General features: G+C 42.4%; 11 protein-coding genes and 1 long non-coding RNA gene across 17 annotated transcripts; 4 read left to right on the forward strand and 8 right to left on the reverse strand.

The window, feature by feature from the left end:
* Positions 1–233: 233 nt before the first annotated feature.
* On the forward strand, positions 234–6,352 carry rangap1b (Ran GTPase activating protein 1b). 2 transcript variants are annotated; one of them, XM_053413187.1, is made up of 16 exons: positions 234–498; positions 796–914; positions 993–1,120; positions 1,385–1,444; positions 1,552–1,731; positions 1,893–2,027; positions 2,258–2,416; positions 2,518–2,631; positions 2,727–2,826; positions 2,927–3,011; positions 3,114–3,285; positions 4,000–4,083; positions 4,171–4,273; positions 4,414–4,502; positions 4,816–4,937; positions 5,339–6,352. In XM_053413187.1, the coding sequence occupies exons 2-16, from the start codon at positions 803–805 to the stop codon at positions 5,421–5,423; spliced, it is 1,728 nt and encodes a 575-aa protein (XP_053269162.1). In that variant the 5' UTR covers positions 234–498; positions 796–802; the 3' UTR covers positions 5,424–6,352. The 2 variants fall into 2 exon arrangements, with proteins under 2 accessions (XP_053269162.1, XP_053269161.1); XM_053413186.1 differs by having other exon boundaries at positions 234–461.
* Positions 6,353–8,426: 2,074 nt separating this feature from the next.
* Positions 8,427–16,291, forward strand: chadlb (chondroadherin-like b). The gene is made up of 11 exons (XM_053414380.1): positions 8,427–8,441; positions 8,813–8,989; positions 9,083–9,277; positions 9,449–9,604; positions 9,703–9,848; positions 10,951–11,232; positions 11,317–11,536; positions 12,529–12,802; positions 12,889–13,301; positions 13,391–13,557; positions 13,856–16,291. Exons 1-11 carry the CDS (start codon positions 8,427–8,429, stop codon positions 14,145–14,147), a joined length of 2,337 nt encoding a protein of 778 aa, XP_053270355.1. The 3' UTR covers positions 14,148–16,291.
* l3mbtl2 (L3MBTL histone methyl-lysine binding protein 2) lies at positions 14,631–23,724 on the reverse strand. Of its 2 annotated transcripts, none has more exons than XM_053414175.1 (18): positions 23,663–23,724; positions 22,277–22,733; positions 22,022–22,139; positions 21,377–21,510; positions 21,019–21,085; positions 20,484–20,560; positions 20,016–20,133; positions 19,744–19,878; positions 19,155–19,243; positions 18,797–19,040; positions 18,571–18,629; positions 17,779–17,883; positions 17,483–17,630; positions 17,257–17,339; positions 16,867–17,101; positions 16,256–16,321; positions 16,006–16,170; positions 14,631–15,915 (listed from the first exon to the last, which is right to left on the reverse strand). In XM_053414175.1, the coding sequence occupies exons 2-18, from the start codon at positions 22,625–22,627 to the stop codon at positions 15,623–15,625; spliced, it is 2,487 nt and encodes an 828-aa protein (XP_053270150.1). In that variant the 5' UTR covers positions 22,628–22,733; positions 23,663–23,724; the 3' UTR covers positions 14,631–15,622. The 2 variants fall into 2 exon arrangements, with proteins under 2 accessions (XP_053270150.1, XP_053270151.1); XM_053414176.1 differs by having other exon boundaries at positions 23,536–23,676.
* A 494-nt stretch (positions 23,725–24,218) lies between these two features.
* Positions 24,219–32,632, reverse strand: LOC128427293 (poly(A) polymerase type 3). The gene is made up of 7 exons (XM_053414381.1): positions 32,506–32,632; positions 29,606–29,715; positions 29,248–29,359; positions 26,659–26,748; positions 26,151–26,269; positions 25,804–25,951; positions 24,219–24,307 (listed from the first exon to the last, which is right to left on the reverse strand). Exons 3-7 carry the CDS (start codon positions 29,336–29,338, stop codon positions 24,219–24,221), a joined length of 537 nt encoding a protein of 178 aa, XP_053270356.1. The 5' UTR covers positions 29,339–29,359; positions 29,606–29,715; positions 32,506–32,632.
* On the reverse strand, positions 27,249–28,951 carry LOC128426402 (uncharacterized). The gene is made up of 5 exons (XR_008333264.1): positions 28,862–28,951; positions 28,291–28,320; positions 28,067–28,163; positions 27,738–27,896; positions 27,249–27,643 (listed from the first exon to the last, which is right to left on the reverse strand). It is a non-coding gene; the product is annotated as an uncharacterized LOC128426402 (long non-coding RNA).
* On the forward strand, positions 31,451–57,943 carry ep300a (E1A binding protein p300 a). Of its 2 annotated transcripts, none has more exons than XM_053413249.1 (31): positions 31,451–32,016; positions 34,082–34,761; positions 35,862–36,041; positions 36,332–36,662; positions 37,382–37,501; positions 37,878–38,117; positions 38,383–38,488; positions 38,654–38,779; positions 39,839–39,956; positions 40,405–40,546; positions 40,933–41,007; positions 41,235–41,320; positions 41,464–41,616; positions 42,169–42,660; positions 43,109–43,508; positions 43,700–43,818; positions 44,021–44,084; positions 44,886–45,061; positions 46,153–46,241; positions 47,335–47,415; positions 48,693–48,749; positions 48,850–48,927; positions 49,026–49,093; positions 50,112–50,262; positions 50,446–50,592; positions 50,722–50,835; positions 50,991–51,156; positions 51,351–51,518; positions 51,604–51,765; positions 51,950–52,231; positions 52,372–57,943. In XM_053413249.1, exons 1-31 carry the CDS (start codon positions 31,923–31,925, stop codon positions 55,588–55,590), a joined length of 8,484 nt encoding a protein of 2,827 aa, XP_053269224.1. In that variant the 5' UTR covers positions 31,451–31,922; the 3' UTR covers positions 55,591–57,943. The 2 variants fall into 2 exon arrangements, with proteins under 2 accessions (XP_053269224.1, XP_053269225.1); XM_053413250.1 differs by having other exon boundaries at positions 37,382–37,495.
* Positions 57,944–59,686: 1,743 nt separating this feature from the next.
* On the reverse strand, positions 59,687–66,141 carry cbx7b (chromobox homolog 7b). The gene is made up of 7 exons (XM_053414382.1): positions 66,073–66,141; positions 64,602–64,645; positions 64,318–64,383; positions 63,706–63,772; positions 63,123–63,447; positions 62,017–62,216; positions 59,687–59,782 (listed from the first exon to the last, which is right to left on the reverse strand). The coding sequence occupies exons 1-7, from the start codon at positions 66,139–66,141 to the stop codon at positions 59,687–59,689; spliced, it is 867 nt and encodes a 288-aa protein (XP_053270357.1).
* Positions 66,142–66,928: 787 nt separating this feature from the next.
* On the reverse strand, positions 66,929–74,958 carry josd1 (Josephin domain containing 1). 2 transcript variants are annotated; one of them, XM_053413858.1, is made up of 5 exons: positions 74,793–74,958; positions 73,281–74,205; positions 73,071–73,199; positions 70,572–70,766; positions 66,929–69,455 (listed from the first exon to the last, which is right to left on the reverse strand). In XM_053413858.1, exons 2-5 carry the CDS (start codon positions 73,631–73,633, stop codon positions 69,356–69,358), a joined length of 777 nt encoding a protein of 258 aa, XP_053269833.1. In that variant the 5' UTR covers positions 73,634–74,205; positions 74,793–74,958; the 3' UTR covers positions 66,929–69,355. The 2 variants fall into 2 exon arrangements, with proteins under 2 accessions (XP_053269833.1, XP_053269834.1); XM_053413859.1 differs by having other exon boundaries at positions 73,281–74,234.
* A 1,433-nt stretch (positions 74,959–76,391) lies between these two features.
* Positions 76,392–83,134, reverse strand: LOC128426697 (GTPase IMAP family member 7). The gene is made up of 7 exons (XM_053413725.1): positions 82,696–83,134; positions 82,316–82,445; positions 81,541–81,618; positions 80,590–80,640; positions 80,417–80,467; positions 80,268–80,318; positions 76,392–79,101 (listed from the first exon to the last, which is right to left on the reverse strand). Exons 2-7 carry the CDS (start codon positions 82,353–82,355, stop codon positions 78,383–78,385), a joined length of 990 nt encoding a protein of 329 aa, XP_053269700.1. The 5' UTR covers positions 82,356–82,445; positions 82,696–83,134; the 3' UTR covers positions 76,392–78,382.
* Positions 83,135–83,242: 108 nt separating this feature from the next.
* On the reverse strand, positions 83,243–88,781 carry xrcc6 (X-ray repair complementing defective repair in Chinese hamster cells 6). Of its 2 annotated transcripts, none has more exons than XM_053413723.1 (13): positions 88,701–88,781; positions 87,877–87,960; positions 87,583–87,695; positions 87,154–87,295; positions 86,493–86,744; positions 85,882–86,068; positions 85,571–85,757; positions 85,294–85,462; positions 84,833–84,994; positions 84,548–84,677; positions 84,313–84,413; positions 84,101–84,217; positions 83,243–83,613 (listed from the first exon to the last, which is right to left on the reverse strand). In XM_053413723.1, exons 2-13 carry the CDS (start codon positions 87,947–87,949, stop codon positions 83,417–83,419), a joined length of 1,830 nt encoding a protein of 609 aa, XP_053269698.1. In that variant the 5' UTR covers positions 87,950–87,960; positions 88,701–88,781; the 3' UTR covers positions 83,243–83,416. The 2 variants fall into 2 exon arrangements, with proteins under 2 accessions (XP_053269698.1, XP_053269699.1); XM_053413724.1 differs by having other exon boundaries at positions 87,877–87,957; positions 88,701–88,778.
* A 109-nt stretch (positions 88,782–88,890) lies between these two features.
* desi1b (desumoylating isopeptidase 1b) lies at positions 88,891–92,336 on the forward strand. Its single transcript, XM_053413474.1, has 6 exons — positions 88,891–89,282; positions 89,518–89,539; positions 89,993–90,062; positions 90,220–90,329; positions 90,871–90,993; positions 91,331–92,336. Exons 1-6 carry the CDS (start codon positions 89,195–89,197, stop codon positions 91,410–91,412), a joined length of 495 nt encoding a protein of 164 aa, XP_053269449.1. The 5' UTR covers positions 88,891–89,194; the 3' UTR covers positions 91,413–92,336.
* A 6,128-nt stretch (positions 92,337–98,464) lies between these two features.
* shisa8b (shisa family member 8b) lies at positions 98,465–128,038 on the reverse strand. Its single transcript, XM_053414417.1, has 4 exons — positions 127,389–128,038; positions 113,486–113,610; positions 103,359–103,472; positions 98,465–99,012 (listed from the first exon to the last, which is right to left on the reverse strand). The coding sequence occupies exons 1-4, from the start codon at positions 128,036–128,038 to the stop codon at positions 98,465–98,467; spliced, it is 1,437 nt and encodes a 478-aa protein (XP_053270392.1).
* Positions 128,039–139,295: the final 11,257 nt, after the last annotated feature.

Consider the following 139,295-nt stretch of genomic DNA (forward strand, 5'->3'; position numbering starts at 1 on the left):
AACAAATTGGGCAGAGGGTTGTGATGTGAATGTGCTTGTGTTACTAGGGATAACATGTAACACGTAAAATATGGACAACCTTTTATTTATTTTTGTTTAAAAAGACGGTCAATAAAGTGCCAAGTCCACAAAATGTAAGGGGGCGGGGTCCATTGCGTTTCGCTGCCCCTTATATTTCGATTCGCACGCCAAACCTGCGAACCATTTCCTGACCTAATCACGTGATACGGCCGGCTCGCGAGGCTTTGCACGTCATCAACACGAGCCTCGATAAGCGCTTCACAAAACTCTTCCTGGACACTATGCTGTACACTGTTGGGTCCGGACAGTAACAGCAGGTGGCGCTAGCTCCACTGTGGTTCTCATGTCGCTGATCTAAACACAATGGACGAAGAAGAAGCTTTGGCAGCGCGATCGATGACGTCACGCAGTGTAGTAACCGGCGCGGAAGAAGAAGCGGCGTGAGTTCTCCGTTTCACCGGGAAAACAGTGTTTGTTGTGAGTCGTCAGTTGAAGAAAATACTTTATATCTCTTAGTAAGAGCGGAATGATAAAGAAACGCGAGAATCGATGTGATAAAGAACAGACAGTTGTATCTGGGTTATTGAAACTTATCTCACGTTGCGATCTACTGCTACTAGCTAGCACCGGTGAAGCTAGACAGCTAACCCGATTTCTGCTTATTGATACACTGTCACTGAAGTTAATGTTTCAATTTCCAGTATGGCCAGGGGTGTGAATGTTATATCTGTTCGTTTATATGTGTAGTAAAACTCCTACTTATGTTTATTACAGAGTAATAATGGCCTCAGATGACATAGCACAGCTGGCTGATGCTCTCGCCAAGACCCACGTCGGTGATGGAGAGTTGAGCTACAAGGGCCTGGGACTAAAGCTGGACGACGCGGAGTCAGGTGAGAGTGCTGCTGGTCACCATAGACAGCATGGATCCTCTCCTCACACCTGATAACCCATTCGCTGTGTGTGCGCAGTGGAGGAGCTGGTCCGTGAGATAGAGCAGTACCAGGGTCTGAGGGCTCTCCGCCTGGAGGGGAACACGTTCGGTGTGGAGGCAGCCCAAGCCATCGCCAAGGCTTTGGAGAGCAAAGACCTGCTCCAGGTATTCTTCAGTTGAAGATCTCCAATCTCAGTTCAACAGAAGTGACGGCACACATTTATGTTACAGGTTATTATGAGCATAAGGATAAGAATTCAGAATTCAGCACTGTTGCATTTTGATCCTGTACCAGAAATGGAATACCTCACAGTCGTACAGTATGAGTTTTTTCAGATCAATTTCATACTTTTAACGTTTCCTATCTATAATATTGCAGTAAAGAAGATGCAAAATGCTCATTTCTGTTGCAAACTCTGTGTCTTTCAGAGATGTTACTGGAGCGACATGTTCACCGCAAGGCTGCGCTCTGAAATCCCAACAGCTCTGGTGAGACTTTTGCTGCTGGTTGATGCAGTGCATTGGGTTTTCAGCCTGTGTTATATGATACTTCTTTGATTGTCAGCTTCACATGGTCTCTGTTGTGCTTTCCTCAGAGGTCACTAGGCAGCGCGTTGATGAGCGCAGGGGCCAGGCTGACTGAGTTGGACCTGAGTGACAACGCTTTTGGGCCGGATGGCGTGAAGGGAATCGAGCAGCTGCTGAAGAGCCCTTCCTGCCACACCCTGAGGGAGCTGAGGCTCAACAACTGTGGCATGGGGATCGGAGGAGGAAAGGTGAGGTCACAGATGTTTTGAATTTTTTTTGTCATGCTGTCATCCACTCTAAAAAGAAACCTGCAAATACTACTTTTCTGTGAATGGTTCCAGATTAAAAATAAATCACTGCAGATATTTCCCATCATGCAGTTAGTAACTGTTGTGCATGGTTTGTGTAGATCTTGGCTGATGCGCTGATCGACTGCCACAGACATGCGCTTGCCCAAGGAGCTCAGTTTAAACTGAGAGTGTTCATCGCTGGCAGGAATCGCCTAGAGAATGAAGGAGCCCGTGCCCTGGCCAAGGCTTTTCAGGTACAAAACACATGTCCCAAAACTGTTTAACAGGTGTGGTAATATATTCTGCTTTCAGACATGCACTAAAGCCAGGACCCTTTCCTTAAATGTATGTGAAAACCAAAATGTATGTGTCTGTTGCTGAGAACATTTTCCTGTCAGCCCTTTCCATTTGAAAACCAGATCAATTTGGATTTCAAATGGAACCCCTTTTAAGCCTTAAACTTCTCTCTGTTTTTCCATGTAAGCTGATGGGCAGCCTTGAGGAAGTCCACATGCCCCAGAATGGCATCACCCATAAAGGTGTGATGGCGTTGGCTTCAGCCATGCGACACAACCCAGAGCTCTGTGTCCTCAACTTCAATGACAACACCTTCACCAAGAGGGGAACACTAGCCATGGTCCAGGTAAGGCCTGTTTATCTTCCGACCTTCCTCCATAAGAAGAATAGGTATTCATGTGTCTGAACCTGTTTCTGTACATTGGTTTTCTCCTGGTGCTTCTGCAGGCTCTGAGGCATCTGAGACACGTCCAGGTGATCAACTTCGGCGACTGTCTGGTTCGCTCTGAAGGAGCCATCGCACTCGCTGCAGTCTTGAGAGAGGGACTGCCGATCCTCAGGGTGAGTTCACCATCAAAGTTCAGCGTTTTATCTTTCCCAGTTTCCTCTCTTTTATCAAAGCGATTACACTCGTCTCTTATGTGCCATTTCTTCAGGAGCTGAATTTGTCATTTGGTGAGATCACAGAGGCATCGGCGCTGGTGGTGGCTCAGGCTGTCATGGACAAAACTCACATGGAGAATGTGGATCTGAACGGTACGTACCTGGACTGTGGGACCGGGATCTTGAATACTTGAATACTTGAATATGGAAAGAGTCATAAAGATTGAAACTAATGAGAACATGACCGTAACAGGTAACTGTCTGGGAGAGGAAGGCTGTGAGGCTTTGAGAGAGACTATGGAGAACATGGACAAAGGAGACATGCTGGCATCACTCAGGTTAGTATGTGTGTGTGTGTGCTTGCATGCTTTTCCTGCAGTACTAAAGCAAATCAGCATTAATAGCTTGACTAAAATGTTTCCCCTTTGAATTCACTGCAGCGACGATGAGGGAGAACCTGATGAGGAAGATGATGAGGACGACGACGATGATGATGATGAGGAGGAGGATGATGAGGAAGTGGGTGACGACAGTAATGAGGACGATGAGGAAATTGTCAAGGAAAATGGAGTGTCAAGAAATGACAACAGTCCTCCAAAACTTCACAGCCCAGTAAGATACATAAAACATACATACATATTATTGTACTTTGTATTAAGACAGTTGACACCAGGGTCTGAAATGAACTTTATGACTCTGCAAAGATGGCTAGTATATGAAAAACCAGTCCGTCTACCAAGCTTTGTTTTACTGGTCAAAACACTAAATACTAAAGACTTGTGTCAGAACAGTAATGAGCTAATATGTTGAATACAAACCTACAGACGGACGCAAATTTGGTATAAAATATATAAATATATGTGTTTATATTAAATACGGACGATATGACAGCACCCTTAATGTGGAAAACCAAAACATCTTGATTGCCCCCTGGTGGCTGTCTGTAGTAAAGGTCAGAAACCCTGCCACCTCTATGTAGTTGATGGTACATTGACCAAACTAAAAAGTACATTTCAAATATATATTTCACAAAGATGGTCATTTCAGGTATTTTTTTCACACTGATGTATGTTCAAATGTTTTTTCAAATGTTACTGATAAGTTTGAATTTTTTATTTTATGCTAAGAAAACAGGATGATTTATCATGATTGACAGCTCTGACCGACTTGCTATCGCAATTTTTTTTTATTTTTTATAAAGAATATCCTCAGTAAATAGCTTCACATTAAGCTTCACACAGAGGTTTTGTTAACAGTTACTAATGGCACAATATACTGTTTATTCTACCACTTCATTGATCATCTCTGATTGTGACTCAACTACAGGCAGAGCTCACATCTTTCCTCAGCTGCCCCACTGTTGAGGAGCTTCTTCGGCTTGGAGAGACGAGGACAAACCTGATGCAACAGGTGGGAATTTAAATTTATCAAATAAAAGATGGTGTTTGCAGACAGTGGATGTTTTATGATGCTAACAGTCTTTTACTTTCACACCAGATTGATGTATCCGACCCACATGAGGCTGCCGATGTCCTTCTGAAAATTGCTTCTTTGTACTGCGAGGAACCAGAGACCAAGACGGCAGTTCTAGAAACTATCGGTGAATATCTTGCCACTGTTGCTTTGTCATTGATTCATGTATGGATGTGGTGTTGAAGGATCCACAACAAAGTGATGCCTTTGGTATGAGAGTTAGTTCCTATGTAATTTAACTGACCTATCATTGCTTCTGTCCTACAGATGATGTGTTGAAAAAGCTCTTCTGTGGTTCAACCATCCAGTCCTACTGCTTCCTCTCCACACTGCTGGTCCTGATGGGTTTCCTTAAGGTAAATTGCTGCTACTGTACAACCAGCTCTTCTTCTTCTAAGAATCTGACATGAAGGAACATATCTTGTCTATTAATTGTTTCCATTCAAACAGAAAGACTATTACCCATTGAATGACTGCTACATTGTAGAACGTCAACTTTTAGTTTTCCAATTTGTTTTAAACTTCCACTTACAATCTTTCCCCTGGTGTTTAAGTTTTGCCACAAAGATATAAATCCTGCTGGATTTACATTTGGCTCCTTGTTATCACTGTTCGTTGCTTTAATCTGTCAGTTAATGCACATTTTTACTCTTTTGTCTTGTGTTTCAGGGAGAGGGGAAGATTAAAAAGGTGTCACTGGTCCCAGGCCAGCTGTTGTGTTTGGAGCATGCGGTCCAGCAGCACTACTTCTCTCAGCACCATGCCCAGCTGCTTAACAACTTCATGTCCAAGTAAGACACTACTTCTAATGCGTCTTTCTTTAAAAGGTTCGTTAAACCTGGCTTGGGGTATAAAATCCACCTAAAGCACATACATGCTGTTGTATTGTTGTTGCATTTTAATGTTTGGACTTCAAAGCGATGATCCTCTTAAAGGTTTCCTTTAGGCTGTAAACTAAATTATGTGACTGTGATTTATTGTAATAGATTAAAGCTTGTTTTAAAATCATATTTATTACCAAATTTATTAAATATATCTTCATTTATGGATTGAACATGGCTCCTATCGCTCGGGGTAGATTTCAGTTACCTTCATTATTGTGAATGCAATATGTCAGGGACACCTGGAAGGACTGAAACTGAAAACAACCATAAGGGGTAATTCTTTTCTTTGTTTGTGTTTGAATCTGCAGGAATAGCGATGCTCTCAAGTCCTTCAGTGCTGCCAGAGAGAAGCTGTGCTCTGCTCTGGAGAAGAGGTGCAATGACCAACACTGATCCCAGCCATCCATCATTTCCACTTCTAACACACACATACACACACACACACACACACACAGAAAACAAACCAACACAGGGATGCTTTACACTTGAACAAGGGACTCTCACAACCACTGATCTTCTTTGTATATTTTGTGAAGGCCTGACAAACACTGTCCAAAATCTCTTTCTTTTTATTTTTCTACTTATGTTTGCGACTTATATTTTTCTAGAAAATGTAGATACAAATAATGAAAATATAGACAACACATCAGTTAACCGTGGGGCTTGATGTGTAAAAAAGTGTTGTTAAGGACAAGACAAATACAATCTGAAATCTTAACAAATTATTCGGCAATAAACAGCTGACTTTGCTTATTGTTTTAGTGAGGCCGGCTTTTCACGCTATTTTGTTTGTCTTTTTTATACGTTGCTTTTTTGGAACATTACATCGTGAAGTGAAAGAAGAACTTTTCGGACGCTCTGTCCAATCACAATCGCCACTCTGCTGCTCACAAGATCCTGTCCAGTCCGAGCTCTGTGATGTGTGCATCAGACTGTAATGAGGCATGGGCAGCACCACATACCCGGCCGTGAACCTGAACACACACTATGTTTGTGTGTGTGTGTGCGCGTGCATCGCCCTGCACTGAGCACAGTCGTTACACTGTAGAGCTCAGGGGACCAATTTTTACTTCTAGCCCAAAAACGTGCTCTTATGTAACTTTGCTGCACACACTGAGTTGTCTTACCTCATATAGCTGTTTATGCCTTAGTGATGTTATGGGAGCATTTAAGGGAAGTAGGAGGAGAATGTAATACAATTTAATGGCATTTAGATAATCGTCTGAATAACATTGGACTGTGTGTAGGTTTATACTCTGTTGACCTGCTATGATGTTACATTAAATGCTCTGTCTTAAATATAACAGATCTAACAGGCCTGACTCCTTGTCAATGTTCAATATATACATGCATATACAGCTGGGACTGCTATTTTAACCTAACCTAAGCTAAGGAGGTTGTGTTTTTGTTTTTTTTGTCTGTTATTTAGCATGAAAACAACTGTTTTACCACGAGCTTGGTAAAGGAATAGAATATATCAATCAGTCAGGAATAGAATATATCAAATTTTTATGTGAATCTGGATCAGGTGACAGATCTAGAATTTTCACTTTCTAATTGCAAAAATGTTCACCATTCTCGCAGATTAACTTTTTTTTTAACAACAGGGATTTTGTGTGTGCAATTTGGTCCAGACGAAAATATGTAATCAAGTGAATGTAAATGTGGCTTCGTAACAGGACTGTTGCGCCTTGGCAGAGGAATAGGATCAACCGTCATGCTCCTATTATATAATTTCCAGATATAAGGGGTTTCACAGTGAGATTTCTCAAGGAAACTCAACTAATGTGACCTGTGCTCAGAAACATCTTCAATATTGGCCATGGAATATTCAGCAATTTTAACATTGAGGGGGAAGAGCAAAAATAACTTTATTTTATAGGAACTGTTCCTTCAACAGTGTGCACACTCCGGAGGTGGGAGCGGGAGGTGTGTGGGTGGGTGGGGATCTTGTCAGTGAATGAAGGGATCAGCCGAGTTTGTTTTGGATGGGGGGGACAGACGGGGGGGAGGAGAGGAGAGCTGCAGAGGTAGCATAGACCGTGAGAGAGTCAGCGGCTAGTGAGTGAGCTGCAGCTGGACGGAGCCACCGCGCAACCATGGTGAGTCTGTGCGCAAAAATCTCTCGGTGTAAATGCTCGGATATGATTTCAGAAAGCTAAAATTCAACATGTGTGGTCGTCAGGGTATCATATATCTTAAACACTCAGAAAGGTGAATAGCAATGTGCTCAATTATCCACTCGTGTAGATTATCCTTTGTTTTATTTGACCATCTAAAGACAGATCGTATTAGATGTCTTATCCTTGTCACACTGTCGACTGGACATGTTCTGGTGGTTATTAAGAGTGGAAATTGAACACATAAAAGGTTGGTGGTTGTCCAAAGTAGACTGTATTGCAGGTTTTTGTCATTCCCTCAACTTGAATCGTCTCTTTTTACGCACAGGACAACATTAGATGCACACAATATATCAAACCTACCTAACTTTTTTGGGATGGGATTTCTGCTACAAGCTCTCAGGGAGCAGTCCCCTCACCGTCCCTGGCTAGAGGACAAGCATTTTGTTTCAGAGGAAACTCATTCTGGCACAACACCGGCAGGGACAGACACTGTGCGTCTTTGTGCGGCCGGCGCGGCAGCTCCTCAGCGGCCTGCAGTGTTGATCCCCGGGGGGGGGGACGCACACAAACAGTCTGGCCAGAGGAAATTCCTCCGTCTCTAGTTTCTTGGCCCCCTTTTCTGCACAGGGGAACCAACAAAAATGGCATGCTGCTAAAATATCAAGGGTTTACCTGCACTAGCACACATCAGCTTGTTTTCTACCTTACAGCTGCCTTTAAAGGAACATGAATGAATGACTGAAATTCAACAGAGGTTTCGCTGCCGATTCCTGCAGCCACTGGTCCCTGATGGGATTTATCGCAGCAGGTTTTGTCCAGTCAACATTTTGAGAAATTTCCGAGTGTGGAGCTGCACAGCTTTTCATGTCCATTCCTGTGGATCAAGACTGTTGATCCGACATGGGAATGTGGTTTTAAGGCATTCCAGTGAAGACTAGAGCAGCTCAGTCCGACCAAAATCCCACTAACCCCCAGAAATACAGAAGAAATTAGATGTTCTCCGTCAAACCGACATTTAGTTAGGAAATGTGAAACTATACACACCTTTTACTGAGAGAGGTTAGATGAGGCTAGACCCTGTCAAATCCTGGGCGTCATTTTAGCGTTCACCATCACAGGCATGTTTTGTATCACAGTAATCTTTCCTGTTGTTTTTTGTGTAATCTTGTGTACAAAAAAAACCAAGCAACAAACAGACGGGTGAAAAATAATCTCCTTGGCGAAGGTAACTAACCCTTAGGGAAGTTAGAAACTGGCGTTTGATGCTGGAACAATGGATGGATGGATGGTGAATTGATACACTGCCTAGGGCCCTAACTCGCAATATCAAAGAAAGTGATGAAGATTTTCTGGATCCACCCCTTTGTCTGGATCTTCAAATTCAATAAGTTCCTTCTTGGCGCAACATTTCCAAAAGTTTTATCGAAATCCATCAAGTAGATTTTGCATAATCCTTCTGACCAACCAACCAAAGAACCCACCAACCAGTAAGTAAGCAGTGTCAGTATCTATTTGTTTCACTAAATCGAATCAGAAACAGTCACTTGTTAGTAAAAATCCACATTTGTATATATTGTGTCACCAAGCCTCCTTGGAGAGTATCAGCTATGAATTGCCACCAGGTGAAGTCGTCTGAAAGTTATTTCCTCCCCCCCCCAGACACACTCCCATCTCTGTCCTGACACCCTTTGGGTCCCACTGCTCTGCCTGCTGCTCCTCTGCGTCCCTGCAGTACACACAGCTAAATGTCCACAGCAGTGTGTGTGTGACCAGATCCAACTCACTGTGACCTGCATCAACAGGAACCTGACCCAAGTTCCTCCCAATGCTGATGAGGTTTCCTTTCACACTCACTATTACCAGCAATTTCTACAGTATCTTCAGTTTCCATCTTGTTCCGTTTATTATGTATCTCTCCTTTCTATGTAGATCACAGTCAAGTTAGATCTCCGAGGCAATGATATCAAGGAGCTTCCAACTGGGGCTTTCAAACACACGCCCTACCTCACTCACCTGTCACTGCAGCGCTGTAACATCCGCACGGTGAAGGAGGGGGCTTTCCGCGGCCTCGGTCGCTTGGTTTTCCTCAACCTGGCCAACAACAATATTGAGATCCTCTACCAGGTGGTTGCCCAAATGCAATTTATACTGTATCTCCCGACAAAAAGATTCATGTCAGCATCCCTCCAGCTGCTGTACTCACAACCACCCCTTTGTTTCACCACCCCTTGCTCACAGCTTTGACTGGATCAAGATAAAAACATTTCTCCTGTCTGTTTGGTTTCATGAGCCCAGGAGTCGTTTGATGGTCTGTCATCGCTGAAGCAGCTTATGATCGACCGTAACCGCGTGGAGGAGATCCAGCCTGGAGCTTTCTCTCAGCTGGGATTCCTCAACCTGCTCTCCCTTACGCACAATCAGCTGGTGTACATCCCCAACATGGCCTTCCAGGTGCAACCACATAGAACATTCACAAGACGTATGCATTTACCATTTAAATGTCTTGTTTTCGGGACATTGAATAAGTAGCCAACATCTTCTCCTTCCAGGGCTTGCAGAACATCAAATGGATGCGTCTCAGTCACAACTCTCTGAACTACCTGGACACTGAGGCCTTCGCTGGTCTGGTCACTCTCACCCGTCTCAGTCTGGACCACAACGAGCTGCAGTTCTTTCCTACTGAGACCATGACTAGGTAGGCCACTTGGTAAGCTGCCCCATTCAGACTTGGTCCTAATGTCCGACTTGAGAGATCTGATCACAAGCGGACAGGTCAAAGTACAGAAGTGAACGCATCCAAGACCCAATGAGGACACGTTTGAGATCTGATCTCCACCGCTCAAGTTTTAGCGGCGTCTATTCTCAGCCATAGAGCTATACAGAAATCTCATTATGATGTGAAGGAACGTCAATGTTTGTGGCAAATTTAATCATAATCCATCATAGAAATATTGATATTTGCTTCAAAGCCACAAAAATAACCTTCTGGTGGCACTAGAGCAGGGGTGTCCAACCTTTTTAATCCCGAGAGCCAACTACAGAAAAAAATACTGGGCCACTCATGCCGCCATGCCCCCCTATCCCTGGAGCAGGGTGTGACTCAATCGCGTCGCTCAGGGAGGGGGGGCGTGGCGGTGTTCTGAGGGACAGATGGCAGGTCAGGGTGAGTTGGGCGCCACATAATGTATAAACTGAGAAGTGCAATACAGTGGGCCATAGTCCATTACATTACATTTCATTTAGCTGACGCATTTATCCAAAGAGACTTACAATAAGTGCATTCAACCCCGAGGATACAAACCCAGAACAACAAGAATCAAGAAAGTATAGTTTCTTCAAAAATAAAGCAAAACTACAAAGTGCTAAAATAAGTGCCATTTAAGTGCTACTATATTGTTAGTTTTTTTTTTTTTTATGCGGGCCAATTACAAATGGATGGCAGGCCGCAATTGGCCAGCGGGCCGTAGTTTAGACACCCCTGCACTAGAGGAAAAGTCAGTAAGATTCATCCTCCAGGAGCCATGATTTATTCACGGCAATCCATCCAATAGTTGTAGGGATATTGAGGTCTGGACTAGAGCGGAGTACTGAGTGACTGCACACACTGACCAACAGACATTCATTGTAATCCCTATGCAACTGGTTTGGATGAGAAATGAAGTTCATCTCACAGTTGTGTGCTGTTTGGGAAGGAGAGCCCATGATCAACAGGTCTAATCTTTCATCCCCCTTTTTACATCACAAATTGAAGAGAGATGTTAAAACTATTTTCCACAATTCTCCCTTTTGCTATTCAGACTTCCAGGGGTGACTCGTCTGGATCTGAGCTATAACCCTATGACGTACCTCGGGGAAGAGGCAGTGTCCATGGCCAAGCTTGCCCAATTGTTCCTTGACCACATGTCCCTACAGGACATGGCCAACACGGCTATTTTTAACTCGCCCAGCCTCACCCACCTGGACATCAGCTTCAACCAGCTGCGTGTCCTCCATCCATTCTCTGAAGGTTCACCGAAGCTGGCACGCCTCAACATGGCTGGGAACCCCATTTATTGCAACTGCTACCTGCGTCCGCTCAGGTACAGCAGACCTCTAACCGACAGCTTTCCGTCATTTATGTGACTCAGATCCCCACTCTGACTTTTGGTTTCGCTTCACTACAGGGAGTGGGCGATCCGTGGCAAGGTGAAGTTGATGGGCACATGTGGGGGACCAGACAATTTCTCTGGAGAAAACCTGGAAGCTGTCTACCCTCCAGAGCTGCGATGCCAGAGTCAGGAGGCCATGCTGAAGGCCGAGTTTGAGGAGGCCATCAGGATCACACCACCACCCACCGAGGCGCCAGAGAACAAAGTCAAGTGTCCGGCCAACTGTGTTTGTGAGGTGAGTGGGCAAATATGGAGACTTGATTTGAGAATTTCACGACAAAACCAAATGTTACGAATAATTTTTTTACTTTTGGGAAAACGTTTTTGCTTTCTTGCTGACATTAGAAGATCAATACCACTCTCATGTCTGTACTAGAGTGTGGCTCAGCCCGTATTTTTCTTGCCAAAACTAGACAGACACTTTGTTTTGCTTCCAAACCTGACCTGAACCAGATAGTTAATGTGTTCCGCCCCCACACCTTGAGGATGTGTTAAATTAACACATTACATCATATTATATTATACTGCATTACATTGCATATTGCAATCGGACACTGTTTACTGTTTTGCATTTTGCATATCACTTTTTACTTCACTTTTTACATCTTTTATCTTCTATATATTTTTATTCAGAAATGTTTATGTCAAAATAAATGTTACTTTGTATAGATATTGGAAAAAAGTGAGTAAATAAGAAGTAAACAGTGAGTAAATATATACTGGTTTTCTATTTTTTATTGCTTTTCCTATGTATGTTGTATTTATTGCGTTTTTATGTTATTGTGTTTTTATGTTTCTATGTTAATTGTAAGCACCAATTACCAGAGCAAATTCCTTGTAGGTGTAAACCTACTTGGCAATAAAATACTTCTGATTCTGATTCTGAAGATGCATGAGTTTATGTTCCCTGTCCATGACATGCGTGATTATAACTTGTTTTCCCTGATTAAAGGCATGTACAGTGCAAACCAATCAGCCGACCATGTGGAGGAGCCAACCCAAACCTGTATATCATTTCAAAATTGATACCCAAACTTAGAAAGGACCAGGCTGGGTATCCACTCTCCGTCCACTTTTTAGTTTGGTCCCATCTACTAACAGTAGCATGTGGGATTTATGACCTTTACTGCAGTCAGCCATCAGGGGGGGATTGAGATGCTTTGGCTGAAATCAAGTGACAAGCTTTGTCCCCTTCTGTCCTCTACATTCCTGTTACCATGTTCTCAGGCTGAGACGCACCATTCTTCATGTGAAAATCGCAGTCACACCAAAGTTCCCCGGGGTTTCTCTCCCAACACGCGCCTCCTCGACCTGCGTGGCAACCACTTCCACTACATCCCGAGCAACAGTTTCCCAGGAGTCGCCCAGGTCGTGTCCCTGCACCTGCAGCGCTGCAAGATCGTGGACGTGGAAAGCGGCGCCTTCAGTGGGATGAAGGGATTGATCTACTTGTACCTGTCAGAGAATGATCTCACTTCTATCAGCCCTGATGCCTTTAAAGGTCTCACAGAACACTCCAGTGATACATCATTCCGACCTGTATGTGTGTTAACGCTCACATTGACTTCCTGTTGTCTAAATCAACAGGTCTCCCCCAATTGACTTACCTTCACCTGGAGAAAAACCGCTTCACCAGTTTCCCCAAAGGAGCCTTCAAACTGGTACCCAGCCTGCTTGCACTTCACCTGGAGAACAACACTGTCACCAAGCTGGAGTCAGGCATCTTGACTGGTGCAGAGGGTCTCAGAGCTCTCTACCTCACTGGGAATGCAATTGATCACATCTCGCCCAGGGCCCTGGACCAGGCCAGCGACCTTGATACGCTCCACCTGGGAGGAAACAAGCTGGAGGAGGTACCCACCGAAGCTCTGAGCAAGTCGGGGAACCTCAGAGACCTGAGGCTGTCGGGGAATACAATCCGCTGGGTGGGTCCAAACACTTTTCGTCCTCTGGAGAGGTCACTGAAGGAGCTGTATCTGGATAACATGGGGCTTGAGAAGGTGGGTGGCCGTTAGCTAATTGTTACTTCTTCTTCTTTAAACCCTTTTGTGTAATTCAAATTTCTGACGGAATCCCTGTGACTCTCCAGATGTCGCAGAACTCCCTGACAGGCCTGGGTCCTGGGTTGAGAAGCCTCTTCCTGGAGGGAAACCAGCTGGAGGAGGTGCCTGACCTCCACCCTCTCACATCTTTGGAGGTCATCAACCTGGCGGGCAATCCTCTGATGTGTGACTGCCCTCTGCTGCCACTACGCTTGTAAGACAACTATAGAACACTAAGAATACGTGCAAATGATTTGAGTTTGACCAACAGAAGTTTCGAAACCATGAACATTTTACCATAGGTGTGTATGTAGCTCCTTAAAAGGCAAAGCATGTTTTGCATCTACAATAATTATCATCTTGCAAAGTTCTTAATAATTTAGTTTTAAGGCTTGCCAATTAAAAATTATACAAAATAATCCAACACCGTAAAAAGTGCTAGATGTTTTTCTTTAATAACCTTCCTATGGAAACATGAAGCAGGATATCATTTGCCTCTCCTCTTCATCTAGGTGGATTGAGAAAGTGAACTTGAAGGTACGAGCCACCTGTAGCAACCCCCCTGAGCTGAGGGGTCGCAGGGTCAAAGATGTCCATGCCTTCAAAGCCTGCCCCGGTGGAGAGAGCCTTCCCTCCCTGCCTACAGTCACCCTGAAGCCCGCTAAGACACCCAAGACCACCAAACCCAAACCAATGCACCTCACTGGCCTCAGGCACGTTAAGAGGCTCAAAGCTAAACCCAAACTTCACAAGACTCCGAACACCAAACAAGCAGCAGCCAAGAAAACCAAGAGCGTGGCTTGAACCCACAACCTTCGACTTTTGCCTGGCTTCGGTTCTTATTCTTTTGAGACCACAGCTTCAAATATACCAGTCAAAGGTTGTGAGGGTAAACATTGGATTGAGCTCACTTAAAAAACTGTACCAACTATGACACCTCCCACAAGTCAGTTTGCATAAAACTTGTTTTTGCTGTCTAATCAATAGTGTTGTAAAGGGGTTAAGAAGTGTTTTAAGATGCTCTGTCAGCGCTGCCATGTGTCACACAATAGATCCACACCCACAGTTCAGGGTATGCGGTTTGGACCAAAGGATTTCAGGTCATCAGCAGCTTGGTTCGAAGTTTTAGCAGGAGGGGAACCGGCCGTTAGCACAGATGTTAGCGCGCTGCTTTTCCATGATTGAAATCCTATACACTTTTTGGCTCAATGCTCGTTATCCTTAACCACAAGATTACCTCAAGTCGCAGTTGTAAAGATCATTAAAGAAAAAAGTCTAATCATTAAATGGAGTAGAATTATCATTTTTTTTAAATCATACATTTCATATTTACAAACAGAAAAAAGAAGGCAATACAAATACATCTTACAACCCAAAACGATGAAATAAAGAGATTAGTCATAATTCATCAAATCATGAGGAGCACATGTCATCTGTGTTTAGTGGAACCAACAGGGAGACATCAAGGTAGATTCAAACTGATTTGGACGGTTCTTACGGGATACAGTCTTTTTGAGGAATATCCTCCACCTCCATCGGTTGAACCATTTTATAGAAAATCTGCGTGGGTTTGTATGGTTGTGCAGTAAACAGACCTGTTGCTCTAGTTTTATCTCTGATAAAGCAGCAGCTCAATAAGTTGTGGCCCCCGGGAATACTGGGACATGTAGTAGTGGTGACCATCAATAGATGTCACCAGATCAACTAAGATCTCATCACTAACCACGAGCTCTCGCTACTAACGTACATTTTGCTCTGTAAACATCTCAGTCTGTTTCCTCTAGAGTCGGGCGATATGGCCAAAAACTTAGTCAAGAAGATTTTTTTCACATCACTCAATATAATTATCACAATATCATAATGTCCAAATTATGTCGTTCAAGTTTACAGAGTGATTTTTTTCTCTCCTGTGTAAAGGTTTTGTTTTTAAACTCTTTCAGCAAAAACTTGATAAACAGCAAAAACTGTTAGTCTATCTGAGGTGGATCAAAAGTGTGTTCTACCTCCACACTGTTTTCACAATGCATAAGCCTGATAGCGTTATTTATTGGACTTTGTTATATTGAGATAAATATTGAAGTTGTTTTATCGCCCTGGTCTCCTCTTGGTCTTTTCACTGCCACGTTGTCTTCATTATACTCCATCACAAGGGTCATCTTTGTGTCTCCATCTTTTTCTACAAACTCCTCATCTCTCCATTCCTCAAGCCTCAGCCGCTCCGTGCTGCTCTCCAATACTTCATCCATGGGTCGGTTGTTTTCTTGGCTCCGCTCCTCTTGTTATAGTGTTTGTCTTTCATTAAAACTCTTCACCCTGTTGCTTTCACCAGTGAAGCTCATTTCTGTTGATCTCTGCTCTTCAAGTCCATCTTTTGCAGCTTTATTTTTCTCTGTCATTTCCTGTGCTTTGCTTCCCAAGCTGTTCTTTGCAGACGTGTCATGTTGTCCTGACGTACTTGGTTCCCTTCCCTCCCCCTGTTTGACAATGCCCTGACAGGCTTGTCGAGTTTTGCCTGGAGCATCAGTTGCTATCTCCATTTCCACCTCCTCCACTTTCACATGCACTGCAAAGACTGAAGACAGAATTAAGTCACACCTTAACAAAAATGGTGTCATGAAAAATGGGGAAATTGAAGAGCATGTTCATGAGTTTCTCTACTTACTCTCCTGCTCCTCTGGCTCAGTCTTGGGTTGGATGAGAGGCAGTTCGGGGGGAAGACTGAGGTTTAACATCCCCGGAGGACTCTTACTGCCGCCGACCTCAGGCTGCTGAGCAGCATCATCTTCAGCATGTTCATCAGAGAGCCTCTTCCTTCCATACCTCTTTCCTTTAGTAAGAAAAATGTGGAGGTGAAGGAGCGGTTTCTCATGTTTCTTTGTATGAGAGAAAACACTGTTCATTTCAGAACGTACTCTTCTTCCCGTAATAAAAGTGCTTGCATTTCTTGTTCCGTACCACCTCGTTTGTGATTAAATCAACTGGAAAAGAGAATAAAACACCCGTCACTTTTTATATATGTAACCAACACCTCTGCTGTACAGCACTGATCAGCATCCTGCCTTCTTACACTTTATTTATAAGCTGACTTTACAAGTTTAGCAGCTGAATTGAAGTTCACACAACATGAAAATGTAAACACCTCCATCAGAATAGACTGGCTTAGGCATGGACTGTAAATAAAGATGGACGACATGACTGCGGCCCGACAAAGCACCTTGATCGCCAACCTGTGGCAGAGTGCAATATGGGTTATAAATCCAGTCTCCTTCATGTTATTTGATGGGACACAGGATAAACTAAACTTACTTTTCCAGTTTGGGATTTATTGGTTATTTGATGCTATAAAAACAGCGTGAACCATAGTGATTGCCAGTTTAGACCGACATGGTCCAGCTTGTGTATTGGCATGTCATCCATCTTTATATACAGTCTGCATCTAGGCGGATTGAGCCAGCTGACTGCCCTGACACTCACTCTACATATTGAAGGTCTAAGGGCTTTCCTATAAATATAAGATAGTTACCGAGTCCAGGAGGCGGCTGAAGCTGGTAGCCCATGAGCTCACACCAGCCCACAGGATAGATATCTGGGGACTGGTGGTCGACCCACTGGTCGAATTCATCCTCCCAACCGTCAAAATGGATGAGCAGCAGGCGACCCACCCAGTGCTTAATGGTGGCCACACACAGCAAGCGTGGCTCCATCAGGTCCACTGCCTCCAGCTTCATGTTGGCTCGGAAACCGTGACCTGTATAGTCCTGAGAAAAGAAACAGCATGTTTGATCTTGACTAATGTTTGCACCTTACGTATTTGGGTGTATACTTTTATCAATAACGGCAAACAAACTATAGGAGTCACAAAACAGAGAGCACAATTTCAAATGATGCACTAGGTTCGGACTTCCTGTCTTACAGCATTAAACAGTCGTGCCGGTGCAGCTTGAGCGTCGGTGTCTTCCAGGTATTTTTCCCAGGTGAACGTCTGAGAGTCGTAACCTGACAGGAAACAAAGACGTCTTTCATGAGCACAAACTAACACCAGCAGAGCCCAGTACACATGTTGCTGAACCAAAGTGGGATGTCCATTACTGCAGGAAGCAGTGTGTGGATGTGCATCCCATGGGGGTGTATATATTTACCTGGAGGCACGGTCAGAGGGATATTGTTCTTATTACAGAAGTTTACATGCATGATAGCATGAGAGGACGCGTGGTAACAAAACCAGTCAGAGCTGTTGTCAGAAAAGGCGCCATCAATACCAACCATCAGGTAACCATCTAACAGCACCTGGAGAAGTCAAGTAGGCCGAGTTAGAGACACAGAGGAAACAGACATACAAAATGAAGAGACAACAGTGTAGGAGTTCCGATTTTTACTCTGGTGGCAACGCAATTTAATCCATCACTGTTTAAGGAGAACCAGAAAGTTGTCTTGCCTTGCACACAGTGGCCACACAGATGTTTCCCAGATTCAGAGGATCAATGGCCTCCAGCTTCATTCCTTCTTCAAAGAAACTTCCCTCCATGAAGACGATCCTGGGCTGCAGATCATACAGTGGTCAACATGAAGAAACACTACGAAGCGTGCAGAGGTGGAAAGTGCAGGTGATCCCAGTAAAATTCACTATCACCAATTCTGTTCAGCACAGAAGTTGAGTTGTTGTTGGGTTTGTCTGTCTGTTAGCAAGATAATGCAGAAACTACTGAACGTAGGCTCAGGGTGTGGTACGGGAAGAATACATTAACTTTGTAGCAGATTCAATAGAGTGGACGGAGCCAGGATTTTTTTCTGTTGGCAAATTTGTTTTAATAATCAGGCATGTGTAGAGTGTCAATATCTTTTTACATCCCGAATCCAGATAATACTCTGGATTTTGTGTGTGGGAGGGCATGATATATTCAGTAGCTATAGAATAGAACATTCCATTTCACAATGGTATATTTATCTGATAAGATAAACGTCATTGATCCCATGCCAGGGAGATTCACCTGATACAACGGCAGAGTCAAAACGAGCTGAACAAGGGAACACATGAAAGTGTAAAAATACAATAGGCAATAAAATAGACAAAAATATATATAATAATAATTCAATATGCAGATAAAGTGGCCAAGGAGCAAGGTATGTGCTCTCAGTACATTCTAAATTCAATCCGTCATCAGATATTGAGCTGTGACTATGATCTTAGATCACAGTTGACAAATGCCTTTAACGAGATTTTTCTTACCTTTTTAAAGAGCATGAAGGTGTAGTCCGAGTTAAGCCTTAAACCACCAACAGCACTTGCTATAAAAAAGAAGGAGACTTTACATATTATATTTAACTTAATTCTTTCAATTATTAGTGTGTGGCTCTTGTGTTAATTGTTTTATTGCATTTCTAAAACTGCTTTCAGACATGCACTAAAGTCCTGCCAGTTTTCAGTCTGTATGTCTTGATAATCCTTGACTTACGTGATTTCACTTCATGACCCACTTTGCTGGACCAGCCGATCGGGTGAAGGAGGGGACTCCACATGTGGCACCAGAAATCAGCTACGACATTGGAGGGGGCGTCACTTTGGTCTGCGTACACCAACCGCAGACGGCCACCAATTATGGAGTCTATGGAGGCCACGCAGGTTTGGCTCACGTGTTTTGGGTCCACCACCTCCACACGCGTGCCTAACTTAAAAGAGGACTTCATGCTCTCCGACAGCTGGGAGAAGGACGTGAGAAGAGTGATAACAGGACCGAGATTTAGATAGTGTTTTTAATGAAGTCTACACTCTTTACATATATAACAACAGAATCAGAATATAAATGGTTTTACCTTTGCGTAGAAATCAACAGGTAAAGTGTTGGCGCCCACCAGCTTTTTCATCAGATATTCTTTCCAGTCTGAAATGTTGTTCTTCACACCTACGGACACAAACACCTTGAATCTACCTCTGTATATGGATGGGGCTATATAAATAAAATTGCTTTGCCTTTTAAAATAAGAATTCTTAACAGGGTAATATCTACTGTTCAGTTGTGTTTCAGGGAGAGGGACTAGAGAGAGGATTTTTTCTCTTCATGAAAACCACTTAATCGCTGCAGAGGGCGCTGTTGCACAGTAATCCCTAATAGCCCACTGTGTGTATAGATGTCCTAGGCAATCTGTCCTCAGAAGAAAACTTTGAAATCAGGCGTTCAAAGAAAAGCCCTGCTCCCTGCGGCACAAATAAATTACTCTAACGTGAATTTAGACAATTTTCAAAAACTCTAACCACATTTACTATGACAATCCAGCTTTGTAATATCTCTACCGCTGAAAATAAGAAAAAGCTAAAAATGGCCCCTGTTAAGTGTTGGTCCAAGCAGCACGCTAGGCTCTGTGTTCATACGGCAGTGCAGGTCAGATTTGAGTGAATCCTCACCTTGAGGTGGCACCAGCAGCTTGCTGGTCATGGCGCACCATCCAATTGGCTTCAGCTCTCCTGAGACGAGGCTGCACCAGAAATCGCGGCTGCTGTCGTGCTCAAAGCCTTCATATCTCAACAGAGCTTTGTATCCTGGAGGGGAGGAAGAGGAGGAGAACTATAAAACATAACATTATAGAGGATAAGAAAATACATTTATTATTTTAAAGAAACCAATGGTTGAATTGTGTGATGGCCGGTTTAAATGACTGACAGACAGTTGCACACACCTGCAATCTGGATAACAGTAGCGATCCAGTAGACTTTACTGGGCAGGACAGCGTTGGTGTTCAGGACTTCCACCTTCATCCCTAAGATGACATCGTCCCACTGGGCACAGAGTGGAACCTGCAGAGCGGACGGGCGGATATTTCATCAAAGATCATCACCGTGTAACACCTTGCTCAGTCACTATTTTACAGGAATTGTATTCTCAGCAACCCTAACAACTTATTTCTTATGTTTAATCAAGTTTTTTGGCAGTGCATTGGATTTAATAAAAATCTAAATATAATCAGATGTTAAGGAGAAAACTAACAATAATATTTGTTTAAATATATCGAAAATAAAAATTAGCTGCTCAAAGCCAGACGCCTACAATACCTTATGTACAATAATGTACATTCAGGTCTTTTGGGACAGTTGCAATTTTTATGCCATTTTCTCTGTGAGTAGAATAGTTTCTGCAAAGGACTCACGTGTCTGAAGCAGGAGACGGACGCCGCCAGGGATGTTTCCTTCTCCAAGTAGGTGCCCCAATCAAAACCTGATGGTGCTGTGTGGAAAGAGAGGAATCATACAAGCGAAGCAACATGCTTCATTAATGCAATAATTCCAAATAACCAGCAAATACCAGTAAAGATCCTCTATTCCTGATAAATATCAGCAGTCAGATTTAACAGAGTTGAACACATTGGACACTAATTGAATATTCTACAGGTGACAGTGGTAGAGTTAACATTTCAAATGTTCATGCTGATATCCTTACTTCAGTCAGACAAAAATGATTCTAGGGTTTTGATTTGTATTTTGTGTGTGGAGTTGATCCATCTATTGCATGCGTTTCTTTTCTCCTCGTGTTTTGTATCGTGAAAATATAAAAAGTAATAAAACCTAAGTCATAGGGAAAATATCACTCACCATATAGGCTGCAAAGTGCATTGTCCTGTACAGATATATTCATCATTATAGTTGAGTTTGTCTAGTTTTGATTTAATATGAGAGTTCAGTTACCATTCAGTCGTGTCGGGGTTGGAGGGGCCTTTCTTATCACAGCATGTTTTTTGGTGGGGGGTCTACCCTGAAGAAGAGCACAAACATAAAGACAAAATAAAGAAAATTGTAATCTTTCTCATTGTTGTGTCCACACAGCAACGGAAACAATCACTGCCAACAGCCATCAGACTACTGTTTTTAAAGAATCTTCATACTTTGAAGGATTAAGTAAGCTTTTTTTAGCAAAAGCAGCAGATTTTCTCAGCAAATTTTACCAGAATAAAAACCGTGTTTTTATTTTTAGAAAAAGCCACATACATAACAAAGTAACTAACAAGTTCCTCGCTCAGTTATTGTGTGGGCAGCGTTTCCTCACCTTCAGACGTGCCAGTACGGATGACTTCTTGGAGTTTGATGAATAAGAGCGTGAGCAGGATATAGTGCAGAAGCGCTTGCTCTTCGAGAAGAAGGTGCTAAAGGTGCCGGCGATGCCACACATCTCACACACAACTGTAAAAATAAACAGATATCGTATTAGACATCAACTAACTTAATTAGAAGCTCCTCGAGCATAGCCTGAACACAACTGATTTTCAGGTGGCCAGTACTGTTTATGTTTGCCAATATGAAATTATTTTGCAGAATAAACAATGCAGAAAAGATGTGCATTGATGTTTCTTACCCAAATTCAAGTTCTAAATATTTGTTTGTATTTGACTTTTGTTTGTTTTATTTATTTATATTCTGTTATTAATAGTTAAGTTTATAGTTAAACTTTAAGATATCAAGCCAGAATCACAATTATTTATCATAGCAAATTTGATAACAACATAATAAAGTAATTGGAATTACTTTAGAGCTGGACTGATATGGACTATCAGACCAGCTCTAACATACAGATGTGGTTTCACTCCTTTAGACTCACATGACGTGATCATTAAATTACCCAACAGAAAAAGAACATTTTGTGTTACGAAATGTTGTTCTCTATGCTGTTCTCTCTTCTCTTTTTGCGCCTCACCTGGTCGGTCCTCTTTGCTTTTGCCTCCTTTCTTTATCTCTCCTCCTGTCAAATCTCCTTTGTCACCTCCTCTATCCGCCCCGTCAGAACCACTGGGAGCTAGTTCATTGTGTTCAGCCTGTGCAGAGAGAAACAAAAAGGTTTACATCGAGCATGAAAGTGATAGACTTTATGTCACACATATTAAAACAAGGAGTAAGGAACTCTCCCGTTGTCTGCTGTGACCTTTGCTGCTCCGCAATATGAAATACTCACACTAATGTTGCGCTCCTGGGGCTCAGCTGTAATGCCTTTGCGTTGGATAGCAGGCAGGCATTTACCACACCCAGCTCCACTGCAGGAGGAACAGAGTGGACGGACAAACACTGTAGGGGCAGCTCCCGGCTTCAGCTTCAGAGCCCCCGTGGCAAGTCTGGGCTCAAAGTACTCCTTGCCGAAATGCTGGCTGCAGAGGTGGGAGTTGGGTGTGGCGACCCACTTGGAGCGGGTGCGCTGGACCTGCTTCTCCCATTTGCCAAACGCCTCAGAGTTCTTGGGGAATTTAAACAACGTCACACCGTCTTCGGAAGTTTTGCCACATCCATATGCCACACAGTGATAGGGCATATTGTCTCGCGTTGAACAGGACTGTCAATGAAACCGAGTCCAAAGCAGGACGTACAGTCGGTGCATCCTTACTCCACTTGAGTTGAACAATTTTGTTGTATGAGGTCTGTAGAGGAAAGTAGAAATCCAAGTTGTTTTTTCTTATCGTTACAGACAATGCAATCTATTAAAAATATTTTCCTTTCTAATGTTTGGCTTATTTTGATCATGATCGCTTGATATTCAAACGTTTACACTTTCTAACTTTGTTCTGAAAAGTGCTATGTAATTCAACTTTATTGATATTATAGATAATTAATATGATTGTACATTATAACATAGATGCTGGTCAAAAGGGACAGCTAGAGCTAAATGATGTCATGGTGTTCACATGGGAAAAGGTAGCTTAGATTTCCCGTCAATAATCAGCTAATATCCAATATTGTAATATAAAATAAATAATTATCACAGAGGTTAAACTAATATTGATATAAAGCTCATGCATTGTACAAACACAGCGAGGGGGTGTAACACATTATGAATCCACCTCAGATATATAAAATCTTGTCATGTTTATCAAGTGTGTCGTTCTCTGCTTATAACTAAGATACATAATACTTAATACAACCAAAACCTTTTCTTATGAGTAAAATCAGTCTTTAAACTGAATTAACAATGTGACATTCATTCAACTATAGAATATTAAATACATTTTCAAATTGATAACAACTTGGGCCATATCGTCCAGCCCTAGTAGCCTATCTTGTGTGTGCAAGTGAACACAGAGTAACGGTAGATACCAGGTCTGACATAGGCAATAACCAACACTTAAATATATATAAGCAAACAGCTCAACAACAAGCGAGTCGAACCATAAACACAAGCGTGATTAGCTCTCGTGCTACTGTGCGTGCAGGCTAATCGCTAACCGTGCTACTAGCAAGTTTATCCAGATGTGAAGCAGCGGTTCAGTCGACGAGACTTCCAATGGCCGCGCAAAGAAGCTCAAAACATCTGAACACTGCTCGAAAGTGTTTTACAAAGTGACCAAACAACCTGTGGAGGAGATGTTGAGCTGGATCTTCGACGCCGACCCGTCGCTATCTTCTGACGTCACCGGCGTTGTCGCGCAGAGAATTGTGGGAGATGGTGTTTAGGCAGAATTACAGGTGGGAAGGCCGGTCACAAATCAAATGTACAAGTGTTGACGTGTTAATGCATTTTAACAATGATAAAAGGAGTAGTTAGTGACATTAGTAAATTGAAGTTTTAATAAATAATTATTATTAGCCTTGTACTGCAGGGTCCAGTCTCAGCAGACACTTCACTTTCAGCTCTGTAATAACAGACGACAGGACTGCTAGAATGACAGTCAATGGAGCACATACCGGGCTCCAGGGCCGAGTAGTTAATATAATTTTTTCATCAATAGCCATGAATTATTCACAATAACAATAGTGAAAATGTTGCAAAAACGTTGCATCAAATCCCCCCACACAACCATTTCAACCATCCTTCTTTGGGGGAATGCTGCTACACAGAAGGTCCCCTTCCAGTGGAGGTGGCCGGATTTACTCCTGTCTCCTCAGGCTTTAACTTCTTATGTATAGGTTCAGGTGAGGGAGAACGAGGTCTCTTTGTGGCCTGTGCAGCTGTGGAGGCTCGAGTGGCTTTGCTGGTTCTGGATGTAACAGAGGATTCCTGTAGACAACAAGGATGGTTTTTAACATAGTATTTGTAACATTCTCAGCAAGAGCTCTCTTACTTAAAATAGTACTACTTAAAAAGGTTATCAGCAATATTTAATATGAATATCTTATGAGAGAATAATACATTTATCATAAAGCGTTACAAGTGTCACATTGGGTTTTTTACAGGGGTTATGTGCTGGACTATTTCTATCCACAGTACAGTACAGTAACTTCCTGGAGTATTGATATCCCTGTAACTCCAGGAAGAGAAAGACTTCAGTGTATAAGCCACTGTAAAAGCACAACATGTCATTTCTAAATTATGTTTTTTGGGAAGATTTAAACAAAATTAGACATCATTAAAAAAAAAGATGAAAAGTGTATGAAATTATAATACATTTTCAACCAACTTTGCTCCAGCGGTCACAAAACTTAAAGAAGAAGTAAAAAAGGAAGGAAACAAAAACACACTAGTATCAGTAAAGTTGCGGCCGATATCGTTCTTGTTCCTAATTATCTTATACTCCTCTGTCAGGGTAAATCCAATCACCCACTTTGTGCTCAGACCCTCCCTGAAACAGAAACAGACAACCAACATTATATATGAGCGTTAATGCTTTGTTACAGGAAACTGAGAGTAAATACAGAGCATCAGAACAAAAAACAGGAACCAGTTGAAATATGAAATGATGTCCTTAAGTGCTATCGGGCTCCTTGAGTGGAGAGCAGGGATTCACATTCACATGAGCCAAGGTAATGCACTGGTGTATCTGCAGAGCTTCCACCAGGTGTCTGATCCTGGACTCCACCAGGCCAATCCTGACCGAGTGAATGAGAAATCAGTTACAGGAAGAAGAAAACCCTCCAGCAGCTGGATGTAAAGTTGTCATACGGTTTTTCATGCAACGTTTTTCACCTCTAGATGAGAATGTGTTGACATGAATTCCAGTTGAACTTGACTCACCAATCAAGATGCTGCTCCTCTGTAGCAGAAGATGCTTCCACCTGAAGATAATGCCTTTGAATAAAAGAGATCAAAACATTCTTGTGAATTCATTGCTGCTCAATATTTACAGCAGGTCAACTTACTGTACAGCACAATGAGTAACACCAATATATTCATCGTCATTATGTCCATTATACAGTAAACTTTAAATGTATAATAAAGCCCTTTCGAGAATAAAACGTGTAAAGTAAGTGATCTGTGTTTGTGTATTTAACGCCCAAACTCCACAACACAATTTCAAAATTCACGTCAAAAGCTGAACACAACTGCTCACTGTGTCCATCAGGTCTTCCAACACATAACTACTAATGATACTCCTGTGAACGAGGAAGAGACAGGTGGTTGAAAACAAAATGTTCTCACACTCTCAGAATTATTGAGTTATTGAGTTTAACATGGTTTGATCTAATCCACGGTTAGAACACGGGAATTGACGGTTGTGTGGCTCGCTATGCAGGTAATGACCATGTTATGGTGGTCAGCTGGGTGACTATACATACCTCGATTGATCTCCTCGATCAGGATGGTCAGCGAGGAGAGAGACACATTGAATGCTGAGTTCTGTTGGGGGTATGCCGGCGTGATGATCAGCATCAAGTGGTACTGATCACCGGCACTACCCTCAGACGAATAGGGATAGGCCAATCCCTGACACAAAACACAAGACTGTCAGATCAACTGATCCTTTTCTACAAAACATGAACATGCAGTTACATTTTCAGTGATACAAAGCAGAGTTTAAAAATCCCCAACCACTGAATATTGTGAAGAGATTTAGAAATACTTTATTTAAGAGAAATGCTGACACAACTCCCCACATGGAGTAGACCCTGAAGAACTTCCTCACCAGGCGGGATGCTGTCACGTTTGGATTAAACTGGCAAATTCTGGCGACTAGAATGTCCCAGGATACCCCGCTCAAGAAGCCCAGCTTGCTAGAGTAAATGTTGCGTCCTGAAGGGAAAACTAAGGATGAGAAAAAAAGATAAAGACAAAATATCACTTGAATAATGTTCCCTTTTACTAAAGTTTCACGTTGTGTACATATGATATAGTTAAGTTAACATTAAGTCTATTGTTTATTCCTGCTCATCAGAGACTGGCCTGTGGCTGCACGTCAGCAAATGTAGACAAAGCAAACAAAATATCCTTAATAACAATAAACCGAGATTGAAGTTATCCTTTTGCACCACTGACTAAAAAATGTATTTCAGATTCAGTTGATGACCAGTTTCTCCAGAGCAGGGCAGTCCGCCGTTGTTGGTATAAGTGTATAATTATCATGTTAGTAAACAAGTCCAGCTATTCACAGAGAGATTTAGTGTCTGGCATGATGAATAAGTCGTTCATCTTACTTTTGGCCCACAGCTTGATGGCTATCAGAGCGAGCCTGAAGGTTGAGACGTTCGGCACAAGACGGAGGATTTCCTCTGTTGCTCTGTAACCTACAGAATGAAAACATGGGATTCATACACAAACAGCTGCTTTTAAAAAAAGGGAAAGTGCAAATGAACAACTTGGAATAAATTCATTCGTCTGGTCATACTGCAGCATTTCTGAGCAGCTGCACAGTAAAATCAGCATACCCAAATTAACACTGTAAGAGTTGATCTTAACACTTTTAAAGTGTCTATATGGGTCCACACCTCAGAGTGTTAATTTAACACTTTTACGAGTGTTGGTACCTTTACACTAAGTTAGTGTAAATTTGACTCTTTTTGGAGTTAAAATTTAACACTGCCTAACACCAACCAGTGTTAGTTTTTTTTAACACTTCTATTTAGTGTTAGCAATTAACTCTCTCAGAGGACTATATCTTAACTACACAAGTGTTACCCCCATAACACTTAAAAGATGTCAATATAATTCTTACATATATATATTCCTAAAAAAATACTTGGAAAATAAACTTTGCTAAAATAAAAAGGTAGTCATGTTTGGCAGTTTAAAAACATTTATTTTCAGATTTGCACCACAAATATTAGAACATGCAACAGTAAGGCACAATGTATGTCCTTTCACTCTCACGAGTATTGCTTATCAAACGGTCTAAAATACGTCAGCTGGTCAATGAAAATCACAATATGTTCATTATTTTGCTCTTCTATACAGTATGCATGAAAATGTTCATCGAAGTACAGTGTGTCAACAGCACAGCCTATTATGAAAGCACGTTGTTCATGTATTATGATATTACAGATTTTCTTAAAGGTAGGTCAACCGGTGATTGTGCTGTGAAGTCTGGCGTCGAAGCTAGTGATGCTGGAGGGTCTGGCAATGATGCTGGAGATGGTGATGGGTCTACAGATGAATCTGATTCATCCAAAGTAATAGCAATGTCTAAAAAACAGTTCAGAGAAGAATCAATTTAAATTAAAAACAATAATTTATTGATTGGTGAATGATAAAAAAAATCAAGACAACATAACCTTACCTGTTATTGGATACTGGCGATATCCAACCTTGAAGTTTCTCACCCCTGACTTGACCAGCTCATCGAATGTGTCGGCATCAACCTCAGTCTCTGATGTGTCAGTCAAGCTGAGCACACCTTCAGTCACAAGTTGGGCCTGCAGACTAAATTTGTCTGTTACTGGGAAAAATAAAAAAAAATAACGTTACATTAAGTTTATTATCAACCATGTCATTTAAACATTTAGAGCATAAAAAGCTTAAAAACAAAACAGACACACTACAAAAATGAAAATATTCTCTAAAATGGCCTATAAGGGTTTTTTTTGCTTAAAATGTGTGGAGACAAACCTTCTTGAAGAAACTTCTGGAAGTCAAAGTTTTCATCAATTTGTGGAATTTTGATGTATTTTTGGACTCCTCCGTATTCCACCTTTGCCAGCATTTTCTATATGAATTCAGTGAATTAAAAGAGAGGATAGCTTTATGAACAATTTATCTGACCCACTGTTATTAAAATGAAAAGTCAATGTGAGCCATATCATGCAGCTTAGCCCATATAATAAAAATCTTACCACAAGAAATGCCAGGAGACATTAATGCATCTACACATTTTAAAAGACATAAGGCACAGAAAAAAAGTATTGTTAGTTATTTTCATGTCATTGAGGGAATCGACATTGAAGTGTCTCCCAAGATAAACCATATGACACTTAGAAATATAACTCCCTCTTATACTTCACCAAGAGCTGTGTTATTTTCGCAAAAAAAAAAAAAAAAAATTTAGAAATTACTTTGGACAAAGTGCTTGCTAGCGTTAGCACCACGTTAGCACGCTAGCTAGCAACTCCGAACCATTAGCACCATCTTATCACGTTTTATATCTATGGTTACAAAGTGCATGACTCGTCCCACTCATTCAAAACGTCAAGCCAAACTTACCGTTTACTGCCGTTACTCACTTTTTACGTTACAGTGAGACCAGGCATGCATGCTAACCTCTAGCTCATTAAGCAGGTGTTTGGGTGGTTAGTAACAGCGTGACGAGTAAAGTTACCGTGGCTCACCATTGCACAATGACCGGGTGCCCGAAGAGTAATATTAATATAAAATACAATATTATCAGATACTACTTCATGTACTTACCGAACAGTGTAACCGTTAAAAGTTGAGAGGTAGCTCTATCTTCAGCAGACCAATTGACACGCAGAACTTGCTTCAGCAGAGCGGTGTTCGTACGGTGTAGGGGGGAGGGGGGAGGGGTGACGTTAACATTGAGGTGTGAAATACAGGATCAGAGTTTAGAGTAAGAGGTTCGGAGTTAATATTTAAACATTTACACTTAGAGATTTGATTTAGTGACACTTCCTTTTTACACTCGGTTTTGACAACAACTATTTATCGACTGAGAGTTAATTATAATGGATTAACTCTATCCAGAGTATAATTAACTCTACTAGTGTATGTCTAGTTTAACACCAATAATTCAACTCTTCTCAATTTGCTGTGTGTGTACTTGAGTGTGATGTTACCATTGAGACTCCTGGCAGAGGCTTTATCCATATCCTTCAACCAAATGTCATCAAGAAGGTTGAGTGTGTCACCGAGAGACCTCTGTAGCATATGGGCATAGACTAAATCAACCTATGAGATACAGAAACACAAACCAGTTATCAAAGCACCAGTAGAGTTTTTAGTTATTATTTTTACTTTGTATTTATTAGATCTTCATTTATCTCAATTCCATCAAATGTCAACTTGATGACCGGCACAAATGTGTCTTCTATGGCCTGAGGAAAACAATATTGTCAGTCACTTGCACTGGGGAGAAATAGACTTTGAGTTGCATGATAATGATAAAAGATGCAATAATTGATATATATGACAAACCTGTATGTCTTTGGCCTCCTCCTGGGCTTTGATCTTCTTAAAGAAAGAGGTGAAGAAGACCGTTCTCTCAAGAAATACAGGCCCAACACAAGGAGCATCAATATCAGCACCTGTCGAGAGTAAAAAACAGATTCATATGAGAGTGAAGTTTATATTGTCACTTGTGAATGTTTTTTGAGTGACCAGATCATAGGGCGCAATCAGGACAGACCCTAGCTTAACACTGATCGCTTGACAGATGCTAACACCAGACTACATGATAGTAATATCGATAAAAAGCCTGAGGTGGACATATAGAAACCTCACATTTGTGTGACCTCTTCTTCACTTTTGTGTTTAAGTGGTTGGTTTTTGGAATGGTACAATAACTGCTATTTCTGATATGGGCTCAATATCAACTGCAGGGGTTGGAGCTATGCATGACCGAGACTTTGCCATGTTAAATTTAGGCAACGCAAATGACACATGATAGAGATGCACTATATATTACTGTTTTTTATTGTATGCGCAGTATACAGAATTCCCATTGCAAATGACTGGCAGAGTTGGAGGCTGCAAGGATTTGGGCCCTGGGGCCCCCTGGTGGGGTAATCCAGCCATGGCTGTGGTCCTTGTGGGAACCTTACCAGCACAACCGGTTTTATTCCCAGTACAACATGTGTTCCTTTATTCCTAACACCAAATGTCATGATTCAGCGATGTTGAGGTTTGATGATATTTGATGAAGTCATTCAATTTTGATTGGCAGGTAAGCATCAATGGATGAGGCAATTTACAAAGCATTGGAATTGTACACAGTGTCTGCAGCAATTAGACTGTCAGAAAGATGCTTCACGCGTGAATAGACTTGTTATTGTAATATGTTGCCTAACCAAGTTTTAAGCACCTATATGGAATTGTTAAACTTCATGGGCAGAGGACCTGTGAGGCCTTGAGACCGTGTTTATAGACAATTTATAGATTTGATATAGATGGTACTTTCTAATCAAATCTGTGACCTGTTGAATCACGGAAGAGTTTCTCGTTTGCAAAAGTTTTTAGTCTTATTAGTGATATTCCGATTTTACACTCTTGACCTGAATCAAACAGTTTTAGCAAAGACAATAGTGTGGAGGTCATTTGATCTTCATGAGGAGTTTCCAGCTGCAATATCCAACATTTTTCCTCTTTTAGAAGAAACGTATAAAACTGGGCTGATTTTTGCACATTTCCTCTGAAATGATGCATTTAGTGTGTCGTTTACTTTGATAGATCTTGATATGTGCTCATCAAAAACTGAGGACGATTGAAGCGAATGACTGTTGAAGAGCAAGAACTGGACAGGAGGGTGACAAGTCAAAGAAGGAGGCTGCAGCCGGAGTTCACACGGGGACATGCTGAAGACATTTGGTGTGAAGGAGTTTCTGAGTGAAGCAAACAAAGCCAACGAGGAGTGACAGGACAGGGTCTCACTTGATTTAGTGAACTTTAATTCCTCAATGATCAAATTAAAACAAATCACACACACATAGAGCAGCTTCCCAGGGCTGGTGTCTCCCTCTTGGTCCGCAGCCCATGAACAGTTGCTGAACTTGTTTAATTTGCAGAACTGATGAAACACTTTGATTTATTGCAATCTGAGATAACTCTTGAACTTATCCAACTTTAAGTTTTGGGGCCAAACCTCTACTTGATAAAAGCATGAGATGCTCATGATCCTGCATGGGCCACTTTCGTCAGAAATAACTTTTTCTTCTTTTACATGCAAAGCCAATGCCAATGATCCAGCCCTCCTTTCAGCTGCACGTCTGTCAGCTTTATCATCAGTGTTGTTTTTTATTTATTTGCTTCCCCTCATCCTCAAGCCACCAGCAGCCCCACCATCACTTCGCAGGCAAACAAGCGCTCCCTGCCCGACATTATCTTCCTCCAGACTCCGCTGGAAAAGGAGGCTGAAATGACGGATGCAGCCACCGGAGAGAGACCCGGGCACGGTTTATTTACATCCGAAGTGGCGGTGTAAGTTCAGAGGGAAGCCGCAGCGTGTGTCTCCCCCGTTTTTTTTTACTTTCGCCGACCCCCTCCTCCTCCGCTGGCAGAAATTTATAAAGAACAAAAAATCCGACGAGGGAGGGAGGGGGGTTGATATACGCCGAGGCTGAAATCGAGAGGCGAACCCAGGGAAAGAGGAGTAATCTGCACACGGGACTTTCCCCCTCTTAGTCCCCCAAAAGGAGGGGGAAAAGTCGCAATATTGGACGCGAAGAGGAATGAGCTTCTGACGGCGTGAAAACGTCTGCAACTGTGGATACTTTATATATTTTTATTTCGAAAAAATATGGCCGAGAACGTTCTGGACTCTGGCCCGCCTTCAGCCAAGAGGCCTAAACTCTCCTCTCCGGCACTTTCCGCCTCCGCCAGCGATGGAAACGGTGAGTATTCGTGAATGATATCGTTCGTTACGGTGGGATTCGTCCAGCTCGGTTGTTTCCTGAGTGTCTGCTTCGCTCGAAAGAGGCAGAAGACGCGGGATTACTCCTCTGTTTTTGTCGTAGCTCGCTAGCGCTAGCGTGCTAGCTGCGAGTGTGTGTGTCGGACGCGAAGAGGAGCTCCCCTCTCGCTAGCTCGCATGCTAACAGCCATTTTAGCCGGAGGTAGCGCTGTTAGCCACTCAGCTAGGCGAGAACCGAATGCGGATCCTCTAGTTGAAGTGTCCCGTGTCTAATGGCTACTTCAGCCTGGCTCGTAATAAGCCCTGGGCCGGGACAAGTTGTGATAAAGTTTTGGGGTGTTTTCCAGATGTGTCAAATTGACAGTTAGCTACAGGCACTCACACCGCGTTACTCGAGTTTTGAAGCCTCTCACGTCTGAAACAATCTGTTGTTTTGCCCCATCATAACTCGGACCCTCTCCCGACCAACCTTAGCAACCGTGTAAAGTGCTAGCCACAAGCAGAGGGGGCCCACGGTGCTAGCCCTGTTGGAAGGCTTAGTCTAGGCCCACAAGTCCGACTGATTGTTAAGCTCAAATTCGCATTGTTGGTGTGTGTGTGTCTGTAGATGGCGTGTGGCAGCAGCTGGAATAGAGTGGCCTGTGAACCAAGCTGTGAAGCATGGACAGCGCCATGTCCAGCCACTGCGAAACGGAGCGAGTCAAATTAGCCTGTCAAATGCTGCTCCGAGCACGAAACGATCACCTACATTTCATCACTTAAGCAGCCATTCACCCCTTTTCACAACCAGCAGCTGTATCCAGGGTGTCAGCATTGCCCGGTGACAGCGAGCCCCCGTGGAAAGGCACTTTTAGCATGAAATCACCCAGACGTCGCGCACATTCACGTTACCTTGCCTGATTTATTTCGAGGATCAGTGCAGTGCTGTCACGGAAAGGACCCGTGGATGAGGATGCAGTTTATTTCATCCAGATTTATTGTCTTCTAAGGTTATTTGTGGCACTGGTGTGCTGCGTGTTTACAGTTAATTTGAGAAATAAAAGCATGTGGCCAGGAATGGCACAGGCTCTATGCATACCATTCTTTAAATATACATTGGTGTTGCTGCTGATCTCTCCAATATGGCAGTTTTCGGTTTATTGTAGGTTAGAATGGCAACTGATTATTGTCATTGTGGACAGATCCTTAACATCTTCACAGTACAGTTACACATGTAAAGAAGAAAAATGACAGGTGACCTGAGCTGTCATGTATTCATCCCTACCTAAATCTGACTCTTAACAAAAAATATAAATTTTTGTGTGATATGAACCACATCAGTCAGTTTTGTTATCGGTAATTGCATTCAATTAAATGTTGTCTGAGGGAGTTAGACAGTATTTTGTTCCTTACTGTGTTATAACAATCTGACTATCGGAAGAACTGAAATCATGACATTTCATCTTTAGTTTGAGAAATATGGGTGTGTGTGGATTTTGGTCTTGATGTCCTTTATAAAGTTTCATGATGTCGGTTGTGTATCTTTCTTGATTGCTTAAATGTGCTGTTGAATTAAGAGACTTCAGTCTGAGACACTGCTGTGTGAGTGCCTCGCGGACCTGTCTCTCTGTTTTGTAGTTTTACTGTTAATTAGCGGGCAGGGGTCTGTGTGCACACAGACCAAGTTAGGCATTTATGTTTGCAAAAGTCTGAGACCACTGGTCGTAGTGGACTTGTTGGCCCCACTTTATTTTTGTGCATGCAACCACACGCGTGTCCACATATAAGACCTGCAAGCAAATGGATTTCAACTCTACTTTTGGTCTCATTGGTTTTGTGCTCACCGACTTGTTGATAATTTCTGATGGAAGAAAACTGGCGATACACCTGATAAAATGCCTTTTAAAGGTTTTTAATTCCAATGTCAAGCATGCAATTCATTTCTACCCAGTCATGCTGAAACAATTAAGGATTATAGTGGCTTAACAATGCTCTGGTCCCTATTTTCCTCCTCATACTTTACTCACTTTATCTCCCATCTCCTTGTCTCTATTTCTCCATTTCAGATTTCGGCTCACTCTTTGAATTGGAGCATGACCTTCCAGATGAGCTCATCAGCTCCAATGAATCAGGACTGGTCAATGGCGGGGACCTCAACCAACTGCACACCACTCTGGGAGGAGGACCTGGAGGGCTCGGTCCTGGAGGAGGCGGTGGAGGGTCAGGAGGAATGGGTCTTGGTCTTGGCCCTGGAGGGGGTGTTGGAGGCCAGGATGCGGTGGCCAAGCACAAACAACTGTCCGAGCTTTTACGGGCAGGGGCGCCCACTTCAGTCCAACAAGGACACCAAGGAACCATGGGCAGCCAAGGAGGTCCCACTGCCATGGGGCAACACTTGGCGAACATGAAAGCATCCCCTGGTCAAGGACCTCAGCAAATGATGGGGCAGCAGCAGCAACACCTCTCCCCTCAACAACAGGCCAGCATGATGCAGCAACAACAGAATGCCGCAGCTGGAATGATGGTTGGCATGAACAGGGCCATGATGGGAGCACAGCAGAAAGGCAATAATGGACAGCAGCAGCCAGGAATGATTGGGAACCAGGTGATGAATGGCTCCCCTAGGATGGGCTTTGGGAATCAGGGGATGGGCGGCAACAGCAACCTGTTGGCTGAGACGCTACAACAGCAGGGAGCTGGTGGACAGGCTGGGATGAGAGGCCAGCAGCCTGGAGCAATGAACAAGGTAAGGTGTATTGAAATATTTTTCTCTTCCGTTTGACATCTTTTAATATTCCATATCCATCATTTCATATTGTTTTTTAAAAATGTGGTGGAAATTATATGAAACAAGAAAGTTGTCATTGGTGGAATTTATATTTTATTTTTCAAAGCAGTATTTGCCCAGATTTGTGGCAGCAAATTGTTGAATGAATGGTGAATTGAATGTACGAAAAGACCATACAGCAAAAATTGTACGTGCAAAAACCCATTCACAAATTCTTATTAGCTGTTTTGTTTTCTTTAACTACAGCACACCAGAGTTTCAATGAATTGTCTTTATCCATTTTTGTATTCTAGTATCACTCAGGCAATACACAGCACATTTAGGCTTGTATTATTATTGTTGAATTAGCAAAAACAATGATCTGCTTATGTGATTGACAGACCCACAGGAGCGACAGTAAAATGCTGCTGTCAAAGGCTAATGTTGTTCAATTGATGTGTGCAGGTTAGGCATAGAGAGCGGTTAAACGGATATGTCCCTAACTTGTGAAGGTGACATCAGAAGCAGAGGAAAGTGACAGGGGAATGGACGAGGAGTAAATTTGTGTTTTAAGTTTAAATAACCCCTTCAGTGTGCAGGGAGAAAAGAGGAAATATTAATGTGAGATTGTTGTCACAGAGTGCTGTGTGCTGTTCCTGCTGTGGAATGTTAAATCATGACTTCTATATGTTTATAGATGATTTGCTAATGGCTTTACTGCATATTGCTGGATGCATTTGACTGGTGAACTGATTGAGAAGTGCATTATTTCTATTACGTGGTTTGTGTCTTATCTGCCCGTGAGCAATAGGAAATGCAAGGGGTAAACAGACATTTTTTTACATACTTTTGACTTTCGTGAGATGAAGGTGTCCCATTAACACAGACTCTACTAGTTTACTTAGGAAGTATCCACAGATCATACTTGTTTAACACCTTAGATGAGTTTGGGGAGACACTGCCAGAACACAATTAAGGGTACATGTTAAGTTCAAATACTGTTTCTAATATCACTAGTGAAATGTGGTTTCAACTACATGGGTTATTCGAATATTTCTTCTTTTTCTTTTTGCATCTAGATGGGGATGATGGGGAACCCAGGGGGTCCTTTTGGAGGTCCTTATGCAGGGCAGGGGAATCAAGGTCTGGGAGGCGCAGGGCTGGGCCCTCAGCTCCAGAACAAGGGCCCCATGGCCAACAGCCTGGCCCCGTTCAATGTAGACAAGAAGAACCAGCCCCTGCAAGGAATGGCTGCTATGGTAGGGAGCAAGTACAAACTAAATACAAAACGTTTTTCATTTTAAAAAAAAAACACAAAGTTCTTGTGTTCTTCTTTTCCCTTCATTCTCAACATGTGCTTCCTTCCATTTGACCCGTTCTTCTCTGTTGAACTCTCCTCTTACTGTTAAGTCACCACCCCTTAATCTCTACTTATTATCCTCCTCCTCTCACCTCCTCACTTCTTACTCACCTTCTCCCAATTCCTGTTGGTTCACTCTTTGTCTCATCCATGTTACTACTTCTTATTCCCTCCCACTTTACTTTCCAGGGCTCCCAGCAGTCACAGGCAGGTGTGGGCGGTCCCTCTGGTGCACCTGTGGGAGGGGCCCCGGGGATGGTGCCCAACGCTCAGGCAGGTCTAGTTGGTCCTGGTTCACAGGTTTCTGCAGCATCTGCTGCAGCTGGTGCACCTCCCACAGCTGACCCGGAGAAACGCAAGCTTATCCAGCAGCAACTGGTACTCCTGCTCCACGCACACAAGTGTCAGCGGAGAGAACAGGCCAACGGTGAAGTGCGACAGTGCAACCTTCCTCACTGCCGCACAATGAAGAACGTTCTCAATCACATGACTCACTGCCAAGCTGGCAAGTCCTGTCAGGGTGAGTAGAAGGGATGCCACAAGTTCCTAGACTCAGTTTATAGTTACGATGTGTTCCTGTGTTGGACAAGCAGGCAGCCTTGTTACAGTTATGTGGCAGTTCAGGCACACACACACATGCAGCACCTGACTGACAGGTACATAGAGAAGACCAGTATTATGCTGAGTTCTACAAGTTGAGGCTGGTATAAAATATATAGATTTAGAGTTTGGTTCATTATGAAACAGTGGGACAAATTATATAGGTAAATAATGAAATTTTTTGCTATAGATCTCAATTTTGGTTGTCAAAAAGCATTTAATCGTTGTATCAGGTGACATAATCTTTTATTACTATGGACTTGCCAGTGCAGTTTTTTCTGAAACAACAGTGTGATTGCATTTCTACTCTCTGTAGTAGCGCTCTGTTCAACTTGCATGCTCCCTCATTGGGTTTTGTGTTTATACGGCTCTGGCTGGTTTGCTCCTAACGAATGTAGATGTTACTCAATTGAACACTGTAGCAGGTGCATTGGAGGCATAAGTGCATGTCCTATTTTGGCTACACAAACGATAAGTTGAATTAGATTTAATAGTTTTTGTTTTTGGTGTACTCATAAAAACAATCAAGCGAAACCAGATTTCCTAGATTTTTAGCCATGTATTTTTTGTTTAGTTTCTTGATCTCACTTGTTACCCTCCTATCATATAACTCTGTGTTTCCAATCTCTTCATCCTCAGTTGCACACTGTGCATCATCGAGGCAGATCATCTCTCATTGGAAGAACTGCACGCGGCACGACTGTCCCGTCTGCCTGCCACTGAAGAACGCTGGGGACAAGAGGAACCCTCAGTGTGAGTGTCTGTATCTGACCAAACAATGCTATACTTGTACACTCCTGTTGCTGACTCTTTACTGTGCATCCTAATTATGTTATCATATCGAGTCAATGTTACACTATCATCAATTTGACTTATTCTATGTGACTTTGTAGGCGTATGAATTGCTATTCATATTTGTGATGCTAGTATTGCTGTGGTTTACTTTATGCTGAACTGACTTTATGCAGTATTTATAGTATAATTTGCAGCATATTTTTGCCATAAGTTATGCATAATATTCAGGCACCTGCTCTTCTTAAGCATGTTATTTTATTAATTTGTTTTTTTGAAGAATATCATCAAGCAGATCAGATATGTTATAAACCCTTGCTCTCTTCTCGTCATGTTCCCACAGCTCTACTCAGTGCGGCCAGTGCAGGTCTGGGCAGCTCTCTTGGGGCTGTAGCCGGTGGCCAGCCAAGTGCTCCGAACCTCAACCCACCGAGCCAGATTGACCCCAGCTCCATAGAAAGAGCCTACGCTGCCCTGGGCCTCACCTACCAGGGCAACCAGGTCCAAGTTCAGACTGCCCAACCCAACATGTCCAACCAAGGCCTGCATGGCCAGACCGGCATGAGGCCTCTGAATTCAATGGGTTAGTTAGCATATGTTTTTACTTGCTTTCCTCCCCACACAGAGAATAAGTTGCTTCAAGTGGCCTTTCAGTAGGTACTTATTGTCAGCTATGAAAAATGCCCATAAAAGAAGCTTTCAAAAGACACAAGATAGAAAAAGAAAAAAGGAGCCCTATTGAAGCTGTGCCTCAAGAATTTGCTTTTTATTTTATGAAATTCTAAGAAGGCACAAGATCCAGAGCAGGGCTTTGGGAATGAAAACTTATGTATTTTTTACATGTGTAGGTACAAATCCCATGGGAGTCAATGGAGGTGTGGGAGCTGCATCTCAGAGCCAACAAGCCAACCTTCTACAGGATACCATGATGCACCTGAATGTGACCAGCCAAGGGTGAGAACGAACTCAAAGACGATAACGTGCCATACGGTGGATGTCTTGATTAGAAGCAATTAACGCTCATTTCCACCATTTTATTAAATTCTTCATCTGACCAAGGCACTCATCCATGTCTTTAATAAGTTAATCATTAAAGCTTCTCCCATCCCTCTCTCCCAGTCTTATGAATGATGTTGGTGGGGTCGGCTCCTTGCCCACAGCAGCCCCGCCCTCTGCTGCAGGCATGAGGAAAAGCTGGCATGAGGACATCACACAGGACCTACGAAACCATTTGGTACACAAACTGTAAGTGCGAAACAAGAACTTCCAATTTTTGTTTCCAGGGGACACTATCACATTTGTTTTGGTGTATTTTATTATACTATTATTAAAAGTGATCTCTTTCAAACAATATATATTAAGTATTTAACCCATTAAGACCTAAGCATTCTTTCAAAACACCCATCCGTGTGTTCTGAAGAGCTGATAGATTTTCCAAGTTTTGTCAAACTTTCTTGGCAATTGGAAAAGACAGACATGAAATAACACATATATGATAGCTTTAACATTTTATTTTCATTTTAAGTCATTGCCTTGTCCCTAAACTTTGTTAACATATAAAACAATAAAGCTGGCCGTGTCTGAATCTTGTAATTTTCATTGTATTAATCAGTTAAACTCCGCTCTCATCTGCCTAATTATTGCTCCTCTTGCTTATTGTCTGAAATGCGACAAAAAAACGCTAACAAAAAATGATAACAAACAAACTACATTTCCTTATTGCATTTAACCCCTCATGTGACAATTTCAGCAAATCAGGATGTATTTCATCAGTTAAAGTCTTGAAATGACATTGTCGGGAGAAGCACGCAAACTTCGGACCCGGTCTTAAAGGTTTATATGTTGCTTCAGTTCTTTATGGGTTAAAAAATGTCATCACCAGTGTGGGCCTCTTAATGTTTGTAACGTTAGCATGCTTGTTAGTAAGTCAAAAAAAGATTTATTCCACAGCTGCAACAGAATACACAGCTTATATCTAGCAATTAACTGAACCATATTTGTGCTGACGAACATTAATGTTTTCTTACTTACAAAAACTCTCAGACTATGACGGTGCACGCCCTGAAGACAGATTTTTACACACTATGTAAAAACTTCAGTATTAAACATAATCTAATATCCACACAGAAAAATCGCTCAAAGATCTCAAAGGGATTTAAGGGTTAATATGCCATATCAACACAAACATGTTCTGTTTAAGCAGTTCTCTGACTGAGATGGCGTCAGTATTTAAATATCTGTTCTCCTCTTTTCCCCATTTCCCCCCTCATTTTTCTGTCCTTCTCTTTTTTGCCCATCGTCCAGTGTTCAGGCCATTTTCCCGACTCCAGACCCCGCTGCCCTCAAGGACCGGCGGATGGAGAACCTGGTTGCCTATGCCAGAAAAGTTGAGGGGGACATGTATGAGTCAGCCAATAGTCGAGTAAGTTTCTCGATCCATCTTTTAGCTCAGTGCATTGCTCCGAAAGTAGGAACCTTGTAGAAACTAAACATTTTGCAGCTATAGCCAGCTAATAAGTCATACTGTTGTTTTCAAAAGTTTAATAAATATTCACAGCTCATATGCCATAACAGGATGTGGCTGCAAACTTAGGTCACATGAGCCTGACTCGTGAATTACCAGGTTATGTTTACTGCAGTGTATAAAGATTTGTCTCATCAAAGGACCTGGGTTCAAATCCTGGGGGACTCATGAATTATGACTGGCTTTATATGTAATCCCTGGTGTTAATTAGTCATTGTTCATTATTTATTAAACTTGAAAATATAATTAGTTTGCAGGAGTAGATATAGTAGCTGTATTTTAGTTTTTTGGCTAATATTCTTTGGGATTTTTAACCCCTTTCCTCTGTTTACCCTCTTGTTGACAGGCTGAGTACTATCACCTATTAGCAGAGAAGATCTATAAGATCCAGAAGGAGCTGGAAGAGAAGAGGAGGACCCGGCTTCAGAAGCAGGGCCTGGGCATCGGGCCTGCCGGCTTGGGTCAGCCCTCCACTGGACTGCCTACAAGTGAGTAGACATGCAGCATATTCAGCTAATGTTATTCTGAGCAGCACACATTCATGTGAATGATAATTTAATCAGAGGGAGATGGACATTTTGATATTTCAGGATTGTTTTTTATCTTAGCTCATGCATCTGATTAGTAGCGGCAGATGTTACTGAAATATGCCAATACAAACCTTTTACGCACATAGGGAGTTTTTTTTTTTTTTTTCTGTGTCCAAATGCCAGTGATCTTTCCCAAACAAACAAACAAACAAGGAAAAGGATGAAACATTCTTCAGTTTATACAAACCTCTCCATATGTTTGGTTAGGGCAGTTCCTCGTCTCTTTCTATCCTGTGCACAGATGACAACCTGATTTTTTTAATTTCCTGCCTCTGTTTATATAGACGGTCCCCTCCCTGACCCATCTCTGGTGCGACCGACTGGACCAAATCAGATGGTCAACAGGATGCAAGGCCCAGGTAAAGAGACAAGAAAACGTTGTCATATGAATGGTTAATAGTAAGACTGTAGGCATGTGATATGTTTTTACACTTGATTTGACACTGCATTACGTTTAGGACCCTTTTTGAACATGGCGACATCACTATAATTGCTATATGTATATATAAATAAAGGATCCAATACTCCAGTAGTTTCAACATGAAATGCTCTGTGTTGTATCATAACTGTCATTGGGTTTTTTCAGGTATGAATCAGTTCAATCAGATGGGAATGCAGTCCATGGGCCAGAGGTCCACGCCTCCACTCCCAATGGGAGCATCAGGCAACCAGGTCTGTAATGAACACACCATGTATCACTTTTTTTTTTTTTTCATATCAAAACAATTTAAACTAGGAGATAATTATACCAACCATTCAAACTGATCAGCAGAATTTTTTTAAAGAACCCTATCTATGCCATTTTACATATGTAGATCGGACTGGTTGGATCCAGGATGGCACAACCCAATGTCAACCAGATACAGAACCAGTATCTGCCGCAGGGGCAGTTCCCTGGCTCAGGACCAGGTGTTGGTACAGCTCAGCCCGGTATGGCCCAGCCCGGCACACAGGCAGGCATGCCACAGGTAAGGTGGCTTAGAGTAACTAATCTATAGATTAAGTTCATTTTGAAGCACCCAAATTTCTCATCTCATCGTCATCCGCTTATCCGGGGTCGGGTCGCGGGGGGAGCAGCTCAAGCACCCAAATTTAATAAAATTTATATATATATATATATATATATATATATATATATTTGGTTTTGGAAATATTATAATAGTGTTTGACCACACAGTGATGCAGTACCACACACCCTGATAGTTATTTGGTAATCAGAGAGTATTAGAAGGCATTTCAGAAGGAAATATGTCTCGGGAATTCAATTTAATGTTCCCAAATATGTTCCCGGGTTCAAAGAAAGGGTTTTGCCAAAAATTTAATTACTGAGATATTCTCTTCCTTGGGTATTCATGTTATGAAGTCATAGCCTACCAAATTGCAAAGTGAAAATCATGAATGTATAGAGACACCAAAGAACAATCTCATGTCATATATGCTGGTTTTCCTATTGAATTACACCTTTTTATTCACCCCTCTTTATGTGTAACCCTTCTATCGTCATCCTTGTCTTTCCACAGACGCAGATGGGCACTCCTCCTTCTCTTCCAGTTGCTAGTCCTCTAGCGCAGCCCGGTTCAGCTGGCGGTAACAGTGGCGTCTCCTCAGTGGGGCCAATGGGTCCCCAGAGCGTGGGTAGTGGAGGTCCCAACTTAGCTGCCGGAGCCCCTCCTTCCTCAATGACTCCAACTAACGCGAACCAGCAGACCAACTCCATCCCCCATCTGGGAGCCATGCGCGTCAGCTCGCCCTCACCTGCTCACAGCCGATCCCCTACCCCTCACCAAACACCCCCCAGACTAGCTGGGTCCCAGACCCCACAGCCACACACCCCCAATGCATCACAGCTGGCTCCACCACCGACCCCCCAGCAAAACCAACTTAGCCAGGGCCCGGGCTCTAACAAGTCTCTCCAGCAGCAGCATATAGGGCCAGCTGGTTCGACCACTCCGTCTCACCCGGGACTGGCCTCAAACTCATCGCAGCATGGTGCTCAGCTGCCTCGCACTCCGGTCAGTGAGAATTTAGCATCATGAAGTTTAATATCAGGACCAGTTCATCTTATTACACATATTCCATTGATTCATGTCCTCCATGATTATCTTTCAATCTTGCCTTTCTATGTATAACTTGTTTTTTTTCATGTGATCAAACAATTCCTAACTGGGTTTTTTTAGCCATGCTGTACCAGTAAGGCCCTGATATACTCGATGTTTAATCAAACGTATTCATAGAAAGCCAGTTGCATAGTGAACGTTATCGTTCCTATACTTAGGTACAGCGCGTGGTACTAGAGGATTCCTGTAGAGGGCACACCTCTCTCAGAACCTTCAAGAGACTAAAGTTGTAGACCGTTCAGCTGTATTGTCTTTGAATCAGACCGATTTTCCTGTATATTTAGTCATTTAATTGTTTGTTCCTTTCATTCATCACTGTCATGTTCGCCATCTCTTTTCCTAGTTGTCCCAAAAGGGTTCATTCCCTGTGGATAGCCAGGCCCTGACTCCAGCCTCTGTCAGCAGCCAGGACACTTCCTCCCAGCAGCCGCACTCAGAAAACAACCTCGACCCCAAAATGGAGATCAAGCAGCAGGATGAGGAGGACGAGAGCGATGCCGGCAGCTGCTCCAAAGGAGGGAAGCTCAGCAACTTCAAATCGGAGGAAAAGCCCATCAAATCAGAGCTGAAAAAGGAGGAGTGCTGTGGAGAGGGAGGTAAAGGTGGTTCAATGGATACATCAACAACAATGCAGATGTCCAGTGTGAAGACGGAAGACAGGAAACCAGAGATTAAGAAGGAGGTGAAAGAGGAAGAGGATACGTCAGATTCAGCTGTACAACAAGCCTCAGCGAAAAAGAAGAGTAAGGAGGACTTGTCTTATTACTGGAATACATAAACATCTGGACCATATATGCAATATTTGAGCATTTCTCTGTATGTTGTTGATCTAAATGTATTTTTTTGTCTGTGTCATGGAATACAAATGGTTAATGGAAGTAGTATAACTTTTACAACTTTTTGATTTTCCTTCTCTGACCATCTCTCTTCCCAGTCTTCAAACCTGAGGAGCTTCGACAGGCCCTGATGCCGACTCTCGAATCACTATATCGTCAAGATCCAGAGTCGCTGCCATTCAGAATGCCTGTTGATCCACAGCTGCTGTGCATACCTGTATGTAACCCCTGCTCAAGTCTTTTTGTTCCTCTGCCATGTATAAACAGCCCTCTTGTAGGGTTTAGAATTGTGTACGTTCTTCCTATCAACTTAAGAAGAAGTCCATTGTCTCCTTACTGATACTGCACCTCGTCTTGCTTTACTTGTTTATGCCATTAACTCACAGTGGTTTTCACAAATTTACCTTTTGATCTTGCAGGACTACTTTGACATAGTGAAGAGCCCCATGGACTTATCAACAATCAAGCGAAAGCTGGACACTGGTTAGTATTTATTTCTATTTCCCGGGAAACATAGGGGACTCCAATAAATAACTATTTTGTATGATTAAAAATAGAGATGAAACGGTGTGAAAAACACAATTATAGTGTCCTAAATGATCATGTTTGTCAGTATTATCGTTTTTTTTTTGTTTTTTTTTATCGACTGAAAATGTAAAAAATGTGAATGATATATTTATTACCAATGACAATATTGTAATTATTCGTCAGGAGGGAGAAGAGATGGTTTACTTCTCATTACATTAAGTTTATACCCCAAACGTCAGAATCATGACAGATTATCAATATGCAACACATGCAATTCGGTGATGGTGGATGCTAGCATTTTCCAGCTCTGGCCTGAGCACTGGCAGCTCCCCTGCACTTACAGCTCTCACCCTGCTGCTCCCTCCACCATGTTTTTACAACATAAAGCAGAGATTGCTTGCTGCGCCTCTATATCAATAGATAGATACTGTCCAGCATCAACCAAATCATCATGGTTATTAATAATTAAGTGCTTCAACTAACCATCGAAGATTTTTTACACGGCATATGTTAAACCGATAAGTCATCCCGAATATCAAAAGGAAGTCATTTTGTGTAGTAAAGGCTAAAGATACATTTTGCTTCATGTGAGTTGCTTTAAAACAAAAAAAATCATTATTTTCTTTTTCACATGGATGGAAACGGCACATCAGACTACAGGTCGATCCTGTTTTTCTTACCCATTTTAAAGGTGACTATCATTAGTCTTGAAAGTCTTCTTAATCCATCATGCCACCCTTTGTGTTTTGGCTGTAGGTCAGTACCAGGATCCCTGGCAGTACGTGGAGGACATTTGGCTGATGTTCAACAACGCCTGGCTGTACAACCGTAAAACATCCAGAGTGTACAAGTACTGCTCCAAGCTGGCCGAGGTTTTCGAGCAGGAGATCGACCCCGTCATGCAGAGCCTCGGCTACTGTTGTGGCAGGAAGGTGAGTCAAAGTGCTGCAGAACTGACTAAATGGGTGGAGATGGGAAATGAATGTTGTTATGGGTTGATCTTATGATTAAGAAACAACTGCATTTCCATCACTACAAGTTGGATTATATCCTAAACTGTATGTTCAGGAATCACAGTATGAAGAGGTGCATTTGAACAGATGCTGTAAATATGAATTGTTATTAATGTGAATATTGTGCTTTGAATAGATAAAGTTGCACAACTGCAATTTAAATGTATGCTTGTACATTCAGCCTTAAAAAGAAATGACAAAAAAGTATAAATATGACCCTCCTATGTGTTTTTTTTGGAAGATATCAGGGTGGAAGTTCTCACCTTACGTTTGGATTCAGAAAGTGATTTTGGGCTGGAAAAGGTTGAACACGGCTTTACATTAAGAAATTAAGTCCCCTCATTCACATCTGAAAATGGAAGCAGTGAAGTGGCTTCATAGCTAAATTTGGCCATAGGCATACCACCGCCATATCGCATTTCACCTCTCATTAAACTCTGCTATTTTTGGTTTTGCAGACAAATAACACAACTGATTGGGCCTTATTACGAGACGCTGGCTAAGAGCTTGACTTCTGATGATCAAAAAAAACAAAGTAGCAGTTGAAGGTAGCTGTTATTAGTTTTTTAACAAAACTAAGCCAAACAGAAATGAGCTCAGTTCAGCTCCACTGGGGAAGTTTTTACAGATGCAGTGTGGATGTAAGGTTGTGTCTCAGAGAAAAACTTGCAATGTTCTTGTTAATATATAGTATTTTTCCATGTCATTACAAAAAAAATAGTTGGAATAATATATTGTAATAGTTGTCACAGCAAATATACTTAAAAGACATGGTTTCAGATCGGTAAATAGATTTGCATACTCGCCAATGTCTGCCCTGACATTTTCCGCAATATCTGAGGCATTTCCGAAGCTGACATCGGTATCGTAACTTCTATCAGTAACGTCTACCACTAACTTATTCAGTCTGTTTACTCTTGATCAGTGTAGTTGGGTTTCACTGAAATAGCTATTGCTGATGGCGAAGTGATAAATATATTCTTACCTATTTCTTTGTTTCTGTCCATCAGTTGGAGTTCTCTCCTCAGACACTGTGCTGCTATGGAAAGCAGCTTTGCACTATTCCCCGAGATGCTGCTTACTTCAGCTACCAGAACAGGTATGATGGGAGGGAAACACCCATGTAATAATGGGTGGAGGGACACCTAGATGGATGGAAGTGTTAGTAATGGAAGATGGGATAATGGATATGAAGTTGAATTGAAAATGAGGCAGATATTAGCATTCCTTTTATCAGTGTAACTTTTATGAAATTGATTTCCCTAAATGCGTCCCCTCACTTCATTTCCCCCATTTTTATACCTTCATGTCGTTCCTGATGCACTGGCATTTTAACAGTCTGCCCTCTCCTCACATTCTTTAAGCTGTTCATCGTTTAATTAAACTTATCTTTGAAAAAGCAAGTATTAGTTGATACATACAAACCAATTGTTTTTGTTTTTCTGGAGCAAATTGAGGTATTCATATTTTGAAGACTCCACGAACTTGCCTTTTTTTAAGGAATAAAGGGCTTGTTCCAATATGTTGACCTGTGAATTTGTTAATGTATAAAGTTCACTTTACTTCTTTTGATATTTTATTCCTGTCCTCAGTCTTAGAACACACCAATAAGAGCCTTACTGGAATGTGAAAGGACATACTTTAAAATGAACTGCTTGAATGGATAGCAAAGCAGTTGTCTGTGCTTATTTGTTCATATTTGTTTGGTGTCTGTATGATGTCTTGTGCGACAACGCCCTGCTCCCGTCCCCTTCTCCTGTTGACTCTGCTCCTGCTCTGTTTGCTGTGATGGTGGTTGTTGCTCATCCTGTCGTGTCCAAATTGCTAATCTGTGCTCTGCCTCGGCTTTCTGCTGTGTTTTTGTCTCGTCCTTTTCCTGGTCCATATGACTTGTCTGTCCTCCCTTCCAATGGCTATGATGTCAACATTGGCTTGCTTTTGCCTTGACCGACCATGCACCTCCAAAACCCACCCCCCATCCTGTCACCCTCACCCCTCAAAAATTTGACTGGCTTTTCCGATGACGACTTCCTGCTGTCCTGCGCTCCTACTTCCTGCTTGCTCCGCTTGTGGCACCCTGCCGTGCCCATATCCTGTACCATTTGATGACTGCCCTCCTGTGCGCTGTCTGTGATTGACTGTGCTGCGGGGGAACGGTGTAGTTCACCAAAATTTGGGCTTGTTGCTAACAGGTACCACTTCTGCGAGAAGTGTTTCAACGAGATCCAGGGGGAGACGGTTTCCCTGGGTGATGATCCCACCCAGACACAGACGTAAGTATTACTGCATTTTCCTAATACTTACTACCTAATAGTAAAAGCTTCCTGCAAAAGAAGACAATTCCACATAGCAATTGACTTGCGAAGTGATCAAATTTATATTTTGAAATGCAATTTTTACTCCTAGGTAGGGTTGCAAAATTCCGGGAATACTCAAAGTGGGAAACTTTCCATGGGAATATACGGGAATTAATGGGAATTAACGGAAAAAATCTGGAAATTGTATGGGTAATTTATACTAACTGTATTTACCTTGTCATATACAGACATAAATATACACATTTTTTTTTGTGATAGGCTGATTTGAGCCCTGAGGAAACTTTGGGCACTTGACTATCTGCTTCTGGATCTTTGTGTCATTCTTAAGAAAGGTCTTTGCACAGTATTTGCAAATGCACACAGCCTTTCATTTTACATTGGCTGGGGTGAAATGTCTCCACACATGAGATAGTGAATGTAGAATAAGATGAGAAAAAAAGTTTGTAAAAAAACACTAATGCAATGCCAGAGATATAAATAGTTGGAATCGTCTTAAAAAATATTTTACAATTGATGGATAAATGAATAGAAATAGGCTAGATGGACAGATGAACTATCAGCATGCCAATATATTTTCACCAGTAATATCATCGAAACTTACCTGACTACTCCTGCACACTACAGCAGGCCTCAATGACCCTGCTGTAGTGTGCAGGATGCTGGGAATTATCTGTGTATGTGATGGAGAAATGCACACTGCAGGGTTGAAATTCAACGTGCAGCGTGTGCTGCATTTCATATATCTTTAGAATAGAGTTTTTAATGTTTTTATTGCGCAGGGTTTAATTTGCGCAAACATTTTTTTTTGTGCAAGATTCCAAAAATTCCCTAGCTCAATATTCCCATGGAAAGTTTCCGAAAATGTTCCGCCCCTTTGCAACCCTACTCCTAGGTAACACTTTCAGTCAAATTTTTTGTCCTTAGTACAAAATCTTACTCCTAAGTGATTTTCAGCCAAGACGAGATTTTTTTTCATTTTTTTCAATTCCTATACCACACATAAACTTAGTGACTGATTTGGTTGGCATCACAGCCTGTGGCCTATTGGACTGTGGCATTTTGGCTGAAATGAATGCTTCAGTAAAGATGCTGATGTCAGGAAATTTAATATGAAATTGTGCAGAAAAGCCTTAAGGTTAAAGGCCTGATGAACTTGAAACTAAATGTTTTACCTAGCATGTCTTGACAATTTCCTCATTTATGTTTTTTGACGCACTCACTTGTAATTTTAGATCGATTAACAAGGAGCAGTTTGAGAAGAAGAAGAATGACACACTGGACCCTGAACTGTAAGTTAACAGCCTGCTAATGTCACATATTTGCTTTGAGGAAGAAGAAAATAATGAATTTCTTTCAAGGGCTTCAACATGTAATTTTAATTTTTTTCAGCCTTGTTGAATGTTTGGACTGCGGCCGCAGGATGCACCAGATCTGTGTCCTGCACCATGAAACAATCTGGCCATCGGGGTGAGAAGCTTTTCCTTATTCCAGTCATTCTCAGTGTTCTTTATCTTTTATTATGTTATTTGACTGTTTTAACCACGTTTCTCTTTGCTGTATCTCAGTTTTGTATGTGATGGCTGCTTAAAGAAGGCAAATAAAACAAGGAAAGAAAACAAGTATTCTTCCAAACGTAAGTGACAATTCTTCTATCGCAGTTAATCACAATGTCCTGTTTCGTACTTGAATATACTCATGGAGCACACTGGTTTATTATTTCATACTGACTGTTAGGGGTGTGCGATATATATCGTCTATGATAATATTGTAATTATTAGTAACCATGTGCAAGCTCACGTTACGAGCTCTCTGTCTCTCACTCACTCACTCACTCACTCACTCACACACACACACACACACGCGCGCTCACAGACAAATAGTGTGATCGGGCACATGTGTAAACTCAGTCTGGGTAAAAACAACAGACTTTATAAACTTTGTAAAAGTATGGAGATGTAGGAGTAGGCAGGGAGCGCTCTGTTTGGTTTGATGCAGTCGGCACAGCGCGAATCAAGGCCGGGCCTGGCAATGTTGGATCCCTAGGCGAGAATGATAGAGACACAGAGGAGCAGTAAATTACTAACAGAGCTGCTAAAGACTGTAAAAAAATAACTTGTTGCTGTGTACCTGGTGTCTGCCCCGGACTTGGTGGTGCTGTGACCGGGCTGTGCGCCTTCTCCCGGCTGTGGAGCTTTCTGCGGTCTCTGCGTCCGTAGCCAGGGACTGTTTATTTATCGCAAGTCATATGGTCATCACGATATTAAACAACGTTATCGATATCGCATTTTTTCCTAATATTGCACACCCCTACTGACTCTGTCTAATCCTAAAGTCACCCACTCACGAGACTACTGTCACATTTTACTCTCCTACTGTCACCATTTACTGATTCAGGCCTCTAATTTGAAACTGTACTTTCACATGTACATGTGAGTTATAGAATTACAGAATTATACTTTTGATACATTTTCCAGAGACATGCCAGTTTGGTTACTTTCTGATTTGTCAGGCTGTGCACAGGACATCACATATACAGATAAGGGAATCAGGTTCTTCATTTGTAGCTTTAAGTCATATTTACCACTGCTGTTTTTACAATTGTTATGATACTACATAGACTAAAATGTTTCCCCTGGCTTTCTCCCACACAGGGTTGCCCCACACAAAGTTGGGCTATTACCTGGAGACGAGGGTGAACGACTTCTTAAAGCGTATGAGTCACCCGGAGTCGGGAGAAGTCTTCATTCGTGTCGTCCATGTATCTGATAAAATGGTGGAGGTTAAACCAGGCATGAAGTCCAGGTACAGGAATTAGGAACAGTCCAACTTAAACTAGATCATTGCAAAATTGTTTTAGCGTATAGAATTTTCTATTGTTAAAATCTTGAATGCCAAGACTTCATGGAACAAGAAGGTGACACACATGAGTATTACTTGTTAGAGCTTACAGTTGGTAAATTGACACACCCTTGTTTTCGCCTTCAGATTTGTGGACAGCGGAGAGATGTCGGAGTCTTTCCCATACAGGACAAAGGCCCTTTTTGCATTTGAGGACATTGATGGAGCAGATGTCTGCTTCTTTGGTATGCACGTTCAAGAGTACGGATCTGACTGTCCTCAGCCCAACCAGAGGTAAGGACAGCATTAGTAGATTTTATTATACATGGGCCATTTGTCACTTGAAAATAAGATAATTTTGTAAAAAAGTTTAGGCAGTTGTGATATTTCTGTATGAATTTATATTTACTTTCATCCACTCAGGCGAGTATACATCTCCTACCTGGACAGTGTACACTTTTTTCGGCCTCGTTCTCTAAGAACAGCCGTTTACTATGAAATCCTCCTTGGGTACTTGGAATATGTCAGGAAGTTGGGGTAAGTGTTCCTGCTCAAAGAAAGCTTTTATTTTTTGTATTGCCTTCAGGTACTCACAAATAAGTACCTGAATGTAGTTTTTATTCTGTCCAAGAACTTACATTCGCTGGATTATATATTCATCATGCTCACTGTTTATGGTCTGTCATCCTCAGCTACACCACTGGCCACATCTGGGCCTGCCCACCAAGTGAAGGGGATGACTACATATTCCACTGTCACCCTGCAGATCAGAAGATCCCAAAGCCCAAACGTCTTCAGGAATGGTACAAGAAGATGTTAGACAAAGCTGTGTCAGAGCGGATAGTGCACGACTTCAAGGTAAAGAGGCAGCAATAGTTTTTACTCTCGCTTAATTGTATTTCTTCATGTTAGCTCTTTTGCTTTTAAGTTTATACTATACAATTGCAATCAGCACAGTTTCTAAGATGAACATCGGTGTAAAAGAATGGTATACCTGCTAAAAATAACTATCCATGTAAAACACTAACTTTGTTTTCAATGTACCCCTAAAGGATGTTTTCAAGCAGGCAACAGAGGATCGTTTGACCAGTGCCAATGAGCTGCCTTACTTTGAGGGGGACTTTTGGCCCAATGTGCTGGAGGAGAGCATCAAAGAGCTAGAACAGGAGGAAGAGGAGAGGAAAAGGGAGGAGAACAGCACTTCCAATGAGAGTATTGATGTAAGAATGCAATGATTTATCAACATGGCCCGGAAAAGCTTGTTGATGAGATGATCTCTGATGGTCTCCCTCTTTTCTTGTGCAGGAAACAAAAGGTGACAGTAAAAATGCAAAGAAGAAGAACAACAAGAAGACTAGTAAGAACAAGAGCAGCTTGAGTCGAGCCAATAAGAAGAAGCCAGGGATGCCGAATGTCTCCAATGACCTTTCACAGAAACTCTATGCTACTATGGAAAAACACAAAGAGGTACAAGAAAATACTAAAGTACCTGTATCTAATCACACATGTAACTGTAGGAGTGGAATCTAAAAGATGTAATGGCTTAGCTATTGACTTTATTTTCCAGACTTAAATTTTTGCAACTCTGCCACCAGTGCTGGCACAAAGGGGAATTTGTTTTAAAAGACTTCTCTCCTCTTTCCCATCCCAGGTGTTCTTTGTGATCCGACTGAGCTCAGCCCCCATCACAAACGCCTTGCCGCCTATTTCAGACCCGGATTCCCTGATGGCATGTGACCTCATGGATGGCCGTGATGCTTTCCTGACATTGGCCAGGGACAAACACCTGGAGTTCAGCTCGCTTAGGAGGTCCAAGTGGAGCTCCATGTGCATGTTGGTAGAGTTGCACAACCAAAGCCAGGACCGCTTCGTGTACACTTGTAACGAGTGCAAGAACCACGTGGAGACACGCTTTCACTGTACCGTCTGTGAGGTGAGTTAGAGAAGGGTTGTTTTAGTGCGTCTCATTTCTATTTGAACATGTGAAGAATATAAAAAACGAAAATGAGGATGTCACTGTGATACCGGCTACATATCAATTTCTAACCTTCTAATCCATGCCATTCCTCACAGGATTATGACCTCTGCATCACATGTTACAACACTAAGGGCCACGTGCACAAGATGGAGAAGTTAGGTCTCGGTTTGGATGATGAAAGCAGCAACCAGGCAGCTGCTACAACTCAGAGCCCTGGAGACTCCCGTCGCCTCAGCATCCAGCGCTGCATCCAGTCCCTCGTCCATGCCTGCCAGTGTCGAAATGCAAACTGCTCACTGCCGTCCTGCCAGAAGATGAAACGGGTTGTTCAGCACACAAAAGGCTGCAAAAGAAAAACCAATGGTGGTTGCCCCATCTGCAAGCAGCTCATCGCGCTTTGTTGCTACCACGCAAAACACTGTCAGGAGAACAAGTGCCCAGTCCCATTCTGCCTAAACATCAAGCACAAGCTCCGTCAGCAGCAGCTGCAGCACAGACTCCAGCAAGCCCAGATGATAAGGAGGAGGATGGCCAGCATGCAGAGAGTGGGCCAGTCTGCTCCTGGAGGAGCTCCTGGGGGCAATGGTTTACCCTCTCCAGGAGCAAACAATGGAGGAACTGGTCCTGGAACCCCTACCTCTGTGGGCACTCAGCCTCCTACCCCACAGACACCCACCCAGGGGAACATGCCTGCGCTCCAACAGCAGCAGGGAGTTGGGATGGGGGGAATGGGAGTTCCAGGCCAGCAACAGCAAGTTTCACAGCAAGGCGGTGCAATGCCCCCTCAACACCATCTTCATCAGTTTCAGCAGGTAGGTGGAGGGGGGGTGATGAATTCTCCTCAGCAGCAAATGATGCCTCAGCTCCAGCAGCAGCCTCCCAATGTCCAGCAACTTCAGAAGCCACAGCACCCGGGTGGTTTGCCTCCGTACAACCCAAGACCTCCTGGAGCCTCTCCTCTCCACCAGTCACTGGGCAAACCTGGTCTTGGCCCAGCCACCCCACCCCAGCAGCAGCAGCAACAACCCAGTCAAGGACAAGGTTCCATGCCTGTACAAGGCCAACAGCAAGGCCCCCCTTTGGCTGCTGTAGAGACAGCCCTAAAAATTCAGCGCCTAGCAGAGACCCAGAGACAGATGGCCCAGGCCCAGGCCCAGATTCGTGGCTTGGGTCAGGGTGGCATGATGCCATCACATCCTCACCACCCGAACACCCAGGCCCAGATGGGCATGCCCCACATTGGGGCCCAAGGCATGCCCCCACAGGCTCAGGGAGTTGTCGGAAGGACTATGTTAGACCCACAGCAGCAGGGAATGCTAGCAGGGATGCAGCAAGGTGGCCCTCAGACGCAGTTGCCACCTCAAGTTCAGCAGCAGCTCCAGCAAGTTCAACAGGCAGGCGGTGGACAACTCCAGCCAACAAACCAGCAGTGGGGTGCTGGGGGGCCGGCCATGAACCCTCAACAACGGTCAGTCATGATGGGTCACATGGCACCGCAGCAACCAGGAGCTGTTCCGCAGCAGCCGATGAATCAGCAGCAACCTCAACCTGGAAACCGTGGGATGATGCAGGTAATGGGTGTACCAGGAGGGGCCGCTGGGCCACCTACTCAGATAGCAGGTGCAGCTGGAACAGGAAATTTACCCCAGGCAGCTCTACAAGACCTTCTGCGAACTCTGCGCTCCCCAAGCTCTCCCGTTCAACAGCAGCAAGTCCTCAGCATACTTCGTTCCAACCCAACTCTCATGGCTGCTTTTATCAGGCAAAGAGCAGCACGATATCAAGGAGGTCAGGGGGGTCCTGGAGGACCAGGAGGGCCTCCACAAGGGGCCCCTGGAGGTGTGAGGTTCCAAGGCGCTCCTGGAGGGCTTCCGGGTGTAGGAGGACCTGGGGCTAACCAGCTTCCTAACATGGAAGGACAACCACAAGTTAATGTGAACCAGGCAGGCCAACCAGGGATAAACATGGTTCAGGGCGGAGCACAAGGAGGAAATATGCCCACCATGGCTCAGCTGCAGCAGTTACAACAACAGCAACAGCAGCAGCAGCAACAACAGCGCCCAATGTTGCCTGGGAATCTCCAGCAACAGCAAATGGCTGCATTGCAACAACAGCAACAGCAGCAACAACAACAACAACAGGGAGCAATGCAAGGAGGGCAACAAGGCACCATGACCACACAGTTCAGAGAGATGTTGATGATGAGAAGACATCTGCAACAACAGCAGCAGCAACAGCAGCAGCAACAGCAGCAACAACAGCAGCAGCAGATGGGAAACCATGGGCAGTTCCAGCAGCCTCAAGGACTTCAGCAGCAGCAAGGCCAGCAAGGCTTCATGCAGCCTGGCCAGGGTCAGCCAGGGATACCCCCTTCTTCCCAACCCCAGTCAGGTGGTGGAGGCGTAGGGGGACCCCAGCAGCCACAAGGAGGGCCACAGGGGGCACCAGGACAGCCGGGCCAGCAGCAAGGCTACCCCAGCACCATGTCACAAGTGGCTGCAGCGCTCCAGCAAAGACTCCAGATGCAGATGCAGCAACAACAACAGCAACAGCAACAACAACAACAGCAGCTGCAGCAGCAGCAGCAAAATCCAATGGGTGGACTCCAAGGACAAGACGGAGGGCCCAGTGGAGGAGGAGGACCTGGAGGACCTCAACTTCAGGCTGGACAAGTCGGACCAGGGCAGGGACAACAACAGCAAGGTGGAGGGGGTGGTGGACCCCCACTGCCACAGACGACACAAAGTTTGCTCCACCAGAACATCCACCAGAGGCTGCTGCAGCAGCAACACCTTGGGGGCGGCTCTCCTGCCCATCATAGCAGTCCTATGAGTCCTCAACAGCAGATGGCTCAGTCTCCCCACCACCTCCAAGGTCCAGGCTCCCTCAGCAGTCAGGTGAGGTCACCTCAGCCCTCACCGAGACCGCAGTCGCAGCCCCCGCACTCGAGCCCGTCCCCACGCATGCAGCCCTCATCCCAACCTCAGCCCTCACCTCATCGCATCTCTCCGCAGACCCAGACTGGCTCACCCCACCCAGGCCACTTAAACCAACATCACCCCAGCATGGCGTTGCCCCAACCTTCTCAACCCCAGCAGCAAGTGTTACCTCAGCAGCAGCCGGGTGGTTCAGGAGATCCCAGTCAGTTCAGCTCTGACCAGAACTCCATCATGTCCCAGTTGAGTGGGATGACGGGGATGCACGGTGGACAGGGCGGACAGTCAGACATTTTGGGTGGGAATAATAACAACAGCGGTAACAACAACCAGGAGTTGGGAGCGAACATTAACCACAACAGTTTAGACCTTATGTAGCCTTGGCTCCATGTTGTCTTTCTGTCTTGATGCTCTGATGAGTTGCCCCAAATAACAAACTGCCATGAAAGGAGAGCAAGACGGGACTACGGCTTTGGGGTTTTAGAAGTTTTTATTTTTTATTTAAATATTTTTGTGATGTATAAATAAGAACTGAAGCTTCCTTCTTATGGGAGATCAATCCTAGAAGTCAATAAATGAATAAATTAAACAATGGTAAGTTATTGCTGTTAATATATATCTATATATTTTTGCCAATTGTGTACAAAAGGTGGAAGGGCAGTGTTTCAGGTCGAAGATATTTCTTCCTCAAGTCTACGACACAATATTTTTGGGGACTGAGAATTTTGCCTTTTTATGAATATTTTTAAGATTTTAAATGTGGCTAAAAATTAAAGTGAAATGACACGATGTACCTTTTTTATCGTTTTGTTTTCCTCCTCAAATACCCAGTCATGATTGTATCTATTTTGCAGAGAGTAAGTATATTTTATTTCTGAATTTATAATTTTTGGGGAGGGGGGGGGGATCATGAAACAAGCATTGACATATCTTCCGTTACAGCCTTCTCTCAAAGCAATGTACATTTTACAACAACTGCAACAAGTCAAATACAAAGAATTTATTTTATGTATTTTATGTGGTGTGTGGGTGGAAGGTTGCGTTAATTGCAGTTTGATTTGTGACAACTTTCCTCTTTTTTTATTTTCTGTCAGGGTTTATAGGTTTGAATTCAACCATAACAGTGTTTGTGGGGGGGGGGGGACACTAATGGTGGGTTTGGTCACATTTTTCTGCAACCGGTGGCCAGATCCGAAGAGCAGATAGAGATCTTTTAACCTATGGGCCACCTCTCTACCCTCCATCTTCAGTTTGCCTATGAATGTGCACACCTTCCTTTCCCTGACACCACTCCTGGAAAAAATTAAATGGAGGGGTGAACTGTTGATGCCTGATCGTTTAGCCAGGGGAGTATTGTACCTCCGTTTTCAGCTGGTCATTGTTCAGCAGGTTGTGCGTGTACATATATTAAAACCCTGTTTATGAACTGTGACATGGGAAAGTGGTCGGTTGACTTTTGTTTTTGGGGCTGAAGACGTTTAAAGTAAATCCTGCCTGTGTCCTCAACCATGACGATTTCCCCTTCAGTCGTCTTTTCTGTCCTTCTTCCCTCATGACTGCTTCTCAGCCACAAGGTTTCATTCAATGTTAGTACTGTACAAAGTAAGAAATGGTGGACTTAGATACTGTTTTTGTAATAAAAGTCAGAAGTGTAAAAAAAAAGAAAAAGACATTGTAAATACTTAAAAACCTTATGAGCAGAGAAGCTATTTTCTGCTGCTTTGTTCCCCTTCTTGTTTTGTTGGATATTTGCTGTATCTGTTTAAAAAAAAAGAAAAAAGAACAAAACAAAAATCTAAAGTACTCCTGAGCTACTGTACAGTATTCAGATTTTTTCTAAAAGGGTACAGTATGGGGTGTAGTAGGTCACAAGCACCAATGCGCCTTTTCCTGTGTATTTTTGACATGGTTTTAGGGAGGGTGGTGGTTATCGAAACAAGTCGCACCTGAACAATCTCAAAACTTACCAAGTGAAACCTGCACGAAGAAGAAGTCGACCCTGGGGTTGATTAGAGGTGTGATCTGAATAAGTTTAAATTTGGTCATTTAGCTTTTTTCTGGAGAGGACTGAAGACAATATTCACATGCTCACTATTTTTCTGAAAAAGGTTGGGCTTGCTGGGTATGGGGTGGGGGAACGCATCAGAACCAGGTGGCAATATATCTTGAGACTTATTTTATAAGAAAAAAGCAAGGAAAAACTGTCTTTTATATATAGATATATTATTTAATTTTATTTTTTGGAAATAAAACTTGAAGCTACAGGAATTATTAGATTAATCATGTTTTGTTTTGTATTAAAGATGTTATGGTGATGCAAAAAGACACTGCAGACAGTCATTCAGTTTGCCCTGGGGAGACTGTGGAGTGAAATTTAAACCATCCTTTTGAAGAAATGTGTCATGTACATGAATATAGTTGTATACATGCTGAATCGCTGTACAGACTGATGGCAACTGAAAAAAATGGTTTTGTTTTGATCATTTCTCCGAAAAAGAGACTGGAAATCAGACTATTTAAATATTTGTTTAGTATTCAAATGGAATCTTTGACCACTTTTTTTTGTTCCTCTTGTTAACAATTTTGGTGCTTGCTGAGAGAAAGCAAAAATAACTGTTGCTCCATTTTCATTACTTTCTTTTTTTAAGTTATTTTGGTGGTCTGATTGTTTTGTTTTTTTTGCCAATAAATTAATTGTACAATAAAGTATGTTTGTACCATTGGAAAAATACTTAAGTGTCGCCTCAATTTCTTTCAACATCATCAGTAGAATTTTATGGTTTTTCTAGATACAACCAACTCTGATATTCCCTCATCTGTTGTCCTTGACATACGTCTTAAGTTTCATTCATTCTTAAAATGTTGTTGAAACCTGCGTAGACCCTATCTTGTTCCACTCTGGGCTCTTTGACGATTACATTTAACGGCACAGTCGGGAGTATTGCTGCTCACCATGTTCACGCCTTTATGGCCTCAATTTAAAATCTTTTCTTGCAATTGGAGAATGCTCCAGATCACAAATCCAAAGGTCTCAAATGAGTGACCTTCAGTGACGTCTATCATCACTAGATCTGCTTCCAGTAGAAAACCTCTGGGATGTGGTAGAGCAGGAGACTGGCCTCAGGAGGGAAACAGGACCACAAACAACTGAAGCTGTTTGAGAGGCTCTGCGGTCAATTAGAATCTTGTCACCTCTGCACGAGTTCCTTCAAAGCAGTATATGAATAAAATGTATTATTATTATTATAAATACTATTAAAACATCTCAATGATCAATAAAGACTCAAGAATAGATATAATTGACCTTGAACAGACATTGAGTGTGAATCAGGCTTTATGGGACAAAACTATCGAGGTATGATTGATTTGATTTGATTTGTTGGCCTCTGAGCCGGTGACAGCCAGTGGTTCTCGGCATTATGTTTCCGGGTTGTTCACTCATTCGTACGCACATTTTCTTAGTATAACTGTCCCGTTCTTGTGAACATTATATCTCAAGAAGGCCTTAAAGGTTGAGTGTGTAGAATTTAGTGAAATCTAGTGGTGAAGTGTCATGTTGCAGCTGAATACCTTTCACCTCACAGTCCCCTTCCAAACATGAAAGAGAACCTGTGGCAGACTTCAGTTGACGTGAAATCTCAAAAGGTGTTTAGTTTGTCCAGTCTGGGCCAATGTAGAGAGGACCCACTCCCGATGTGAACATAATGTAGATCAATATAAATGGCCCATTCTTGGGAAAAGATAAAAACAATTCGCAAAACTTTGGATGAAACACACTAGTGAAAACATCAATAGTATTATTTTATATTCAATTTCTGAGAATAGATCCCTTTCACCTAAACATAACACACTGGACCCTCAAGGGAATTTTCCTCATATCTGGCACAAACATTCACTTGGGCTTGGACTGGTTAGATTTTGCTGGTCAAAGACAAAGGGGACCTGATATGAATCTCCAAAACAAAATGATGTAGACAGGAACTGCACTGGCTGGCGGAGGCATACAGTCGCAGTTTGATCTTTTTTACTTTTTACTAGGATATTTGTCAGCTGAGCTGTTAAATATAACAAGAAGGTCTTTTCTATTTTCACTTCTCGAAAATCTAAATCAAAGCAAGTTACTGTGAGGAAGAAGGACACATTCAATGAAAACTATTTCAAACATTAGCAACATTTATTTTACCATAGAAATATTCTATACACAGTGACACTTAGTAGACTGGAGCAGGTAATGTCACGATAAAGTGCAGGGTTCCTCGCTCGGCGGTGGACGAAAGCAGCACAAGCGACCAGGGGTAGACAACGTCAAATCCAGGGCGCTTGTTTTATTACGTTTAGACATGGCATCAAGCTCAGTGGTTATCACAAACTGTATAAAAACTATTCCATCGTCTGCGTGACAAACACACAGGTGTCTGCAAAGAATAAATATACATTCAGGTCAATGTAGACACAACAACAATGTCACGGAGCATCAGGCACTTCCATTCCCTGAAGCTTCGCTATCACACAGACGCAGCTCTGGGATCACGAGACGCTGACCCATCATGCTCGGTGTGGGATAAACAGCCTGTGGACCAATGAGAGGCCACTGTGGGAGATTCCACAGACATGACTCATCACATCAGCTCCTGTGGCCAGTGGGCAGGACGCCAGCAGCGTTACAACGACATACTGGCCTCAGTGTTTTTGAATTCTCCATTTATTCAGGGATTTTCCTAGAAAGATATAGGTTTGTATTATTCTTTTAGATTTTCCATTTCATTAAGATCTGTTTTGTCAGCTTCTGTTTTCAGGCTCCAGAATGAATTTGGAAATTTTAAGCTGGAAATAAAAAAGAAATTACAATTCCGCTTCAATTTTGTAAACTCATATTGATGATCGAAAGCTCCAGAAACTGTTTAGTGAGCTGCTGTTTTTAAGCTCATGAAAGAACTTGCTTTCCTGAAGGTGTCAAATGAATATTCATAGTTTAATAAGATAGTTGTCTGTAATGTAACTATGTGTGATTGCTACTTCCACAGCTAATTGTACTGTTTTGGAGTTGACTTCTATTTTATATAGTCTGTATGAGGCTTCTCGATACTTTGAGGCAAGCACTGAATCTTTGATTTTTTTTGGGACATTATTTTGAATATCGTCACAACTGACGACAGGTGACTTTAGAATGAAATACTGAAACTGATATTCACCTTTAAAAGGGTAAACTCTACAAACACGCCCTTACAATGTAATGTGAATACAGTGCAATTTCCTATTTTATTATATTATCGAGTCTAGATATTATCAATCTACTTTTGGTACAAGACAGAGTGATCACTGTTATGGCGTTTTGTATATTTTGCGAGGAGGACCGAGGTGTACGGAAAAACGACGCCATGTTAGCACTGACAGAACTGGACGACTTCTATAAGAGGGGGTTTGTATATAGCAGGTAACCGCCTGTGTTTGCGGCTACAGACACAGGGCTGCATGTCAATAATGGGACTTACAGCTGTGTCCACCTCACTGTTGTTTAGAGTTTGTACAGAACGTTTGAGTCCAGCACTGAACTTTAGCGGCTGTGTTTACATGCACAGAGGACTCTCCTTTTGTTTCCTCTCCTCACACCCTTAATAAAAGTATCTTCACTCTGTGTCTGTGTTCGGTTTTCAGGGTCAGAGGGCACCTATGGGCGGCTGTGGCTGAGGGGTTAATGTAAAACTGTACTGTAAAGCGCTTTGAGTGGTCATCAAGACTAGAAAAGCACTATATAAATTCAAAACCATTTATCATTTACCTATATGTACTGTATAGTGAACTTAAGTGTAGGGTTGGTAATTTGTTATTGAGATATAGTCCCAATAGCCATCAATAAATAGAATTATCAAAAACAAAGCCATTGCCTGAGGCCCACAGGACTCTATTGGATCGGATTGAATGAAATGATTGGCTGGCTGGCTGTGCACACTCTGCCTGTACCGGAGTCTTCGGGCTGGACCGACCATTGGGGGGGGGGACAAAGTGCAGCCGGCACTTCCTAGCTTTTACAGCCTCACCAAGCCTAGCTTTAAGTGCAACACTATAGGGCTTGTTCTTCTCTCCAATTTTGTGCTGCTTTTGTGTTTGTATACTTTAAAACTTTTCTACAATCTTTTGTCTTTTGAAGGTTTCTAGAAGAAAGCTCTGAATAGAGGCAAACTCTGAGAACCCATTTTTCAAAATAAAAGTGTGAGATAATACGAACATGTCATGCTTAAGGTCCGTGCTGTGAACTGCTTTAAAGGCACCCTGTGGGCTTTTTAACCACTAGCGTGCAGGTGTGTGAAGCAGGTTCCTGCCTATGGTTTGAAACTATTCCTCTGATTTTCAGGTGTCACCAATCCTGCAATAATAAGGAGCAGTGCGATGGGGAAACTGGAGTGACTCCTGCTAATTGAAACAGGTCCCTCAAGTGTGCACTTCCAAAATCTGCGTATGGGCCAGATCTGGCTCACAGTTGGTCCTCCGGTGCCTGGGCCCCACATGTTTTCTTCGGTGGACATTAACAGGCCAAAACAACAGAAGTATCCATCTTTTTAGTGTGGTGGCGATATACTGTTGCCTCTTCACCTAACCAACACCTGAAGTCCTGCTTACACCCAGGTGACTCTGTGCATGTAAACGTACCACTGACCAGACGCAGCTGGCGATGGGGGGGGAGCGAGAGGCTGCAGAGAGGGAATGAAAACACCAACTTGGTTCCTCAACCAGTTACACACTGTGATTAGAGCCAGTGCCTCCCGCAGTGCCAACCCTGACAAGCCACTTTGTCCCATTTCAGACCTCCTGGCTACAGTGTCTGAAGAAGCCCGTGGCGACCCTCGACTCGCGGAAAGTCACTGTGAGGGAGTTGAGGGTTACGTCTGTGACCGTCACCTCTCCCGGGCGGTTGACGGGCCTCCAGAGGTGGTCCTGCTTCTCAGATACAGCGATGACCTCGTCCGGTGCGATGTCGGAGCTCCAGCGGTCCGTCCTCTCTTGTCCTGAGGGAGGAGATAGAGTCAGACAGTGTTTCCATGAAGCGCATAACAAACGAGTAGTGTTATTGAGTTCACCCACTGCAGTGACCAGGGTTGAGTATCTCGGTCGTTATAAACGAACGATAGGATGTAATTGGCTGCAGGGACACACAGGGGAAATAAAGGTGCCCCATTCCGCACCCATCATAATTACTTTGAGAAGAGATGTCTCATAAACACTGTTTACCCCTGAAAGTCCTTAAGAGTTTTGTGTAGTGTAGTGGTGAGTAGATAATGAGTGAATTGTAATTTTTCTGTGAACTATCCCTTTAAGGCTACATTTCAGGGTTTAAAAGCATCCACTTTGTTTGGTATCGAGTATCAAACATCCTCACTTGTGTCCGTTGATTTGAATAAATACATGTGTAATAAAACTTGGTGCTTTAAGTAACCTTTGTTTTCCATAAATAGTCATGAGAGGGGTGCCATTTCTTCACTGGAGCAGCCGCCCCCCAAAATGTCTGTGCACGGCCCTGAACCTGAATGTGAATATTATATATTTCCTTTAATTGTCAATAACTGTCAACTTAAAAACTGAAACTAATACTGAAAAAAAATACCTGTGGAATCATTACTTACCATTTCAGTGTCAGTGGTTGGTCCTGCCAGTGCAACAGAACACTTTTTATAGACTTTACAGCAAATGTTGCCTCATATTCACGTGCACATACAGACTACATTGTATTCAGTGTAAATTTCATCCCCTGCATCGTTCTTCTCTTTCATCGGCTAAGGATGCAGTTAAAGACTTTTGGTTGCGTAGCCAGTGAAATAAAGCCTGTGCGTGGCCGGGCCTTACAAGGAGGTTCTCAAAGAAACTGGGTCGTGCTGGTGATGAGAGCCGATTGGCTGACCGACTGACACACTTACCATGAAGAATGCTTTCTGTAGTCTCCCTCTGAGCCGCCTCCTCTTCCCTATCCTCCTCATCTTCTGCATCCTCCTCCTCCTCCTCCTCCTCCTCCTCTTCGTCTTCTTCTCCCAGGCCTTCCCAGTCCTCTTGTGTTGGACTCGGAGGGTTCGAGTCCAAGCTCCTGAACTCAGAACTCCCGGGTTTGCAATTGTGTCTGCAGGCACCGTACGGGTCGTCCACGTCCTCCGGGACCAGCGAGCGCGTCAGCGAGAGACGCAGGCGAGGCAGAGCTTTCTCAGGGATCTTGTGAGCGCTGCGGAGGTCCATGGCGTAGATGGTGTTCTGAGGTCAAAATCAGAGAGAGGGAAATGAATGAGACATCAATAACTGCGGGAAAGCACTCGACCTGGTAAGAGAGTCGTCTAAGGCAAACTGAAGTGGAGAGTCGGTTGAGTCAGGTCAGGTTGAACACCGATCAGTTTCCAGAAGGGACAAGGAGAATGGAAAAGAAATTGTCCACTCAAGCATCAACACCAGTGAAGTTGTGCGAGTAAGAAAAACTCTCTTCAACATTTTTTTTATTAAACTCCAAAACGTTACCTGCAGATCGAGTCTTTTGGCCTTTGATCCTTTCCTCCTGTGACCCAGAGCTCTGTCTCTCTGCTCTCTAGAAAAACCAAGAACATTAGGGTTAGCGCTAATTCTAAATAAATAATTGGTCAATATAGCGCTGTCAATTTGTTTCCCCTCCTTCATATCTGTAACGGTCAGGCTCTAGTTTTCTTATCAGTACTTAGTCCACTTGTATCATTTCCCAGCTAGTTTTCATCAAGGACTCAAAATGACACTTTCTGTTTGCAGAGATGTATTGAGAATTAGATACAGTACTTGTGTGTCTTACAGTAATTGTGTGTCTTGCACTCTAGCTGCACTTTATTCTGCTGCACTCACAAACGCAGCCAAATGTGAATATGATCACATTTGGAGATGATCTGGCATCAAAACCGGTGCATTTAGGTTTTTACGGGTTTTTCCATATCCAATTAAAATCCAAGCAGCAAGGACAGACGCTTACACCAGCTAGAGAGAGTTACTGAGAGTCATCAGTATAATAGAAGAAGAAACTTGACTTATTCCTGCTCCACTTTGTGTCAAACCCTTCCTGCTTTTCATCTGGCATAGGGTTACTGTACATGATGAGTGGAGCCTTACTTCTCTTCATAGGCCTGCACCAAGCGCTGGTCCAGAATATGTTCCTCAGGTTCCCATGTACTGTATCTGCACGACAAGAAAGCATGTTCAAGCTTCCGTGAGTTTATGCTGTGATCTGTTACCTTTATTACAGAGCCTGTTTTTAATGTATCTATTTTGGAAATGACAAAGGTCATTTCTGTGCATGCTTATAATCTAGTGCATATGTCAATCTGAAAGTGATGCACCTTTATCTTATAAATATCCGTATAATTCATTCGTCTCACTGAAGTTTACACACTTACTTTGGAGGCCATCCTTTCCACTTCAACAGATACTCCACATTCCCCTGCGAGGAGACATTCAGTGTAAGAGCAGCGTCAGCCAATGCATCGGTATCAACCAGAGAGCACACTGTGGCCTATCCCACACACATTCAAATTAAAAACAATTTAAATGGGCTTAATGTGGCTTCGACCCGGTGGCCAAATGTTTAAGGAGTATTTACTGCAGGTCATTCCCCCGACCATCCGCTTCATGTCTCTTCTTCAAACAGAGGCGTAAAAACAATGAAATGTGAAATATCCTGATACTGGAGGTGCCACAGCCACACGTCTCGAGTATGAGACACTATCTTTCACATTTATTCAGATTAGGATGTCAACATGACTCTTTATTAAAACATGTAAGTGCCCAAACGTGCATGATGGCAGTGTTCGATTCCAGGATATTTTGGCTTCATTTCTGGATAGTGGGAGGAAGTGAAGACGAGTCGTCCATCTTTAGTCTATTGTTGTTAGGGTCAAAAAGTCCAATTCTGTAAGCCCCAAACGTTTGCCACACTGAGTCAGGGCTGATGCATCTTGTTTTAAATGTTCAAAATCAACACAGAATCACACAAAAGCCAAACACTCAAATTGATGTCAAGTCCAATATATTACAAAAGGTGAAGGACAAATCAGACATTGACAGATTTGTCTGTTTTTGTGAAGGCAGATACAAACAACAACTGACAGATATGTAAATAACCATTAGATGTGAAATGTACTGTACTGTACTGTATGTATTCCAGATACCAGCCAAGCCTTTAACAGTAAGTCTTCCTCTGTGACTCATTCAGTAATAACTACCAGCTATTCTAAGCAGGTGAGGTCACCACTTTTCCCGACTTCATCTTACTCACCCGTTTCCCCTCATACAGTAAAACAAGGCATGCATGCAATGTATATGGGGGAATAATTGAACACATGGTGCATGTAAATATTGTGCACTCATAGGATAGTTACTAGTTCTTAAGACATGAACAATGCATTTCATAGCATCACTGGCAATATTCAACTCCTCCCAGTGTCCTCAAGGAAGGTTTAGGTTTGGTGAAGCTATGGCTCCCAACTGTTACAGCAGTTTCCATAGTTTTTCATAAACTACTTTAGAAAAATCTCTGTATTCCTTCTTTAGAAATTCACATAGTGATAAAGTAACTGGGAAAAATGTCTGGATCCTGCCCCTGATCCACATCCCTCCACCAGGTTCGGTGGAAACCCGTCCAGTAGTTTTTGCTGCTGTTGGAACCCGAACAGTGAACAGGCCCAGCACGAGGTGGATTCTGCTCCATCCAGTGTGCAGGCTGTAGTACACTGACAACACACGCACGTTGCTTTAAAGGGAGACCCTCCTCTAACCCGCCCCCCTGCACACATGCAGTTAGACAACCAGCGGTTCCATCCACACAGCCTCTCCTCACGGTGTCCCGGGGTGACAGGGGGCAGCCCTCACCTTTCTCACCCTCTTCCTTACGATCGATTCCACGGCGAACACTTGCTCTCCGATCGCTGACAGCTCCATCACTGAGCACTGCCGGGTCTCCGCCGTCAGGGTACCGTCCTCCTCCGGCACTAACTCCGCTGATGCTCACCGGGCTATGATGCCGCTTCCCGCGGGCTTAGTGCTCACCTTCCCGGTTGCTCTTCCTCAGACGAGTCGTTGTTCTGTCAGTTCAAGCGGAGCCACTTTCACGTTCTCTCTCTGTGTGTGTGTGTGAGAGAGTCCAGTGACTTTACAAAATCTGCGACACATCTGCACACCACTTCGGCGCGCGCCCGTGCTCCCAGAGCGCGCTACGCGCGCCACCAGTCTCCTCGTGCCCCTCATCATTCTCTCAATGTGCGAATGAGTAACACATTAGAGCCGCTGATAGTAAAACTTTACATTTAACATCCAGATTTAAGATTAAGGTTTAGATTTAACGTTCAACTTTTAGATTTAAGAAAAAACTATGAAAAACTACATTCTGCTTCTCAAATTTGATTTCTATCTTATTTTTTAGCTTGTTGTGTGAAAATTGAATTCATTAGCAATATTTAATACTTGAACACACTTTTCATGTTTTTATGTAAATTCTTAATTTGACAGGCATCTAAAGTAACGGCAGCTTTCAAATAAATGCAGTTGTGGAAAAGTCCAATATTCACCTATCATATGGGACGAAACTGGGGTAGAAGTATGCAGAAGCTAAAGAGGAAAAACTTAAGTAATCACATAAAAATAGTCTAAAATATATAGGTCACATCTGATCAAAACCTCCCAAATCAATAATGAGCCTTTCCAAGCAGTAACACACACAAACACACACTGTAGCTTATACATAAAGTGCCATTATAAGCATTTTATTTCTATGCAAAAAAAATTCCTTAAGCAGGAACAGCTGAATGGATTGTCGTGCCAAAAAAACAAATAAACAGTTGAATGCAGTTGTGAGACACTTATGATGTGAATGGGTCCAAGTATCTCAGCCCCACTGATGTTTCACTTGAATTTATTATGACATTGAAGGTCTACACACTGGGCTGGGATTGTAGATAAGACCTGCACCATTGAAAATCATGAGATATTATTGTTATTTTTCTTTTTAAATGAAATTATTCAGTTTCAAAGTTTTGTAAATACAATAAAGTCCTTGGCTGCACAAGTGAAAAAAACCCTTACAGACGAGTTCATCTGTGTTTCAGCAGAGCAACAGTTGTTCCTCCTCTAAATTTGGGATAAACTGGTGCTTTGGAATAAATCTCTTGAAATGGCATGGAACTGCACAGCCCCTGTCACTCTTTCAGAGAAACACACATATACATACATTTGTTTTTCTAATGTAAACAAGTTAAGGCCAATATCGTCATTAACGGACAATACTCGTATAAACATCTTCAAATGATAGATCTGAAAGCTACGACAGCAGACTTTTTTAAGGCCCATTTCACGATGACCAACCACAAACACACATCCGGTAAGACGTGTGGTCACTTCACTTACAGTTTCCTTTTCACGTTACTTCTGTTTCTAGATTACCAACTACTCAGGCACGTTACGCTACATCCACTGGTTCTCAAACTGACAACTTCCCTTCACAGAAACAACCGGTGAAACCCCTCTTCAGACTGATCCCCTTACACATTACAGATCACCGCTTACTAGAGTGACAACGTCCTGTCGAAGCAGAGTTTGGCAGGTTTGACAAGAGATGTTTGAGAGGAGGAGGAGGAGGAGGAGGAGGAGGAGGAGGAGGAGCACTGCATCGGCTCGGCACTTGTGCTACAGAGGGCTGCGGCGGTGGAGATCATTTGAAAAAGAAAAAATGAAGACACAGGAACAGAATGACGTTTGCTGTGTTGTGTCCTCGTGTGGTTTTCTGTTTTGTAATTATGCAAGAGAAGCAAAACAATATTTCTTTAAACCTAAATGATATCTTTGTAAATAATGTGCTGAAACTCTAAGTCCACCTGGTGTGGACATTTTGACCTTTTTCAAAATAGTCCTCATCGGCAGATTTCAAGTTTCTGAGATATCATAGAAGTAGGGCTGCAACTGAAATTTATTTTGATTATCAATGAATTTGCTGCTTATTTTACATTATTGTTTTCTTTTACAGTCGATAAAAAGTCAGAACATTTTCCAGAGCTGGTATTTGTATATTAATTGTTCACTTTGTTAAACTTAGTGTCCCAGCCACAAGATCCATGTTTTTTTCATTAACAACTCAGCAATCCTGCAAATATTCACCTGGAAAAAGTTAGAATCTGAATTTATGTTTAGATCAGTTAAATTCTATTAATAATTTAGATGTCCTGTTTCCTTATCGGCCTAACTTGATTGTTACAGTAAAATTCCACTTAAGGATGTTTATAATTAGAATGACTTCTTTGAATACAAGCAGACTTCTTTACTTTGTAGTGACCATTTGAAAGTGAAAACTGTGAAAAAATAAAAAAAGAGCAAGGAAGGAAACGGAGGTTAAGGATCCACTAGAGGGAGTGCATGGCCTGTGTGTTGCATTGCTTTGTTGCCATTATAAAACGGTTGTGTCAGCACAGCCTCTGCACAGTGAAGGCTCAGTCTGAACCAGAAGTGTTTGAAAAATGGATGAAATACGAAGTTGGCAACGTGACTTTGTCCTGTGATGTGAACAAAGTGACATAGAGGAGAAGTAAGATGGCGTGGCACTGAGGTAAGGGAGGGCACGCTTCGGTGAAAGTGAAGGATGGAGGAAACGGACAGCGACAGATTCACAACATACAGGGAGAGAACGGGAACACGAAAAACACACGGGTGAACATCATGGGTGAGAATCACCGATGGAGACAAGCACAGAAACACAGCTTTTTTTCAGAAAGTCCGAATTCCCATGACTTTGGAAACTTTGGAACTTGAACAGTAAAAAAAAAATATAACAGCTCAAAAACAAACATTGAAAAATAGTCAATATATATAAAAACACAAGAGTAGCAGAAACAGAATAATAACTTTTCACAAGTCTTGACTGTGTTGTGAGAAGAGGACTGTGATTCTTTGATTCTCCCTGTAAAGTGTTTCCTTCACTGCTTTGCGTCTTATCAGATAAGAGTCCAGCAAAGGCCGTGTAAACAAAAGCCAAATAAAAAAAGAGGGAAGAATACATCTTTAAGTGTGCATCCATTTGTGTTTGGCTGTGCACGACTCAACTTTCTCTCCCGTTCACTCTGAAATTGGCTGTTGGCCCAGTTGGAGCTGTGATTGGCTGGTTAACCCTTCAGCCATCAGACCGCCACGTTTGCCGTGCCTCCACTTCCTCTGAAACGACCAATAGGAGTTCACAGTTCTTCCCTCGCAGCTGCTGGCGCAAAAACTTCCTAGGTTGTGGTGAAATGAAAAGCAAACAGGAAAGCCACAGTTATGATATTGGAAAAAAAAATCTACGTTAATCATAAAGCTAAAATAGACTAAACAAATAGTCATTTAAAATGAGCAGACCTAACCTTCCATTGATTGTTTTCTTTTGGCCACTTGAGGTCAGTGGAACAAGTTGTAAACAGGATACACACAAACTACACACAGCACTACACAACACTGACACACTGTCACGAGGGAGGCTACCGGTCAGAGTTGGGGGTGTTGAGATAAGGTCTATACAATAGCTTCATATTAAATGTAGCCGTGTTGCAACATTCATGATTTCAACAACATTTTACACCATTTTAAACTACAACAAGCAGCAAACTTGGCTTTTGGGCCCCAACGATTCTTGTTAGAGAAACAACTAAACCACTATTACCACCACAAAAATGTGTGATCCTTTCAGTTCTAACGTAAAGTCTTTTTTCATGTTCTACATGTGTGCACTGGATAGACTACACATAAACTACACTCAATTTTCTGAAGCTAAATGAAATACTACAAAATATATTAAATAAAAAAATCTTAGGCCTGAAGCTAAACTTAAATGTAATAAACGTAATTCACTTAGTACTGCAACTACAACAACTGGCCATTAGGGGGTACTGCAGCCTCCAATGCATCCCTTCCTACAGCATCTCTGACAGAGATTTAGAAAATCTGCACTTCCAATTAGTTTTAAAACGCTGTTTGCGTGTGGACGAGAGGCCAAAACGCAGAGGAAAAAGTTTGTTGTGCAAAATATCCATACGAGTGTGGACGGGGCCTGAGTTCAGTTCGACATAATGGATCATTCCCAGACATTTCAGTCTTGTTTCCCTTAAATGTTCCTGCTGCTGCACGATATCATCTAAACTGCTTTTCTTTTCTGCGTCATTGGAGCTTTGACAACTTGTGCAGCCACATTGTAAAAGTCTTTGTGCAGTCGCTTTACAGTAGTAGAAGGAAACCTGTCAGCAGGTTTGAAACTTGTATTCTAGGCTCTATAAGCACAAAACAGTAAGGTCATAACAGGCATAGCCGTCGTTGTGCGCACACATCCCTTCAGCATGAGCACAGCACATCACTCTAACCTGAGCTCTTCGGGGTTGCCGATGGGTTGAGGGCTACGCAGCTTGGAGTCCAGGTTGTAGTAGACTCCTCCCACCTCTCGGACTCCTATCCAGTGCTGGCGTTTGAGCGGCAGCCGCAGGGGCCCCCAGCGCAGGTTGGACGGCACATTCAGAATGAAGCCTGTCACATTGGACAGCTCGATGCTGCCAACATCCCTGGAGGAAGAAATTCAACATTTACTTTTTTTATAAAGCATGCTATAGTTTAAACGTATTTAAATGTGTTCCAGTAGTAAATCGGTACTAAACTGCCTAATCCTATTTATTGCTGATAATTTTCTCTTGCACACTTTGTTTAAGGTTAGTTATAAACTTAACAGCCAGCCTTTAATTTCTGTGTGGCATAAACTGACTTGAGACAGTTCTCATCAGGGGTCAGATTCCCTAGATCCCATTTAGCTGCTCGCAGATATAAAGTTTTCCTTTCACGAATGAAAAACGCAGCAGGAGATTGTCAGGGTCAGACGTGTTCACAACAGGAAAATGCCCAGAACATTCAGGCGAGGGGCAACACACGCAGAGGGGAAGCACATGAGGTGTGGATTCTGCTGCAGAGAGCACAAGGATTTTGTGTCAACACATTGTTTTTGCATTTTCATCCCAAGATTTATGTACTCAGTCGTTTTTTGCGTGTTAGAAACAAGAATTTTGCGGACATTTTCTTGCTCCATTCTAAATTATTAGGAGGGCTGAAGAAAAAAGTTTCGAAAGAAAAAAGTTTCGGAAAGTGTTCAGAGTAACTGACTCAGACATCGAGTTCTCACATCCAGACCCTTAGGTCATCTTCAGGAAAATGTCTGAAAGCAGCTAAGGTTAATGATACACCAGGTGTAGAAATAAGTGTTTTTTTCCTTTAACACCTTTGCAGGAAATCTAAAGTATGTTTCATAGAGATTCATTGCACTGTGAGACTTCAGGGGTGATCTGTAAGTTGTGGGGTTCTTTGGTTGGAATCTTTAAACCTATTTAAACTACTGAACACTTACAAACTATCACGGCAAAAGCCTTGATCAGATACTTAAGCAGGGTAACCATTGTATCGTATTGTCTTCAGCTTGTTTTTGTCACAAGCTTAAGAGTAGCTTTGTTTTTGTTCCTGTTTTTGTCAAGACAAGGAAACAGGCTTTTCTGATAACATTAATGCTATACTGATAAAAACAAGTCCGTGGCTTGTCAACAGTAATGCAAGACTGATATGGGGGAAGCAGGAATGCTGATAAAACGGTCTCAGACTCTGTCTATTGATTGAACTGTTTCTGTGATTAGGTGGCTGGGGTGTCAAAGAAAACAGGAGGATGATTCTTTATAACGTTGACCTTATGTTTACAGACTAGGACGTAAAGTGTTTATATTTTGGTCATGTGCAGGGTCATCATTATAGTTTGGGGGTCAACTAGAATGGTACTACGTGCTGGAATACGCATTATTTGACTTGAGCCAAACCATTATGGCTGATGATTATTAGGGAGTAACAGTTTGGCAATGATTCCTAAAGGTTCATTAATGCATAACATCAAACAAAAAGGAGCAGTACCACCGAAAATAGTAGAGGGCAGTGAAGCCAATAGTTCAAGGGAAACGCTCATCGGAAAGGAGGAAGATGTTTCAACAATGGCAGAACAGAGGAGAGGAGTTGGACCAACGTTGTTTACAACGTGGCAGCTTCGGCCTCTTTCTTAAGAGTTGCATTATCACAACCTACTCTGGCAGCAATGAACTCTGAAGATGTGGTCAAAAAAACGTTATGACAAAGACTTGCTGTCGATATTTGACATTTTATAGGTTAACAATAAACTTGATTATAAATAACTATAAATGAAAAGAAAACACAAAATATAACCAAATAAGTAGAACTTGAATTAAGAAAATAATAGTTTTCCTTAACAAAATGTCTTCACTCTATTATTTATTCTGTAAAATAAAGTTGTCATGGCGGTGAATACCGGCAAACATAAACATCAATATTTCTTAGCAAGAGCAAGACGTATATTGACTGATCTTAATCAGGCATTACACTACATTGCTGCAGCACTTCTTCATCCTCTGTCTGAAATGATACATTTGAGCTCTTTGCCCAGTTCCGATCAGTCTGCGCTGATTGGTCAGATGACACATTCTCTTGTGATTTTTGAGAGTGCGTTGAGAATGTCACACCTTTTAAAATGAAGTCGGTTCTGCTGTATTAATTCTAACCAAACAAGCTGGTAGGAGGACGTTTTGTCCCTTCACATGCACAAAAATGTCATGACACACTGAAGGAGAGGAAAACAAAAACAAAACGCATAGTATTGACACTAAGTGGAAGCTCACATACTGCCAATGTTACAGCTTTTTTAATTTCTTCCTGTCACCCAAGACACATTTGGTCTTTTGTTTTAAGATCTGCCAGACCCTCATTTAGATTTTTAGGGAAACATCTACGACAACACTCGTAAAGTTTTCATTAGCAGCTCTACGTACCTTCTTTTATCCCACCAAACTGCCTCAAACCCTCGGGTCTGCAGGGCTGCCATAATGACATTTACATCATAGTTCCCATTTCCCAGCATGCTCTTCTTATGGGGCGTCACCAGAGTGCTGGGAGAAAGCCTGCAACAGGTTGTCAAGAAATATTATCAACAGCTCCTGTACACATGTTTAATATTGGAAAAGCCTGGTGCTCAGGCTCACCTCTGGTAGATCTCCTGCAAGGTGTCCCGGCTGAAGGCTGTCCCGTCCTGGAAGACGTTATTGAGCGCGTGCAGGGCGCACAGCTCCCTCCGCTGCTTCTCATGATAAATGGCTGGAGGTGTCGAAGAGGATTGGGGAAGCGCTGGAGGGGTGAGGGAGGACGAGGAAGACGAGAGATCCTGCTGCTGTTGAGAGTCCCTGGGATCTCTGCACCTCCTCTCCTCCGCTCCCACCACCACCTCTCCTCCTCCATACTTCTGCTTGCTGACCTTCCAGGGCATGCAGCCCAGCTCCTGCAGGCCCCCTCGCCCCCTCCCCTTCCACTCGCCGGCTGGACACGGAGCGCTCCCCATCCCGGCTTGTTCGCCTCCACCGCCGCTGCCCCCTCCTCTGCCCCCGCCACTACCTCCACAGCGACTACCTTCAGGATACTACATCAGCATCGTGGCAACCATTGCCATAGCAACCTCTCAGCCGCTGGGAAGAGAGGAGCTATTGTGTGTGTGTGTGTGTGTGTGTGTGTCTGTGGTCGAGAGGGAGGTGGGGGTTTGCCAGGTAAATGAGACCTGTGGCTTCAACACGGCGACACCTGTTCTTGCTGAACGGTGCACATGAGGAAAGGTCACAAAGACGAAGTGGACCTGTAGATGGGATTTCCAGGAAAGAGCGATAAAAATGAAATAAAAATCACAAACAAAAGACACTCCAGACGGAAATTGTTAAAGGCACGTCGTCCATCACACAGCCATTGGTTGCTCTCTGTGTGTTTCCACTTCCTCCATCCTCACTGATGACAGCTCTTTCCATCCAGACACCAGGAGCCTAAAGCTCTACCGTTCTCCCCATCGCCGGTCCGCTGGCCGTGAGGCGTCACGTCCACTGGGACAGATGCAACAGGAGCCGGGGGACGATGCCTGAAAAGCACCTGGAAGAAGGACAGACAGAAGGCAGAAGCTGTTTTGTCATGATCTTTGTCCTGTTGGTCGCACAGCACAAAGTGACACACACACACACACACACACACACACACACACACACACACACACACACACACACACACAGCTCAGTTAAACTCTCCTCAAACAAACCAACAGATGGCTGAGATAACGTGACAGAGCTGCTCCACTGCCCCTCTGGGTCAGCAGACCCCCACACAGCGCAGAGGGGAAACACGTCCAGCAGCTCGGGCTGGCTGGAGGAAGCTGGAGGAAGCAGGAGGAAGCTGGAGCTAGCAAAACATGACAACACACACATGCTAGCCAGCTAGCATTTAGCTCCCTACAGGAGGAGGCAGAGGTGTTACACTCTCGCAACGCACGTGTGCTAACGTGATGAATCCATGACAGTAGCAGATGTGTGGTGTTAGACCTGTGGTTGCTTCTCTACGTGACCCCCCCTGTCTGTGACTCTGTCTGTGTCTCTGTCTGTCTCTGTCTGTCTGTCTCCACCAAACACAACCACAATGGCTCCTTGACGACTCACAACTTGGTTTCCGTGTCTCCGGACACTCACCTGGTGTTTCTTCCTGTCAGGGCGGACACAGCTTCACTCTCACAACAGCGACAACTCTTCTCCTCCTCCAACAAACACTGCTCACTCCTTTGTCTCTGACACTTTTTCCTGTTGTCTCTCTCTCTTCCTCTCTCTCTCTCTCTCTCTCTTTCTCTCTCTCTTTCTCTCTCTGGCTGTTCAGACGCGGACATGCGCAGTAGCGTCCGGCTGGCTCCATGTTGCTGTCACCGCCTGCGTCATCCTCCCCGTTTAAAAAACCCCCATAAAAACTACATTTCCATCCAAGTAAACACCACAGCAGTGATGAAGCAAATCAATCATCAATCAATCATTCAATTATTTTATTTAGCGTGGTTAGAGGAGCGACTTTTGTATGTATTTGTTGTTCACATGACAAATAAAGTCTTGAAGTCTATTTATTTTTAATATCTGCTTTACCTTTGTTATGACTTAATAATGTCTATTTTTGATTGCCCTCTTGCTGCTGTAACTTCAAACTTCCCCACTGTGGGACTAATACAAGATGATCTTATCTTATCCTATCTAATCTTAACCCTCGGCAAGAGTGAGGAAAAACTACCAAGAAATATTTCGGACAAACTAGGAATACCACACTGCTGCTGTATGCCTCCGTTAACCAGTGCAGTTTCTGTCTGGGGAGAATCCAGGTAATATGGGGCTGTGAGTAATGTGGGACATCTTGAGTCTGTTTATTTCCTGTTCTATAACACAATCTAGTCAACAGGACTTTTACTACAGCTTTGCATGGATATCATGTGACTGAGAGCACATGACTTCATGGTGGTGATGTCATAGAAGGGGCGACTGGTCAAGCCTCTTGAATGTGACATCAAGAGATATCACATTCAAGAGGCCAGAAACACGTTTGTGAGGTTTTGTGATCACCAAGATCGACTCAGTTGTTCCAGATGTAATGAAATTCCCTTACAGGCTGTCCTGATCACCTTGACCTTTGACCTCCAGACATAAAAGTCTATTCACCTAATCTTTGAGTCCAAGTGAAAGTTTGTACTAAATTCAAAGACATTCCCTGAAGCTGATATTAAGAAATCATGTTCAAGAGAAACAAAGATCATTTGTGAGGCCATGTGACCTTGACTTATGACCTTTTGAAATCAAATCAGTTAATCCTCCAAGTGAATGTTTGTGCCAAATGTGAAAGGATTCCCTTAAGATGTGGCGTTCATATCGGGTCAGGTGAAACGTCATTGCCACCATTCATTTGCTGCTGTTTCATTTGTTCCATGATGCCGATACATTTGATAATCCTCAATCCTCTTTTTCTTTGTTTTGAGCATCTTCCACTAGTAATGCCACAAGGGACTGATAGTTTATCAAAGTGGTTTTTAAATCGAATAAAGTTTGAAAGAGCAAAGCTGGTGTTGTGTTCCAGTGCAGATGGAGAAGATCAAGCTCTGTATTTTAAATATCCCAGTATTTTAAACCTTTTTTTCTCTCACCTCCTCAGAAGAAGTTTACCCACTTGCCCCAGCTTGCTTTGGCAGAAACTGTGCCCAGCGGGTGTTATTTTTCTTTTCTTTACTGAGGTGTTTGCATAAACACATTAAAAACCAGCTCTTCAGAACTGCATTTTTTATTTTTGGAGCATATTTGCTATTCAACACATATAACATAACCAACAAACAACATGGAGATGCTTATAACCATACTCTTCTACATGTTGGCAGCAATCACTTCTTTGGTTCTTAAGGCCATACTTACACATCCTTGACAAACAGATATAATAATTACAGTATTCAATAAACATATTTTATGGTTTAACCCTGAGACAAAACTTAAATGAGAGATGTATCCGTAATGAGAAATACAAGTAAAGATAGTAACAAGGAGATAAGCACATAAAAGAAAAGAAAAGAAAAGAGGGGACTAGAGCTCTGGCATTAGATGCATTACAGATGACCATCTTTCAATAAACCTGTCAGTTTTCAGCTGTAATCTTGCTGTGATTTCCTCCATGTTATAATTTTCTTTGCTATTAAGAGCGGAGTTCTCATTAAAGAAATCAAGTCCCTGTCTGTCACATAATCAGGGATATTAGTGCCTAATATATAAAGTCCAGGATCTAGAGTTAAGTTAATACCCAAAATCAGTTTAATCTCTTTTTGAACGTTCTTCCAGAAATCCAGGAGCTTTAGGCACTCCCAGAATAAGTGTGTAAATCTCCCCAACCAACCCACAGCCCCTCCAACATAGATCTGAGCTATGACTCTACTTTGAGGTGATAGAAAAATCTAATTTTCACCTTCCAATCAAATCAAATGTTGATATATCCTATTTTCAGCCACTCTATGAAGGTTTAATGAAACCTAAATCAGATTCAGCCAATACCTACTGTGCATCTAAACTGAGCATCATAGGGGGCTGGGAGGTGTTTTTGGTACATTATATAATATTAAATGTTCTCCTAATATTGTTAGCACCCTGTCTGCCAGGCATAAAACCTGTTTGACCCAGTTTGATTCATTTAGTTATATATTTATGAACTGTGTGTGCCAATATGCTAGAAAATATTTTTAGGCAGAGCAAGCTAACAGGTCTAAACCCCCACATGAAGCTGGGTCTTTGCTTTGCTTATGTATGACAGAGATAATTGCTTCTGACCAAGGTTTTGGTGGGTTCCCTAATGTAAAGCATTAATAGACTTAAGATGGTGAGATCTCTAATTCTGTACAATTAAGACATTTATATGATAGTTTTAGTAATTTGCTTTTATTTGCATTCTACATTTTAAACCTATGTAAAGGGTCTAAAAAATATCAATTTAAATAAAAAGTATAATACTCATCATTATCATTATTATTAATATTATTAGGGTCATGAGGAAGCTAAGGGGTCTGTTTGTAAAGTCCTGTTTCTCATCACGGTCAGAACCACTTTCCTGTTCTAATTTGTGGTTTAAGATCTGACAATTCTGCAAATGACAAGTAACAATGAAGGGGTAAATGAAACATGAATCTGTTGCTAATATGTTAAAAATCTCCTCTGAACTCAGCTACATGAATATAGTCTGTATCACCAGTAATTCAATTGAGTAATGTTATATTTTTGGACTAAATGTCATTTCAGAGGCTTCTGGACAAAGCCCAGAGTGCACTCAGAACTGCTGCTGAACTCTAGTCCCAATGTGACTTCAGTTTATTTCCCCCAATCGTCTTTAAAGTTTCATATCTTTCATACATTATAGAAGATAGAGGAGGGCTGGAGCAGAGTATGAAAACATGAGGCACAGGCTCACACTGAACAATATGCAGACATTCAAGAATTTCAACACATCAGAATAGGAAAATTAAGTTTGTGTGACCATGAGTTTCAACCACAAGCATCTGTGTCATGTTGAAAACCAACCGTCCACCATGAGTAGTAAATTCATTTGGACAAGGGTAAACCAGCAGGGGGGGGGGGGGGAAATACCTCAAATAGGGAATCAACCTTACACTTGAAGTCAAAATAGAATGTTTAACACACAAATTAATCTCTTGTCCTTATTTTACCCACTGCCCTAGTAACTGTTTCACACACCAACTACACCGAGGCTCCTTCTCCTCCATTCACATGTGTCCTAGTTTTCCTGCCAGTGCAGAGGCCATGTCATTCAGCAGCTCCTCCTTGATCCGGTCCTCCCTCCTCTGCAGCTCGTGGACGAAATACCCCTTCACATCCTTCAGCTCCATCACCCGCTCCACCAGCTGCCTGCGCGTCGCACTCTGTTCCTCGGGGGGGCAGTCTGGCCTGTTGTTCACCAGCTCAGGCTTCTGGCCGCACAGAGACACAGCCCTTCTCAGACCCCCGGTGTCCACCTTCAGCAGCTGATCCACAGTGAGCCTCCCATCCAGCCTGTCTGCGTGGGTGAGCACCGGGATGATGTGACCAACGACCCCCTCCCCAAACAGCTCTAGCATGGCTTGCATCGCCTGGTTAGCGTCGTGGCCGATCCCCATGCTGGAGCCTGGAGCCTGGAGCACCAGCAGGAAGGCGTGTGGTCCAGGACTCACAAGCTGAAGGCTCCTTAAAGCCTCCCTGGCTCTTCTGTTGATCCCAAGTGATGACCCAAGAATATCCGGGGTGTCGATCAGTGTAACCTCTCTACCGTCCAATACTGTCATTTGCTTGGTGCAATTTAAAAGGAGACCCTTTGGTGCATTTTTGTCACTGTTGCCCAGCAAAGTATTAAGCAAGGTGGTCCGTCCTCCACCAGTGGGCCCAATGAGGATCAGCCTTAAGCCTGGTTTACTGCTAGGATTGCTCATGTCTCCGTCTGTGGATGATCCTATAGAGGGGATATGTTTTTTTAAGATAAATAATCAAGCACTTTGCAGGGAGAATCTGATATTGCATTGTGAATCAACAAGTGTTAGAAATAGTTTCACAAAAGAAGGTCAGAAGTGTTGCTGTTCTTAGATTCTAAAATGTATATTGAACGAAAAATGTTGCCGCTGAAACAGAAGCCACTTTAATCTCTAATTTAAAGGCCTATGATTATTATGTAGATCTGTCCCTAAATCAAATCTGCCGCATCCATAACCTTCTTTAAAAATAAATTAAAAACAGTTATATTTATTTGTCTTAATTTAGTCCGTAACACCTGTTTTATAATTTGTACTTTAATACTGTTTCTATATTTGTTTTTAAATGTTTTACCATTTTTTATGCTTCTGATCTGTATTTTAATATTACTTTTATTTCTGTAAAGCACATTGAATGATTTTGTTTATGCTAATGTATCTTCATTTATTGCCCAGTGTTGGAGACATTTTACTCAAGTAAATATACAAATACAAGGACAAAAAGTTACTCGAGTAAAGGGAAAAGTAACACATCAACCTTTTTACTGGAGTTAAAGTAAGGAAGTACTTTTAAATGTACTTCAAGTATTAAGGATACTTGCTGAGTGCAGCCTTTTCCCTGATTAAACAGACTAATACATCATTACGGCTGAGTCCCAGCTTCTTTAGAGTCCATATCATGTGACTCTTCACCAGGGGTCGGGGTCTCATGTTACCTTCCCCCTCTGATTGGATCAATGGACAGATTACCTCTCGTTATTGATTACTTTAAAAAATCTAAAAAACAAGGTGACACATATTGTCAAAATGTAATGGGGTAGAGAGTACGGATAACTGTTGATATATGTGGTGGAGTAAAAGTAAGACTATCAAAAAATAAATCTACCTAAGTAAATAACTGATACATGGAAAATGTACTTAAGTGCATGCACTTTGTTACATCCACTACTGGGCCTTGCCTAAATGAGCCAAAGTCCCCTATATATGGATAATACACTGGTGTCATGTGGTTGCTAGAATTATTGAGTCACTTCCTCTGAAAATATCCAAACTTACCCAACTAAGACTGTAAACATCTCGTTGCTTGCTTACCTTCCTCTAAAAAGTCAATATGCAGTCCACAGTGAAGAGTAAATAACATGCAGCTCACCTACGATACACCGCCACATCCAGGACATGAATTTGATAAACCTCTTGATACCTGAGACACAAACAGAAAAGTCAGTTTGCCTTTTCAGCTGATATGTGTTTTTTCCTCTTTATTCCCCCCGGTCAGATAAGAGAGGCGTAGTGTCTTACCGCGCAGTGTTCGCACGAGGTGGCTCACCCAGCCCCACAGAGCTGACAGACCTGAGGCGAGAACCATGGCACATGTTTATCTTGTTTTATCACTTCATATCATAGAAACACACACAGAAATCCTATTGGAATATTGTTCTTATTTGATCCCACATGATCTTAAGTAAACTCACCAGTTAAAGAGCAGAAGAGACGAATGGGCCATCGGATCAGAGCTGGGAGCGCTGCAGAGAGAACAGGACCATCAGTGTCACAGCAGGAGTCAAGATACATAACTGATTATAAGAATGTGGTGGTGGAATACTACTGTTTCTTATTAGGGGATGATAATAGAGTAATAATTATTAAAAAAAACGTATAATTTGCCTCAGGCCTTCAAGCAATAAACATGAAGAAGCCGATGGAAGCAGCTCTTCTAACTAATCATAGGTACTCATGAGTCATTCAAATTCAGATCCTGTAAACTGCCCTGAAGTAAATTTATAAAAATCTAAATAATAAGGGAATATTTGAAATATTATTACATGGGAACTTCTCTTCTTTAGAAATGTGGAAGGCTGCATCTGGGACAACGGGATGCCGACTCCTGATTTAAATACCTTGTGGTTCTCACCGTGTTTCTATATATAATTCATATATGTCAATTTTGCACTGCTGGAGTTTCGCAGGAGTAAAACAAAAACAGATTTTCTATGGAGGACTCTTGTTAATTTAAAGATCAGGCTGATGATGTTATTATGTAATTTTTAACTAATCCAGTGTAGAGGCTGAACCCTGTCATGTGACCACTAGTTTTCATTATCACAAGCGAGCATTTCTACTAATATTTTCTGTCCTTGGTTTATTTTATTTTTGTTTTGCAGCTGTAAGAAGTGGATTTCCCCAGCGTGGGATCAATAAAGTTTTATCTTATATCTAATCTGGCTCCAAATGATGTCAAAAGGGCAATAATGGCAACTTTTATTTCATTTTTGTGCAAAGTGAGGAAGTGGAGACGTGTCGTCCATCTTTATTCACAGTCTATGTTCCTGACCAAGACTCAGTAACAATATGTCTGATATGTCAGAAGAACTCTCTGTGTTTATGAATGTGTGTGAACGTTTCTGTTGCAATGAGTGACTGACTCTGGGAGAATCGGTAGAGAAGATATCCGACCACAGCAAAACCTCCCATCTGGAAGCTGTTGCCGCCCAGCCACCAGCCTGAACAGAGAGAGAGAGAGGGAGGGGGGCGTGACATTAGTAATGCAATGCTGTTCAAAACTTATCAAGTCATTTACCTTTGACCCCGAAGAATGAAATGCTCTAAATCCAGGAAAACCCCTAATACAAGTGTGCAGTGTTCAGCACTTCCTCTATCACCCACTCACACACTCCCATCAGGGGCAGCGTTGGGCTCAGTATCTTGCCAAAGAAAACTTCGTCATGTGGAACAGAGGAGATTAGGATTGAACCGCTGACCCCTGGTTAGTGGATGAGTGGACGGGGGACAACCTCCAGAGCCACAACCACACTTGTGCTATAGTATCAAAAGGCAAAATCGACAGTGTGTGAAATGTAACACTATATATGTTTGTATATGTGTTTGCTCTAAAAAACCTTCACTCAGAGTGTGTTTCTGAGACCAGTGTAGAGTACAAACCACACTTTTCTGATATTTTTGAAAAACTAACCACTATTTGACTGCACAGCCTGCAAACTTATAGACACAGTAATACAATGAATTAAATATAGACTTTTAAACTTCTCATTAAGTTCTCATTTAGAATGCACTGTAACTGAATAGAAGTAAAAACACTAATAACCATCTGCATATTCTCTATGGAAAACTGCCGACAACTTTAACATCTTTACTTGTATCTGGGTAGGTTTTTGTGACTTTCTAAAATTCCAACCTTACCTGGCACAACATCCCCATCCTTGTCACACTGACACTCCATTTTCTATGCAGTTACCAGACTCTCAGTCAGAGTCAAGGCAGCGAGGAGCAGGCGACAGCACTTCAGCTTCCAACCGTCAAAATAAAAGCCCTGAAAGTTCAAAGTAACACCAGGGTTGACGTGTTTTTCATTGCGGATCTAATCTCTGGTTAGAGCAAACATCAAGTAGCTTTTTTTGCGCCACAATTCAGACTAACAAAAACATCAAGACTCAGCCAGTTGTACATTGATTCAGGGCAAACTTTCATGACAGGAAACAAAAATAAAACATAGATAGCTCTATACAAACAGTACAAAGTGATCCAAAGTCCTATTTTAACTTTTGTTAAAGTTCCATTACCTGGTGTGTTGTCTGACAAACCTCCTCCAGGAATGCCGTGTACTTTGTCCAAACCTGAAATGACTCACAATCACAAGCTCCAAGTTGTATGTGGTTCCTTCTTTCTGCCGTGGTAGCATTAGCCTGCCCTCACCAGGAACACTGGCTCTGTGTCAGTGTGCTGTGTAGCAATACAACTGAGGAGCCAGGTATGCTGATAAAGCTGCGCTCTGACTTTGAAAGGACACACCTCTCTCCTTGCTTCAAGAAGAACTGGAAATGCAGCATACGATGTGCCTTTAACCAATGATGCAGGGATTTATTAAGGTTCTGTTCTATTCATACAAATGGAAGATTATTTACAAGCGACTTAACTAGTCATTATATTTTTATGAACATGTTCATATAAAAGTGTATTCCAGCACATATACTTTTTTTTTTAATAATGTTGAATGTAAGAGCATCAGTCGATACGAAGGTTCTTGAGGATCAAAAAATGTGTAATGAACTAAGGGACTGAAACATGAAGTGTAGGAATAGTCAAAGAGAGGCACAGAAAAACGCCGACTTTAGAAAAGGTAAAGCAACAAGTTTAATCTTATGAAGCAAAACAGGAAGTAAAGTCGTGAGCAGCCGATGAAACTAACTTTACCAGGACATGCATGGTTATTACAAAGCGGCTGAAAGCTTTACTACACATAATTCAAGTTTTACAGTAGACACAGATCTGAGGGAGTGTTCATTAACCCAGGCGGGCCACCAGAGCATCTATCAGTTCCTGCTTCTTGGTACCAGTGGTCCGAACTCCAAACAGCTTACAGGCCTCCTTCAGCGCCGGCACGGTCAGCTTTCCCAAGGTGCCGTTCTGCACGTGGGCCTTCAGCTCGTCTTCTGACACTTCAAGCTTTGGCTTCTTCTCAGCTGCACCTCCGGTGTTTGCTTTTAGTAAATTAATGGAAAGAACATTCAAAATTATGTTGGAAAACAAACAGACATTTCACTTGTTGCACACTAGAGGATTTTCAAAGGCTAAGAGCACTGACAAACAAACTACATTTCCCCTGCAGGCGTTGCACCAGGTCATAATGAATCAAACAAACGGTTTCTAAGTGGGGATTCTAGAGACTTGGGAACTCACAGAAACTTGTGTGAAACAAGTGTTGGTGATGCTTCCCAGTCTGTTTGCTCTGACTGGTGGAGTCCGAGTCTCAATCTCGATTAGATTCTCCCCAACTCAGATTCAGTCTGTGACATCAAGATAACCTCTGTAAACCCCTCACACTACAGGATCATTTGGCCAGATGATCTGTTCAGATCAGCCTCAGATCCGGACGGCAATGTCCCTGCAATTGCTAGGAGGGCTAAGCGGTCTGATGATACTCAAGTGTGAGGCCAGCATTGGCTCAGTGATGACTTGAGTTCTGACCTGGTTTGCGTTTGGCAGCTGGTTTGCTGTCTGGGTTGTAGTAGGAAGGGTAGACCAGGTCTTTAAAGTCCTGCACCAAAGGACCCAGACGATCGTCAATCTGATCCACCTTTGGCACTGAGACAGAGATGGAGAGAGACAGGTGGAGAAAGTGTGAGATGAAGAAACAAGCAATGTTTATACCAGCATTCCTGCTTTTGTCTGCATCTTACTGATGAGGTCATCTGTATCTTCTGGAGCCATCATGTCCAGAGCCAAGGCCTCCAGGTTCCTGTAATGTTGCTGGATGACTGGGTTCTCAAATGCATCACTCCTGTGTCAGATCACAAAGAACCAAAACATTTAACAGGAAGAAATTGATAAATGAACTTGGTATGGAAGATTTAATGTTAAAAATTAGCAACAAGTTTTATCTAAAATCTGTGTGAATGGAATACGTGCAGCCACCTGTATTTGAAGCGGAGTTTGGAGACGATCTCCTTCATCTTATCCACCTGTGTTTGTGAGGCTGACGGGAACTGAGGAGTATCCAACGTCCGTATATCATCAGCATACGGCAGGAAGATGACGTTGAAACCTGATACAGTCAGGAGATGATAAGTTGTAGTGAAGTCATCAGTACACAACAATGACCTATTTATTACCTATAGAGTACTCAAAAGATAGATAGGCCCCACAGTGGTGGGATTTAATCAAACAGTAAAACCCCCACAGAGTTCATCAGTTTATCACCTGGTGGTATATTCTGTACTTTCCCCTCGTCGACCACTTCTTCCTGAGGCACCAGGGCAACAAATCGCGGTGGGACGTTTCGGCGGGAAATGCAACGGCACAGAGCGAACACGTTCCTCTCGCTACACTTAGTCAGCAAGGCGGAGAACAGACATGCACTTCCTGAGGAGGAGAAAACAAAATGTATAAGAGCTCAGTGAACAAACACGTTAGTGGGCCAGCTCTATAAGACAGTTGATAACAACATACAGTATATTGAGAAAAAAACATCTATATCTATTTATCTACAGAAATGTAGAGTTTTTTTTCATGAACTCTGGGAAAATGTTTGGAAATTTAGGTCTCGACATTTTCTGGAGTTTGCCTTTCACATATTAAGAAGACTGCGGGAGATCGTCAGATCACAACAACAGGGACATTTGTGGAACATTCAGTCAAAAGATGGCAAAACTACACAGTACCTTTAACCTGATCCTCCTCGGGATAGAGGAAGAGAGAAGGCCGGACATAGTGATGCAGTTTCAGACTCTCCATGGGTTTGAATCCGATTAGAATCAGTCCAGGGTCATCAAACTTCTTGATGGCATCCACCTCATCCCTCTCCATCACTATCTTCTTTTTACCATATATCTGCAGCAGACACACACAAACAGAGCAATGAGAGAAATCACTGAATAAATCCTCTGTTGTGTAATGCAAGCATCCACTAGAATAGCATTACATTTAGTCTGGTCTGACCTGGGCTTTCTTGATGTCACTGGGCAGCAGCAGGCTGCCGGTCTGGGTGTGGAAGGTGCGGGTTTTGCTGCGGACTGGCTCGTTGGTTTCCCTGTAAAGTTTGATGGCTCCAGGTTTTCGGGCCGTCACAGCATTTGCATAAATCCCCACGGCTACTTTTATGTCCTCACCCAGACACAGTTTTAACCTAAGGATGGAAGAAAGGAGGAAAGAAAAGACAGATCAGTGCGTTTTACAAAAAGGAAAAAGGACTAGATAAAACAACAGGATGCAGGTTACGATTAAAATATAAGTTTGTCACTTATCTCTACCTTGCAATCGCTCTCTTCTTCTGCTCCTTGGCGCGCACCCTCTTCTTGAGGTCCTCCATTTTTTGACACGGCTCCAGCTGCAACGCCAACTCGCTCTCATCGTCTGGTGGACTTACAATGTCACGAAAGAAGATCGAGACGTCGAAGCCGCCAGGTTTCATCAGGTGCATTAAATCAATGACAACACCTAAGGAAAAAAGGGATGAGTCAGGTAAGATTGCACAGGCTGAAGATGCCTAAAGCTCAAGTTTCAAATATTACATTCTAGACTGGAGGCTAATGCTGGTTGTTCTCTTCTAGAAGGGGGTCATGTGATAAAAGCATGACAAATCAGCGAAGGCTTGGTCAGGACCGAATACACCCCATTGTTGTCTCAGTTTCTGCCCGTCCAGACTGAAACGCAGGCCCGGAGTCAGCAGCGTTTCCAAACTTCTCCATTTTAGCGGCTCTAAAACTACAGAGTAGTGTGGACGCCAGGCGTAGCAGGGCTGATCGTTGTATGGATGTGGCCTTTAATGTAAAATCAATTCAATCACTTCAGGTCCTGTCATATGGTTGGACAAACATCTACGTATACAGTACATAAAAGGCAACCTTCACTTCAGACCCACCTGTCTCTTTGAGGTCACTGGCTTTGGTGCGAGCCTGTCGATCCTTCGTACTGTCGCCTCCATGAGGTTCATCCCTGCAAGTGAAGATCATGAGCCTCTTGTGAGAGAGGCGAAGCTTGATGTCACTGTAGAGGTTGCTGCAGCACCACAGCGCGTCACCTAAAGATGTCTCTCCGCTGCCCATGGTCTCTGCTGCGAGCTTTGCACCTTTTTCCTCCCGCAGAGCGTCCACGTCCTGCACTCGCTTTGCACCTACGGAAAAGGGAAATGGAAAGGAAACATGTGAGGAAAAAGATAAAGACTGGGTGTGTAGGAAAGATATTTTGTCGAAAAGTTAAACATTGTATTGATGGAAAGAATTAGCTTATCACATATTAGTGAAGGAAGGCTAAAGATCTGCTTTGTAGTTCAGTAAAAATTGTTGATTTCTTACAGTACTTGGATTTGCTACACATGCAGATAAATGTATTTACAAAATTGAACTGCAATTTAATGTTAATTTTGAGCTCTCTTATTTTATGTAAATTAACTTGTAATGACAGTTTAAAGGTTACAAGTTACATTTTCTATCGCTGCACATTTGACTTATATTTGCGATTGCAGAGAAGCACCTACACTCTAAAACCTGACCATGTGTTAGTTAAAAAATTCAGAGTCTCACCAGGTTCATCGAGGTCGTGGTAAACATACACATGCTTGAATGAGTTTCTGGGGTTTTTGCTTTGTTCTGTGCCGTAGAAAACTAGAGCCACCAGGTCCCTGTGACTACTAATGATCTTACTGGTGTACACACTGCGCACAACCTACATGAAGAGAAGACAGACACTTATTATCATGAGACTAATGAAGCGAGTGGGACATATTATGGACAAAAATAACCAATAATGTAATTAGATAATAAGATATGCAGCAGAAGCTCATTATGAATATTATGCATACATAATATCTGAAATTATTTCATCATATTTATTGTCATTTCTATGCATGTTAAAATCCGGATAATAATGTTAATAAATTATAAATAGTTTCACCAGTTATAGTACAGGATACCTGTTATACCACAAGTGACTGAGATAAGGGGTCCCCTTACCTGCATGGTCATGTCAAAGTTGGAGGGCTCACCATCTTCTCCTTTGATGAACATTTCCTTGGAGGCATCGATCAAGAACACCAAACTGTCTCTTCCTGTGAGTTTGTAATCTCCTAACAAAGACAGAGAGCCCAGTTCGTTTTGGTTTAGTTTTAAGGGCTCAGATATTGATAACTGTTGATATCAGACGCCATTTGTTTAACACTTAACACTAAAATGTTAAATAACATGGTGAAATGCCGATCCTGTATTATATACAGCTTGGATGAAACAACGAGGCTGCTGTCATCTCACCTGTAGATTGCTCTCCTTCCTCCTGTTCTTCCTCCTCATCCTCATTGTGGTAGTAAGTGTTCCACTCGGCCATTAGGGCTGCTGCTGTTACAGGATGCAAGAGCAGGAAAGTGCTTGAATACTGTTCAGTGATTTGATACTTAAACTGTGGGGTATCACAGCATTTAGACAATGTCAGTTCTGACTGAAGGCTTAAAATCCAGCTTTTATTTTGACAGGAAATCTACTTCCCGTTGCAAAGGCAGCCTAGCTACATACACAAACAAGGCTAAGCATAAACGATAAATAAGGGGAGGGTAATGGGGGAATTAAACCAGCGCTGAATAAACCCTGAGGCACAATTTTCATTACCTACTTCAAATGAACTATCCTACTTTGTAATGACGCACATCATGAGTTAGCCTAGTGAGTGTGCAGGGTCAGAATCAGCCTCTAAGTTTTGATCGCAGCTACATTTTTATTATTAAGCTGCAACATGATTGTCGGTATTGATCAGACAATAACACTACTTTGCTTCGCTCTTTCTGAACTTTCAACTTATGCATTAATACTTAAACCGACTTAGTGAAGCGCTATTTTAATAAGAGAACGACAACTCTGTAAACGCTGTTATGTTTAATCAGTACCTGATTCGTGTTCAGCTTCAGCCATGCACTGTGACGCTAGCTAGCTTAGCTTCTAGTTAGCCACTGTTCATCTCTTTAGGTTTTGACTTCGCTTCCTTAGTATCTGTATGATTCTAACTGAGCACACTAACTATATATATATATACGGCCTGAACAGATTTAGAACACAAGCATTTAGTGAACTGCACAGAAACTTACTGCTGCGCTTCTCTGTTGCCGCTTCACAAGTCCGGACTAGTTTAGTTTCAATGGCTGGCGCTGTCAGACAGGGGGAGCGCGCACGCACACACGTCGAACGGGACGTTTCGTCGTCTATTGGACACTTGACTGCTGAGCAAAGATACTGGCCAATTGTGGTGAGGTGGGCGGGACATACGTTTGCGGAGAGGCTTGTCCCCGGAAGTAAACAGAGTGACTCCACGCTGCATTGACGGATATGTTATTGTTTACAACCCCACAGTGACACAGCGTCACAAGGGTATCAACGCCGGATTGACTATATTTTTAATGACACTTTTCACTTCAAATCCTCCATCTTATCGTTTTATATTCGTAGCAGCTACAGCCATACGTTTTTTTAATTAAAGTTTTGTGTGCTATTCACCGGTAAGCTTGCTAACCGGCGCGTTCTCGGTGGAAGTGAGTCAGCTAAAGTTAAGAACAAGTTAACTACAGTTGTCATTTGTGTTGCCATGGACCAAACTGACTCCTTCCCAGTGAAGCTGTACGTCTACGACCTGTCCAGAGGAATGGCCCGACAGCTGAGCGCTGCCATGCTGGGTGAGTTTCTGACAGGCGCACCGCTGGTTTGCCTTCGTGAACGCCGCCGTGAGTGCACCCGAGCCCGCGAGAGAAAGAAGGAAAGAGCGGGGATGTGGCTCAGGCCTATGGAACTACGGCTTTCTTTTCTGCTGTCTCGATAATTACTTGGATACATTGAAGGCTTCTAAATTAAACATGTTTATTTACGACAAAACACGTATTCACAAATAATTCAATATGTTTTTTTTCTCAGGGAAACACCTTGATGGGATATGGTGAGAGCAGCTTTTTTTTTTTAACAATCCTTAATATAATATTGCTTATACTATTCCTACTTATACTACTACAAACTACTACTACTACTCCTACTAATAATAATGAAATGATAATAATAATAATCTTTATTTATTTAACACTTTATTACAAATGCTTACAAATTAAACCAAATATTTAGACCCCAAATTGTTTTGAATAAATACAAATCTGCATATGATCTGCATTGCTCCTTCTGTAAAATTGAATTGACATATCTTTTACTCTTTTATCAATGTGTCAAATAACCATATTGTTAGATATTATCCGCTAATCAATCCACTTGCCGGGCTCTACTTTACAAATTGTTTAACAGAGTCTTCTCACAAGTCTTCTCAATAATGGCCCTGTTTACTGTGGTTCACTACATTCATAGGTTTGGTTTTATAGAAAAAATGTGAACTTGTGTGTTACAGGCACACAGCGGTTGTGGTCCATGGAAAGGAGTTCTTCTTTGTTGGAGAAGGCATCAATAGTTGTTCACCTGTAAGAATCGGCTTCCTCCTTTTTACCCAACTATAAAATACATCAAGCAGTAGTCTTTATGACTTTTAACGCTGTACATGAATAATGTAATGGATCAAGAATCTTTTTTCAAAGTGTTGGAAACAAGGTGTACACTGAGGTGTGTGTTGTGTCTTAGGGGGACACCCCTTTGGGTGGGCCTGACTGCGTTGTGGACCTGGGCCTCACCGAGGTTCCTCTAGAGATCTTCATGGAGTATCTGACTTCACTTGCAGAGTCCACATACAGGTAAAAGCTCCCGCTCGCACTTTAAACTCAAATTGAAATCCAGGTGCTGCCATACCAGATGTCAGGTGGTGGAGTGAGTCTTTAAAATGTTAACATTGTTTATATGTGTATTATATCAAACCTTGTTGTAGTTAAAGGCGTAGTTAAATATTTGTGTGTCTTTTTGTAAACATTTGAATGAATATATGTCAACATAACTTGGAACATTAAATCATGACTCAATAAGAAAAATATAATAAAAGTAAGAATTGCAGGACAGATGCTTTACTGCTCCACCTACTTTTTAAATATACTAGTTATACAGCCTATTGTTCACATATTCTTCTCTGAATTTGATTATTAGTCCACCCAATGAAAACCCCCCCCAAACAAATCTCGAAAGTGCATAAATCTCACACACTGATCTCTCTGACAAAGTGTCTCTATTTTTTGTTTTTGTCTTGCCACCCACTCACCCTTCTCCACCCTGTCTGGCCTCTTTTCTCTAAATTGATGTCCCTGTCTGCTTTGTTCCTCTCATCTTCTTTCTCTGGGTTCGCAGCAGTGACAAGTACAACTTATTGGAGCACAACTGCAACACTTTCAGCAACGAGGTGGCTCAATTCCTAACAGGCAAAAAGATCCCATCATACATTACAGACCTTCCATCTGAAGTACTGTCCACGTGAGTTGACATATTATAAGCACCATAAAACACCAAAGCTCTTATTTTCCTCTCTCCCTTACTTCCTGTTTTCATTGCTAAATTCTCTGTGTATATACTGATCCTTGCCACAAATCTAGAAATCTTCAGTTCATTATTGTATGGCCAAGCAGTTGGCAATTTGTGTGAAAAGTTTTAGAAATGTATGTGTTCATCTTTGTATTCTCTGCAGTAGTTTTACCTTTGGCCACTGTCACTCAGTTCCCCTTCCCCAGCTCACAAACTTTAATACATTTAGACTTTTTCTAGGCCTCTTTATTTCAGTGTAACTGTTCTTTCTGCTGTATTTCCTCTTTAGCCCATTTGGCCAGGCTCTCCGTCCTTTACTGGATTCCATCAACATTAATCCTGGAGGCAGCAACATAACCGGACGGCGATAGACAGGGCCATGTATATCAATGAAGATATATCCATTCATTTTTGGAATGCTGTTCCCAGCCTCTCTTCATCAGTGGGGATGCTGTTAATTGCAGTTTATCACAAGTTTTTATTCTGAAACCACAGGGACAGGTTTCTTCCACAATCAGCTGGGGGACATCTGAGAGTAGATTCAGTGCTTTTCAGCTCACTGCTGTGCAGGCAATGGGATTGTTAATGCGGTCATTTCCTGTTTTCATTCTTTCTTTTTTCCTTCCCAGTAGACTTTATTTTGACAGGACTGTACTCATAGGGCAGGGTAACAGTACGTTAAAGTAAAAAATTAAGTAATCGGTATCTCTGCCGCTGTCAGGTCTTTGTATTTGACCCAATGAGGTCCTGTGTTATCTGTAAGATGTTAAAGTTTGTTACCTGTGAAACGTTTCATTCAAAAACAATCTAATGACCACAGAGCATGTAAGTGCTCCTTTAGATACGGGACCAATCATCTCTTCATCTTTACGTCTTTCAGACGCTTTATTTTTGACTTTAGTTCAGTTTATGTTATGTTAAATGATATTGACTATTGGATGATTTGTGTAGTTAGACACTGTAAATAATATAAAGCAGTAAATAATACACACTGTAGGTATTACAACGATAACCACTTCACTCCACCATGGTATCACTATTGTGTGACCATTATTCCCTCCTTATGGAAACACATAAAAACCCTTTTTCTGTTCATTCCTCGATAATCTTCCTTTGAACTATTTATTCTTTTCTTGAAATTCCTTGTAGCTATTGCACACACTCATTAACAACGCTTAAAGTTTGTCTGTATACGTTAGAAGAATGATTTGTAATGAAATTCTCCCTAAAAATTTTAATTGTCTTCAATTCCATTGTACAAGGTCTGAATTTTGAAAATAAAATGTTTAATATGATTTAATTTGATTTTAATATGTGCCCTTGCATGAAGCAGTTTGGGTAAACAAATACATGTTTTTAAATCTCGCATATTGACATGCAAAGAGGAATCAGTATACACTTTCATATTCAAACTTTAACATATTGACACAAACGTCTGTGGTTATAAAAAAATAAAAGCTCTTAACTGACAATATTTACTGTGAGTGACATTTGAGATTTTAGTTTTGAAACTGTTCAATATATTACATTTTTAATGTTCTGTTGAAAATGGCAAGTGTTCATACGATGATGACAGACATCTTCCTTTAATATAGGAAGAGGCTTATTCTAGGATACTTTGAGTTAATGCAGTATCAAAAACAGCCACAAGGTGACACTCATGGTGCAGTGGTGACGTAAAATCAAGGCATCACATGAATTTTGAATGCGTTTACATTTTTAACATTTCCAGGTGAACTAGTGGTTACTGGGGCATGTGTGTGATTCAGATCTCGACTGGGAATGTCTTGGACAAATGAACTACTTTAGAACCAATTCCACTACTGTAATTATGACATTTTTTAAGGGGAAAGAAACTTGATCCAACCATGAACATCTGGCTGCTGTCAAGCTGTCATTCAGTTTTTGGCTGCGGGGAGTGTTGTGGAGTAAGAAGTCGACCCAGTTAGGTTCCTGCTGCATGTCGGGAGTGTATCAACATCTCTTTGATACAAGCGCGAATCAAACCAAGGCCTTGTGTTCATTTTACATTTGAATATTTCATCTTCAAAAGTGGCTTTGATAACTAAACAACCCTCCGCAAAGAACATCTCAAGAGCATTCTGAGTATAAATCTGTTCTTTTTTTAATAAGAAGTACAGGTACATACAGTATATACACATGTTTTTCGCTACATACTGTATATCACACAAAACACACTTTCGATTAACTTGACTATCATATTCGTATTTGCACATTTATCTATAGTTGTGTTCTGTTATGTAGCCTGTCGCTTTACAGACACTGCAAGATGATCACCTGCAGAGGTTCATAGATTGCCATCGTGGGATTAATTCCCTCCTTTCGCTCAGTGCTAGGAAATAATAATTTGATTCGGTTAAACAGAGACAGTACGAAATGTCTCAATCTCCTCTGTGCATGGAACTGCAACATGCACGCACGTGTTTCACTGCTGATCAAATTCATGATCGCCACTACTGGCTTTTGCGCAATATCGCATTGATCAGTCAGTATTGTGTAGTTACACTACAGCCTCCTCCTCTATTTCACGTTAGAAAATGCACAAGTCAGCTAATATAGAAATGTTTCATGTTACTAAAATCATCAACATGAAATAAAAGATTTAAAGTTAAAATCTGACAAACACTGCAATTATAATAAATACTCTTAAAATAAACTAGTTCGTAAAGCCCTTATTTAACCAAAATATACATAGGGATTTCAATTAAATAAGCATATTTACACTATAATCATAAATAAAGCAGAACACATGAATTTCCAGAGGTTTGCACAATATGAAAGCTACAAAAATGTAATGTTCAAAGAGATTGAATCAAAACGCACACAACATGTCAAACATTTATATTAAATTCATGAAAATAGTGTTTTTTTCAGCTACGGAGACCAGAGGGACAGAAAATGAACGACTTCATCAAGAGAGAAAAATCGGAAGCACTTGTTCACAGCAAAGAACTAAACCTCTATTGCTAACCAAAACTGATTTTGTGTCTTTCAACCAGCAGATGTGAAGATTTTACATTTAGCAGTGAGAGGAAATGGTGCCCAGGATGCTTTGCTGCATTGGTGATTAGAATGAGTGGGTGGTTTCAGGCTTGATGACCCTTTGGCATCTAAGTATGTGAGGAGGAGAGCGACAGAGTCAGCCACATGGTCATTAATTAACACGCCATTTGTCAAAACTGGTTGTAACATTGTCGTGTGTGTGTGTGTGTGTGTGTGTTTTTGTCTGAATGTGAATGAGGATAAGGGGCTCGGCCTGCATCAATCAACTATAAGATCTGGTTATGATTAGACACTGTTGCTTACAGCCATAGACGGTAAATTAAGATGGATGACCTGTCCCTACTTCCGCCCTCTATCCACCAATCCAAAATGTACCGGAAACAAACGTGGCCATCTTGCACATTTGGAGTCAGAGTTTGCAGAGTAGGGAGAGAAGAAAGTGGAGAGGCGTCGTCCATCTTTATTTACAGTCTCTGATCCAGACAACAAAGCCTCAAGCATCTTCAATTGAGAAGAATCTGAACTTTTCAAACAATATTAGTTTTACATACGTTTTAGATTCTGCTATAACCAGTATTGAATTTTTTTTGCAATAGATCAAATGTAAGTGCACTGAGACTTTTCAGTGGCCTCTGCCAAGTCTCTCAGCTCAATGGGACTCTGAAAGTGTATTTTAAACTTATATTGGTCAGCTGTCGGGTAAACACAACTCCAAATGAACAATAACTTCGCTTAGAAGATGTTTTCAATGTAAATCCTTTGTAGTTGTTGTTCCCATCTTGTCTCTGCTGCCGGCAAGTGGCCACAAAAATCCACACAAATACCGTGTAGAGAATGTGTCGGGACCCACTTTGCCCGACTTGTTAACATCTCTGATAACTTGGAGGTTTTTAATGTAACAGCGTCGTCACTTGTTGTCTTTAGGTTCATTGGCCTGTTCTCCCCTTAATATGCAGCATGATGTAAAAAGGATGTGAGGGAGGTGAACCCCGCAGCTCAGGCTTCAGCTCTTGTTTCTCAGGAAATCAAGACAGAAAAACAGTCATGTTCATTAAATGTTGAGTCTCGCTTTAAAGAGAACAACAACACTCATTTACGTTTAGCATATCAGTCGCTCGTAGGGTCTGATTCATCGCTTCACGTGGACGGAGAAGTCTCCAAAAGCTCTCACTGGAATTTGATTTGATCAAATAAGGTGTTTTTAGGGGACGTCAGCGACAAAGTGACAATGTTGCTTTGCTCAGGCCCCCAGACAGTGTGTGTTTGATGCTGTTTATGTAAGTGCAGTTAAGCTGCGCAAGAGGTGGTCGTTGTCACAGCTCGCATAGTAATGCTATTATATTTAGCCTTTTCTCTATTGTGTTTGTTCTCTACAGAGGAGTATTAGGGCCAAGCATTAGAAAAAATGAGGAGTAAGATTAGTTTATTCCCATTTTGCGTCGATAATGAAGTCGAAATTTTCAAAGTAAAGTCGAGCTTACTGCCTTTACAAAATATCTTGTGAATCCGTTTTAGTAACAAGGAAATGATTTGTCTTTAAACACAGTGATCATCAGTGTCAGGTCTTTGAAGAGATTGTGCCGAGGGGAAAACCCCACAAGTTTGGACAGATTGAACACTGGCAGCTTCTGATTTGGATTCATCCCTCTGACTCAAAGTTCACCAAAATAGTTTTTAGTCCGAACTCTACATCTTGCTTACCTAATGTTAGATATTGTCTTGGCTGAAGTTTTTCATATTCATCCACACCATAGACTGTTTTATAAAGAAGAAGTGAAGCAAAAGCGTCTTGATCTAATGCCTGACCCCGATACTCTTCCGTTCTCTGCTCTTTTGAACCTCTATTGCAACAAAACCCCACTTTGACTAATAAAAAGCCTTGCATCATAAAACTCAATCCCCTCTTTCAGCACAAATGTTACTGAAGCATTTCTGCACACGTGCAATCATTGTTAACGGTTCACTTCAGCGCCTGGTCCCTCGGGGCGTTGCAGACTTAAACCTTCACCAACAAGTACGGTGGAAGCGCTGCAATAACTGTCGCATGTTCGCAGCAGCAGCCACAGCTCGGCACAGTGTCCTTCGCTGTCCAGCCTTCACAGACGAAATGAGAAATGTCTAAAGCCCCAGGCCTGGAAGTGCCTCAGTGAATTCCCCTGCAATGGTGCCTGCGGGATGGAATTTACACACTGGCGTCCACACATCCCCACTCTGTGAGTTCTGACCCAGACAGGTTGGTAGTGAGAGACCCAGATCCACAGTGACTCCTTCCCTTTCCTTCCCCCCGAGGAAGGAAAACATGTGGCCATGCACGTTAGTTTTTCTATTTTTCTCTCCTCCCTTTCTCTTCTTTTCTAAAGAGACCCAGCCTCTGGCTCTTACGCTGTCCCTCTCTTTCCCCCTCTCTATCTCTCCGGTAGGGATGGAGGCTGATGGGAGCTGACGTGATGGTGGCATTGTCCTTAACGTCGAGTTAATGTGACCCCGGGGATGTTGTCCCAGTACGCTTAGCCTGATGGCACAGAATGCAAAAATGCTTCATGGAAAGTGGGTGAGAGAGGCCGAGAGGGCACGGAATGGAACAGCTGTGCACGGAGGTAGACGGAGAGATGCAACAGAGTGGTAGAGGTGTTTTTAAAAGAGGACCGGGAGGAAAGAACTGATCCAAAAGGCATCTATGGGGCCTGGAAACCACCTGAACTTTGTTACCTTGACATTATGTATGGTTTATGCTTACCCAACGTAGTTTTTAAATCTTCTCTAAATGAAATTTTAATGCCTGATGACTTTTCTGAGATCTGTGATCCAGTTAACTATAAGGTAGATTGTAATTCATAGAGATGTGCATTTTATGAGCCTAATTTGATTGGGTACTATGAAGATAGATTTCAGATCACTGAGAATATGTCATACTTTGCAACCAACAATTTTCATAAAATTCAAAATATGATTTCATGTTGTTTGACAGAAAAATCCACCCCCATTCGCTGCAGCTGTGACCAAACCTCTCAACCACCACTGAAAAGAAATGTAGTGAAAACCAAAAAAATCCTCTTCCTGGAAAAGCAACGTGATAAAGTTGTATTATTATTCTGGGGTTTAAAGATCTCTTTGTCCATTGAGACGTCACCTTTTTGCTTTCGACCATTTTTGAATTTCTGCTTTAATTCATTCACTAACGTCCCTGTTGATACTTTCTGATTTAAAGGGGAGTTCCAGCTTTTTTCAACCTGGGCCCTATGTTTAAATAAAAAATGAGGGCGTTTAAATGAATGGTGCTTACAAAAACCTTTGGAATTAAGGCTGAATCTTTTTCTGGACAATGTTGACAAAGCGTTTCATTTCTCCTTGGCCCGGATTAAACGGACACAATTTTAATATTGAACGAGGGTAAAGAGAAAGAGAGCCAAGCAGCAGAAGAGATCACGAGACTTGAGATTGAGATTTCTCATTGAGCGAGACATGTGCAATGTTGCCATTTATAACCATAGAGCCCACGTTGAAAAATACTGAAAAATTCCCTTTAATCAGTTTAGCTTCGAGCTTCTTCTCTAGAAACCTTCATTGATGCCCATTCTCATGTCTGGACTCTGAAGATGAAGCTACAACCAGCTGCTGGACAGGACTTATGACAACGTTTTATTGATGTGGCTGTAGTGTCTTAAAAGGAGAAACAAACATTATACCTTCCTGAGTTCTAACTATTCGATCTGCGCGTGAACCACAACTTGTAACAATGTTACAAACCACATTTACATCAAATGAGTGACAATAGGTGCATGTTTGACTCAACTGTGTCAGAAAGTATTATCCCTACTTTTTTCAGGTTCAGGCTCATTATAGAATATTTCCTTCCAACCAAACCATAACCATGAGCCATGAGATTCTTTCCTAAGTTTCTATTCCTGCCAAATCTGACCTGAAAGATATAAAACCTCTTCACAGACAAAGCCAAACATTGAGCTGATGCAAATACGATTTTTGTTGTTCTGTTATGTTATCCATATTCCTACAAGGCCTGTACAATCACACTGAAACCACACTGTAGAATTGAAACTGGGTGAGAATCTATGAAGGTCTTCAGACCTACTGGAACCTGAGTGGTGTGGAGCAACCTTGGAAGATTTATATAGACTCTATATACTTTATATGATCAATGTACAAGACCCTTGTGAGTCCAATAATCCACTTTACTACCTGAGGTGGTGATTCTACTACACGGTTTCACCCCTTAATCTCACTGTTTCCCCTTTGATTTCCTAAATCTGATTTTGACTTCCTGTTCATTATCCCTTACGTGCTGGGGCCAACTTTCCCAAACTCTGGCATTTAGCTAACACCAAAGCCTTTTGTTAGTGTGCGTAACATTGCAGAAGGCCGCTCTCTGAGGTGTGGGCACTCAAACGGTCACCTCAGTCGTACTGTGGGTGGAGTAGCTCTTTTGCCTGGTATGGTGGTAATAGGGGGGTTGAGATGGGTGCTGCCCCTGGATATGCTGCGGCAGCCCCTGTTCCGCTCCCCCCGCAGCCCCTCCATACATCCCTCCATAGGGCTGACCGAAGAGCTCCGACATGTTCTCTATGCTCTGCTGCCTCCGGGTGGAGTAGCCATGTCTTCGGGTGGAGCTGTGCATGGAGGACGTTCGCCCCGGGGCAGACGCCTGCCTGTGGACATGGCGGCTTGTCGGCTCCCAGACTTTGAAGGCCGAGCTGGAGAGGAGCTGGTGTGTGGTGGCCTTCGGGAGGTGCGAGTGCTCCAGATGGCTGGAGGGGATGGAGATGGACAGCGGGGCATGGAGGCCGTGGTGTGCTGGCAGGGGCTGATGGATGTAGGACTTCTCTTTGGGTGGAACTGGTACAGGCTGGAAGGCAGGAGGCGCCACCGGTTGGTATTGAGAGAAGTCCATGAGTGGGAAGCTCTTGTAGTAGCTACGAGATGCGCTGTCAGCTGTAATGATGAACAGAGTGAAGACAGTTTGTGAGAAAAAATAACGTCAAGAGCGTAAAGCATTCATCAGGAAGACATGGGATCGTTTTTTTTTTACAGCTTGGTTAATTTTCATAGTGTTGGACTCGAATTCTGAGTGAATTACCTAAATTTGTTCCTAAGTTCATCACTGCTAAGATATGTCACAGGATATTAACAGGAACACCAACATTAGTTCTAGTCCTACCACTAGTTCCCGGTTTAATATGAGACGAAGACATTTAGGTTATTTCGAACTTTATTTTTTAAATAACGCTACAACCTGTCTCATCACCTGACCACTCCTCCAGTAGCAGTACTTAGTGTTATCATGACTCAACTACAAACCATCCAAAGATGTGAAAATAAGACCTGAGTTTAAATAAAAAAGTATTTTCCTTTCATTAACTCTCCGCTCTGTTCGTGTTCTTTAACAACTAGGCCAATAAAGCAAACCCATGCTATATTGAGCCTCTTTTAAACCTGTTTATCCTTAAGAGTCATTTTCAATTTGTCACAGTCTGATGCACGTCTGAGTCACAAACGGAAGCAGCCTAAAATGAACCGTCTATGTACCAACACAGAGTTTGTCGTTGTTGGAACACTGATGACTGAATCACACTTAATCCATTATGCATTTATGTTAGGACCTCCCGGCTCCAAACTGTCACAAATGTCTGCTTCATTTGCGCCTCAAAGTACGTTGAGAAACTTTCTAAAGGGAGGTCATGAAACTCTAAAAAAATGACACACTTGAAAACACTCCATTTATCGATTAAAGACACACAACCTAGCTTGGTCGTCTGTTATGACAATAGACTCAATATGAAGATGGACAACGAGTCTCTTCTTGCTCCCACTACTTAGTAATGAAGCCAAAATATTGCACATAAGAACTCTTGGAGAAAAGAAGCACAGGATGGGGGCGATCAAGATGCTCTGGCTTCACTTTTGGGGATCTGTAATGTCGTCCATCTTTAAATACATTCTATGAGTATGACCTACTTACAGTGGCTAATTTTAAAATCAGGGCCTTGATGGAAGGGTCAGTTCTAGGGTCATATAGAAGATTGTTTTATTGAGAGTAAGGTCGTGATTTAATGAGAAAGGAGTCATAACTTCAAAAGAATATAATTGCGATTTAATGCGAAAAAAGTTATAATATTATGTGAAAAATAACACACTTTTAAAGAAATAACTAGGAAGGAGACTTTATGGCATCAGAGGGTGCAGAGCACAAACTATATTTGTCTCCAATTGCAAATAAAATAGACTGAGATGTTGAAAAATTCAAAACGAGCTGTTCGATTATTAAAAAAAAAAGTATATAGTATAGTGTAACAACTATATTTAAAAAAACAAAGACATGGCGGAGAAAAGGGGTGAAGATGAATGTGTGGGTTTGAAGAGAATTAAAGGGGGAAGCTGGTGATATAAGTATTTCTAGTTGGTGAATCGACAAAGGGCGGCAGACGATGAGGAGACGGTGAGGAGGAAGAAGAAACTGAGGAGTGTAATGGAGATGATGGAGGTTAAAGTATGTGTGGATGTGGAAAAATAGCAATGAGGTTTTATAAATACACTCGCCCTGAGTCCAGAGTGTGCATGTGCAAGTGTGTATGTGTGTGTGTGTGTGAGTGTGTGTGCACAAAGTGAATGTCACAAAACACTGAGGTCATCGTTGTTAGCTTAGTGGCTACATGAACGCTAACCTTCTTTTTCCATGTGCTTTCTAGATTTTTAGTTTTTTACCCAGGAGTTACATTTTATTCAAAAAGGGATTCCTAAAACTGACTCAATATCGGAATATCAACTTGAATTATGACTGAATGTTTGCTAAGGTTGTTCATTGGCCTATAATGTGGTGTAATGGTATTTGATTGACAATATGGTAGATTAGGGGATCATATGTTTTTGAATGACTTTCTAAAAAGGAAAACTGATTCACTAGTTTTAAAGACAGAGTCTCCATCTCAAAATGTTACCGTCCTGGGAATTAGAATCAACCATTAAATATTTTCCCAGCGATTCCACATACTGCAGCTTAAAGCCTCTATACAGGGTTATCTTAGAATGATTTAACAGTTGCCAGCATCTTTATAAAACCAAATATCTAGTGCTTCAAATATTGCCTCTATTACTGCAAACTCAATTTGAAGGCTTGACAGGTGTAACAACAGTAACTCAGTAGGACCTACTGAATGTTCAATTACTGTTTTAGTGCCCTTGAGCAAGTGACCGTACCTCTGATGGTAAATCATGTCGATCTGAAGGAGCCTTCAGGCAGATCCCGAGTGTAGAGTGTGTAAAGAGAGTTGTTGCCAGAAAAGGACACTCATGCTCCACCAACCTTCCATTGGTAAAAGGTTGAAACAATCTACCCTGACAAGCAGTGATTTGCCTTTGGCTCTCTGGTAGAGGATTATATTGTTCTAATGGAATGCCGGCAGTTCTGCACACTATTACACCTGCTACTTCTCAAGGACAAAAACGTGTGTGCGACCTTTGTCGGCACACACAGTCTGTAGAGTCACCTGGTAGAAACCCAGCAGCCTCCTCTCCAGGCTGTAGTCATTTTTACAAGTTACATCATAAATTGCTTACAAATCTACATTTGGAGGAATTATAAAGAAGCAGCTAAAATACTACAAATTGTGCAGAACGTAAAGGAAGGTGAGAATTGTTGCATTCAGGAAATTTGATGAAGATTTGTGATTCGGAAATTGTACATACTGAAAAGTTTACTCTGAATAAAGTAGTGGATTGGCACACTGGACACATCAGCTCTGATTTCCCTCTGGACATTTTTAGGGAACTAAATATTGCAAATAATTTTAACCTAATAATAAACAGAGAAAAGTATATGTGCGTTGCAAACAGGAAGTGATTTCAGTTTAACACTCATTAGGGATACATTTACTAATGCTACTTTACTCTAAATGAAGAAAGTCTATACCAAGGTTCATGCCTTTGTTACATTGTATGTATATAACATTGCAATTTAGGGAGCATAGATACGTAGTACATGGGTACTTTGCAATATAAAATACTTTTGTCATGACCAACATTGGATGCATATTGACATCCTTCGGTATTTTTCTTCTAATGCTGTGTAATGCTTTCTAAACTTCCTGCATTGTTCAGAAAGTCCAAGCTATAAACAATAACAATAAACCAATCATGGTTTAGTTGGATCCAGAGACTGAGACCACCTCTTTAGGTCGGACTTTATTTTGGTCCATTGGTGCGGACCGTGGGACGAAGCACCTTTCACCCCTGTTAGTTTGGTTTGGTCCGGACCAAACAAGGTCGTCGTGAAAGCGCCCTCAGAGTGCATGTTCAACTCCGAAATATTTATTTTAGTTCAGTCAGACAACTCACGTTCGATCATGTAATATATTTATTACAACAGATTTAGTGTTTAGCGTCTAGGCTCCAACTTAATCAGTCCCCCATATGATTACACAGGAATGATATGAGTGATGAGCAAATACTTGTAACCCCCCGTTGGAGCCTACAGGTGGATGCTGGGGTGGTGGAGGGTTTGAAGCAACAGGTAACAATACTGCAGCAGCAGTGCGAGCAAGAGGGGTTGATGGGAAATGTCTCTCTGGTTAAATAGACCACCTGATAAGGTGGGTGTGTATTATAGATGGTTGTGGAGATTGAGGTATGTCACATGATGTATGTAATATGATTGGCGCGGCGCAGCGCTGCTCGAGTTGTCTGCCAGAACTAGCTCGCAGGCGTCGCCATATATATGCAAATAATAGGTTGTATAAAACTAGACAAACAAATCCAAGGTTGGTAAAAATAAATCATTTTTAGTTTTGTGTAATTAAACTTAAAAAATAAGGACATGGATGGTGTGTTTACTACTCACAGAGCTTTCATGTTTGTCCCAGTAATTTCTTTCTGCCCCAAAGACCGCATTACATGAATCCATGTATTATAGAGCTCTGACCTTGGCAATGACCTGCGCTGCAAAAATTATGCTGTTGCTTTGATAATTAACACAATAAAGGTTTGGGTAATAACTTAGTTTAAAAACAGGCTTGTCTTGTGGCAGTGAGAACCTGAGGAAAAGTTCAATCTATCTTATATGAGGAGGCAGTTCCACCACAGTGACAGACAGGAAACACCATGAGCTCCTCTTTAAGATCAACTCTCTGTTTGCCAAGAGGCACGGGGACGCTCATCAGTTGACAGATCCTGTACCGTCAACCTACTGTACTTTAAAGGTTACTGTGCCAGCTGGAGTCAGCATCATTCTGTACAAGTGTTTGTTTGTGTGTGTGTGTGTGTGTGTGTGTGTGTGTCTGACTTACCCACAGCTTTGAGCGAGGTGTATTTGTTCAGTCCCACTGCGCTGTGGTTGCTTTGCGGGTGTGGAAGCCCATGTCCAAACGGCCCATAAGCTGAGTTATTCAGATGGTACTGCTCTGGTAGGAGAGAGTCAGACAGAAAGGTACAGTCAGACTGTGGCAAATCCAGTATATTGAAAAAAAAAAAGAGTAACAGGTAACATATTATTTTAAAGCAAATAAAATGCATTGACTGTCTATGGAGATAGACGAGATGACAGCTCCTCAAAAGTGAAGCCAAAGTGTCTCGATTTCCCCCTAGTGGTTGGCTTCAGTATAGGTCATAAATCTTGCCTCCTCCATGTCAGTGGATGGCGCATGTATCGACGAAAACAACACCTCCCTTTCCCCCTGAGGCCGGTGACTTTGGGTGAGACAGCAGCCCCGACCCTGACGGCCAGCCAGTCGCATGCTAAATGAACCGAGGTTAATGAACAATGGAATAAACTAACTGAGAGAGTGAAGCCCTGGCTATTAGCATTAATGAAGTCCACTGATGCAGCCGGCGCACTTGACGTCAGCCCGTGGGATGGATGGATACACACGGAGCGCTCACAAATGTTCACACACACACACACACACACACACACAAAACCAACAGGCTTTATGCGCTCATTTAGGAGATAAACAAAATCATTGGTATTTACCTTTTTTAAAAAGTATCTGTATCAATATCTGCAGCATATAAAATAACTGGTTTGTGAGAGTGTGTGTGAGTGGGTGGGTCTGTGTGTGTGTGTGTATGTGTGTGTGTCTGTGTGTGTGTATTCACATGTCAGTGCCTCTGTGTTAAATGACATTTCTTTCAACTGAATCAAACAAACTGTATTGATAAACTCCCCAATCTGACTTACTATACACAAGTCTGTTTGTGTGACTGTGTGTGTGTATGTGTGTGTGTGTTTGTGTGTGTGTCATCACATCTGTGCCTGTCAGTGCTAAGACAGAGGTGTACCCACCTCAACTTCTGAATGCTAATCACTACCCGCTCGAAGGAGTCACACACAGTGAGAGGGTCATGTGGTTTGGATGAGGAACTCTCAGAGAGCCAGTGCAGGAGAGAGAGAAGTACAGATGATGTTCGGGTGACATAAATTAGAAAATTATGTTGAAGCCAGAGGGGTGGGGAAATGTCAAGAGGTAATCTTAACTGTAATAACATGTACACTTAACAACTCTGAGCCTCTACCTTAACAACACAGGAAAATCATCCAGTTCATAATCCAGTGCTGCCGACCTCTCAGCATGCGCCAGATTAGCGGATGAGTAGAAATGTCCTTACTTATTACTATCTATCTTCATCATCACCACTATCTTCCAAATTTGTTTCCCCTCATGATGCTCTTTAAAGACTCCGACATCAGACTGACATTTTGAAATAGCCATGATATTAATTGCTGTTCACAGTAACCAGTAGCATTGAATGTGCCTCATGCCCCCCCGCAGCAGAGTTAACGGTAACTAGCAGCTCCACGTGGAAAGTCATGAAAACAGCCTGCTCTCCGCTGTTGAGGATTCCTCATATATATATCATTTTTTACATTTTTGTGTATGAAGAGATTTTAGTCAGTCAACTGTTTCCAGATTTGAATCCACCTGAGGAGGTTAAAAGAACTGGTGCTGGAAATTGTCCACATTTGTGAATGCTGCTTTGATTAATGTTCAGATGGTCTCTGGTGTTCTGTTAATCATTGAGGAACTAATTATTAATAATAAAGCGGTGCCATACGGACATGAAACACTGTCTGATTAGCAGCTTATAAAATGAATCAAAAGCAATATCTCTTTTTCTCTCATCATGTGTAATACTAGGTTTTGCGTAAAATAACGAGCACTGGCTCAAAGCGTGCCCGATGTTTTGGACTTCACAGCTTGTCTGGGAACAGTTGAGATTTAACATAAGCTCTAATGATGCAGAGGCAGGAAGTTTAGACCAAGATTCAGGAACGCTAGGGGAGTTACAGAAGTTTTTGATATGATGGGATTCCTTTCTTGCTTAAGCTGATTTCAGACATGCACTGAACACTGGACATTTTCACGAAATCTTCCGATTTGTCATCACCCCATGTAATATATACGGAAAATATCAGAGTGCGCCCATGTGAGAGTGCAGCAGGAAAATGTCCATAGCAAGTGAGTGGGTGCGTTGATGAAAAAGCAGCCGCACACGTAGAAGACTCAGACGAAGATGTAACCTTGGAAAAACAACGGGATTTGAGAGCTTTTGGCCAACGCTGGCGATGTCTGTGAACTAAATCATAATTTCTGCAGCAGAATCTATGTCCTGCCTCCTGTACGCTCTACCCAGACTCTATAGAAACGGATTAGTGGAGCGGAGTGTAGTGGAGATGATTAAATCAGATTTTTGGGTTGAAATGTGTTACCCAGTGTCAGAAAACTGACGTCGTGGGTCTTGATGAAGGACAACGACCCAAAGCTGTCACCCAGCAGCACATAGGAATGGTTGTAAAGGAAAAGATGAATAGAAAAACTAAATCCCATAGAAAACTTTTTGAGAGAGCTGAAGTCTTCCACTGCAAATAGGACTCCTGCAGACTGAAAATAGCTAGAATACTATATTATTATACTATGGATGGACGAGATGACTATATACTTATATCGCACTATTATCTCTCTTTTGTTTGGACATTTCATTAAAAATATTCTGATTATACCAAATTGGCTCGTTTGCATTTATATCTGGAATTATTTACTTGAGTTTCAGGGGTTTGTAATAAACGTGATCAGGAGTGTAAGAGCGGAGAATAACAGAGAGCAGAGTGTGTATCTGTCATCAATGAGGTCATATGTGAAAGTCTGTGCATCATCATTTCCAGGCGCAGCAGTCAAACACAACCCTCTCACCCCCACGCGAACTTTACAATCCCGGCTCTGTGCGATCTGCTGAGCTGATCGTACACACGCCTGGTGTCAGAGTCAGCAACGTGACACGAGCAGGGCAGCTCAGATTCACACCCAGATCAATAATTGACAGGAACAAGTTTGCCTCACATGACCCAAGGGGAAGAGTTAAGCGTGCACAGAAAACGCTCAAAAAGCTGACAGCTTGAAGAAAAACAGAGCGACGCGAGAGAAGAAGAGGTAGAGTTTATGTCACGAGGAGTCACTCGTTACCGGGTCACGCTACTTTCGCACTCGTTTTTTGACAAATAGGTCATCTTTCTTTTTGCTTCAAGCTTTTCTCTCTGCAATGAGTCACTCTGGAGGGACTTTTGGTCCAAATATTTTGCCTCATGTCTTCAGTTAATGTCAGATGCTCATGTAAATCTCTCCTTGACTTTTTTTGACTTTTTGACATTTGCAGCCTTGAATGTCAGAGCAGCTCATGTCTGTGATATGATGTATTTCCATATGAAGAAAAAGGGCACTAGTCATCTCTTATTATGATATTACTCTGCTATAGCTACCTTTGAGTTCGAAATTATTGAGAAAACATATTTTTAAGAAAAGCAAAGAGGGATTTTGGTACAAAAATAATAAAATATTAGCTTTCGAACCATTTAGCATGTTTAGCATCAACAAATAATCAACACTGACTCATGAGAAATATTTTCTCGCACATGATTTACGGAAATGTCTCGAATAGAGTTTAACATACAAATAACTCAGCAGATGTGTTCACAGCCTCAAGATATTTGTATTCTACCAGTTACTCTGCTATAACGCATCAGACACTTCTTCAACACCTCCAATCGCTCGCTGACAAGCTAGCTAGAATGTAATTTTTTAACTGAATCTCAGCCAGAGAGGATAGGTCCCCAGGCCTTTTACTCATGTGTTCAGTTACTGTGTAGGTGATGAGCATGACTTTTTCCAGAGGCCACTGTCTACCATCTTGTCAACAATGGAAAAACCAATACTGTCTGGCAGTCTGTAGTGTTCCACTTTGTGCTGTGGCTCAATTTGGGAACATTTGGCTTGACACTTTTTTAATTTGGCAGCTTAAATTCACAAACAAAGCACGAGATTTCCTGAAACACCCTCAGACTGGAGACAGGAGATTCTTCGGGTCAACAGAGGATGGCGATCTTGGACAAACGGGGGGGGGGGGGGGGGGGGGGGACTCATGATTTGAAGCAATGACGTGACCTTCAAATGTCAACCTGAGAGATTGCTTAAAATAGTTTCATGAGCTAAAAGGAGACACATGTACATAGACTTTAAGTGACGTGTGTTCAGGCCAAATTCGCATTCATGGCTTTACCTTTCCTTTCTAAAACTACATGTCATGGTGCATTCAAGTGATACAATCAGGATTGCATTTTGTTTCTTTGGCACAAAGCTGCCTGCTGGACAATGGCTATGTTTTTCTGTTTGTGTGTATTGACCACAAACAGCCAGTGGACATTTTCCTCCTCTGGGGGAAAAGTGGGTGTAATGTGGATAAACACTGGAACAGACTAGCATCAATAAGTATCATCATCAACACGGACGTCTCTGCCAGGCCCGGGCCTTTCACCACTGTCCCTTCACGTTAGGAAGCGGACTCACTCATGTCCAACGCCAACATTTACCCATGTTTTATTTTTTTCATTCAATCAACAGATTATGCCACATGCCGTTTCATTTGCAACACCCCACCATGTGCTTTGAAAAGGTCTGCACCCCCTACTCCCACCACCCCCCCATGATAGGTACAGCCGGATGATTGTGTCAATCCCCGAGCAGTCGGTGGTTCTCAGCAGCAGGGGATTTACATTCCTCGGTGCGCTGTCGACAACCAGACAAGACTTTACATAAGAGTCTGTTTGAGGGCAGCAACAGGAGGAGCGGCAGGAAAGAGTGAAGAGGAGAGAGAGAGAAGAGGGGATTGAAGGAAACACGGTGGAGCAGTGACTTAAAATTGTAATAAGAGAGACAGAGGGAGAAAGAAATGAAGAAGCACTGAGCACAGAAAACATTTAGACACGATCTAAATCCAGTGAATGAGTTTGGTGAGGGAATGTGATGAAGAAGACAAATGCAATTCATCGAAATTTTTTTCACCTGCAGAACATATGAAATGTGGGTATAGCTCTAGCTCATTGACTCTATATAGAGATGGAGGATATGGTAGCTCCTCAAATGATCTTGATTGCCCCCTAGTGGCTGGCTGCAGAATATGTTATAAACCCCAACTGCTCCATGTTAGTGGTTGGTGGGACATGGACCAAACCCAAAAGGTGAAGTACTTGTTTAATACTTTTTTTTTCAAGTAGTCATCCCACTGATGTATGTAGAAGGGCTCATTTCCCCAATACGTTCAGCTTTAGTCAGTTATAAGATGCTCTAAAGATGGGGTGACACTCCATGATGCTACGTTGCAGACGCTATATATCAGGAATAATTGAGCTTTGTTCCCAGATGATTTCCCATGCTCTTTTTCTCATCCTCTTACTTCAGGTGCTGTGGCCACGAGCAAAGTTCTCTCGGCAACTATGAGACAAAATCATAAGGCTGCTGCTGCCAGTGAGGCTCAGCTTCCCTGCAAATGTACAGACTAATGTTTGCTCCAGCTAGTAAACCTGTTGCCCCCTTTTCAAGTGCCTGTGATCATTGAAACACTCTGGATCGAGGCGTCCATCATGTACAGTGCGTCCCGTCAAGTGTGTGAGTTTCTACACGAGATAGATAGACGCTGCAGGCGGCCTCTCGTATCAAACGCCCCTCTCCCTTCCTCGTACACACACCTCCTCCTGTGCGCGCTCACATGCTCCCATGCAGGCGCACAGCTACGAATACTAATTCACACACATGCATACCCCCATGCTGTTTGTGTTACATTGTTCCTGCTTCGGTTGATCTGTGGACTGGGTTGTAATTCGTTGTTTTTAGTGAACCTTGTCCACTGCTGTACTTTTGCTATAAATCTTTTTCTCCAATTGTTATTGATGTTTTATTGACATTTTACATATTTTACTGTTTTATTGTAAACTTGCTTGTTATAACTTATGTGACTTTTCATCCTTTTACTTCTCTTGCTAGTGTAGATCATTATTGCTTGACATGACTTGACTTGTTTCATTTTCATTTGTCTCTCTGCCTGTGTGAATGTAATCTCAGGGCTTAATGCTCAGTCAATTTCCCTGAATGAACCATATTATATGCCAACAATCCTTTTCTTAACCCTGTCACACCTATGAGTGGCACATACTGTGGCTTGTAGAAAAGTGTGTCATCCAGACTGGGGATGCATAGAAAATGTATGTAAAATACGCACATGCTGCCTGTAGGGTTTCGGCCTGCTTACATTAACATAATAATTAAATAGTGCGTGTGTGTGTGTTGCACCAGTACTGCACGTGCAACAAGCATGTGTTCTACTTACAGATGAAGATCCCCCTGTTCACTCTCTCTCACTCTGTCCTCTCCACTACCCAAAAATGCTCTGTACTTCTGCACTGAGTCATTTTTCACCTGCTGCTCTCACCAACCTGGTTTGAATCTGGTTTGAATCAAATCAAAATTAATTCAGATTTTTTATATGGGTTCTTTCTCCTCTCTTTATTGAAGAGTGTGGTCTTCAGGGCCGGGTCTAGACAGGCATGTATGAGGGGGCAGCCACAAATCTTGAGGGGGCATTGTGCCTAACCCTAACCCTAACCCTATTTAGTTTGAGGGGGCACAACATTTATTTGAGGGGGGCCAGGCCCCCTCTTGCCCCTGCCTAGACCCAGCCCTGGTGGTCTTTCCTTTCGAGAGCAGAACTTTCACGTTTTCCTGTTCAGATATTGTAACGCTGTCACCCAAAACCCTGTGCTTGCACTCAGTTATACTCTGCTTGTGCTTAGATTAGCTCTGCTTGTGCTCAAATTGTTCGTTTACACTCCAGATTTCCTGCTCCAGCTTCAGCTCTTCGACTTGCACTCACACTGCTTTAGTGTGTGTGTGTGTGTATATTGTCTGCCCTCTGACTTTCGGCAGAAGTAACCACCTGTATGGGACCCGTAGAGAAGTAAAGCTAATGCGCCCCCACAAAGAGGGTCAACATTGCATCTGGCATTCTATTGGTTGTTGTATTTTTACAGACGTCTTAAAATAATCCAAGCGCAGAAGAAACCCAACATTTTTTAGAGGATAATAAAATACAGAAAGGTTGGAAACATATTTGTCATAATGGCAGTAAGAATGAAATAAAAGTATTATCCCAGGTTGCAGATCAAGAGACACTGATGCAACACCTCTCGCTGTGATGATTTGATTTTCGAAATAACACAGCAACGCAAGCTCTATATATTAATCCCTGACACCTGCCCACAGGGCTCAGGCGATTATAGACGAAAGACGACTTGGAACAAACCCACGGCCTGAGTGGCAGCATAGTAGCGTCGAGGCTGGGAAGCAGGACTGTGAGTGAAAGCTCGGGTGGTTGATCCTCTCGCTGAAACCTCTGAGCAGAGAAATGAAAGGGGGCTCTCTCGGCTCCGTTGTCTCTATGAAGGATGCAACTTTGAATGAGTAAGAGATAAAGTGTGTGCGTGTGTGGGGGGGGGGGGGGGTTCTTTCTGTCTTTTACTCAATGTTTGTTGTGTGTGTTTTTTTTTTATTTCAAGTGTGGTTCACCTGAACTGAGAAGAGCAAGAAAGCTGGGGATTATTAGTGTCTGTTTGGCTTTACGTGCAAACCTCAGTGTAAACACACTTGTGTCTTTTGTTTGGAAACTTGAATAATGACATATTTTACAGGGATGAACAAACTGTTTCGTGCTTTTCACCTTCTTTCTTAAATTATTTTATTTTACCATTAATATTATCTTTAAGTCATCTGAGCTCTGAGAACGTTACTTCTGCCTCGGTGGATGTGTCTTTTTGACACTTTTTACATGAAGGAGGTTGTGTTTTCATTGCTGTTTGTCTGTTTGTCTGTCTGTTAGCAGGATTACACAAATGCTACTGAAACAATGTTTTTTGGGTAAATTTGGTGGATGGGTGATGTATGGGCCAATTAGAAGAACCAGTTAACTTCTGGAGCGGTTTAGATTTGGGGTCCAGTAATTCAATTATCTCATTCTTTAACTTTGTGAGATAAGGCATTTTTCAACATTTCTGTGAATTCTTTGAAGAAATAAATCAAAAGTCGATGAATTTATGAAATATGTGCAGATCTGGAAAATGGTCTTGATTTTGAGATTCAAAATTAGTGTTTTTATTCTGGGGATTTTTAGGGGAGAGCGGGGTAATGTGAGACATTTTTTACATTTGCTCCCCTCTAGGCGAGCTAAAATTATATATCAGTAAAATTTACACATTTCCCATTAATTCAGGATGTTTCCTAGCAACGGAAATGATCAGAATGTCTTCAGGACAAAGGGCAGTGAAAATATGATTGTTTTTTAAAAAGTGGTCTTGTGTCTCCCCAGCTTAGGGGTAAAGTGAGACAGACCAGATAAATCAAGGGGGTAAAGTGGTCCACTTACTTTTTCCACTTTACATGTTGTAATAGTTCAAATCTTGACAGCTAGATTGACAACCACACATTCCAAAACTAATATCGGACTAGTAACAGAATCATGGGGATTGGTCAAATAAGCACATTTATGATTATTATGATCCACACCCTAACTTACCTGCACATTGTTTCTCTGTCCAATTGGCAGGGACAGGGATATTTTTTTTTTCTCTGCGTATTCAGATGCCAGTTCACGGCACTTAACTGGAGCAAGGCCATGGAACTGGTCAGCTAATTGCGAGGCAAGCTCATCCTCCATCTCATCTGTGAATATTTTCTTTGCCTCAGCTACTGCACCCCAGGCTACTGATTTTACTTTCCCCTTCTCTTTTTTCTTTTTGAATCTTTTGAGGGTTGTCTTATCAATATTTCTATCCCTTCCAGCTTTTCTTAAGGACTTCTTTCCTTGCATGACCTCAGCGGCTGCACTCTCTATCTCTGCGAGGGGTGTTTGGCCCCAGGCTGTCTTCCTGGTGTAGCTTCTTGGCATGATGGCTTTTCTACAATGTTTATGACATTAAAAATAAAACATTTGTAATGTAATATAACACTAGAATATGTTTAAGACTAAACTTAACTCGTGCTTCATGTCTCACTTTATCCCAAAGCATTTGTCTCACTTTACCCCACAGCCACCATTTTAGAAAAAACAACATCTCTTAGCAATTCAGGCTAATCTTCAGCTAGCATCAATCACATGGTTTTATATGTTGGAAGTTCATCAACATGTATGATATAAGTGTTTCTACCTGAGAAAGAGATGCAGTTGTTTGACAGTGAGAGCTCAAATTTGATCATGAAAAAAGCTATAGGTTATTCAGAGTTTTCAAAGAAGTCACAGACATGCACATAAAAAAATAACCTATAGGGGCCTCCATTTCAAATTTTCTCACTATTAAATGTATTATTATTGTATTGTGTTCGTCCTGTATAGTTACCCCACGTCCCTGCACTAGATAAGCAGGTTTACACCATTGGATAAATAACACAACTGCTCTCGTCTGTCATGAAAGTCAGAGTGTAATTTATCACATGTGCGACCCTGCATGTGTTAGTGCTCATTATGCAAATAGAAACTATGAAAAAAAAGAAGAAGATGCAAACTGGGCTGAAAACCAAATGCTGCATGGAAGCTGTTTGTTGAGCTGCTCTGTGCTTGTGTTTTATGTTTTTGTACAGACTGGGTTCATTTGCATGGAATAATGGGGCTCACTGACTCTCTCTGCACATGAAGATGTGTTGTAAGAACGGTTATTTATAGTATGTTATTCTGACTTTACCTGTACCTCTGTGTGAATGTGTGTGGTCCAGGTATTCCTCATGTTGTGGGGACCTAAATCTATTTACACGGTCACATTGTGGGGACCTGTCCTTATGGGGAAAAACAAGTCCCCGTAACATCACATTCATATATCATAAAATATCATTTAGAGTTAAGGTGAAGACATGTTTTAAGGTAAATCAAGTTTAGGTTTAGGTTAAGGTTAGATTTATGGTTTGGCAAGTAGTAGCTATGGTTAAGGTTAGAGTGCAGTCTCCAGGAAATCTTCAATGTCAAAGTAATGTCCTCTGAAGTCATGGGGACAGGGATGAGTGCATGTGTGTCTTTGTGTCTTTGTGTCTTTGTGTCTTTCAGTACTCACCACTCCTGCTGCGCAGCATCCTGGCTGAGACGCCATTGGCTCTGCCTCCATTGGGTGAACTGGCCGTGGCGTTTTCCACCGAGCTCACTTCGCCCCCATGGTTCTTCAGCAGGTCGGTCAGTGTTCTGGATACGTACACGCACACAGGCACACACACACACACACACAAACACACGCACACACACACACAGAGAGGCTTTAAATTTCTGCGTTGATTTCTATTCATAAAACAGTTTAAGGACACTCTTTTAAAAACAACAGGTTGACAACAGGTGTTTAACTGTAGGTTGAGTGTTCTGCAATTATTTTTTTTTACAGTTTCTTATTATATTATCATATGTTCAAATTGCTAAATACAAAGACCCACTGTCCTCATTAATCCAGTCAGTGAAGTGAGAGTTAAAACTCTACAATGTGATGATAATAAAACCAAAACTCAAACACAAACTGAAAGAGAAAAATGTAAAAGTGAATAAACAGGGATGAGATAAATTGTTAATGTTAGAGTAGCTGCACAGACTGATTCTAAAACTCTATCAGTCAGTGAGTAAGTGAGACAAACACCATCTGTTACTCTCACAGATGTGTGTTGTGCATCCCCTGAGAGGGTTCTCCCCAACAGCTGGACGCCCTACACACACACAGACACACACACACACACACACACACAAACACACAAACACACAGGCGATTTATTTTCATGACATCCTCTCTTCCCAGGGGAGGGTGTGTTCACCATGTGTGGGGGTGTGTGAATGTGTGTACTTTTATTTTTTCCGTGATTGCTGTCTACCTGTGTGTTGATGTGTGGTTACATGTCAAATGTCAAAAGAGGTGGTTCTGTGTAATTCTACATCTGCCGCGTGCGTTCTCTGTGTGTGTGTGTGTGTGTGTGTGTGTGTGTGTGTGTATGTTTTGTTGACGGAGGTATTATGAGTCATATCCAGACCAAACAAACTTCAATAATATTTGTTTGTGTATACATCTGCATACAGCTGCACAGTTTGTTTTCCGAGGCTTAAATAAATAATCAATCAATCAATCCATCAATCCTCAATGATGAAATATGAACATCAGTTGAATCCTATACACACCGTGCTAGTGAGCTGAAATGGGACGTTGATGATAAACGGGTATATCAATCTATCTACGATCAAGTTTTAGAGCTGATTGGTAAAAGTTAAAAAGCTGTAGGTCAACAATAACATGATCTGAAACACACATTTTCAACGATATATCCACAAATAATAGAGGGATAATCTGAAGCTTATATCGATCATGAACGTGTTCCCCATCATAGGATATCATGTGATCAATAACAAGAAGTCACAATGATTTCATACATACATTTAAAGTATCTCCACGTTCATCAGACATAACCTAAAGATTATGTAGCTCAAAAACACTTATAGTGAGATAAATTGACTGTATGCATATAGAACTTGTTCAGTCTTATCAACCTTGCAGTGTTTTGTTATGGCACACCTGTGGCATTTTTTTATTTATATAAAGCCACACCTGCACAAGTCCAAATCACAAATTTGCGAGGGAGCAGTTCTACTCAGCAAGCACACAGAATTATAGATTATAGAGCGGAAAGGTTTATTCGTGAGCTAGCGTTGAACTTTAAATCTACAAGTGCAGAAAAATATCAAAGAGAAGAGGGTAAAGGATCAGAGAAGGGCCTTGGACTGGAGTGTTCAAAGTGACCAATGGAACCAGGGGAGCATCAGCAGCTGATTCCGCCTCCAAAGTCTCAAAATGAAATCCGACAAACAGGCAAGGGGAGGGCGAGTTTGCCTAACCACTGCTGTGCACACGGAGTATACTGTAAGTAGTTTGCCGCTCATGAATTTTGAGACTTAATTAACAACATACACACTATTCATACGCTGTTGGCAATGCCATCAAGGGCAATTGTGGGGTTCGGTGGATCGCCCAAGGACACTAGGGAATGCAGAATAAAAGAGCCGGGGATCCAAGCACCGATTGGTTAGTGGACAAGCCACTTTACCTTTCTAACCCACAGCCGCTATCCTACTGCAGTTTCATGATAACGTCATAATGACATCATGGTTTGATCAAACATTCAGCATTGCCTCATTGGGGTCTGTGTCGCCCCTCTGATTTTTTTCCTTATATATTTTATTTACCCCCACTCTATTTTATGGCCAACGTCCAATAAAAAGTGGCTCATGACCACATGTATTTTGCTCAGTGAATGGTTTAGGTCCTGAGTTTCTGTCAGCTGGATGTGACTGGAGGCTTTTTGGCTGCACAACATATGGACACGATTTCCTCCAATATGCTCATGATTCGACTCAGGGCTTGATGTGTGTGGACGCAAGAAATGCAAAGTACTGACAGCACACTACACACACACACACACACACACACACACGCACATGCAGGCATACTCATCACTCTGAATAAACACTTCCTCTCTACCCCTGCATTTGCTGAATTTACACTGTTGATGGTATTCACTCCCTTGATCAATAATTCAAACACTAGTGCCTCTGTTCTGCTAATGAAGCTCATACGTTTAGCCCCCACTACCACACACACACACTACCACACACACACACACACACACACACACACACACACACACACAAACACACACACACACTTGCATCTGGCTGAGGAGCCATGATATGACTGACCCGACAGAACAACAGCCAGGGGCAACTTGTTCACAAGTAACCTGCCAAACCGAAAAGTGAATCCCTCTGGCCACTTCTCTCATCATCTCCATGAGTAGGTGTGATGATGTGTTTGAATCACAGGGTCACAGATGCCACAAAGTGGACCTGACATTATGTTTCGGTGCCAGATACAATGAACCTCCTTGTTTAATCAGCAACAAGTATCTTGTGTTGACAAATGCGCCACGGTTGTTTTTACACGTATGACCTTTTTATTTGACTTCCAGGAGTCACCTGGGTCACCGGAAAAAAGCAATTCACCCTAAAACATCACAACTCTGCGATGGTTTGTTTCTGCTCCTATTTTAGAGACAATGAAATACATCCTGGGAATTAAAGGAAATCACTAAATGCTGTGTAAAAGGAGTGTGAACACCTAAAAGATATATTACAACAAAAGAATAAGACCCTCACATACTTAATGAGGTTTTGCTGTGTTGGATTTACCGTGTGAAACCCTGAAACTGCTTGAATTACGTGTCTGAGTTACCATCTATTTGTGGGACCTGATTTTGTAACAGAAAATCGTATTCATTCATTCAAATCAATTCAGATCTTTAATCATCTTATTGTGACTCCGTTTATACACACTGTGGGTGGCGTGTGTCTTTGTGAAATTGCGTGTTAGATCATGACGTCATGTTTCTCCTCTAAATATTCCCACCACACAACAAAACGCCTCCTTATCTGTCTCCGTCCTCTGCACAGATTTTAATCACTTTCTCTCGTCTTCCTCATCCCTCGGTTTTCCATTCTTCTCATTCCTTCTCTCTCTCTGCCCCCTCCTCACCTAAACGCAGCCCTAAATCTGTTTCTTTCTCCTCAAACCATACTGTCTTCCTATTCCTCTCCTCCAGCTTCTCTCTATCCTCCCCGCTCCTCATCCCCTCTCTGACTCATTGCTGCGCGGCACCTCGGGCCTCCACGTGCTCTCCTCTTGGCTCGCCGCTTAAACAACTTGCTGATTTGGACTTTTAATCTGCAACAAAAACTGCACCTGTCTGCGGGCTATGTCATGTTTGTGGAGCGTTGGCTGAGTCTCACGGGGGGGGGGGTTCTGCGGATGTCTTTGAGAGAGTGAAGATGGCCTTGCAGCTGGTTAAAAGATTAAGACTCACAGGGTGCTGTGGACTCATAGTAAGACCATTGGCTTATACACGGGGATTCAATCAGATGTAAAACCAAATTAACCAATTAAACATTTTTTAACAAAGCAGTTGCATCACCTTAAAAGTGATCTTGAAGATGTGCTTTGCTGCCGTATATCTTGCCATCTAATTAGTTAAACATAAAATATGGCTCTACCCACAATGCTTACACCCTGTCCTCTGTATTCTGCACAAACCCTCAAAAATGTGACAAAAATAACTTGTTTCTGATGTCACGTATTTAAAAGCAGGGGTGCCTGTGGCTCAGGAGGTATAGGAGTCGCCCACTAACCAGAAGGTCAGTGGTTCGATGCTGCAAGACATTGCCCAGGACAGCTGTGGGAATGCTTCAATCAATAAAAAAAAAAAATTGTATAAATCATATTGAGAAATCACAGTTTGTCTAATAAAACCTTCAACAAGAGTGAGGAAAAACTACCCCCCCCAAATAGGAGAGAGTCACATGTGAGGGATCTCTCTCCCAGGATGGACAGAGGTGCAATAGATGGGGCCTGTAGCAGAGCACATCAACAAAATAAAAAATATTTCCAACATTCTTGAGGAGGGACAGTGTCTAACATACATGGAGAGGTGTATGCGTGTTTAAAGATGTGTGATCGAGAAAGTGCTGCATGTAGAAGCACTGTATGAATGTGTGTGAATTGTTGAATGGGAAAACTGAGTGGTCACGAAGACTAGAAAAGCTCGACATAAACACAGACCATTTACAAAATTCAGACACAAAGGTCCCATCGGTCCAACAACTGCCAGATTTTGAAATCAAAACCGTGTGTTATGTAATTTGGATCGTTAGATGCACATCACCTTTAAGTACTTCAAGAGTTTGTGGTATATAAAGTTGTAAAGTTGTTTCTGTAACACTTTTTTATCTCATTTGCTGAAATCATCTTGAAAGTTGGAGAAAGTAGTTCATGGGAGTCAAAGTGTAGCCTGCCTATAATATCTTTTCTAGAATGACCAACCCTGGCTTTAAGGAATTAACACAAATTCGACCAGTTCACCCACTGTCAGACCAGATGGAGATATTTGCCGAGACATCGACACGTCCCTGTATAACATTTCTCCAACCCACGCTATGAGCCGGCCGTTGTTGCCCTGAATCAACTTCCTCAGGCTGTGTCCACTCGGAGACTAAGTTCCTTTAAAAAAAAAATGGAAGCTTTTGTTTTCGTCTGATAAATTGGGCTGCGATGCTCAATGAGTCCTGCTCGATGTGACAGACTACAAACAACAGAGACCTTATGGGATGTGCAGTCCGTGTATATATAACCTACCTTCAGGTTATGTCTCTTCTGGCTCTGTGCTACGTGTTACGTAACAGCGATGTGACCCTTCTCCCACGCCACATTACATCAGATTGAGATGAGACTCTGCTAATGTCCTATAGCAATCAATCCCTCAGACTATTCAGAACAGGTTGAACTCTCGGTGATTAGCTACAAATAATATTACAGCCACACTTCAAAGAAGAGGAAACCTGTCTGCCCCTGTGTTGAGTGACTATCGATTTTACTAATATAAAGTGTCCTAAGTCCTGCATATATGTTCAGGACTTACACAACCCTAAATGTTTTCAGCACATGCTCGTGCCCTGTTGATGCAGTAGTGCAAATATTATTGATCCGGGAGCTGCTACGTGGCGTGCTACGTGTGAAATGAAATGAGACGTCCTTACACACTGTGCTATTTTAGTCCGACAAATTTGGAGGTTGGCCTTTCACACCTACACATATGTGAGTGCCCCTCTCTTATCGGAGTGCAGTAGATTAAAGTGTGCATGACAAACAGGATTTCCGTTTTCGAGTCGCCTGCACAGATATTGTATGTGTGTGTGTTATTGTTGTGCTGTTCACAGGAGTGTTTGTGGGTTTATGCTAGAGAGGCCAACATGTGCCGTTTCCCTCAGGCACAGCGGTCGCCATATATCACTGTCTTTTTTCCCTCCACATTGAAAATATAAGTAATGTGGTTCTATAACGATTAGCTATTAGGACTCCTACCTCCTGTAGGTTTGCGGGTTGTTATTCAACTATTAAGAAGTGTTTGAGTTGTTGTGTTTTTGGTGGTAACAAGCTTGAAGTTTTCCTTTCAGTCCCAGAGGCTTGCGAGTCCTTTATTTACCTTGAAAATGGAAGTGATGAAGTCCATTGCTTAAAGTTTTCAAGCATCTTAAATAGTTTTCTCAATTGTTTTAAGCTGGTTTTCAGGCCAAATTGAAGCTGAAGACAGATGGCCCATTAGAAGTTTGGAAAAAGGATGAAAAGGAGCTACTGGGGCCGACTCGCTGGGAGTCTGCTGGTCTTATGCATTTCACTTTTGGCTGATGTGGGCTTGACTCTCTTGCGGAAAAAAACTTCTTCTCGAAAACAAACTATTTTCAGCTGCCTTCAAATGTCAAATGTCCGCTTCCAGGTATGAAAGATAAAAAAAAGAAGCTATCAATCTTTCCACTTTTCCGATGTCAACCGTTTGATCTTTACGCTGATGAGCAGAGTGTGTACAAAGACAAACACAAAACCAACACACAGCGAAATCCCCGAGTCAGTGGGTGCTGACCCACATTTGAGTGGGCGAGGGCCAGGCGCCGCCCGGCACCACCGAGGTGGAGAGAGGAAGGTGGAGCAGCTGGAGGGAGACAACTGTCACAACTGACGCAGCAAATCTGTCAACTTATATGTCCTTCCACTTTGAGAGTATCTGAGGCAAGTGGTGATGCAGGGATGTGTGGGCTCTTTAGCACATTCACTTGCAAGCATACACGCATTCAGCCAGGCTCTCTCTCTCTCTCACACACACACACACACACAGACACACACACACTGGTGACAGGTTAGAGGTGATAGGCAGTGACAGCTCGACCCTGGAGGTAATCAGGAGGCAGGGGCAGACGGAGGGGAGCTGGGAAAGTTGAACTTTGAGGGAAATTTTTTTCAGCTTCTTAGTGGAGACGCATTTTCTCACACGGCAGGTTGTCATGGCTGGTCTGACTTGCTACCTGTCCGAGGTGTCTTTTTTCTTCTTCTCTCTGAAGACCAGAGGAAGTCACAGCAAAGTGGGGGAGCTCATCGGAGAAAAACAGGGTTTTGCGATATGGTGGGTGGATCCTCAGGTGTGTTGATGTAGTCATACAGTATGTGAATCGTATCCACTATAGACTGTTTATAAAAATCTTCTTATCATACCGAGTGTTCTTTTTTCCATTAAGGTTTCAATTCGTTATTTGATGCTTTAAAACGGGGGTTAACCTCTTAAGAGGATGATACCACAGGAGGTTAAGCATGATGATTTACGGCTGGAACTGAGTGGTCCAGCACGTGTTTCTGCAGGATCTTGATACTGTCGCTCCATCATCACTGTGCGTGAACTCTGATTCCAAATGATCAAGATGGCAGCGTTCACATTCCAGGATATTTTGGCTTAATTTCTGGATAGAAATACAGTCACTTCTCTTGGGTACAACACAACGTTACACTTCACCCACTGTAAGCACTATACCATTCTACACACCTGCTTATCCACCTCCGGTTAGTGTTCAACATCCACAAAAATCTCATTAACGCGGACCCCTGTTATTTCTCCTCCCTCTGAGAACAATCTTATTCACCGTGTTAATTGTAATTTGCAGAATGAAAGCGCAGGCTGCCGTAATGGAGGAAGCCTCTAATAATGTCTCGTGAACCTGTATATCTGCAGGCCTGGGAGCTGATTAAAAACTGAGAAACTATTTATCAGAGACTTAATCACTTTCTAACAAGTCATTAACTTTGGCTCATAAATGTACGTCATTATAAAAGGGGTTTCGAATAAGTCGTCCAGATAGTTAAAAGAGCTGTCAAGTCAAAGTGAGTTTTAATAAACTAGTTCAGTGTCCCTTCTAAACCTGTGTGTTTGGAATGGGTTGTTCTCCTGTCCTGTGTTGATGCTCTGGAGTGACGTTAGAGAACTTTGTGTTCATCCTACCTGGTTTATCTGCAGTGATGATTTTAAAGTCAATGTTTTCCATAAAATGAAACCTAATATATTCTATTACTGTTCACATATGTGTTTAATATATAAGTTTGAATGAGTGACTACATATATTACATTCAGAGGTCTGTTAAACAAGCCCACGCGATCTTCAGACCCAAGATCACAACTTTTTTAAATTAAAAGCTACTCTATTCAGTTCGATTTAAAGCATGGCAGCAACACACATTGTTTTTATTTATAACTTTTTGTTGATTAATAAAGCCTGATTAAGGAAGTCAAATAAATGAAGTGGGGGGAGGAAAGTATCCAGTGCAAATGTAGGTTTTGACAGCTCAACAATACTGCACCAGTTGCTCGAAAAACCCCAAACTGTCCTGACAAATCAGATCAGCCGACCAAAAATGTCCTTGAAATATTGACCATGACACCATCCTGGAGACATCATGATGTGTGTGCGAGTGTGGGGACTTGTCTTACTTGTGGGGACCAGAGCAAGTCCCCATAACATAAGTGTTTAAATATTAAAGTGTTTGGCAAGTGGTAGTTATGGTAAAGGGCAGACACAGTCAATGTAATTCTGTGTGCGTGTTTGAGGTTGAAATGGAAAAGTGACAGTCAATATATGTATTCCCCACCCAGTATTGAGTATTGCTTATCTGTCTGCCTTAAATCAGGGCAGAGCAGTCAAACCCTTTAAATGACAGTGCCCTTCATTACATAACATGAGCGCTGCACAGCCCAAACACACACTCACACACACACACACACACACACACTCTGGAGACAGACAACATGCAAACACAATCAAACCTATAGACCCATCTGCATGTAGGGTTGATGCCACTTAGAAACTTTGTATCTCCAGAAGGTAGAAAAAAGTTCTTGGTGCCAGCTTAAAGTTGATAAATTTGATTTGATTTGTGTCTGATCAGATTTCATTAACAACTCAAAGTTCATCAATTTGATTTAATATCTGGCTATTTCTGTATGTGTTGGTCTATAACTTCCACCAAGGAAGAGGGGGTGGGGCATGACCCAAGGATCAGAGGTTGGATCCAGGATTTGTTTTTTTACTTTGTTCAACTTTTGGTGATTGGCCGTTTCATGGACAGAACGTTCATGGATCTTAATGAAAACATCTCACATATTTAGGGGACTGATAAAAAAAGTGTGAAATTTGGTGCAGTTCCAAATATAAAAGGGCTGATGGGGTAGATACTGAACCCCCAAAACAGCCCCTCATAGATGTTGATTGCACTAACTATAATTTAAGTCATTTTGGATAAATCATCAGCTAAATGGCATGTGATGTAATGTAATAAAAACCGGATGTATAGTGAATTTAAAGGTTCAGATGGGAACAGTTTTGGTGGAGGTGGGTACTCTACTCAGTGACGCTCTGGGTGGAGACACAATCTTTCCTCATTGACAGAAGCTGGACTGCCAGGGCACACAAATTGCCCAAACACACCCTCTCGCATGAATGCACTGCGTACAGACCCACACAAGCATGGTGTGTTTGAACCATGTGACCCCTGCTCCCAACACGTTGGTCCTCGGCCCCCCCACGCTCAAGTTAGCTGGACGTTGCGCCTCTTGGCTATCCTGACCTCACACTGTGGTGATCTGAGGCTTGCTCACGCAACCTTAAAGCCACCACTATCATTCTTGTTGTTAATTGAACTATAAATCACTGCAAGTGTGTGCCTTTGTGTATTTGTGAGTGCGTTTGTGTGTGTGTGTATAAATAGTGAAGGTCATTGGTGTTTTTTTACTCTCTCTGTGTAAAGCCAGCCCCTCTCCAGCCGGGGGCCTTTCATTAGACGTGACACGTATGACCTAAGGCGGCGCTCTCCATTTCTTTTTGTTGGCTGAAGATTAGTGCAGCATGCAAAAACACTGAACCTGGTGTGGTTGGAAGACACGGAGATGGAGGTGCGTGTGTGTGTGTGTGTGTGTGTGTGTGTGTGTGTGTGTTTGTGCAAGTGGGAGAACAGTAATCTGAGTAATCACTCTAGATTTTAAGTTTCAAAGCTGATTTGGGAAAACTTGAGGGATTTCAGAGTGTTAATCACCCCCTGCTTGCAGGATGTTGAGGGGGGAAGAAAGAAAGAAATGGTCCCTGCAAGAGATTGATATGTGCAGTGGCACGAGAGCAAAGTGCAAATGTTGCCTTATGCACTTTGCCACTTTAACGTCCAACTCCGGAGCAGGTGAGTGTCTGCACACATTTGTGTATTTCACCTCGTGAAGTGCAGTACATGAGTTCTTAGTTGCACGTACACTTTTGGACCAGGGATTTATGTCGGCAGGCTAATAACTCGACGGGCGTGCAGGCAGAGCAGTCCAGAAACGGTAAAGCTATAATCTTGGTGAAATTTCTTTAATCGCAAGGAGGGGCGGTAATCTTGTCGAGATGGGCTCACAGAGGGAGGGTGTTTATACTGAGGGAGTGTTTCTATTTCAGTGAGGTGCTATACCCTGCAGGAAATATTAATCCTGGCAGTGTGTTATCCGCCGAAACGTGGTTTGCCGCTCAGGTTAATGGGGAGACGCCCAACCTGAGCTGCTGGTCAACGGAGAGGGTTGGCGTGTGTGTGTGTGTGTGTGTGTGTGTGTGTGTGTGTCCACCTTCTTACAGTTTTTCTCAGTTGTTAACACACAAAAAGCGAAAATTCGGCACAATTTGCACAACCTTCACTTCATGTACCAATCGCTCGACCCAATTTGTCACTACTTCACACTCCCTTATCTGCATTAGACTCTGACTTTCATTCTTTACACTCTGATGTCAATTACACATCACCTTGTTGTCAAAACACTACACACAATGTTCAGTTGTTGCACACACTTCTCAAGTAAAATCTCAAAGCATCAGCCTACAACACACAAATACTCAAATCTCTAAACATTCAGGTCTGTTGAGCTATTCCACCTCATTTTCACAGCCGAACAGGAAACTGAAACTGTAGATATGGTTCGTGAGAACAACGTTATCACACTCAGACAAATAAAAACTAGGATCCTGGCTGACCATGCTACATTTAGAAACGTCCAGACCCTCAGCCTCTCTACATTGGAGCATATTCTTCATAGGAATGCCATGTGAATGAAACAAGTGTTCAGGTTCCCATTTGAACAGAACACAGACATGATGGAGTTACAGCGAGAGTTTGAGATTGTAAGTACCAACATTCAGCACTGACACATGCATGTATTGTACCTGTAAGCCAATATTGTTCCTTTTCTACAGTGTCTCACTGTAGCCCACTGTGTTGACCTGTCTGTGTCCATACTGTAACTTGCATTCTCATGCTGTCTGTGTCAGCGGATCCAGGAGCATGACACAGCTCATGTGTTGTACCAGTACATCTCTATTGATGAGGTGGGATTCAACCTGGTGAAGAGGAGGCGACGGGGCAGAAACGTCATTGGCCAGCGGGCCATCGTTGAGGTCCCCGGCCAGCGTGATGGGAACATAATGTGTGCTGCAATGAATAACCATGGGATCTTGCACCGTCATGCCCACCTAGGGGCCTATAACGCTGCCCGTCTCCTCGTCTTCCTGGATGGCCTGCATGACCTGCTGGTACCACCTGGTCAGATAGATGACCCACAGTGGATCAATCACGTTGTCATCTGGGACAATGTGAGCTTCCACCGGGCTGCTCAAGTGCGTGAGTGGTTCCAGGACCACCCACATTTTTCCGTTCTATACCTTCCACCTTATTCTCCTTTCCTGAATCCCATTGAGGAATTATTTTCAGCTTGGAGGTGGAAGGTATATGAATGGAACCCACAGGACCGGGTCTCACTGCTCCAGGCCATGGAGGAGGCCTGTGGCGACGTGAGTGTCGAGGCCTGTCAGCATTGTGTGTGAGGTTTTTAGTTTTCTGTGTGCAGTTTTGAGAAAGACATTATTGTTTGAAAAACGTGTGTTGGCAATTGTGAAAAACTATAATTTTTGTGAAAGGGGGGGGGGGGTTACCGGTTTACTGTACTGTTCTCTGTGTGTACCGAAATAAACCTTTTAATGCTGCATATTTGTGTGCTGTTTTATGTTTGACTATGAAAAAAGTAGGTCTACAGACATTTTACAAAAGGAGAAATGGCTCATTCTCCAGAGTCACTGTCATTCATATGGTGTGTTCCATTTTGATGATTGTGTTTTCAGTTTTGCACTTCAGTGTGCTGTAAATGCTTGGTAGTGTGCAAGCAAATGCTTAGTTGTGTGTTCCCAATGAATGGTATGTGTGTGTCATTTGAAAATATGGCTGTGTGTACCAAATGAAAATACGAGTTCCATTTTGTGAACAGTTACGAGATTTGATGGCAAAGAGTCATCTTGCAAAGGGAGTGTCAGGTTTAGCATTTTGTGTGTGAGGTTTTCAGTTTTATGTGTGCAGTTTTGAGAAAGCCGTTATTGTTTTGAAAAACGTGTGTTAACAATTGTGAAAAACTGTAATTAAAATAAAAAAAGAAATGGTAAAGAAAATTTAAAGCAAAAGGAGGAGAGGATGAGGTGTGACACTTAGAGAAAGGATGAGAGTGAATGAGAGGGAAGAGCTGGGAGGTAAAGCACATCTTTTGAAAAAACGGTGGGGTTGACTGGGGTTGGCCTTGTTTCTGCTCTTTGGGCCCCAGAGGAAGGGAAGAGGGGATGAGAGGAAAGAGGAGGGCTGCAAGGGAATGGAGAGAAGGAAAGTAGAAAGTGGGGATGCCTGGAGAGACATGGAGGGAGAAGAATTTGAGGAGCAGGTTTTTGACAAAGGAACTCAGCACGCGATGAAACTGAGATCCGTGGAAGGAAACAAGATCAGAAACAAGAAGCTCGGAGAGATAAGAGGAGTGAGATCGAGATAGAGCAGAGAAGGAGGAGAGGCAGCGAGCGAGGGTTAGATCGTTTGGGATGAAAGCGGGGAGATTGGAGCTCATGCTGTTCCCTGTTTGCTGTAATGATTTCCTGAGGCGAACAGATTGAACCCTGGGCCACATATTGGACACATATCTGGAGAGCGTGAGATGTCTTCTCTACTCAATGTTGTGCTTTCATGAAAGTGGGAAATAATTTGTTTTCTTATCTAATGGAGACAAAATTGGTTAGGAGCCCGGCTCATTAATTATTGGACGTTCAGTCCAAAAGTGTTAGAAGTCAAGTAATTCTTAAGTTCTCTGGGCATTTACTCCAAACCTTCTGCAGCAAAGAATTTAATAGATATTCATTTTTTTCCACATTTTTTTGGTTTATTTCAAATAAAGGTCATGCTTACAAGCTAAGCAAATGGTACACAAAGAGTGGAATTCAAAATTATATGAAAAAGAAAAAGAAAGGGGAGAAACAAAGAAACAAGCAACAAAAGAACAAAGCAAAGTAAAAAAAAATGCAATATTAGAAACATGTTAAAGAAATAATAAGCAAAAACAAAATAATGGATTGATGTGTAAATGGATGTATACACATGAGCTGTATAGGTTCAGCCCCATTCGCATCTTGAAATATAATTTGTTTAAAAGCATTTTTGTCGACCATTTCTCTCACTTTAGATTCTCTTTCAAACCAGTTTGGAATGACCTGGTCCAACTCGATCATGTTGGAAAAGTATTGTACGCGTACAAGCAAACACACACACATGCACACACACACATTCACAAGCTGGATGTTGTTAATTCCAAACTGGCAGGTTATGTGTTCACATGCATTTACACAAAACGACACCTTGAGATTCGTTGGTGTCTTTTCCTCGAATTTCCAACTTCACAGCATCCCGGCAAACACATGCATACAAATACACACACGTACGTGCAATCACAAACACACACAGATCTAAATGCATCCATGATACACACTCACGCAAACTTTTGTCCACTTCTTTGCTTATATCTACACTGTGTGAGAAACACCGTCAACATACTGACTGCCTCATTACACAAACACACACACACACACACACACACACACACACACACACACACACACACACACACACACACACACACACACACACACACACACACCTACACACACACACTCACATCCGCCCTCAAACTGCTCCTCACCTGGAGTTGAGGTCTGCATGCTGTGCCCCTGCTCCGCCTCCTCCTCCACTTACTCCGCGGCTCTTCTCCAGGCCCAGTTTGGTGAAGATGCCCACCAGCACCATGATGGCCACCACTCCACAGATGATGTAGACAATGAGGTGCGTGCGGTCCCGGTCCTGGTCCTCCTGGCCCTCAGTAATGGTGGCCACGGGCTTACCGGTGTTGGCCCAGATGGGCGTGTCGTAGTTGGAGCAGATCCTCTGGTCCAGCCGCTGCTGGCGGAACTGGCAGCAGAACCGGTAGAAGCAGGTTCCGCAGCAGTAAAGAAAGACGCCGGCGTTGCAGTTGAACGGCGGGTCCCACTGGCCCATCACGTCGTAGTAGCCCATGCAACGGGTCCCACTGGCCGGAAGGACATCCTCGTCATCTGCGTCTCCACCACTTGCGGGAGTGGACAGTCCCGTCTCTAGAGGGGTGTTTTGAGTTGCCTCCACATAGCCAGGAGTGGTCTGGTTGGCCACGTTGGTCGGGGCGATGAACGGGTCTCCCTTGGTTATTGTCATCGTGGTGGCGGATGGGTCCTGGATGAGGGCAGGCTGTGTTATAATGGGGGAGGAGAAGAAGAAGAAGAGGAAAAGGTGGAGGCAAGAAGGGATGGTGGCCTCCATGTTGCTGGGAAATCCCTTCTGTCCGTTGTCCCACTGGCAGGCTTGGAAAAGGAAGGACAACGGTTTGGAGAAAAAGTGTTAAGACAGAAGCCTTTTTTATTCAAAGCAAACTTGAAAACACAAAGTAGAAATAAATCAACAAACAGGTCATCTATTCGCTCTTAGTCGTTTTTCTGAAACAGCAACGACCACAACTATAAAAAAGAGCCAATTTGCAACAAGTTCCATTAAAGACTCAAATGGATTTCAGCCTGAATGTTTTAAATAGGTGATGCATATATTGATCCTACATACGTATGGATTCAATGGTGAAAAGAGGGCGAGGACGTGTTAAGCAGGTCAGCCCGACACATTAACTCACTCTTTAATGTAATAAATGCCAAATAAATGTGATGTTAGGGACTTTTTTGCCTTTTACATGTTACATCAGAGAAATGCAGGAAAGAAAGAAAAAATAAATCATGCTTCAAAATATGTGATTATTTTTTTTTAGAAAGAGAACCAGAAGAAACAAGAAGAGGAGGATCATCTAGTGCTGTAAATCAGTGAACTCACCGGTTCCCCCTCTGCAATCTGTGCACAGTCGACCCTCCTCACGGATTCTTGACCGAAGTTCAAGGGCTGAAAAATCCCTCTAGAAATATCCACAAACTTTACTCAGGAGCATGTTTCACCTGAGGGTCCCCGCGGCTTTCTCTCTCTTCCTCATGTGTTCTCCATCGTCAGCTGTGGGCTCGATCCAGGGAATTCACCAAACACAAAAAGACACGCTCCTATTATCCTCTCCACTCTCTCTTTCCTTTCTCAGCTTGTATCCCCTCCTCTTCTTCTTCTTCTTTTTCTTCTTCTTCCTCCTCTACTCTGGGCACTGTGCTCGGCCAGTGCTGGCACATGTGAGTCCAGTCTGGTCCAGGACTGTTAGGATCTTCTCCCGCCAATTACCCTGTTAGTGTTCGAGAGAGAGAGAGAGAGAGAGAGAGAGAGAGAGAGAGAGAGAGAGAGAGAGAGAGAGAGAGAGAGAGAGAGAGAGAGAGAGTGAAAGTATGTGTGTGTGTGGCTGCACTGAGCGCTGCAATAGTTCAGGAACCAAATGAGATCTCCTCTTTTGTTAACCGCTGCTCAGTGCCAGAGAGACAGACCGAGAGACAGAGACAAAGTGTGTGTGTGTGTGTGTGTGTGTGTGTGTGTGTGTGTGTGTGTGTGTGTGATGGCAGTGGGGTGGGGGGGGGGGGGGGGGGTTATCCAGCTGCATCTCCCATCATCCCCACAGGAAAAAAGCCTGGAAGGAGAGAGGAAGGAGGCGAGTGATGGTAAAAGATGCAAAGAGGAGGGAAAAACTGAAATGTGGACTGTAACTGAGTGTGTGTGTGTGTGTGTGTGTGTGTCGCTATATGTCAAATGTGTTTGCTTGGCTGACGGAGGACAGCCAACATCTGCTGCGGTCACTCCTGCTCATCATCTGCTTATCATCCCCCCATCCTCATCTGTCGGCTGCTTTTGCTGCCACTCCCCCCCCCCCCCCCCCCAAACACAATAAGATACATACATACAAACACACACACATATGCACATATGTATCCCCTCCCCTGCGAGCCCCTCATCTCCCACTTCGCCAACCTTTCTTCTCCCGACTCGTAACGTCTCTTCTCCAGCCTCCCCTCCCGCCTCGGGCATTGATAGCACACTTGTTTGCAGTTTTCTGAGTCGACTATGTGCACACACACACACACGAGTGGATGTGAGGTCTGTTTGCATCGGAAAGATTCAGGAGTCAGCGGGGTCCGACTCCAGCTTCCCCTCTTCTTTTGTTCCAATCCCAACCTGCGCTGTACATGCCCAAAACCGGGAGCTGAGACTGGCACACATTGCTGAAGACTGCAGCCCCTTGACACACACAACCACACACACACACCCACACAACTTGTGCAAACACATGCATGCACACGAACACGCCACATTCACACAGACAGAAATCTGTACACATGCATATGGGAATAAGAAACTACAAAAGTGTAGATAAACTCGTACAGAGGGAGAGAGAGAGATTGATGCCAATGCTGAGGCCAATTATAAGAGCTTTTCACAAAGTAAACAACCACATGTATAATTTTAATGGAATTATAAGCCAGATTGACAAGGGACTTTTTGTTTTGCTTTCCGCTAATCGCCTCTCCCAAAATCCCCTCCTTTATGTCTTGTCATTCCGGAGCAAACTCAACGCTTCCTCCACTTCCCTCTGATTTTCACTCTATTTGCGTGCGGGATATCAAAAGGGAGAGAGGGAGAGAGAGAGAGAGAGAGAGAGAGAGAGAGAGAGAGAGAGAGAGAGAGAGAGAGAGAGACAGAGAGAGAGAAGGAGAGATAGAGAGCACTAGAGAGAGAGCGAGAGAGAGATAGAGAGAGAGTGGCAGACGGAGAGAGAGTGCAATAGAGAGAATGAAAAGAACATAGTGAATGTAGGGCAGTGGGGAGGAGGCTGACAGGAAAGAAAGAAAGAAAGAAAGAAAGAGGGAGAGGTGGATAAGTGGGGGGGAAATGATCGGCTGAGGACCAAGGATACTGTTTATCTCTTTACAGGATTCAGATTCTTCTCCACTTCATTTGTTGAAGCGTGAACATGCAGCAGAAGCACACAGATGTGTGGTCCATCTGAACCAGTATTGATTGGAGCATGATGTGCAGAGGGGGTCACCGAGCCCAATGGCAAACCACACGAGGACCAGGATGAGCTGGGTGTCGTTCCCTGACATGAGTTTAGTTCTGTTGTTAATTATTAGTTGTCGCTGTGGGACGCTTCTGTACGATCTTGTTCCATAAGGACGAGAACGTGACGCGGTTTCTTGCCGTGAGCAGGTGGTGTTTCTCACTTGCGAAGACTTTCAACCATTGTTGCATTTTGCACGTCCAGAATGTGATTGCATCGAGTCGAGTGATTCAAAAATCCTCTGGAGCAGCAGAGCAGCAGGCAGCCGACGTGCAAAGCCCCCGATCTGTGGGGATCGTCTGACTTTGCCTCCACATTTGTGCTTTTTAAGTAGAGCTTTTTCATGGAGGCCATTTTGACATGAAGTAATAGATCAGCATAGGTGTGACTAATGTCTTTAATGAAGGCTTGTTACATCAGGCGTTTTAGGGCTAATAAATAAATGTTAGTACGCAAACTGAACATTATACTTGCTTTACTTTTTTTACTTTTATTAGAACAAGTACCTTGACAGTGAGTCTCACACAGCATGTCATACAATATTACAAGTGAAGACAAAATAAAAAGAAAACACAAATGGCAGAAGAGTTATCCCAATGGGTTCACATAGTTTCACATTCAGTCCAGCTTGTCCAGTCAAATGTCAACAGAATGTTCATTTTAACAGATTCATTATCACAGGTGTCCACTTTGCAAAGTAAATGTCCATCCGGAGTCTTAGGCTGTATTTAAACCTTTTTGACGTCACCATTCAGCTCGAAGCTCTGCTGGGCCGAGGTACATTGTGGCCGTCCTAGTCCTGCCTGTTTGGAAAGGGCTGGTTTCTCGTCCTGTGGTAATGTTGTTGGCAGCTTTTCTTTTTGAAACTGTTAAAGTGATCTGCAGTAATTGAGCCGAGTAAAGACCAGTGAAGTTTGACTCTGTCCACAGAAACGTGAAGCTGCACCTCAGCTGCTGCACAAAGAGCTGTTCACCTGTTTATCAAAGAAACCCCAAACAGGAGAATCAGTTGTTGTGAGCGCTTCAGTTGTTGTGTACGTGCTTTTGTCGTTATTGCCAGCGTCACTTACTTCTGCAGAGCTCTGGTCTCCGGTTTATGCAACGATTATTCAAATTAAACCCATTGCTTGTCCAAGTTGCACTTCCTCTGGCCCTCATAACACAAATGGGAAAGTGTGAAGCTGATTTGTTTTTCATAGAGCACTTTCTTGAGTGGTGGTATGTGTAAAATGGGTCTATGAATGAACGGGGTGAAAAACATGGCTTGAAGCACGGTTTGTGTTTGTGTCTCGTTTATTAGAATGAGGAAAGTGAACATGATGCTTGTGTGTGGGGGCGTGTGTGTGGTTTAAATGCACAGGGGCTTTCACCACCGTATGAATTCTAAATACTCCGTTTGAATTAATGCTCATCTTGAACTAGATTCACACAGTGCCCGCAGGCCTCTGACTTACTCCAGCATTTTGAATACACCAAATAGGTTGAATATCTCATTTGATGAATTCAAAGCGGCTATGAATATTTATGTGTTGGCTTTGTGCGCTTCCACCGATAATGTGTCGGTGGAAAAATCATTATCCTAGAACTGTTAAGCGTGTTCGTTTATCCTAAATATGAGAAGATGAGCCAAACTCGGTTTGTTCAATCAAGTATTTATTTAGAAAGCAATGAAAGGTAACAATCAGCAAAGCAATGGGCATCCAACAAGTCGCATCAGAACACGAGACCCATCAGAACGCATCAAACAGCCGGCGCCTGTCTGTTTTATAACAGTAGATCTTGGTTCTTCCTCCTCGAAAGTGCGCAGGCGTAGCCCCTCCTTCTTGGCTTTGGAATAAGGAAGTGACAAGTCTCAAAATGTTCATCTCTTGACCAGCCTTGACACAGCTGATGGCATGTGGGCCAACGGTGTTGACATTTGGAGAGAAGATTATTGTGTTCTTGCTATATCAAAAAAATGTTCTGTTTGTACAGACATTCAAAACAATTTAACCAAAACAACGAAACAGCATTGTGACGCAGACACATTCTAATTTTCAAAATTAAACACTTGGAAGGAAAGGGTTATTATTAATCATTTGCGTGAAGGCCTTATCTGGCTCAAACTACTTCTATCTTTATTCATTTAGAGTTGAGTTAGACACAGACTATAGCTAAAATATTGAAATCCTAACAGAACCCCTGGTCACTTCTGCTGCTGTAGTGGCGTACTTTGCAGTTTGTGGTCCATTTTAACCAACTTCAATACGATCATGGGTAAACACAGGTGGTGTTACAACAAATGTCGATATTCCCAGCAGACAAAGAAAAGCAGGGGACATTTCAATGAGACACACATCAAGGGTTAACATAAGGTTTTTGTGTCTCAATATTTTCTTTTAGAGCTGCCATCTTGAGGGGAGAATCAGTATCAGCCTGGTGGTCTGTGGCAATTATTTGTTGAGTCATCAGAACACAAAGCTCCTGATAAAGTTAATGGATCTTGGGTTAAACATTTCTGTTCGGTTGTTTCTAAGCTCAAGAATAAACTTCCAGCAGCTCAGACTATTTATAAAAAATTAAGTCCTGAAGAAAAACGATTGTCCTGTAGACATCCTGAAATAGATCCTGAAACATCTATGGCACAGTTTAAGCTCCTAAACCAGTAAAACTCACCCAGTCCCTTCTTCCTTAAATTTGGTTTATGTTAAGACCCTGGTGATTTAAGACATTTTCCCTTATGCCTCCTGCTAGTGTTTTGTTATGTCATGTCTTTCCCCCTGTTTATTTATGTTGTCATGTGCTTGTTGTGGTTATGATGTCAGGCCATGTGTGTTTTGTTATTGTCCTGAGACTCCGCCCTCTACTGCTTCCCGCTCTTTTTCTCCCTCACCTGCTCCCCATCGTCAACCTGAGTGTTTGCCTGATTAGTTCACCTGTGTCTTGTCTTCGTTCCCCCTTCAATTTAAGCCCAGTCTTTCTGTTGTCCCCTGTCGGATTGTAGGGGAGAGCGGGGTAATGTGAAACACCCCCTGTATCTAGGCAACTGAACACATCTGTGGTCATGTGACTATTATGTTTTCAAGCCCCTCCCATTCCCCCCTTGGAATGAAGGAGAAGTTGGTGCAGTTGCTGTAGAAAGTATGTTTTTTCACAAAAATGTGTTTTTCACAAAAATTAGTTTTTTGCATGTAAAAGTAAATTTTCTTGCTTTGAACTTAATCAACTGCTTTGTCAAAACAAATTGAATCAGGTAGAAAAACTTATATCATACATGTTGGTGAACTTCCAACATATAAAACCATGTGATTGATGCCAGCTGAAGATTAGCCTGAATTGATAAGGGATGTTGTTTTTCTAAAATTGTGGCTTCGGGGTAAAGTGGGACAAATGCTGTGGGGTAAAGTGGGACAGTGTCCCACTTTACCCCACCATGAAGCACAAGTTAAGTTTAGTCTTAAACATATTTTTGTGTTATATTACATTATATATGTTTTATTTTTAATGTCATAAACATTGTAGAAAAGCCATCATGCCAAGAAACTACACCAGGAAGACAACCTGGGGCCAAATACCCCTCCCAGAGATGGAGAGTGCAGCCGCTGAGGTCATGCAAGGAAAGAAGTCCTTAAGAAAAGCTGGAAGGGATAGAAATATTGATAAGACAACCCTCAAAAGATTCATAAAGAAAAAAGAGAAAGGGGAAGTAAAATCAGTAGCCTGGGGTGCAGTAGCTGAGGCAAAGAGAATATTCACAGATGAGATGGAGGAGGAGCCAAACACTTGAAACAACTAGCTGACCAGTTCCATGGCCTTGCTCCAGTTAAGAGCCGTGAACTGGCATTTGAATACGCAGAGAAAAACAATATCCCTGTACCTGCCAATTGGACAGAGAAACAATGTGCAGGTAAGCTAGGGTGTGCAAGAGATCACATGAATCATAATAATCATAAATGTGCTTAATTGATCAATCCCCATGATTCTGTTACTAGTCCGATATTAGCGATCTAGCTGAGGGGTATTAACTATTACAACATGTGTTGTTATGGTAGATTTAAAGTGGAAAAAGCAAGTGGACCACTTTACCCCGCAGCTGGGGTAAAGTGTGACACAAGACCACTTTTTTTAAAACAATCATATTTTCACTGCCCTTTGTCCTGAAGACATTCTGATAATTTCCATTTCTAGAAAACATCCTGAATTAATGGGAAATGTGTAAATTTTACTGATATATCAGTTTAGCTCGCCTAGAGGGGAGCAAATGTAAAAAATTTCCCACATTACCCCGCTCTCCCCTATCATTTTGACTGTGAAGAAGCCATGCTGGGATACTGCAATTTTTTTACTCTGTTATCTGGTATGATTTTGGACTCTCTGATTTTGGACTCTCTGTTTTTTGAGCCTCTCTGGTTTTCCCTTTTTGGAACTCAGTTTTGCCAAGTTATTGAATTGGATTTTCTGTTTTTGGCTCTTGTCATTTTTTGCCTTTTTGGATTCCTTGGTTTTCCTATTTTTGTGAAATAAAGAAGTATTTTTTTTTTATCTTGGTCTGCGATTGGGTCCTTGCTCTGTGAAAGCCTAACAGTTTATCCAGCTAAAGGTCGTCTTTTAAGCAGAAACACCAGATTGTCTGCACTTTAAGTTCATTCCACCTTTCTTTTTTAGAGGTGATTTAGATTTATGTGAATAGTCAGGCACGTCAAAGCCTCGGAATTATCATATAGACAAAGATTATTATTATTTTTATATTGGGATTATAACTATTTCAAAACATTTTAAGACATCGTCTCACTCTGGATACGTTTTGCAAAGTGCCTTGCTCATGTAGATGAGACGATGCTCATAACTACAAGACTTAAATGAACTGCGGTATATGTCTCATTAGTTTGGACGAGAGACAGATGAGCAGATAGAGAAGAAAACAGAGGTGTCAAAGGTTTTTATTACTTCTATTTGCAGTTTGAGAGATCTTGTCTTACTTTGCTAAAACATGAGTGCTGGAGTTTCCCTCGTAGCCATCTATGTGTTAGTGTGTGTGTGTGTGTGTGTCCGTGCTCATGAAAGCAAGTGTGTGCTCCACTCGAAGCTGAGGAGCAGTGCAGGGCTGTGATCAGAGGGAAGCCCCTTAATGAGTTGATCCAGAGAGGCTTTGATGCTGATCTGCTCAGGGGATCGGGGAATGGAGAAGGGGGGGGGGGGGGGGGGGGGGGGATACCGCGATGACCTTTAAACCTTTACCGGCAGTTGATAAACTCTTGCTGCAGGACGTTATTACAGAAAGTCAAGAAATATGTTCGGGCAATCTTTCCTGAAAAATGATGGAGCTATTCGGTTTGTATGACGAAACATTCTATCAACCAGAAATTAAATCACTCTTTCACGTCACAATATATGTATTTATTAGCTGGAATTAAGCATCAAGGCAGTATTTTCACGTTGAAATCGATGGAGAGGTTTCACTAGTGTCAACCCCTTACGGTTGCATTATTAGCCACTTTGAGCAGCTGCAGCTCAGCCATACAATTAATTAATTACGTTAGAATTGTGTAGCATGGTAGCATTGCATTTCCGGCAGACTTGAGGCCATTTTTTAATTGAGTTGAAGGACGAACACGGGCGACGTCTTTCTTTTCTTCCTTGCAGTTCTATATCAAAAAGTAATTGCTCTTCAACTTCTATCAGCTCCAACTCCAACAAGATCTGTTAGGACCACTCACCATTGTTCTGAAGAAACAGAACCGCCAGAGAATTTGAGAATAAGCAGACCAGAAACCGGAAGACACTCAACACACAATAGAAAGTCTACCGCCAATAGCGTCTTGCCTGTGTAATTCCAGTTCGACTCACACACCTACACACAACTAGGAATGCTCGGTCCCGTGAATCTACAGCACAGCTTCGACGCAGAGTGGCTGAGTCTGGCCTTCCTCTTGCATCGCGTGTCATAATTGAGCATCTCAACCCTATCAGGTGACTCAGTGTGTGTGATCTTAACACATAAAGATCAGAGGTTACTCAGAGACATTAGTCAGCATCATGCACCATTAATGAATCTGTTAGGGCCACTTCATACCTGTTTTATGTGCCTTTTGTAGATTCTGCTTTCATCAAAGGTCTATTTTTAACACACCCACTGTTCCACTGCTGCGCTGTGGCTCCACAACAGGCAAACAAAACACACCGGAGAATCCCGTGTAGTTTTTTGGCAGAACAAAAGAAGGTGTGTTTGACATCAACGTGTCCAAATGAGCACAGAATTACCATCTAGTGAATAATTCCACAAACGCATCTGTCTGTATGTATGTGGAATGCATATCTCCCAAACAGTTTAGCACTTCACACTTTGCATGTGTATACGTAGTGGTCAGTGGGAGTGCAGTGCCATGTTTGGTGTGTGATTTGGACACGTGTCTGCAGAGCCAGTTGAATCTTTTCCTACCTCCTCAGATAAATTACAGCAGTGGTTAGTAACTGGGTCAAAATTGTCTCCAGATCATTTTGATAATTTGCTTGTTGTTTTTGTCTATTTCACCAAATCAGACTGACAATTTTCCTAACACTTCATAAAATCACCTCCTGTTTGACAATTTGTCTTCAAAGTAAAAGTACAACGTTCGTTTTGCTGCTGCAATGCTTTATATAGAGCGGAATTACAGAGCTTTTATTTTGAGGAATTGAGAACTTGCATCGATTATCTGAAATGGCAAACACGCAATGGCTGAAAAAATAACACTAGTTTAGTAAATCATGCATACATTAATATATATATATAATATTAAAATTCTGTTTTATTCTATAAAAATATTGACCATAAAATCGTCATTGTATGCATGTACTCACTTCTAGTTTCCACTGTATTAAACTCTCTCTGTGCAGACCATCGCATAAATATGTATTTAACGCCAAAATGTTTGTAGAATCCAACATATACATTAAAGACGTATCAACCTGAGACTTAAAAGCCAGATCAGGCAGAAACTAACGTGAATCAACCAGCAGCTGTAACACACTGTAAACAGCGTTTGGTGCAGATGGTTATAAGGTCAGCTCCACCGGGACACGCTGACTGACCGCACACTGACAACAACCGGAAACTGATGGATCGCAAACATCAGCCCATTGATCTGTGCTTATAGAGCATAATGCCATGCAACCACTTCATGAGAGAAGCTCTACATACAGGCCTGTGTGTTTGGACTCGTGCTGCATGGGCTTCTGCCGCTGCTCTGGCCAATGCATTGAGATGTTACAGTGTACTGAATGGTGGGAACTACAATTGAAACAAATAGAAAATGACTGTTAAAAAAAATCAAGACCACTTTTCCCATAACCCTGCTGAATAAATCCCTCCAGTCTTTCACATTTCTAGTCGAGAGTTTTACAGTTTTCACCCATTCCCACACACACACATGCATACAGTGAATCTATGTGCAGCACTTCTATATCACACGTCACTCACACACAGGGGCACGCTGGGGTTCAGGGTCTTGCCCAAGGACACTTCAGCACACAGATTGGGGGACACGGAGATCAAACCGCAGACTTTCTGGTTGGGTCACAGCCCAGCTAAACAATGTGAATTCACCAAGTTGTTCCCTTTCAAAGTTTCAAACTTAACAGTGCACTTGTGAATACTTGTTATTTTTCGTTAGCACTGTGTGGAACAATGAGAGGCAGCTGCAGACGGATGCAGGAGGACTAAGTTTATTCACAGTCTACGATCTCAATGTCAGTATTCTAATGGCCTCTGTTTGATAGAGCTGTTACTCATGCAAGGGCGTTTTAATGAATACCAATTACATATGTTAATTCAGGCAATGCTTTATCTGCATTTATATGGTCATGAGCGCACGCTGGAGTTTTTTTTGGGGTGCTCTGTGTGTGTGTGTGTGTGTGTGTGTGTGTGTGTGTGTGTGTGTGTGTGCGTTCTCATTGGTTCAGGTCTCATTGGACCACATTCTTATATAAAGAGTTTATACTCCAGGGAGCTTGAAAGGGTAATTGCAAATTAAAATCACCTTTTTGAAACGGTGGGTAGACGTACATGGTTCTGTGCGTGTGTTTGTATTTGTTGCAGATTTTTAGCATGTTTCCAAACTTAGATGAACGTATGTGTGTGTGTGTGTTTGTGTCTGACTGTTATGTTGATGCTGCAATTTTCCATTATTCCATGTGTCAAGCGTGAGAGAGAGGTTTATTTTCTTATCTCTCTTGCACTGGAATAAACGCTTAAGTTTCACGGCTTCAACTGTCAATCCCCCCCTCTCTTATCTGCTCATATGATATATGTGTGTGTGTGTGTGTCTGTGTGTGTGGGGGCTAAGTATGTGTGTGTTTCCGCGTGCTGGGAGTTCACAGCACAGAGCTTATGAGCGAGTCGGATGTTTCCCATGCTGCAGGACTGAACCAGTTTGACACCACGTCGTCACAGCGACACAGCCGAGGATCTGTCAGACCATCACACTGTTCCCAGTCAGAGACATTTAGCGCTCCTCGCGTTTTGACCAGATTAAATGCTGCTGACTTCCCGGCTCTCCTCGGGGTGATGGTTGCTTTGATTTGTTGATATCCGAT

Source organism: Pleuronectes platessa, chromosome 21 (genome assembly GCF_947347685.1).
Source record: "Pleuronectes platessa chromosome 21, fPlePla1.1, whole genome shotgun sequence".
NCBI lineage: Eukaryota > Metazoa > Chordata > Actinopteri > Pleuronectiformes > Pleuronectidae > Pleuronectes > Pleuronectes platessa.

What these genes read in the sequence shown, in the direction of transcription:
- rangap1b (XM_053413186.1), top strand. Translation starts at nt 385, where the DNA reads ATGGACGAAGAAGAAGCTTTGGCAGCGCGATCGATGACGTCACGCAGT. An exon ending in AGGGACTGCCGATCCTCAGG is followed by an intron (nt 2,632 to 2,726) that starts GTGAGTTCACCA and finishes CCATTTCTTCAG; the next exon opens with GAGCTGAATTTGTCATTTGG. An exon ending in CTCCAAAACTTCACAGCCCA is followed by an intron (nt 3,286 to 3,999) that starts GTAAGATACATA and finishes ACTCAACTACAG; the next exon opens with GCAGAGCTCACATCTTTCCT.
- chadlb (XM_053414380.1), top strand. An exon ending in TGCTACCTGCGTCCGCTCAG is followed by an intron (nt 11,233 to 11,316) that starts GTACAGCAGACC and finishes GCTTCACTACAG; the next exon opens with GGAGTGGGCGATCCGTGGCA. An exon ending in CAGCCCTGATGCCTTTAAAG is followed by an intron (nt 12,803 to 12,888) that starts GTCTCACAGAAC and finishes CTAAATCAACAG; the next exon opens with GTCTCCCCCAATTGACTTAC.
- l3mbtl2 (XM_053414175.1), bottom strand. Translation starts at nt 22,627, where the DNA reads ATGCCCTATCACTGTGTGGCATATGGATGTGGCAAAACTTCCGAAGAC. An exon ending in CTGTTGATTTCTACGCAAAG is followed by an intron (nt 19,041 to 19,154) that starts GTAAAACCATTT and finishes TCCTTCTCCCAG; the next exon opens with CTGTCGGAGAGCATGAAGTC. An exon ending in CGGCACGACTGTTTAATGCT is followed by an intron (nt 17,102 to 17,256) that starts GTAAGACAGGAA and finishes TTCTTTTCTCAG; the next exon opens with GACTATACAGGTCACGGTTT.
- LOC128427293 (XM_053414381.1), bottom strand. Translation starts at nt 29,338, where the DNA reads ATGCTACAGAGGTCTCTCGGTGACACACTCAACCTTCTTGATGACATT. An exon ending in CATCAAGCTGTGGGCCAAAA is followed by an intron (nt 26,270 to 26,658) that starts GTAAGATGAACG and finishes TCTCATCCTTAG; the next exon opens with TTTTCCCTTCAGGACGCAAC. An exon ending in ACGTGACAGCATCCCGCCTG is followed by an intron (nt 25,952 to 26,150) that starts GTGAGGAAGTTC and finishes GTTTTGTGTCAG; the next exon opens with GGATTGGCCTATCCCTATTC.
- ep300a (XM_053413249.1), top strand. Translation starts at nt 31,923, where the DNA reads ATGGCCGAGAACGTTCTGGACTCTGGCCCGCCTTCAGCCAAGAGGCCT. An exon ending in CACAGCTGCTGTGCATACCT is followed by an intron (nt 43,819 to 44,020) that starts GTATGTAACCCC and finishes TTGATCTTGCAG; the next exon opens with GACTACTTTGACATAGTGAA. An exon ending in GCTACTGTTGTGGCAGGAAG is followed by an intron (nt 45,062 to 46,152) that starts GTGAGTCAAAGT and finishes TCTGTCCATCAG; the next exon opens with TTGGAGTTCTCTCCTCAGAC.
- cbx7b (XM_053414382.1), bottom strand. Translation starts at nt 66,141, where the DNA reads ATGGAGCTGTCAGCGATCGGAGAGCAAGTGTTCGCCGTGGAATCGATC. An exon ending in CCAAAAGACTCGATCTGCAG is followed by an intron (nt 63,448 to 63,705) that starts GTAACGTTTTGG and finishes TTTTGACCTCAG; the next exon opens with AACACCATCTACGCCATGGA. An exon ending in TACAGAAAGCATTCTTCATG is followed by an intron (nt 62,217 to 63,122) that starts GTAAGTGTGTCA and finishes CTCCTCCCTCAG; the next exon opens with GACAAGAGAGGACGGACCGC.
- josd1 (XM_053413858.1), bottom strand. Translation starts at nt 73,633, where the DNA reads ATGGGGAGCGCTCCGTGTCCAGCCGGCGAGTGGAAGGGGAGGGGGCGA. An exon ending in TTGCAGGAGATCTACCAGAG is followed by an intron (nt 73,200 to 73,280) that starts GTGAGCCTGAGC and finishes AACCTGTTGCAG; the next exon opens with GCTTTCTCCCAGCACTCTGG. An exon ending in GTTTGGTGGGATAAAAGAAG is followed by an intron (nt 70,767 to 73,070) that starts GTACGTAGAGCT and finishes TTCTTCCTCCAG; the next exon opens with GGATGTTGGCAGCATCGAGC.
- LOC128426697 (XM_053413725.1), bottom strand. Translation starts at nt 82,355, where the DNA reads ATGGAGTGTCAGTGTGACAAGGATGGGGATGTTGTGCCAG. An exon ending in GGATGGGGATGTTGTGCCAG is followed by an intron (nt 81,619 to 82,315) that starts GTAAGGTTGGAA and finishes CTCTCTGTTCAG; the next exon opens with GCTGGTGGCTGGGCGGCAAC. An exon ending in TCTCTACCGATTCTCCCAGA is followed by an intron (nt 80,641 to 81,540) that starts GTCAGTCACTCA and finishes TTCTCTCTGCAG; the next exon opens with CGCTCCCAGCTCTGATCCGA.
- xrcc6 (XM_053413723.1), bottom strand. Translation starts at nt 87,949, where the DNA reads ATGGCCGAGTGGAACACTTACTACCACAATGAGGATGAGGAGGAAGAA. An exon ending in AAGAAGAGAGCGATTGCAAG is followed by an intron (nt 85,758 to 85,881) that starts GTAGAGATAAGT and finishes TTCCATCCTTAG; the next exon opens with GTTAAAACTGTGTCTGGGTG. An exon ending in GTGACATCAAGAAAGCCCAG is followed by an intron (nt 85,463 to 85,570) that starts GTCAGACCAGAC and finishes TGTCTGCTGCAG; the next exon opens with ATATATGGTAAAAAGAAGAT.
- desi1b (XM_053413474.1), top strand. Translation starts at nt 89,195, where the DNA reads ATGGACCAAACTGACTCCTTCCCAGTGAAGCTGTACGTCTACGACCTG. An exon ending in AAACACCTTGATGGGATATG is followed by an intron (nt 89,540 to 89,992) that starts GTGAGAGCAGCT and finishes TGTGTGTTACAG; the next exon opens with GCACACAGCGGTTGTGGTCC. An exon ending in CTTGCAGAGTCCACATACAG is followed by an intron (nt 90,330 to 90,870) that starts GTAAAAGCTCCC and finishes CTGGGTTCGCAG; the next exon opens with CAGTGACAAGTACAACTTAT.
- shisa8b (XM_053414417.1), bottom strand. Translation starts at nt 128,038, where the DNA reads ATGGAGGCCACCATCCCTTCTTGCCTCCACCTTTTCCTCTTCTTCTTC. An exon ending in GATGCTGCGCAGCAGGAGTG is followed by an intron (nt 103,473 to 113,485) that starts GTGAGTACTGAA and finishes CTCTCCTACCAG; the next exon opens with AGCAGTACCATCTGAATAAC. An exon ending in CACCTCGCTCAAAGCTGTGG is followed by an intron (nt 99,013 to 103,358) that starts GTAAGTCAGACA and finishes TCATCATTACAG; the next exon opens with CTGACAGCGCATCTCGTAGC.